This window comes from Trichosurus vulpecula, chromosome 6 (genome assembly GCF_011100635.1).
Source record: "Trichosurus vulpecula isolate mTriVul1 chromosome 6, mTriVul1.pri, whole genome shotgun sequence".
NCBI classification, from domain to species: Eukaryota; Metazoa; Chordata; class Mammalia; order Diprotodontia; family Phalangeridae; genus Trichosurus; species Trichosurus vulpecula.
Genome location: NC_050578.1, coordinates 84,714,388 through 84,858,566, shown reverse-complemented (window position 1 = coordinate 84,858,566; position 144,179 = coordinate 84,714,388). Strand labels below are relative to the sequence as shown.

The following is a 144,179-nucleotide window of genomic DNA, read 5'->3' as shown; positions in this document are numbered from 1 at the left end:
CAGCTGCCAGTTTTATTTATTTGTTCAATAGCTTTCCTACTTTCACTTTTATTAATCTCACCTTTGATTTTTAGGATTTCCAAGTTGGTGTTTAATTGGAGATTTTGATCTGCTTTTCCCACTATTTTATTGACGTAAGCAATTAAAGATATAAATTTTCCCTTAAAATTTCGATATGATGTCTTGTCATTTTCTTTAATGAAATTATTGGTTGTTTATATGATTTGTTCCTTGATCCACTTGTTTTTTAGGATGAGATTATATAATTCCCAACTAATTTTTAATTTCTCTTTCTATTGTCCATTATTAAATGTAATTTTTATTGCATTATGATCTAAAAAGGATGTGTTTACTTTTTCTGCTTTTCTGCATTTGACTGTGAGGTTTTTATGTCCTAATACAGTGCTTCTTCAACTGTAGGTTGCAACCTCATATAAGGTTATGTAACTGAATGTAGGGATAGTGAAAAATTTGGCAACAGTAAAAGGTTTCTGAATGCACAACCAAAAATTAATACAAAATCAAATGCATAATGAATCCGAGGTCTTTCTGGCAGCACTTGCCTGTGTTTCATCACAGGACTTCACTGCAGCCTTGGTTCTGAAAACCTGTGCACTTTGCACTGTACATGCCATCATGCCATACAAGCCAACAAAAGCTTCCAGGAACAACTCAGCTCAGATTCAAGACTATTGCATGTAATAAATTGCAATGTTTTTACTCAACATACAAAGTTTTCTGTTCTTACAGAAACAGTAGCTTAATTATGGAAAATAAAGACTTTTAATACTTTGTTACCATCATTCTTCAGTATGTAAGTATCAAATTAGCATATCTTTTGATTGTTTTGTGTTAGAATATTTTATTTGTAAAATTGCTATTATCTCGTTTTACAGAAATGTGTTTAATTGCAGCAAGTAAAGATAAAAGTCCTTTAATAACATTTCTCTACCATCACCATTGTATGTGTATGTGTGAACATCAATTTTTTAAATTAAGCAAAATATAATTTCATAAACTAAAGCTAGTATTTATTTGGGAAATTATTAACAATATTTATTTATATTTTGGTGCAAAAATATTTTTATTATGGATAAGTGGCTAAATTTAGACAGAAGAGATAAAAATAGTAATAACAATGTGGCAGCATCTTCTCTACCAGGTTGTAGTACACCTAAATTGACAAGAAAAAAAATATGTCAAACATTTTTGCAATATGGATTTGCTTCTAATAATGATGACAGTGTGTAAAAGCCTCTTTGTTTAATTTGTAATGAAGTTTTGGCTATGGAGAGCATGAAACCAGTCAAACTAAAACAATATCTTAATACCAAGCATACTGCAACAAAACAAAGGAATATTTTAATGACTTTTAAAATCTTCAAATAAAAAAAAGGTTTTGAGAAATTTGTTACTGTGGATGAAAAGTATTTACTTGCATCTTATAAAACTTTTTAGTTGCAAAAATGAAAAAGACCTATGTGATAGGAGAAGGTCTTACCTCACCTGATGCTATCAAAATGTCAGAAATAGTTCATGGGAAAAGGTATAATTTCTTTATCAAATGACACTGTTTCCAAAAGAATTTCTGAACTAATAATGACCAATCTCAGCAGCTTATTACCAGGCTTAAGGGAAGCCCAAAGTTTGCAATTCAGTTAGATGAAACAATTGATATTTCTAACATGGCACAGTTGTTACTTTGCATAAGATATGCTTATGAAGGAAGCGTACATGAGGAATTATTGTTTTGTCATCCTTTGGAAGGGCACACAAGAGGGGAAGATAAATATATCTTAAAGTCAAAGAATTTTTAACAAATGAAAGTTTACAGGGGAAAAATTGCATTTGGACTCCATATAGGAGGTGCTGCAGCAATGATGGGTGAGAATGTTGGATTGGGAGCAGAAGTTAAAGCTGGTAGCAATAAATATGTCACTTGAACTCACTGCATGATCCATCGGGTGGCACTCATAACCAAAAAAAAAATCACCAGAGTTAGATGTTGTGCTTCACAATACTGTCAAAATTGTTAACTTCATTGAAAGTCATGCCCTTAATAATCGTTTGTTTTCAAACCTTTGGAAAGGCATGGTCTCTGATTACAAAAGCTTATTACTACATGCAGAGGTAAGGTGGTTCTCAAGAGGGAGAAATTTAAACAGATCATTGAAATTAAAAGATAAAGTTGTTGAGCAGAAATTTAATTTTGTTAATTTTTTTCAAAATGATTTATGGCTTTCAAAACTGTTATTTGTCAGATATTTCCAAAAAAACAGTGATTTAAACATGTTACTTCAAGGAAAAATTGTAACATATTTATGTTAAAAGATAAAATTGAAAGTTTTACTTAAAAATTAACATATGAATAATAAGGTGGAAAATGATTCTTTATAAATGTTTACAGCTACAGATGATTTTATAATTGAAAATAACCTTCCCAAAGATTTAATTGTAAGACTTATAATTGATCATCTGAAGTATCTGGAGACACAGTTTCAGAAATACTTCCCTTTTAATTTTGATTCTAAAAAACTAAGTTGAAATCAAAAATGTCAGTTATCTGTCATTGAAGTTCAAGAAGGATTTGCTGAGTTATCAAGCAATGAAGTTTTAAAACTTGAGTTTCCTAAAAAATCATTAAATGAATTTTGGCTAGGGTTAAGACAAAATCTCTAACAATTTCTGAAACGGCCCTAAACATATTTCTGCCAGTTTGTACTACATAGTTATGCAAAGCAATGCTCTCAGCATTGATGATTATAAAATCAAAATATTGATCAACTCTGAAAAATGTTAAACAAGCACATCCATCTCATTAGTATGCAAATTTGATTTTGTCTTTAATAAACGGTAAAATTATATGTATACCAAAGGATTGTTTTAAAATAAACTTTTTTATGATTTATTATCAGTAAATGTTTGATTTCTATACCTATTTTTTATACCTATATAGCCAGGGTCATGTACAAATTTGTCTGGTGAAAAGGGGTCACAAGTGGAAAAAGTTTAAGAAGCCCTGTCCTAGCATATGGTCAATTTTTGTGCAGGTGTGTCTTCATTTCTACTCCCATTCAATTTTCTCCAGAGATCTAGCATATATATAACTTTCCCAGAATTCTATTCACCTCCTTAATTAGTATAGTTTTATTATCTATTTCCTCCCATAACTCATTGAACTTCCCCTTCAAAAAATGAGATGCTATACCATTTGGTACATATATGTTTAGTATTGATATGACTTCATTGTCTATGGTACCTTTGAGCAAGATATAGTTTCCTTCTTTATCTCTTTTAATTAGATCAATTTTTGCTTTTGCTTAGTCTGAGATCATGATTGCTACCCCTGCTTTCCTTGCTTCCGCTGAAGCACAATAGATTCTACTACAGCCTCTCACCTTTATCCCGTGTGTATCTGTCTACTTTAAATGTGTTTCTTGTAAACAATCTACTGTAGGATTCTGATTTTTAATCCATTCTGCTATCTGTTTCCTTTTTATGGGTGAGTTTATCCCATTCAATTTATAGTCCTGATAACTAACTGTGTATTTCCCTCCATGTTATTTTTCACTTGTTATCACACTCTCTCTCTTACCCCCTCCCCAACCCTTTCCCTTCTCACAAATGTTTTACTTCTGATCACTGCCTTCCCCAATATATCCTCCCTTTTATCATTCCCCTTTTCCCTTTCTATTATCTCCATCCCTTTTTACTTCCTCAAAGGGTAAGATAGATTTCTATATTCCACTGAGTGTGTTTGTTATTCCCTCTTTGAGCCAATTTTGATGAGAGTAAAGTTTAACCTTAGTCTGCTACCCCAACCCCATCTTCCTCTCCATTGTAATAGCTTTTTCATGCATCTTTTATGTGGGATAATTTACCCCATTCAATCTCCCCCCTTCTTCTTCCTTATGTTTTTGGGGGTATCATCCCATCAAAGTCACCTTATATCCACAACCTCTGTGTACACATACTCCTTCTAATTGTTCTTACAGTAATAAAGTAATTAAGAGTTACACATATTATCTTGCTATACAGAAATATAAACAGTTTAACCTTATTGAATTTCTTAGATTTTCTTTTTTACCTTTCTATGTTTCCTTTGAGTCTCGTATTTGGAGATCAAATTTTTTATTCTCCTCTGGTCTTTTAATTAGGAATTCTTGAAAATCCTTTATATCATTTTTCCCTAAAAGATTATATTCACTTTTGCTGGGTAGGTGATCCTTAGTTGTAATCCTAACTCCTTTGCCTTCCAGTATATCATATTCCAAGCCCCCCGATTCTTTAAGCTGCCAAATCCTGTGTAATCCTGACTGTAGCTCCACAATATTTGAATTGTTTCTTTTTGGCTGCTTGCAATAATTTTTCCTTGATCTATGAGCTCTGGAATTTACCTATAATGTTCCTGAGCATTTTCATTTTGGGATCTCTTTCAGGTGGTGATCAGTGGATTCTTTCAATTTCTATTTTGCCCTCTGGTTCCACTATATCAGGGCAGTTTTCTTTGATAATTCCTTGAAAGATGTTGTCCAGGCTTTATTATTATTATTTTAGCTTTCAGGTAGTCCAGTAATTCTTATATTATCTCTCCTGGATCTATTTTCTAGGTCAGTTGTTTTTCCAATGAAAAATTTCACATTTTCTTCCATTTTTTTTTTACTTCTTTGTCCTGATGTCTTGATGTCTCATAGAGTCATTAGTTTTCACTTGTTCAAGTCTAACTTTTAGGGAATTGTTTTCTTCAGTAAGCTATTGTATTTCCTTTTTTCTTTGGCCATTTCTATTTTTTAGGGAGTTATTTTCTTTGGTAAATTTTTTATATCTTTTCTCATGCTATTGACTCCTTTTTCATCTTGCATTACTCTCACTCCTTTTCCCAATTCTTCTACTTCTCTAATTTGTTTCTTAAGCCCTTCCAGAAATTCTTTTTGGGCCTGAAACCAAATTACATTTTTTTCTGAGGATTCACATGTAGCTCTTCAGACACTATTGTCCTCTTCTAAGTTCATGCCTTGATACTCCCTATCACCACAGTAACTTTCTATTAGTCAGCCTCTTTTTCATTTTTTGCTCATTTTTCTGTCTTTTTGGCAACGTGGTGTTTTTATGTGAGAGTTGGTCTCTCATCCTACTCTGTCCCAAGCTTTTTGAACTAGCTCTGGGTCTTACTATTGGCTTCAGGACTTAGCTGCTTCCCTTCTAGCTAGTACTGGGGTGGGAGGGAGGGTGGGGGAGGGAGATGGAGTCTCCCTGTGGGTCTCCCCTGCTAGTGGGGTTTAGCTGCTGGCCTGCTCCAGAGGTACAGTCCTGCTACTGCTTTGCTATGGAAACAGGGTTTCTCTGCTGGCCAGCCCCAGGGGAGGGCTTTATCACTGTTCAGCAATGAGGTCAAGGCTTCACTGGGGGCTTGTGCTGAGGGTGGGATCACTGGGGTGGGACTTTGCTGTGCTGCATAGACTGCTCACTTGCCTAGGGGTCTGCCAGTTTGCAGGAAGGTGCTGCTGTGGGCCTCCTGCTCTGAGGCTAGCTGGTGGTGGTGGTGGGTGGTTGTGGTGGTGGTGGTGGTGCTGCTGCTGCTGCTGCTACTCTTGGACCTTACTTCCTTCCCACCCCAATGAGACAGACCTTTTCTGCATAATTAGTAAGCTGCTTACCTGCTCTAATTGTTTGGAGAAGAATTTGGGATGGCTTCAGAGGGTTCTTTCCTCAATCTGTATCTTGGCAGCGGAAATCTCCCAGTCCACAATTTCATATGCAATTATTGCTTTATTCCATAAATTTAAAATAAAATTTAAATAAAAGAACAATAATTGTGGAGTGGGTGGCCCACATTCAGATTCTACCTGCAATACCTACTACTGAGTGACCTTAGACAAATCACTTGACTTCACAAAGACTTCATTTTCTTGCCTGCAAAATGAATAGATTGGACTAAATAACTCCTAAGGTACTTTCCAATTCTAAATCTGTGACCTCGGAGCTCTCCTGCTCCAAACTCCTCATTTCACCAGGGGTAGATCTAGGTATAATTACTTCTATTTGTTACCTCACAATCAGCCTTGTCATTATCAAAAACATTAAGTGCCTGTTCGCTCCCAGGTGAAATTATGCTTTGAAAGTTAGCCAAATAAAGATTTTTCCCCCACTTTAACTAGTCATCTTACTTCCAGAACTTTAATTTTTAGTTTAAAAAAAAAAATCAATGAAATCACCATTCTTTTCTGCTTACTCAGTATAAATTGATCTCTAATGGAGCTATTTTCAAGAGTTAATTAATATGCCTGCTCTTAATCCCCGTTCCCCAGTGAGAAGAAGACCTGAGCGGAGTCCCAGTCCTAGGTGTGGGCCATTTCCTCCTTACAGAGGATATAATTCTAGAAATTCCTCAGGATATACACAGAAAAAAGCCTTGTGTTTTCCAAAGATAACAGCAAAATGTAATATGCTGAATCAACCTCCAGTGGAGTCAAACTGTTCCATCAGCTCCTTTCTGGTTTATAAATACTTTGAAAGTCAAGCTCAGTGGGAAGGCAGATGCTCATCATCCATGTTCAGTAACAATGGTAAGCAGAAAGTAGTTTTGTTCTGGGTCTCATTCTTTTTCTTTCAAACATAGAGATCTTTTCCAGCACCTTATCACCTCCTTGGCACCCCCAAGGTTCCAACTCACAGTGCAGAACATGATAAAATTCTCCATCACATGACTTGGCACCCCCACCTCCTGCAACTCCCTCGCCCCCAAGCTGGGAGTTTGCATATCTATCTCACCTAAAAACCATGATTCACTTAATCTCAGGGTGGTGAAAGAGGCAATGGTACCCTCTTGTGGCCAGATCCTGCCTCTGCAGTTCCCTGGATGTAGGATTGTATGGTCAGAAACCAGGGGGGCTGTACGTAAGAAATGAACTTTGTTGAAGTTGGATTCTGGGGGCCTAGACAGTCTTCATGCATGCTTTTAAAGGGCTAGAAGATAAAATAAGTTTTTTTCCAAGATTTATAGACCATACTCCTCCAGATTCAACCAGTAATTCAAAGGATCACCTCCACAATCCAGTTTCTGCTGTTTTATTTGAAGTAACAACTCACCTTTATATATCACCTTAGAGCTCACAAAGTACTCGACCTGTAAAGCTCATGTAAGCTTTCCAACAGCCCTGTGAGATAGGGACTGCATGTATTCTTATTATCACCATTATAAGATGAGGAAACTGAAGCTCACTCAGAGAGACTGTGGGAATTTCCTAGAGCCACAGAGCTGATAAATGTAAAAGGTAGCATTTGAACACGTTTCCCTGATTCCCTGACTGATTTCAGCACTCTGTGACACCTGACCCTGACAGAACTTGGTAGCCTGATAAAGTTAAAGTTAAAGAAATCATTTCACAAAGTTTCCAATTCTCTCCCCCAAAATAATTTTAATTCCTGTTTGATTTGGATATAGAAAAATTTCTGTCTTACCCCTCTAGTACTCCTAGCATAGAAAAAGCTATCTTTAACGATTCTTTTTGAGAATTCAACACAAAATTAGCTGGAAAGCAAAATCTACTTTAATATTATAAATTTAAAAATCCCCATCAGGGCACGAAGTAGAGATTAGGGAATTTAACTGAAGAATTACTTCTTTGTTCATAAGCATGCATACAGACATGAGAGGATGTTTTGGCATAACCTGGGGGAGCAGTCCACTTCACCCTTTCCTGTTCTGGGAAGACCAGTGAGACTCTTTCCCCAGAATGTGCCAATAAAGCCTATGGTTGTATGCATGCCTGTGTCTCTGATATTCTCATGAAGTACCAATTGTGAAATTAGAGATACAAAATTTTTCCCTTTCCTATACCAAATTCTCCAATATGAGCTTCACTAGGTACAGAGATGGCATCTAGTAATGACTTTCACTTTAAGCATTACTGGATGGAGGTACCAGCACTGTTCATTAACTCATGTCAGTCCAGGCCACTATAAAATTGAGTTCCTCCAGAATGACAGATATTGATTTCTTAGAAAATCAATCCACCTAATAATATAGAGGTATCTATCACTTATTTACCAGGATCTGATGGCAACATTCCTGTTATTCAATTCAACAAGCATTAACAAGCACCTGCAATGAAAAAGACTCTGTACTTAGGTGCTAGGGGCACAGAGATACAAACAAAACAAATCCTGTCCTCATATTGGGCTGAGAGGGATGCAAGATAGAGAGACGGAAGTAGATAGTAGATAGATCAACAGACAGATAGATAGCTAGGCAAACAGAGAGACAGACAGATAGATAGATAGATAGATAGAGTGTAACAAAAGTAAGTTGAAGATAGAAATGACACAGCTGAGAAGACTTCACTGAGAAGGTGGCCCCTGAGTTGAGCATTGAAGTATTGCTCATGCACAGTATCTGTCCAAGATATACACAAATACACAAGGTCTATGGGTTGTCCATTCAATTCATAGCATAGTCTGGATAATAGGCTTGCTTCATCCATTTGTGTTTTTTTTTTCCTGAATGGATATTGAGGCCACGGTTGAAAAGAAGGAAAGTGGGCTTTTGGGAAATTGCAAATCCCCTTTAATGTTCCCAAGCTCCTCTTAAGAGCAAAGGCCCATCTTTTTAATACCAACTTTCTACCAGTAACACGGTATTGCTGTAAGACATAGGATACAATAGTTTCTGAAGATTTAAAAATTTTTGAATACCATCTAGAGATCAATGGAATGACACATGGAGGGTATGAGCAGGCTAGACCATATAACCAATTAAAAGAGGACAAGATTCCATCAAAATATTGCAAGATAGGAAGAGGATATGGGCTGGTCACATAACATGAGCAAAGGATAACTGATGAAGATTCCCACTAGTGTTCTAGTACCCCCAGGGTCCTATTAGTACTCTTACAATATCAGAAGAAGAAAAAAAAAACATTGACAACATCTAGAATATTGGTAGACCTCAAACATCACCACCATCATCTTGTACAGAACTTATGGAAGGACATGGATGAGTTGTATAGGATGGGGAGACATGGAGGAGTCACCATCTGCGTCACTGAAGGACCTTCCAAATCAATGGGCTAACATCCATTTTTAATACTACAGTGTGTGGTATTCTTGAGCACCTTCCTGTGCTTTTCTCAGATGCCACCATATGTCTGTTAAGAACCTTCTATTTATTAGGCACTGTGCTAATCACTGGGGATACAAAGAAAGGCACAAGGCAGTCCGGGCTCCCAAGGAACTCAGACTAGTTGGGGAGACAACAGACAAATTATTTGTACTGTATACACAAGAAAAATTCAGGATAAATTTGAAGTCAATCAAAAGAGGGAAGATACTAGCATTAATGGGATCAGGAAAGGCTTTTTATAGAAGGAAGGATTTTAGTTGGGACTTGAAGGAAGACAGAGAAGCCAGGAAATTGAGAAAAGGTAGGAGAGTATTCCAGACATGAGGGACAGGCAGTAAAAATACCGTATTTCATTGCATAATTGTCACCACCATATAATTGTCACACCCTGCTTTTTCAGTCCAAAACTTGGTTTTGGTTTCATCACGATAACCTTTCATCATATAATCGTCACATTCTGTTCATCACACTGCTTAAAAGGTAAACAGAGCAGCAACGTATTCACCAGTGGCATATGGATATGCATTTATCTCTAGTGCACCGGGAGCCTAGAATTCTCAGCACATCTGCACTATCAGCATATTTCCAAAAGCTACTTAAGTGGTTTCTTTAGAGCACTGCAGTACTAACAGTATTGTCACTCAACCAAATGAAGACCCCTAGGCACAAGGGAAGGAGGAGAACAGGTGAAGCTTCCATGAGTAAATCACATGCTATGCTAAGACGTATCTTCCCACACTAGCTAAACTGTACAGTTAGTCTGCCAGGGATACAGTTTACTAATAAATTATTTTTAAGTAATACTGGCACAATTTTCAAAGCTTCTCATAATGGTCACAACCCACTTTTTTGCAAATAACTTGGCATAAAATCTGTGGCAATTTTGTGGTGAAATACCATACCCAGAGACTGTTTCATCTACATTCAGATTTCTATGATTCTCCTAAATGCTGCTGTTTATCTCATTTATATATGTGCATATACAATTTGTATGTATACCTACATATATAGTAAATATGTTTGTATTAACCATATTTGTGCCACACACACACACAAATGAACTTTTTGTTTCCCCCATTAAAATGGAAGCTCCCTGCGATTAGAAAATATTTCATTCTTTGTACTTGTATCCCCATGGTGCTTATATTTATATACTGATTAATTGATTGAGATTATTCATAATATATTAGGATGAAGATCCTATGTAGACTACAGGTCTTTTAGACTCTTTCATACCTTACCCCTGTAATAGTTTCCAACATATTTTTGTTGCCATCCTCATCTACATTCATTTTGACAATGATGCATCAAAATACATGTTCATTTAATTTTTTTCATACAATGTCTCTTCATTCTCTGTAATAGATGTTGGTACAAATATTAATCATAGAGATGGCTATACCAGATAACCAAATGTAACATGAAAGGATATTTTTGTCATCTTTGGATGCACGACAATATGCAACAAACCACCATCTCCTTTATCTGCTTCTCTCTGGAGAACTTGAGTATTGTCCTTCCATTTCATTAGAATTTCCTTTCATATTTATGTTGATTTAATTTGAAGGGTCTTCTAATTCACTGTAGAATTGTTCTATTTCTTCATTCTCTACAAAGAGATGCTGGCATGTTGACTGCAATTATTTTCTTGATGATTTTTGAAATGCTTGTCATGAGCCAAGTGACCAAATGTCCCATGAAATAATGATTTCTTTTGCCTTTGGATACAACCAATTATACCAACTCCTTTTTTGCCTCCTCAAGAAGAAACTAAAAGTCATCTTTTCATTTAGGTGAAGACTTCTCTTGGCTTCTTATCTCATTTACAGCAAAAATATTAAAATCGATATTATCCAGTTCCTCTAACAACATGTTCATATAAAGGGAGATGTCATAAATAAATTATAAGAACATAGGAACATATTACCTGTAAGACTTACGGATAAGAGAAGAATTTATGAATAAAAAGAGTATTGTGAGATGTAAAATGGATCATTTTGATTACATTAAATTGATAAAGGTTTTGTACAAATAAAACCAAATGTAACCAAGACTAAAAGGAAAGCAGAAAATTGGGGGAAAGTTTTATAGACAGTTTCTTGGATTAAGGTCTCATATCTCAAATGTATATAGAACTCTGTCAAATTTATAAGAATATTAGTCATTCCCCAATTGATACCTGGTCAAAGGATATGAAGAGGCAGTTTTGGAGGAAGAAATCAAAGTTATATGTAGTCATATGAAAACAAATGCTCTAAATCATCATTGATTAGAGAAATGCAAATTAAAACAACTTTAAGATATCCACTCACACCTATCAGATTGGTTAAAACGATAGAAGAGGAAAAAGACAAATTTTAGAGGGGATGTGGAAAAATTGGGACACATACATTGTCGATGGGAATGAAGGCTGATCCAACCATTTTAGAGAGCCGTCTGGAATTATGCCCAAAGAGTTATGAGATTCTGACCCGGAAATACCACTACTAGGTCTGTTTCCCAAGGTGATCAGGGAAAAAGGAAAAGAACCTATATATTCTAAAACATTTATAGCAGCTCTCTTTGTGGTAGCAAAGAACTGGAAATCGAGGGGATGTCCATCTATTGGGGAATGGCTAAACAAGTTGTAACACATGATTAGGATGGAATACCACCTTGCTGTAAGAAATGATGAGCAGGTTGATTTTAGAAAAACATAGAAAGACTTGCAGGAAATAATGAAGAGTGAAATGAGCAGAACCAAGAGAACACTGCATACAGTAACAGCAACAGTGTTCGAAGAGTAACTGTGAAGGATTAAGTTATTCTGAGTATTATAAATATTCGAATCAACTACAAAAGACCTGTGAAGGAAGATGCTATCCACCCCCAGAGAAAGAAATAGAAGTAGGCATAATATGGTTTTCCATATGTGTGTTTGTGTGTGCAGTGTGTGTGTGTGTGAAATGATAGCCTTCTCTAGTGCAGGGTGGGGAAGATGGAAGGGAGACAGTTCAGAGCCAAAAATGTAACCAAAATTTTTTAATTTAATTTAAAAAAAAATAACAATATGTCCAGTGGTTGGTTACTGGACACATCTCTTACATTTGAGAAGCCCATGAGGTACAATGGAAAGAGCCCTGGATTTGAAGTCAGAGGACCTGTGTTCAAATTTCAGCTTTGCTACTATATCACCAATCATGGCATCACACCTGAGGACTGCTGCTGTGAATAATTTTAAGGGTCTAATTGCACAGCATAATGAACTCTCTATTCCGCAATAAACTAAACATTGTTCAATAGACCAAAGCATAACATTCATAGCAACATCCTGAAGCAAAACACATCGTCTAATAGATATATATCTCATATCACTCAGCATGTCATATGGCACATAGCATATATCATTGCATTCAATAGCATTCCCCAGAGGTTCCCAGACTAAGGTCTTCCCTAGCACAATGCATCCTTAAGGGACAGCAGAAAATACCACACCATCTACCCCTAGGTCACAGTAAGAACAATCTCTTTAATCATTACCAAGTGTCCATGTAAAGTCCTCTTTTATCTTGATTTGAGGTTGACTTCCAAGTCTCATGGCTCTTCCTCTGTGGGCTGACTGCTCCTGACTCTTGCCTGGATTCACACCTAGACAACTCTCCACTCCTGCTTCAGGTCTCAGCTCATGGGCACTGCTCCACTCTGAGCTCCAGCCTGACAGCAGGCTCCAAGGGTTCCTGCCTGCAGTTTCTGTTTCTGGAAAAAACAAAGCTTAACAGGGCAGCAACACACACCACCAGCACCACCAGATATTTCAATTCTCCTCCAAAGTTCAGAGGCTCTGTGATAACAGTTCTATTTGCTTTTATGGCTCAGAAACTTCTTCAGTAACTCTCCGTCATCAAAGGTCTTCTCTTCACTCTTAGGGATCTCCTCTCTGCTCTCAGAGGTCTCCTCTTCACTCTCAGAGTTCTCCTCCCAACCCAGAGGTCCCTTCTTGGCTCTCAGAGGTCTCCTCTTCACTCTCAAAGTTCTCCTCCCAACCCAGAGGTCTCCTCTTAGCTCTCAGAGGTCTCCTCTTCGCTCTTAGAGGTCTTCTCCCAGCTCTGAGAGGTTTCCTCTCCCTAGCTCTTTTAGGTGTCCTTTCAGCTCAATGTTCACAGCTCATTCTTCTCTTCTTCTTTGTCTCTTTTCTTCATTCTCTTCTTCTCAATGCTGGCAGCTCTCTTGATGCTGGATCTCAATGTCTGCTCTCTCACACTCTGGGCTCTCTTTAGATACAGTTCTAGTTGGCATCTGATTGACTAGAACTCACTACCAGTCTCTGATTGGCTAAAATTCATGCACATCCGATTGGCTAGAACTCAATGTACATACAACTCTCTGATTGGCTAGAATTCAATCCAGCAAAAATCCCACTTTGCTTGCCATTACAGCTACTTACTAACCAAATGAATTTGAGCAAGTAAGTATCTGGGCCTCAGTTTCCTTATTCATAACATGAGGTGGTTGGATCCCTAAGGCCCCTTCCAGCTCTAGACATATGATCCTATTATTACAGAGTACCAAGAGCCAAGTGAATATGTGTGTGGATGATCTGAAAATTGTGTAAGTCTTAGTACCCTCTGCCCACCATTTTATTCTTCTGCCTCCATCCATGTGAAAGTAGGAGAACCACAGAGGAGTGGAGACCAATTGTCTCAGGAAAAAGCAAGAAATTAAACAAAAACTCTACTCTTAAGAAATTACAATCTAATAGAAAACATAAGAGTTACCCAAAATACTATGATACAAGAGATAATGTGGTATGAAGAACATATCTAACAAAATCTTATGAGAAGTTTTAGGAGGAAAGGGCATTTTGAGCTAGGGAAAGTAGACAAGGCATCATAAATATAACAATAATAACAATAATAGTGGATGTGTATATAATATAATGCTTCTCAACGTGTTGTTCTAAGACCCCTCTGACTTCTCAAGACCTTGCAAGGAGTCTACAAACTCAAAATTATTTTCATAACACAAAGATGTTATTTGTCCATTAAATATGAAGATATTACTTGCTTTTTCCAACTGCATACCTGAATAAGTCCAGAGTTTCTTCATATATTTCAACCAAAATGCATTATCACAACAGATTAGACACAGAAGCAAATATAAGAAGCTTCTATTAATTCATATATTAAAGATATTTGTAAAGACGAGCAAAACAATGCCTCTCTTCTCACTAATTTTTTGTTTTGGAAAACACAGTTATTCTTCATAAAATATTATTTTTATTACCATATAATGTGTTTATTATTGTTATTTTCAATGAATCAATAAATATTTTATCAGCTTTAACTTCCAAAACAGTAAATATTAATAGAGAAAATATCTAAAACAAAGCTATTTAGCTTAATAATTTTTACAAGCGTGAAGGGGCCTGAAACCAAAAAGTTAGAAAACAGTTTATATAGTACATTAATGTTTCCAAGCTTTTTACATATATTATATTATGTGAGCCTCATAACAATCCTACCAAGTAGATCCTAAAGATATGATTATCCCTATTTTACAGATGGCAAAACAGAATTAGTAAGGCCACATGACTTACTTGTGGTTACACCATTATTACATTGGGATCCTTCCCCACTTACCTTTAGAAAAGAAAAAGAGTCAATAAATATTCATAGTAAAGCAAAATAAGCGCATCTATTGGCTGTGTCTGAAAATGTGTATTTTGTTCTATAGTTTAAATTCATCATTTCTCTATCAAAAGGCAGATACATGCTTCATCATCAGTCCTCTCGAATTGTATTTGGTCATTGCATTGAGCAGAGTTCTTGAATATTTCAAGTTTCTTTTTCTTTATAGTGTTGTTTATATTGTTCTCCTGGTTCTCCTTGCATCTTTCTTATAAATTGTTCTCCTAATCCTGATCACTTCATTCTGCATCAGGTCTTCCCAGTTTTCCCTGAAACAATCCATATCATCTTTTCTTACAGCATTCTATTACATTCACAGACCATCATTTATTTAGCCATTCCATAATAGAAGAACACCCCTCTTAGTTTCCAATTCCTTGCTACTACAAAGATTTGTGGTAAAATTTTTTTGTGTATATCAATTTGAACCCAAGACCTTGTATCAGTAAGGCAATAAACACAACATCAATGGTAATCGTGAATATGCCTATGTAGTTCTGTATTGCAAAGTATGAGAGACCCTTCATAAAGAAGACAGAAGAAGTATATCATTTATTCAGACACCAGAGAACCATAACGCATAACCAAATGTTCAGCTCCCACAGCCAGTTAGCCCACTTTATCATAACAGCAAGGAACTTAAAACATCATATCACAACATGGAGCTTCGCCATCCCAAAACCTCTCCAACCCCCTGCTGGGGTCTTCCCAAAAACAAACTTATAGTACAGCTAAGTCAGTCTGTTCAGCTCTAACTATCACTACAGCCATTAGCAGCCATAACTGTTCTCTCTCTCTCTCTCTCTCCCCCTCTCTCAGCACTTCCTGTGACATAACTTCCTTTTCCTGGCAGGAAGCTCCTCCCACCACATGTGACTTAGGCTTCCTGTGAAGTAAGCAGGTCACATGGCCTATTAATGGGTGGGAAAGATCTTCAAATCTAAATTGCTACTACAGACCCGACTACAGACCCAATACTCTATCTACTCTACCCTGCTGCTTAATCATAGAGAAGATAGCACTTGAGTTGGACTACAATGATGAAATAGATTTCAGGAGGTGATTAGGGAAAGGTGAGGAGAGACTCTTCCAGCCAGGGAGAATAGAGTGACTAAAGGCAAAGTCATGGGATAAAATGAGATAAGAATGGAAAATGGTAAGTAGTCCAGTTTGCTAGAACATGGAACACATGAGAGGAAGCAATTTGAAAGAAGCTAGAAAGGTAGGCAGGAACTAGTTTGTAGAAGTGCTTAGATGTCAGGATAAGGAGTTTAGGCTTTATTTAGTAGGCAATAGAAAGCCACTACAGAATTTCTTAACAAAAGAGTAATGTGATTAAGGGGCACATTAGAAAACTTAGCAGTGAAAAGTCTAGAAGCAGAAAGAACATCTAGAAGGCCAACACAGAAAGAGAGGGAAAGGAAAAGCCTTAATGTGAGCATGACTGTGAGTGAAGAGTAAAGAAATTTTGGAGAAACTGTGGAGGTAGAATTGATAGGACTTGGTGAGTTATTTGATATGGGTCTTAAGGGAGAGTTAAGAGTAAGCAATATTCCAAGTTTTTAAGACTGAATGACTAGGTAGATGGTCGTACCATCAAAAAGAGATAGAGAAATAGCAGGAGAAATAGATTTTTAGGAGGAAGATGTTTCATATAAATATATTAAACTCTGAGATACTGGAGAGAGGGCTGTTCAGCAAGGAATCATAAATATGATCCTGAACCTTCAGGGAAAGCTCTGGCCTAGAGCTGCATATCTGGGAGTTCTTTACATTTAGATGACCACTGAAGACAAGGGATCAGATGGGCTCTTCCAGAAAGAGTATGTTGTTTTGTTTGTCTTTCATTTTCCAAGAGGACCAGTGATATCATGAGGTGGTGTGTTGACTCAGGCATGAAATGGACTTAAGTGAGGCAGAGTTGCACAAAGTCATCGGCCTCACTCTCTCCTCCAGAGTCATCAAAGTCCAGTGGCAAGACAAAACTCAGAATGACTGGCAATGGCCCAGGATACAGTGAATGAACTTGACACTTTGATGTCTGACAAAGCTCTAAGCTCTCCACACTACCTAGTTCAGACACCTTCATGGCCACTGGAAAAATTGTTCTCATCCAACAGTTCTGCTTGGGGAAGTCTTCACATGCTTGAGGTAGACATTCCCCCTGAAAAACCAGTGGGTTTGAGGCCCATCAGTTACCCTCAAGCTGATTTAGTCTATCTGCCAAGACAGTTTATCAGGGAGTGGACATAATATGTGAAGGCTGAATGCTAGGTAAATGAATAGTCCCAAAAGGGGCTTGGCAAGCCCTCACATCAGAGATGCTGGTCCTCCTTGAACACCCCTACCCCCATATGGAAAGAGAAGAGAAGAAGGACACAAGACAGAGCTTTGTAAGAAGTCAACTATTTAGTGGTCAGAAAAAAGAGGAAGGACCAATGGAGATAGGGAAGCATGGATTAGAAAAGTAAAAGAATGTTAAGAATGCTGGATCAAGAAAGCCAAAGGAGGAGAATATATTAAGAATAAGGGAGTGGTCAGTAATTCCAAATGCTACAGACAGGATTAAGAAAAGGCCACTGAACTCGGTAATAAGGCGGTCATTAATGATGTTAAAGAAAGTAGCTCCTGTAGTGTGGTGAGTGATGAAGATCTGAAATACTGGATGGAGGAGCTAGTGAATGGAGAGAAAGCAGAAGCAGCCTTTGTAAACTAGTCCTACAATAGCTAGCATTAATAAGCACTTTAAAATTTGCAAAATGCTTTGCATGGTATTTCATTTGGTCCTCCCAATAATCCTATGAGATAGATGCTATTGTCATCCCCATTTTACAGATGAGAATGTTAAAGCACAAGAATTGTTACTTGAGCAGTCCTCAGCTAATAAGTGTCTGAGACAGATCTGGACTCAGGTCTTCCCAACTCCCAAGTCCAGCACTCTATCCACCAGGCTATCTAACTGCCTAATTTTTCAAGAAGTTTGTTGGTAAAGGGATAGAGAAATAGGATGATAGTTTAAGATGGCTGCAGAGTTATAAGAAAGATTTTGTTTTGTTAGGATAAGAGAGACCTGGTGACCTTTGGCAACTTAAAAGAAAAACTCATTTATACAGTGAAAGCGCCCAACTGGTAAATCAGTCCTGATGTCAAATTATGTCTTACTGTCTTAAATCTGAGAATGAAAGGATGTTCTTAAGTAAAGCCAGTTTAGCAACTAATGAGAGTAAATCTGCCTGCAAGTCAATAAGTGAAAGCTTCTACTAACTGTTGGAGGTTGTGTGAGTCTCAGCCTGGCGTGAGGCTCCACCTGGCATGAGGCTCCACCTGGCATGAAGTCCCACCTTGAGATCACAAGGTGTTCACTGTTGAGCAGGTATCAGCCATGGTGCAGTCTTTGGTCTTAAGGAAAGTGTATTGTGTGGTTCATAGGCAAATGCTAAAAAACTTTTTTCTAATGGAGACAAATGTTTTGGAGAGAAAAAAATATAATGAATGCAAACACACTAGGCTCTTTCTCTTTTAGACATTGACCATTCTGAACTTAAAACCTTGGAATGGAAGAAAGAAAAAAAAAAGAACCTCAAGTCAATAGTTCTTGGCATAACTGATAAAAATCCTTGGGAAATAGGGATTGTTTCATTCTTTGTCTTTGCATCCACAGTCTGGCACCTGGTTTAATTCTTGTTCACTTATTAATGAAAAATCAATAGACATTCATTTTTTCCCGCATGGGTACCTTTTGAAATGCCTTTTTTCTGTGTTATGGAAAGATCTATCCTTGAGTTTTCTAGATTCCTCTTAAGTCATATGTAGCTTAAAAGACACTGTAGAGACTGAGGGAGATTTGCTGGAGCTTTCTTATCATCTGGGGCATTGGTCTAATAAAGCAGGAGATTGAGCTGTATGTAACATATTTTGGGAAAGCACCATGGAGAGCGGTAAAATAGATGATTATGGGATAAATGCCATTCCACATGGTCCTCACAGGGTGTTGCTGAATGGTTGATAAGCCTGCATGCTGGAGGATATGAGTACGTTTGTTTTTAAGTTCTTTAAAGCTCACATAGAAGCCCTGCCACTAAGCTCAGTTCAAACAATACAGAGCTACCCCCTCCTTGATCCTTACCTCCTATTCATTTGTTACTTTTATTTTCTACTAAATTTGAAAGGAAAGAAAACCTCACCGTAGCTACCGCTATGGATGTACAGAAAAGCTCCATTTCCTCAAATCTTGAAACAACAAAGATTGGCTTGAAATGTGCCATCTGAGTGGGAACAGATAAAACAGATAAAAGCTGGTTTTATTTGGAGAGAATGTGAAATAGAAACTGTGATGAGCAGTACATCTACTGCTTGTTAAAATATTCAGCTGTTTGTATTTGTGCTTCTTCCTAAAACACTGGATATCGTTTCTGTAAACTACAGCATTAATGGGTTTTATTCTACATCATTACTTTTAACATTGCTTTGTAATTCAAGGTGTCCCAAAAGTTTTAGTGCAGCTCTAAGTTTTAATAGGTAATGAAATAGTGGATAGAGCACTGGGCCTAGAGTCAGAAAGACCTGAGTTCAAATTCAGCCTCCAATTCTTACTAGCTGAGTGACCTTGGGTAAGTCACTTAACCTCTGTTTGCCTCAGTCTGTAAAATGAGCTTAATGATAGCAGTGACCTTCCAGAGCTGATACGAGGATTAAATGAGATAATGTTTGCAAAAGTATTTAGCAAAGTGCCTGGAACATAATAAGAACTATATAAATGCTGGCTCTTGGCTATTATTAAATAAAAAGACACAAGTATTGTAGCCTATGCTTTCATTTAATTTTTTTAACTTTTGTTCACAAAAGTTTGTCATTTTTAGCTCTTCTCTCAAGATAAAGATATTGAGGAGAAGCGGACAATTGAAAAGAGGAAACTCTCCCAAGATGGGGCTATAGCAAGTGTCATTACTGTTTTCACTTTAAAACTGTGTGTGTGGTCATCTTCTCATCATTTAATCCAGAATTCATAGTAGAAAGAGCTCTGGAATAAAAGTCTTGAGTTCATAGGATTGCTGCTCTAGAACTGGAAGGGTACTCAGAAGTCACTTAGTCTAAACCCCTTCTTTTACAGATAAGGAAACTGAGGTTCAGAGATTTAAGCTATTTGCCCAAGGGAAACAGAAGCTGTCAAAGGTGATATTTAACCTGGATCTTCTGACTAGAGACCCTGATATTCCTTTCACCATTACCACATTGCTTCCAAATCCCACCCTCTATAAAATGAGAGGATTGTACTATGCCCCAAAAGACACTAAACCTTGCCCCAGTGACACCACTACCACATCCTTTGATGTAGTGATACCACTGCTCGGCCTATATCCCAGAGAGGTCAAAGAAAGAGGAAAAGGACTCCAACGTACAAAAATACTTATAGCAAAGTTTTCTATGGTGGCAATGAGTTGGAAAATAAAGAGGTGTGCCCATCAAATGAGGAATGGCTGAACAAATTACGATATTTGAATATAGTGGAATACTGTTGTGCCATAAGAAATTATGGAAGGGGTAGTTGCAGAAGAGCTGGGAAAATTTGTATGAATCGATGCAGCATGACATAAGTAGAACCAGGAGAGAAATTTATACATTAATAACAACCTTGTAAAGGCAAACAGCTTTGAAAGACACAAGAATTCTGATTAATACAATGACTAACTATAATCCAAGTGGGCCAGTGGTGAATGATGTTACCCCCTCTTTGAGAGACGACTGGATAGATGGCTTCAAGATGCAAAATGAGGCATACATTTTTGGATATGGCCAATGCAAGAATTTGTTTTGCTTGACTAGATCTATTTGACACAAGGATTTTTTTCTTTCTTTTTCTTTATTTCTCAATGTATTTGGCGGGGGAGTAAGGGGGAAAGACCAAGGAAGAAAAAAAATGCTTATTAATTGAAAATCAAAATTTTAAAAATAAATAAAATGAAGGATTGGACAAGATGATGTCTAAGGTGTCTTCCAGTTCTGAATTCCATAATCCCTTTCTCACCGTAACTGCTTTTGTACTTTCTCAGAAGATGTAGTTCTAATTTGAATTCAAATTCCACCTCTTGCTTAGCCATATAACCTTGAGCAATTGTTATACTATCTACCTTTCTATGGTTGCTGTGAAGACCAAAAGAGGTAACATATATGAAGCACTTTATAAGTCTTAAAGTGTTCTATGAAAGCCTGCTACCATTATCAACATGATAAATACTATGGATTGCTCCAGGCACTAGAAAGTGGGGAATAGAATGAAACATCTGAGAGTATCCTACTTATCAAAACTGATTGGTTTCAGTTGGTAAATTCATGCTCTTTTATACTTCAGTATTTGCAGAAAACAAATAAGGGTAGATAATATTTATATTTACATTAATTTTGCAAATCACTTTATAAGTGTAACAGGGTCCTATCCAATGGAGCTCCATCCTCAAGGCATGTATAGCTATCTCTCCTTGCTGACAGCCCTTGTGAAAAAGGCTAAGGAGTAATTTTTGAAAAGAAAAGGGCCTTGATCCCCATTTCAATCCATGCACCAGTTGGAAGGGCCCTAATCCACAATTCACAAAATGTGCTAGTATCCTATTTCTAGTCCCCTTACCATATTAGCACCTACCTCCCAGGATAGTTATGAGGAGCAAGTAAGATAATATTTGTAAAGTGCTTAGCACAGTACATATAGTAAGAGCCTAATAGATGCTTATTTGTACCTTTCCCCACCCCACCCCTTTCCATATAGAAAAAAAGAGCATTTGGATGAGCTGCTCAGCTGGACCTGAGAATACTTACAAAAGGCACCAAGTGACCTAGGTATTTCTTGGTCAGCTTCTGCCTGATTGTGTTTAAGTGAAGAGGCAAAGAGAGACAGAGTTGGGAGAAAGCCTCAGGGTCTCTATATCACCACTGGAGCTGCTGCCCTGTAGCCTGTGGATATATGGCCTTGTGGTTGCTTCCCTTTCTGCTGTACCTACAGACACACCTCATTTCATTGTGATTCACTTTATTGCTTTTTTTTGCAATTTATTAAGTTTTCTACAGATTGAAGGTTTGTGGCAACCCTGTTCAGAGCAAGTCTATCAGCGCCACTTCTCCAACAGCATGTGTTCACACCACGTCTCTGTCATATTTTGATAATTCTCACAATATTTCAAACTTTTTCATTATTATTATAATATATATTATGGTGATCTGTGATTAGTTGTCTTTAATGTAACTGTTGTAATTATTTTGGGGCGCTACAAACTGTGTCCATATAAGATAGAAAATTTTAAAAATGCTGTGTGTATTTTGACTGCTCCACCAACAGCCATTCCCCATTTCTTTCCTTCTCCTCCAGCATCCCTATTCCCTGAGGCACTACAATATCGAAATTAGGCAATTAATAACCCAAAATGGGCTCTAAGTGTTCAAGTGAAGAGTCAATCGATGTGGCAAACTTCCTTGTTGTCTTATTTTAAGAAATTGGCACAGCCACCCCCACCTTCAGCAACCATCAATATCAAGGCAAGACCCTCTACCAGCAAAAAGATTATAATTCACTAGAGGCTCAGATGATGATTAGCATTTTTCAGCAGCAAAGTATTTTTTAATTAAAGTATGTAATTTTTTTTACGTAATACTCATATGCACTTAAAAGACTAAAGGACAGTGTAAGATAACTTTTATAAGTACTGGGAAAACAAAAATATCATGTGACTCATTTATTGCAATATTCGCTTTATTGCAGTGGTCTGGAACCAAACCTATAATATCTCTGAAGTATGCCTGTAGTCTCCCTGCTTGTTGGTGAAAGAGTATTGAAAATGATGATAGCCCTGTAAGCCTCAAAAGGTCTGGAAGCTGGAATCCATCCTGGGATTTGTAGAAGTCTGAGCATGGGAGGAGCAATAGCCTAGACACCTGACAGTCACTCTGCTTGATCCATCTGAGTGGTAGCAAAGTTGTAAAGTCATCCATAGCCTATGCCACATTTGGAAGCAAACCTACTGGGACAAATGCATTTCAGCAAATGCCGTATAAGCCTATTCTTTTCAGGGCCTGAGGTGACAAATGAGGGGATATGACTACCTCTCATCACCTCATCACCATCACCACCACCACCACCACCACCACCCAGTTCAGAGGAAAATATTTTACAACTTATATTCTTTCTATATGTTCATAGTAAATATTCTTTTGTAAAAGATAATTGATATTAAGTGGTTAAATGATTCTGGGGCCCTAATCACTGGAGGTCAGTACTAAGGAGAACAAACCAAAATGGAGGCTTGAATAGATGGCATTAGAGAAAGACACTCCAACTCCTCAGGAGTACCATTAGAAACCAGAGTGGGAGATGCGGCCTTGCTTGGGAATTCCATTCATCTGTGAGAGTGGGAAGTTGAGACAAGGAAGACCAGAACTTTATATGGACTACACACATGTTAATTTTATTTGAGATTTACAACACCCCTATGAACAAGGTGCCCTAGTTGTGACTATCTCCATTCCACAGAAAAGGAAATCCAGTTTCTGAAAGGTACCCATGGTCACATGGCTAGTACATGTCATAGGTAAGATTTGAGCCCACATCTTCCTGACTCCATATCTAACCATCCTATCTGCTACATCATACTCCTATAAAAGAAAAAGTTCTTTCTTGTAAAGATCTTCAAACATTTCACCTCACATATACACACATTTTGCTGATCAAGGCTGGAGAAAATCATGACTGGGTGCATGTAACAACAATGCTGCTTTCAGCAGCTATGGAGGTATAAAGCCAAGGACACCAGAACACAGGAAGGCTGTTAGCACAGGTTCTTTGATCTGATTTTCTAAGGAAAGCAACTTTAAGGGGTTTACAATCTCACTTTAATTAAACATACATATATCATTCACTTAGTTCAAGGGGAAATGTAAGCACCCTGAACTTCAGAGAAAACACAAACAGAAATTACAAGCAGAAATTATATAAACAGAGCAAATAAAACAAATCAGCAGACAGGGCTTCTAACTGTCTGTCCATAGCAATACATACATAGTTACCAGAGAAAGAAGTACCAACATCTGGGTTTTCAAAGCCAGGGGGTTCCTTAACAGCTACCCAGAGTCTCCACACCAACACTCTTCCAACGAATGAGCCCCAAAGCAAAATGCTAACCTCAGAGCATATATACACTTCTTCAGGGTCAGCTCACAGAGGGTGTTACAACCATGTGACTCAAACTCATGTGACTTAGGCTTTCTTGTGACTTAAGCAGGTCATCAAAGATTCTTGATTCAATCAAAGACTCGATTCAAACAAAGGCAAGAATCAATCAAAGGCACTTGATTGCCTTAGTGCTGAGAAGCACTCCAAAAGAAAAAACAGCAAAAAGTCCCACTTTGCTTGCCATTACAGTGCACTACAAATTTTTGCACAAGCTCAACTGGGCTCTTACTGTTGCAAGGCAATCCTTTTATAGCTCACTAATTAACTCACTGTCCTACTCACCACAAAAGTTCTTCCAAACCTTTTCATCCCTCCTCAAGTCTCCCATATAACCTCCTCCTCCAATCCTCTCAGCTGAGTACATTTTACTGAAAATTTTCAGCAAAAATGAAATGAAACTCACTGTGAGCTCCCTCTCCTCCCCTCCTCCTTTCTCCTCATCCAGATGTCTTCTGTCCCTATATCTTCCTTTATCCCTGTCTGAAAAGAGGTGGCCCCTCTCCTTGACGAGGCAAACTTCTCCAAATGCACAAGTTATCCATTTCCATCCCATCTACTCCAGGAGACTGACACACTATCATTTACACCCTTAAACTTATCTTCACTCTTTCACTAGTGACTCCTTACCTCCTATCTATAAATATGCCCATATCTACACACACACACACACACCAGTCATATGATCCTTTCATTCTTGTTTTAATTCTACAGTCTGGTTTCCAATCTCTTTTTTCAACTGAAACTACTCTCTTCAAAGTTATCAATAACTTCACAGTTATCAAAGGCCTTTTTTTCATTTCTTGTCTTCCCAACCTCTTACGCTGTTGATCACCTTGATCCCCTCTTCTCTCTAAGTTTCTGTGACACATCTTATGCTCCTTCTCCTTCTACCTGTCTGACTGTTCCTCAGTTTCCTTTTCTGGATTTTCATTCAAATCACGCCCACTAAGCATGGGTGTCCCATGGGACTCTGTCCTGGTTCTTTGCATTGTTAATGTATTTTTGCTTAATTTGAAGATCTTTCCCATCCACATAGAAGCCTAAGTCATGTGGTGGTAGGAGCTTGATGAACAAGTAGAACAGGAAAGGGTAGAGCAGGAAGGAAGTTGGTCAGAGCAGTTAGAGCTGAGGGAGAGAGAGGAGGCAGGCAGCTTGCTGGGAGTGTTTTTGTTTGTGGGAAGGCCCAAGCAGGGGGGAAGGCTCTGGGATGGAGTTGCTCCCTGCTGTTATAATGTGTATTCACTTCTTTGTTGCTATGATGGATTGGGTTTACTGGTTTTGGGATTTGGTTCTCTGGTGTCTGAATAAATGTTTTGCTTCTGTCTTCTAGATGGAGAGTCTGTGTTATATTTTGAGATTCAGAACCAGGCTGGCATATTCATAGTAATAGCAACCGCTGTGAATATTGCCTTGGAGATACAGTCTTCTTCTCTTCATCCTCTATATTACTTCACTAGAAGATTTCAGCAGCTCCCGTAGTTTCAATTATCATCTCTATACTGATGATTCTCAAGCCTGCTTATCTATCCCTATAACCTCTCTCCTAACCTACAGACTTTGCATCTCCAACTGCCTATGAGACGTCTCAAACAAGATGTGTCCAAAACTGAACTTATTATCTTTCTCCAAAAACATCTCCCCTCCCCCACCAAATTTCCCTAATTACTGTCAAGGATACCACTATCCTAGGGTCAGTTAGGTGGCACAGTGGATAGAGACCAGGGCCTGGAGTCAGAAAGATCTGAGTTCAAATCTGACCTCAGATACTTATTAGCTGCATGATCCTAGGTAAGTCACTTAACCCTGTTTACCTCAGTTTCCTCATCTTTAAAATGAGCTGGAGAAGGAAATAGCAAATCACTCCAGTATCTTTGCCAGGAAAATCTCTAATGGGGTCACAAAGAGTCAGACATAAATAGTCAGAACGATAACAAACCACTATCCTCCTCCCAGTCACCCAGACTCTCAACCTAGGTAACATCCTCAACTCCTCACTCCCTATCATTCCCCATATCTCAACTGAGCTCTGTCAATTTTACCTTCATAACATCTAATAGATATGCCCTCTTCTCTCCTCTAATACTGTCACCTCCCTGGTCCAGGACTTCATGACTTCACACCTGAACTATTATTAATAGGCTGCTGGGTGGTCTCTCCTCACTCCATTCCATCCTACGTTCAGGTGTTAAATTAATCTTCCTAAAATACAGATCTCACCATGACACCACCCCCTGCCCCCGTTCACTCAGCCTTACGGTTACTCTGGCCTCCTCACTATTCCTCACATATGATACTCCATCTCCAGACTCCAGGCATTTTCACTGGCTATGTTCCAGGTCTGAATACTCTCCCTCCTCACCTCTACCTCCTGGCTATCTTGACTTCTTCAAATCACAGCTAAAATCTTATCTCTCCTTGTTCCCCCTTAATCCTAGAGCCTTCCCTCCATTGCTTATCTCCAATTTATCCTGTTTATATCTTGTCTATACATAGTTGTGTACATATGGCTTCCCCACTAGACTGTGAGCTCCTCGAGAACAGGAATTTCTTTTTTATCCGCAGGATTTAGCATAATGTCTGGCACAGAATAGGTGCTTAATAAATGCTTGTTGACTGACTAACACACACACTCACAAATTTCCTCATCAAAGACAAGGCTATTCTGAAAATGGAGATTACTGCCAAAGTAAGCTTAATTGGTATATGTGTTAAGAGCGGGCTAGACCATGCCTAGAGGTATCCACACATTTTCACAGCTCTAAATCAGAAGGAATATTTAAAACAACCTCTCTGTAATTTAATGGAGAATGAGGTACAAGACTGATGGATAATAAATTTTATGGTTTATCTAACAGACTTCTAGGCCCCATCCTCTCTACTACGAGTAAATGTTGGGAGAGTTTTAGCTGTTTTGCCCCAATGCATTTTTTTTTCTTAGAACCAAATATGACTTGAAAAGACCTCAACTGGCATTTTCACTGACTTCTGTGTCATTTTCACCTTCCCACTTGGCTAAGTGCCCTTCTCTAAGGGCCATGTAGCAGCTCAGGCTCAGGGAATTTTACACAAAGGATCTCTTTTACAACCGCTGCCCTCTAGTTCTTGGTTTGTCAGTGTCTGGGTTGATTCTGTGGTGAAGAGTGTTAGGGAATTCGTTTGGGAATGAATTTCTTATTTTAAAAATTCAAAATAGTAACCACATGGGAATGATATGAAGCTGAATGAATGGAAGGAAAAACCACATGGCTCCTCCATCCTTTGGATGGCCACACTAAAAAAACCACAGAAACGGTGGACTACAAACACCCTTCATTTTCTAACCTATCAACACATATTTGTTGGGCTCCTGTTATGTGCAAATTATCATGGGTTGTAAGGGGAAAAGGAAACCATACATACAAAAATATAAAACACTGTCTCTGTCCTGAGATTTATAGTACAAGTGGGGAGATAATGCATATACATATAAAAATGTGTGTGTGCACGCACAAACACACACACACACACACGCACGCACGCACGCACGCATGCAGAGAAACCAGTATAGTGAATCAGAGTATCTCAGATTTGAAAGGCATTGGTCTTTATCTTTTTCTCAACAGTCATGGCCATTCCCCATGCCCCAGGAGTCACAGACTAATTGAATGCTTTGTGAGGTTAATGTTTGGTGAGGCTTTCATTTGCCATTCAGGGCACCAGTTCTCATCCTGAGTCTATCTATTAATAACAAGCACTCATACAAGGGCTACCTGAACCCTTTCTTCTATCTATGGGTCACTCTCCTTGTATTCTCTATTTTTTTCCCTTCTGAGTCTGCATCATTATCTGTTACTACACATGCGTCCATCTTCAGGCATGGGTATCTCTAGCTTAGGAGTTCTCTTTACCTTCCTTTACTACTCTACTTTAGCTAAGTAGATCCCTTCCCCTCCCTCCCTCCCCAGTCCCTTTTGTTCCACTTAGCACCTTTCCAGCTTTAACTAATATTCATCTTCCCCAAAAGCACATACTTATCTAGGCAGCTAGGTGGAACAGTGGATAAAGTGCTGGACCTAGAATCAAAAAGACTTGAGTTCATATTCAGCCTCAGATATTTACTAGCTATGTGATTTTTGGTTTCCTCTACTATAAAATGGGGACAAAAATAGCACGTGCCTTCCAGGGTTGTTTTGAGGATCAAATGAGATAAAACTTGCAAAAGCACTTAGCATGGTACCTGGTACATAGTAGGTCATATAAATGCTAGTTGTTCAGTAGTAGTAGTAGTAGTGGTGGTGATGGTGGTGGTGGTGGTGGTGGTGGTGGTGGTGGTAATTATCTAGTCTATTTTATGTACTTCCCATTGAAATATCCACCATGTTCCTGGCAGGCCCCTAACCCATGCCCCTACTAGCAACTTCAGAGATCATCTATCATCTAGTTACAAGTATTCTTAGCCTTTTTTTGTATCATGGAACCCTTTGACAATCTGATGAAACTTATGGACCTCTTCTCAAGGAATGTTTTTAAATATACAAAATGAAACACACAGGATTACCAAAAAGAAAATATATTGAAATAACTACAACACTTTCTTAAAAAAAAGTTTACAAACTCCAGATTAAGAACTCCTTCATTTCTAGTACAATATACAGCTAGACAGGAATTCTGTATCAACTGTCAAATCAGCAGTCAAAATATGGTGGAGCAAATGTTTTGCAATAAATACCATCTAGTCACACCTGAACTACAGGAATGGAAAGGAAGAACTAACCAATCACTAGTGGAGATCATGAAAGGCCTCCCAGGAAGGGTGGGATTGGAGCTAAGATTTGAAGAATGGTTAAAAATTAGATGGCAGCTAGGTGGCCCAGTAGACAGAGCACCAGGCCTAGAGTCAAGAAGACTCATCTTCCTGAGTTCGAATCTGGCCTCAGATGCTTACTAGCTGTGTGACTCTAGGTAAGTCACTTAGCCCTGTTTGCCATGTGAGGAAACCTCATCTGTAAAATGAGCAGGAGAAGGAAATGGCAAATCACTCCAGTATCTTTGCCAAGAAAACCCCAAATGGGGTCATGAAGAGTCAGACCTGACTGAAATGACTGAACAACAACATTAACATAGAAATTAGATAGCCAGATAGGAGAAAGAGTGTGATTCCAGTTGAAGAAGCATAAAGCTCCAAGATTCATGGTATTTTGGGGACAATAAAAAGCCAACAGCTAGCTAAAACAGAGGATTTGTGTGGGAGAATAACTGGAGATGAAATTGAAAAGAGATGCTAGGCCCACAATCACTTAAAATTATATCCTTTCACCCATCTTCCCCCTTTGGATTAGTCTTTCTTATCTTTATCATTCCCTTGTTCAGAAGCTCCATTCTCTGGTTGCTCCATTCTCAGTATGGTTTATTCACATGCTATTTTCTAGTTGATGGGAGTGATTCTTCATTGAGTTTCTCCTTGGATGCCTCACTGTGGTATAGAGGTGAACTAAATAAGTTTATTTTAACACAAATTCTGGCCCCAGCCCTAGTACATACACCAGTGGGGCTCCTGCTTCCTTCCTAGCCCTCATCATCCTTCATCCCGGGCCATCACCAGTTGTTTTGGCTTTTGTCTTGCCACTGGACTTCAACGACTCAGGAAAAGTGAGGTTGATGACTTCGCACAACTCTACCTCACTTAGATCCAATTCACACACAAGTCAAGACGTCACTCATGATGTCATTGGTCCTCTTCAAAAATGAAGGCTGAACAACAGAACAGAACCTATCTCTGCTGAGAATGATAACACCATAATCAAGCATTTACTGAACACCCACTGTGTACCAAGCACTATACTGAACACTAGAGACAGGATGATTCCTGTTCTCATAGAGGAAAAGTATTTTATTTTCCGTTAGAAAAGAGTGAAGATGAGGGTTCAAAACTATCGTGAGAGTGCAGCTAGGTAGTGCAGTGATTAGAGCACAGGCCCTGGAGTCAGGAGGTCCCGAGTTCAAATCCGGCTTCAGACACTTGACACACTTACTAGCTGTGTGAACTTGGGCAAGTCATTTAACCCCAATTGCCTTCCCTTGTCCCCTCCAAAAAAAAAAAAAAAACTAACAAAAACAAAACTATTGTGAAGAACGGTTAAAGGAAGTGGGAATGTTTATCCTGCTGAAGAGAAAGCTATGGGAAATGTGGTCACTTTCTTCAAATATCTGAAAAGCCCTTTTGTGGAAAAAGAAGTAGATTTATTTTGCATAACCCCAGAGGGCAGAGTTAGGATCAATGGGGAGAAAAGACAAGAAAATAGATTTCAGCTCAGTAAAAAGAATAATATTATAACAATTAGAACAGACTTCAAAAGGTAGTAAGATCTGAGTCACTAGAAATATTCAAATAGAGATTGACTGGAGGGTCAAAGGGAGTGGGAAAGAGATTCCTATCTTAAGGAAGAAGTTGGACTAAGTAAAAACAGCACAGACCAGAAAGGGCATGGGATCGGGCACCAGAAGACTTTGGTTCAAATCCTTTTCCTAACCACTCACCTGTATGACCTTGGACAAATCGCTTGACATCCCAGGGCCTCAGATTCCTCATCTATGAAATGAAGAGACTGTACTAGGTGAACTCTGAGATCCTTTGCACCTCTAAACCTATGAACCATTGAGTCACATCCAATCTAAGATTCCACAAGTTTATAGGTAAACAGATATGAGAGTAAGAAGAAGTATTTTCAAAAAGGCATCTAAGACTGCCATACTCCACAAATAGGAATATTTAGAAATATACCTGTGTAGATGCACATGGCTAGCTCCAGAAGAAAGCAAGAGAAATGGACATGGTCTCTAACTCCCAGAAGCAAAGAGTCTCCTAGGGTAGAAAAATTTAATATGTTAACAACTATCACATTAAGATAGTGCAAATAAAATGTCTGGGCCAGCATGTGAAGAAGACAGGCAGGAAAAAAGGGCAAAAGGGTTTTGTTTGTTTGTTTGTTTTTGTTGTTGGTGGTGTTGTTTTAGAAATATGCAATTGGGGAGGAACTTGCTTGTAAGATTTGCCTAAATTATTCACCCAACATGGAAAATATCTTTTTTTTAACGAATTCATTTTTAGTTTTCACCATTCACTTCCATAAGATTTTGAGTTTTAAATTTTCTCCCCCTCCCTTTCTACCCCCCTCTTCAAGAAAGCATGCAATATGATATAGGCTCTACCTATACATTCATATTAAAGATATTTTCACATTAGTCATGTTGTAAAGAAGAATTAGAAACAAAGGGAGAAAGAAGAAACAAAACAACCAAAAAAAGAGAGCAAATAGTATGCTTCCATTTCCGTTCAAACTCCACAGTTCTTTGTCTGGATGTGGATGGCATTTTCCAACGTGCATTTTTTGGAGTTGTCTTAGATCCTTGCTTTCCTGAGAAGAGCTAAATCTATCAAAGTTAGTCATCGCACAATGTGGCTGTTACTGTGTACAATGTTCTCCAGGTTCTACTCACTTCATTCAGCATTAGTTCATATAAGTCTTTCCAGATTTTTCTGAAGTCTGCCTGATCATCATTTATTATAGCACAATAGCATTCCATTACATTCATATACCACAACTTGTTCAGCCATTCCCAACTGATGAGCATCCCCTCAATTTCCAATTCTTTGCAACCAAAAAAAGAACTACTATAAACATTTTTGTACATGCTTTTCTGGAAAATATCTTTGATCTTTCAGAAAAGCAAACAATAAAAGCAAAGAAAGCCAGAGATAGAAAACATAGGGAAAAGAGAAATGTCACCCAAATGCTTGCATCTCTATAGAGGTCTAAACCCAGGGCTCCTCCTCATTCTGGCCTAGGACTAGCTGATCAGCATTCCATACCATCCTTCTGAGATACAGAAAGCACCTATTTTAAAATCAGCAACTGCTGGCCAGGGGGAGATAAAGTTACTCACCCTGAGTATGTTATTTATTTCCTCTTGTTATTTGTAACCTTTCACATTTTACAGCACTGATTCACTACCACCAGGAATGAATTATAAGGTCATTAATAACTCATAGAAATAAACCATCCTGTGATGCCTTCCCTGATGGTGCAGGCCAGGCTAATTCATTCATTAAATAGGAAATCCATATATTTTGTGATGAGTAACATGCCACAGAAGGCAACCATGTTAAGTATCAGCCGCTAAACTTTGAGGCTGTCAGAAGAAAAGCAAGAGCTAAGGTCCAATGAAATAGTTTAGAGACCAGCGAGGCCAGGCAGTGTTAAGGGAGGTATGAAGATGGTCCTTAGGAACAGGGTAGCAACAGTCTGAAGTGGACTTTTGATTTGCTCCCCAAATCTAGTCCCATGTTTCCAATTGCATCTTGGGTATTCCCACTTAGTATTCCGCTGTGCCCTCTGTACAGACAAAATCAACCTAGGGAAGGAAGGAAGGAAAGAAGGAAGGAAGGAAGGAAGGAAAGAAGGAAGGAAGGAAGGAAGGAAGGAAGGAAGGAAGGAAGGAAGGAAGGAAGGAAGCTGTTATTATGTATAAAGTACTGGTAACACAAGTAGAAAAGCAAGGTAGCCCCTGCTTTCAAGGAACTCCTATTTTAATGGGGGAGACAGCACACATAGAAGGTTTCAGCTGCAAATTAGATGGAAAAATCTGATAGTCCTAGGGTACAGTGGCAAGGCAGAGAGCAACGCATCTTCTTTAGTATCGTTTCCACTGATAAAACCATATCCATTCCTGATGGTGATTGATTTTAAAGTGCCAAGTGCTTTGGTGGTGAGAACTTTCTTTCAGTAGCTGAATCTGCTGAAGCAGGGCTGCAATACTTGCAGAAGCACTAGCCAGGTCATATCTCCCCACTGACCCTGGAAGGGCCATCAGTCTGGAGACACTACCTCTTAGGTTCAGGCTCCTGGCCTATCTCTATTAGGATCTTAGTGAAATGGTTGTCAAGGTCATGGTGGGTGTTCAACTCCCCTGGCACACGCTCCCTCCACTCTTTCCTTCCTGTGCCCTGATGCTTCAGCTAGTCTGGCTCGCCTGCCCACTTGGTGGTAGGTGGTAAGCATTTCATATAATGAATTAGATATGGATAGTTTCATATATACGCAACCAAATACAAGTCTCATGTAATGTTTAACATATGGAACATATAATAAAATCGCATATAGTAAACCTAGGTCACAAGCAAAAACACAACATATATAACAATGCATGCATAATACAGAATCATATAATAAATGTCAAAGAATTATTCATCAACAATACATTCAAAAACTGCATACCTGCATGCATATCAACTTTGCAATATAATATACTATTAATTATAATATAATAATTATAATATATAATAATGCAATATAATACTGTAATTGTTTTTGCTGACTAGGCACTAATGCTTGTTATTCCTGCACTGCTAAAGGACTATAAATACTATCAGCACCTATAAATTCCATGCCCAAGGGCAAAGTCCCATTTTCTCCACCTCAGTTCTGGCTCTGCTTGTAATACTCTGTTGTGTAAGTCTGTGATGTAAAATATATCATCAAAGCCACCTGTGTTGGTATGCCTCCCTCTCCCACTAGACAGTATACTCCATGAAATCAGGGAGTGTTCATATCTCCTTCTCCACTCAGCAAAATGGTCTATACCAACTGCTAAATAAATGTTTAATTGGACATCCACACACTACAGCTCTATCTCTGACCCTGGCCAACTGCTTCATACATAGATACATATTCTTGGCATCTTCGTGCAAGAAAACAGTAAAATCTACATACATTAATCACTGTTATTGGAAAAACAACTCAAATCCCTGGGCTAGTAACTTTCACATATAAAAGACTGAAAGGATATTATTATTGATAATGTAATTGGGTAATCAGTGAATTATGTGGTTCATACATATGAAACCAGATTCTAATAATCTTCTTTGGTTCTGAACAAGACCCCAAACTATGTCTAACACTATACCTTGATTTCCACACTAATAAAACTAAGATAATTATAAATGAAGACCTGACAGGATCATTGCAATTATTATAAAACAAAAACAAATGGAAAAGTTCTAAACATAAATGCTAACGAAAATTATTACATTTTCTCTAACATTTGAGTCTGCTTCTCTATCTTTCGGCCCCTCCAGTTACAATCCTTTCTTACACTTTAGTTCAACTTTGTAGCCAGTCAGTCAACAAATATTTATTAAACATTTACATTAAATTTTACATTAAGCATTTAGCCAGGCATTATGTTAAGTGCCAGGGATACAAAGAAAGATAAAAACAGTCCCTGCCCTCAAGGAGCTCACTTTCTAATGGATGAAAAGGACTATGAGCCCCCAATTTCTATCAGATCATGGACCCATGAGCCTTCAACATCTACCAAACTAAGGGCTTGTGAGTCCCTAATTTCTATGAAACCATGGGCCTGTAAGCCGCTGCTAAACTGTTAATTGTGAGTGTCTCTACATTAGCACAAAAAGAAAGACTGAAAGACATATTTGAGGACTAAAGTCAAGGAGACAAAGCAAGTGCTAGGATTGAAAAGCTTTGTATGTATATGAACAAAAATTTGACTTTTCCTTGGTAATATAAAAATTTAAATATCTGTAAAATCATAAAAACTTACCAGTTGAGAGACCTTGTAAATCATCTAGCCCAACCCCCATCCAATGTCTGAATCCCTTTCACCTTATACTTAGAGGATGACAAATGGTCATTCAATCTCCACCGGAACAAGACTAATGATAAGGAGCACCCTCCTGCATGAAGAAGTCTGTCCCATGCTTGAATTAGTATTCAAAATTAATAATAATTTTCTTGCTCATAATTAATTGAAATCTGCCTCCCAGGAACATCCCACCATTAGTCTTAGCGCTACCTCAGCCTCTGACACTTACTAGTCTTACCTCTACTTCAGCCTCTGACACTTACTCTGACACTTATTGCCACCCTAGAAGAAACCACATCGCTGACCAAATCTATTCTCTACTTCAATCAACAGGCCTTCAAATACCGAAAAATAACAATCGTGTTTTCCTCAAGCCTTCTCGTCTCCATGCCTAGCCATCCCCAGTACCCTCAAGAGTTCCCCACAGGATGAGTTTTGATACCTCTCACTATATCATTGGCCCTCTTAGACTGTGAAGTCCAAAACTGAATAGAATTGTATACTACTATTGCAATTTGGCTAAAGTATGTTCTCCCTAAGGCTATAGTATGTTAATGTTAATAAATGTTAATATGGTAATATTAAATCTGTTAATAAATTGAATTAATGCTCAGAATTCTTTTGAGATAGGTAGGAGAAAGAAAATAAACAGGAAGTAAAGCAACATGGGAGGGAACAGTTAAACAGATATGGAGTGACCAATGACAGACCTAAACATACTCAGTCTTCAGTTATAAAGTCCTAAGATAAACAGTAGTTCACAAGTTAATTGTCTGCCATAATCTTATTTGCCTGGGCTAATCTTTCCAAAGACATTTCTGGCTCTTGCTTTAAAGGAACACTGCAATGACTGGCTCACAAGCAGACACGTCATTTCTACAAACCACCTGCTGAATGCTATACTGTATAATCCATTGAGCTTCTTAGAAGCTGTTGGACAAGTTCCATTCTTCCTCTTTGCTCTATGCTATTTACAAATGGGTGTGGGACGGAAGAAACAAATGACTAGAGTTTATTTACTCAGTTTCCCATTTCATTCTTGAGAAGAGTTTTGCATGATGTGTCCATGCTCCCTCCACAGGCCCGCAACACACACAGCAGAAAGAAGACCTGTGAACTTTGGCTCATGAAGTAGCACATCAGGAAATGCCTATGTGTTAATGAACTTTTAGACTTCCCTGAAAATGTTTATTAACGGACTCCTTAGACTTTCCCATCCAGGTCTCAAGACAGTGGATACACTGTTCAAAATGGACAGTCCAGCTTTCATCTAGCTTCTCACAGGGACAAGAGTGCCTCTGGTAAGTTTAAAAAAAAATAGGCTGTTTGCTTATTTTATCACAGTTCCAGGCTCCTTTTCCCTCATCCTCTTATTTCTAATGCCCCTTTTGTTGTTATTTTCCTTATACAATACTTCTAGTGTCCAAGAAGTTATAATGCTTTTATTTCTCTTGGCGTGGGGAGGGGTGTGGAGAAGGAGGGAGATCCAGTTCTGTGAGAGAGCTGGGTATGGTAAGGAAATAGAAATTTCCACTCTGATTTAAAAAAAAAAAGTCTTATTTTGTTTTCCCTTTCAGAGTCTGAATATAATTTTTAAGTTTTCCATTTATTTAGCCAGTAGAAAGGGAAAAGGAAAAAAAAAAACCTTTCTTCAATTAGTGTGTGTGTGTGTGTGTGTGTGTGTGTGGCACATAGGGGAGAGAGGATAATGACAGTTCTGTTATTTCTTTAACTTAAAAATGTGGTATCTCATTTTCTTACATGGTGGCAGCTAGACACAAATGCTGAGAAAGTATCCATGATAAGAAGTTCTTAGGTTATCTTTTTTCTGCCTCTAAATCTAAAAACTAAGAGTATTTTTCTAAAATAAAAAAGTTGCAAAAACATTATATATTTAGACCAAATAATGGAAATATTTCTTAACAATAATTAGTTCATATTTGCACAATGCTTTAAGATTTATCAAATATTTTGCATATGTTATCTCCTTTGACTCTAAATAAATAACCATCTGAGATAAATAGCTCAAGGGTCATGATCCCATCTTACAGATGAGGAAATTGAGATTTTGATAGGTGCTTAAGTCAAACCATTTGTAAGTAGCAAGTCCAGGATGCAGAATCATAGACTCAAAGAATTTCAAAGTTGAAAATGTTTTCAAATGTCATCTAGTTCAAACTGTCCCTGAAAAAAGAATTTCTGATATGACCAGCAAGTGGCCATCCACCCTTTGTCTGAATACCTCAAGTAGGGGCAAGCCCACTGCTTCCTGATGCTGCTCACATCACTTTGGGGTACCTCTCATTATTAGGAATCTTTTTTTTACCTTAAGCTTTACCACTTTACAGCTTCCACATGTTCTCATTCTGACCTCCGGAGCTATGCAGAAAAGATATAATCTAATTACCCTTCTACCTAGTAGCCTTCAGATACTTGAATAACATTCCTCCACAGTCTTTTTTCCCCAAGCTACATATCCCTTGTTCCTTCAAATGATCTTCCCAGGAACATGATCCCACCAAGGTCCTTTGCCGTTCTGGTTGCTCTTCTCTGAAAGATCTTACCAATCTTATTAAGACTTCTCAGTGTCCTTCCTAATATGTGCCTCCCCTCTCCTAGCACTCACTGTCTTGTCCTTGGGGAGGGGCTTGCATAGTTCAATGAAACCATGAGCTATGCCATGAAAGGTTACCCAAGATAGGCAGGTCAGAGTAGACAGTTCTGGCAAAAGGTGATCCATCAGAGAAGGAGACAGCAAACCGCTCTAGTACCTTTGCCAAGAAAACTCTACAGAAGATATTATGGTCCATGAGGTCACGTAGAGTCAGACACAACTGAACAATTGAACTACAGGAATAGAATATGTGTCCAGCACTGAATGCAATAATTCAAATACGTGGCCTGACCAGAACAGAGCATAAAGGGGCTATCATCTCATTATTTCTGGATACTTAAATCAAACTAAGATCAAATTAGCTCTCCTGGTAGCCATACCACCCTATTGACTCAAAATGAGGATCACTCAAACCCGGGTCTAAGTCCGGTGCCTTTCCACATTAGCACTGCCTTGCAATAGACATGATGGCTTACACATTTGACTTCATAAGTCTTCACAGGATCCCAGGGTATGAGAATTGGAGAGCACTGAGTTTGAATTCATAGGACTGGAGTTCAAACCTCTTTGGGCATCAGTTTCCCACCTGTGAAATGAGGGCTTTTGACTAGACTGAGGCTTTCTAAATTCCTGTCCAGCTCTGTTTTTATAATTCTACAATCCATTCTGAACTTCCAAAGAGCAGCCTATGGCATTTAATAGAGGTTATCTAGTCTAACCAGCACCTTACCGAAATTTCCCTCTGTAACACTCTCCACCAAAGGGTCAAGCTTACCAACATGGGAAAAACATAAAAATTACATAATGTTATCTTTAGATGCAAAGAAATCTTTCAATAAAACACAGCACTCAATTATGCATTTACTCATCAATAAAATGGGAGGTAATAATGGCACCTAACTCTCAGAATTGCTGTAAGGATAAAATGAGATAACATTTGTAAAGTGCTTTACAAACCTTATAAAGTGCTATATAAATTCTAGCTATTATTAGGCTTAAACTACATTCAAAATATACCGGAATAGCTCTTTCCATAAGATAAAAAGATTATATTCGAAACTGAGCTAAGATTGTACACAATGCAAAAAGCCTAGAAGCATCACGTTAAAAATATCTATTAAACATGGATGTCCACTCTCATAACCCCCACCAAACAGTTTTGAAAATCCTAGCAACAACAGTAAGGCAAGAATAAGAAATTAAAGGAATATTCACTATCAACGAATCTTAGCTTATATGTCAGAGGCTGCTCTTTGGAAACTCAAAATGGATTAGAGAATTATAAAAACAGAGTTGGAAAGGAATTTAGAAAGCCTCATTCTAGTTCAGAGGTTCCCAAACTTATTTGGCCCACTGCCTCCTTTAAAAGAAATTACTCCATGCACCCTGGAAATCTACTTTCTTTAACCCTTTAATATTTTTTTTGGTTTGTTTTTTGAAACTTACATCATTTTAAACTACCATTGCCCCCCTGGATCATTCCAGCGCCCCCCAGAGGGCAGTATCGCCCACTATGAGAACCCATGGTCTTTTCAAAAGCCCTCATTTCACTAGTGGGAAAGAAAGAAAGCTGACTTGTACAAGATTTGAACTCCAGTCCTATGACTTCAAATTCAGTGCTCTCTTTACTATACCAAGATCGGGCCCAAGGAATGAGGACTTCTCCGCTGTGTTACATAATATATCCAAATTAGTCAAAATTACACAAAGCCCCTGCCTGGTAAATCAAAACACAGGAAAAATCTGTGATTTCCTTAGCTTGGAAACTACCTCCACCAAAACAAAGTTCGAACCCTCTAGGAAGTTGCTTGAAGTGTTAAAGTGACTTACCTAGGATCACACAGCTAGTAGATATCAAACAAAGGTAGGGTTTAAATCCAGGTTTTCCTGAAGCCAAGCCCAGTATTTTACCTACTAGTCATGCTGCCTCTGTTAAGTAAATGAAACCTTTTAAAACGCCATTTCTAATGAACCTAAATTAAATAATTCACATTTCCTTGTTCAGCACAACCCCAAAGCCCAGTCAAGTCATATTTTTTGGAGTTTAATAGCAAAACCCTATTATAGGGACCAGACACATCTCTCTCCTTTCCAAATGTATGACATTTGAGGTTCCTCTTTCAATTTGTGTCCTCCCCCAAATACAGAGTGCTGATCCAATGAGAACCACCCCAATCTTCTGGTAGAAGTGGAGATAGTAATTTTCATTGTCACTTTCACTACAGGAATGCCCACTGATGAGAAAATTGTTCCATCATAACACACATCAGCAACCTCATCAGCAACTTCATCAGCAACACAACAAAACTACCTAGCCAGTTACAGGATTAGAAAGATTTATAACATTTTTGCCGGTCCAAATGCCTTAAGCGCTTCCTGTCAAAACACACCCCTTTTCTAAGTCAAATTTGTGACAGACAACTAGTTATGAATTCTTCATTGTGAAGAATAACAATTTGAGATATCTTTCTACATATTATAGGAGGAAAAGCACTTTCAGAAACAGAATTTTAACCTCTTCAATGAATAGAAATCACAGGGCATCATAATAGCTGGGTCTTGACAAAATGGTATAATACATATCCTTAAATGGTTTATGGTTTCTTAATCCTACTGGTGTGTTTGTTCCCTAATGGCGTACTAAACATACCCCTATATTTTTCAATAGACCACTCTTGTAATTTTTAATGGGGGGAAAAGACATAACAGTCAGTGGCCAACCCTCTGGTAATGAGCCTCTCTAAACCTCAAAACCAGCTGGTCCTCAGTACAGTCCATTAGCAGGTTTTTTATTCAAAGTCTTCCTAGTTGGGTAAGGTCCACAGAGCTGACATCCTGCTGGTAACATCTTTTAAGAATCTTACAGCAGGAGTTCTTAACATTTTTTGTGTGATGGACCTCTTTAGCAGCCTGATAAAGTCCATGAATCCTCAAATGGTTATTGCCTAAATTCATAGTTAAATTTCAATTAGTGAAACTAAAGATGACATTTTTTCCTATCCAAATTCACAGAGGTCTGAGGACCCCAGGCTACAAACCCCCAATCTAGAGTCACCTCCGTACTACAGTGAGGTAGAGTAGAATTTCAATTCTTGACTACTGTAAAACTAGCTTAAATATTCTTTTGAAAAAGATATACTTACTTTAAAGAAGAGAAGTTAATTAATACTTTCTATTTTAAAGGAGTTCTATGTAATTGTTAAGGGGGTATTTACTCAGAATTCACTTCTGTGCATAATCATTTTTCTATTACATGGACATAACCAAATATTACTAATAAATGATCCCTTTACAGTATCATCTTAATGACCACGCCCATACAGTTAATATATCTTTGGAATTCAATTATCTAATGCAATGAAATAAAAACAAACAAAACTATAACATTCTTGATGATCTATGCCCCCCCGCCAAAAAATAAGATAAACAAAAACCAAGGTGAATCATTAGTGCAACTCGTCTTCCTGCTTTTTGTCTTCGTGACCTGATGATCCAGTTCCAATTGGGCAAGGAATGGGATAGTGGACTTGACCTGAAGAAGATCACTCTAGGGAGAACCAAGAGATCACTGTATATCGTAACTGCAATATTGTTTTAAGAACAACTTTGAGGGGCCGCTAGGTGGTGCAGCGAGTAGAACACCAGCCCCGGAATCAGGAGGACCTGAGTTCAACCCTGGCCTCAGACACTTGACACACTTACTGGCTGTGTGACCTTGGGCAAGTCACTTAACTTCAATTGCCCTGCCTTTCCCCCTCCAAAAATAAATAAATAAGAACTTTGAGCAACTAAGTTATTTTGAGTATTATACTCAAGAAGTAAAGGACATATGAAGGGAGACACTATCTGCATCCAGAGAAAAAACTAATAAATAGATGTATAGAATATATATGTCTATGTGTGTATATGTATATATACGTGTGTGTACTATATAGTATATGTGTATATATACACACATACCTATTTGTGTCTAATGGTAGCCATCTTAGGGATGGGGAGGAGGAAAAGGGGGCAAAAAAAAAGAAATTTATATGATAACTTTCTTGTATATTAGGAGGGAATACAAGTTGAACATGGAAGCTTCATGCACAATCATCTTTTTTATTGTACTATGTTATGGAAATGGTTGTTTTGTTCCCTGAATTGAAAATAAAATTATTTTAATTTTTTAAAAATGGATTGAGTATTCAACCCAACTGAATGGTCATAAGAAAGAAAGTCAGCATTTAGTGGTCCTTCTATTGATGGAAGGATTCTTGGCAGCTCAACAAGCCCTATATCTTTCTGCAGATATGCCTCTCCCACACATACCAAGCTGCACTTAGTAGGGTTTCACTAATGTCCAATTTGGTGACCATAAGCCCAATTTGCCAACTGTAAAGGAACAATCTACTGTGTTTCTTGAAAGAAAGAGTTTAAAATTCCTGGTGTTTACACAGTATCTTCCCACAGTTGTGGGCATTAGACAAATGTTTGTTGAATTAAATTGTTGAAATGAAGAAGTGGGAAATGTTTGTAAATATTCATAATATAAAATGGATCTATGTGTATCTCTACTCACAGGTCCCAGAGACCCAAAGGATCACAGGGTTTAGAGCTAAGAGAATCCTTAGAGATCATCTAGCCTAACTTCTAATTTTACAAGTGAAAAAATTAAACCTTTAAATGACTTGCCCATAGTCAGTCATATAGTGAGTTGAGTTGAGATGCAAACCCAAGTCCTCTGATTGCAAACTTTGTGTTCTTTTCACTTCACCATGGATGAATGGTCCTTAAGAGATTGACCTACCAACCAAAAATGTCTTATAATTCCTCATAGTTTAAATAAATCAACCCTAATTCTCCATGAAACATTGTATTTACATAAAATACCTACCTCAACTAAGTCTCTAAAATTATAGAAATTTTGTACTTGTTGAGCACTGGTGGCCTAGCAGGTTAAGGATGAATTTGTGTGGTTTTGGCCTGTAAAGAAAAAGCACCAGAAGTCCTGGAGAATTAACTAAAACTCAAAGATAAACAACTAGGCCCTGGGGAAAGAGACAGTGAGAGAGAAAGCAAGAGAGAGAGAGAGAGAGAGAAGACAGAGGAGGGGGAAAGAGAGAAACAGAGAGAGGCAGAATGTATGGGGGGTGAGGAAGTTAAGTAGAAATCAAGATTACAAAGCTAAATATCCATAATATATTAGGGATCTATTGGGCAAAATGGACAGTGCCAGATCTGAATAGCAGTTGAATTCAAATACCAACCCTAGTCTTTACCACCTGTGTGACGAGGAACAAATCATTGAACCTCTTGGGGCCTCGGTTCCTCATCTGTAAAAGAAGAAAATTAGCCTAGATAGCCTCTAAGATTCTATCTACTCAAAATCTATAATTTTGTTAACCTTTAGCAAAAAACCTGGAAAGTCTACATTTTTTTTGAAATAATCAATTTTGTAAATAATTTTTTTTGACAACAATGATTCCCAAAGGCCTTACTAACTTGCCTTAAATAACTTCTAAAGGATACCAAACACATAAAGAGAAGAAAAGATATATGGTAGCCCAAATAGGACTTAAATGATCAAACAGTTCCAGACACTAATAGGAAAGAAGACAAACACTTTTAGGTCAAGTTGCTCATTAAAACTTGGAATTTTTTAAAGAACTGTTTACTCTGATAGAAATAGGTTGAATTTAAAATTCACAAGGATTTATCCCCTTTCCTCGTGAATCTAACCTCAAAGGCACTGTCTATGCATCTTCTGTTTGAGCATAGTATTTGTATGACTTTATATCACTAATATTTTATAAGATGATTCACTTTTTTTACTTTAAATATGTGATTCTTTAAAGATTGCAACGTTCTTATGAGTATTTTTATGGCATTGGGTTCTTTAAAAAAAATTTCTGTGGAAACCACCCATCTTCAACTATAAATTATAAGTAAATGGGAAAATGTGATTTGACTGGGAGGAACTTACTCTAAATTCAAACTATCCCCCTAAAGTTAGAAATGTCTTTGTAGCAAGCTGTTTTTATCATCTAATACAATAAATGTAAGCTCCTTGAGAGCAAAAGCCATTGTATTTGGTTTTTGTTTTTTTTTTTTTTTAATCCCCTGTGCCTGGCAAATTACATGATATATAGTAAGCACTTTAAAAATGCATGTTGAATTTAATCAATTAACAAGTATTTATCAAGCCCTCACTAAACGCCAGGCACAATTCCAAGTGCTGGGGATACATGGAAAAAGTAAAAACAGTCTCTACACTCAGGGAAATTAGACTCTACTGGTTGTGTTGAAGGATCAGGAAATGGGAGGCCTAATTTGCATCATGGCATCTACTTACTGTTGGACATGAATGAGATTGCAGAAGGTACTTGGAGAAGGTGAGAACTTGAGGTGGGGATATATTCCAAATAAAGAAAGCAATATAAGAAAAAGGCACAGGGTAAGGGTTAAGAAAGCCAACAGAGGCAGCCTCAAGGATGTTTCTGTGAATCATTGGGAGTGGCCCAGAACAGATGATATTATTCATGGAGCAAAAGCTCTACACAAGGACACAGTATCTGCCTGGGAGGTGCTTAAAATTTAATGGGGAGAATTCAGAAACAAATGGTCTAGCCAGAGGTGGCTTTAATCCGCCAATCTCACTTTCCAGATCACACCACAGGAAAACAAATTCCAGTGTCTTTATATATGTATGTGTGTGTGTGTGTGTGTGTGTGTGTGTGTGTGTGTGTGTATACACCATAGGTTCACAGAAGATTTGGAGCTAGAAGGTACCACTGAGATCAGCTCATTTTATATATGAAGAAATTGAGGTTCTTTGGAGGTAAAGTGATTTACTTGATGTCATACAGGTAATAAATGGCAGAGATGAGATTTGAACCCAGGGCTTCTTACTCAAGGCTCAGTGCTATTTCCACTGTACTTTGGATGAATGAATTAAATGTTCAGCTTACCTAACCTGCCTTGGTGGGTTTCAGTTTGCTCACCAGGAAAATGAAGAAGTACTGAGCATGCTTTCAAAATTATTTGGATGTTGTCCTTATGAAAGTCCCTTGTATGTTATCATAAGTTAATTCCCAAAGATATGACATATCTTATCATTGCACTATCAGTTTCTCTCGGTTCTTAGTAATAAGTAGATATGTAAATGATATTCACAGTTTATCTTGAGTAACTACACTTTACTAATATCATGCATTAGTTTTGTTCATTCTTTTTGTTGGCTCACTTGGGTTTTCTAGGTGTACAATTATTCCATCAGCAAATAGAAATGCTTCAATTTCTTCGTTGACAATTTTTATTCCTTTAACTGTTTTTTCACACCTTATTTCTATTGAAAAGATTTCTAAAACTTTGGTGAATAGGCATAGTAAGAGTGTTCATTGTTTTTTCATACCACTTTTGAATGGGAATACTTGTATTTATCCATTATATATAATATTAACTCATCATCTCAAATAAATAATTGTTATTGTATCATGAAAATATGCTTCTATTTCTATAGTGTAAAATTTTAACGCAAATTAATTGGGGCATCACGGATACAATTCTGGGCCGGGAGTCAAGAAGACTCATCTTTCTGAATTCAAATCTGGCCTTAGACTTAATAGCTGTGTGACTCTGGACAAATCACTTAACCCTGTTTACCTCAGTTCCTCATCTGTAAAAATGAATTGGAGAAGAAAATGGCAAACTACTCCATTATCTTTGCCAAGAAAACCCAAAATGGGGTCATGAAGAGTGGAACACAACTGAAATAACTAAACAATAACATATTACTGAAACCTTTCTCTGCAGCTATTAGAACATATAACCTATTTTTCTCTTGTCGACAAGATTTATTAAATTGATTGTTTTTGATAAGCCCTAAGTGGTCATGATTGATAATTATTTTATATCTTGCTAGATTCTATTTACAAATATTTTATTAGTATTTTCACATATTTTTTTTCTCAGCTTGGTCTTTGGCTTAAGGTTGAATACTGTATTTGCCTCATAGAAGAACTTGAGTAGACTGCAATCTTTGCAATGTTTTCAGTCTATAATGTATAATTGTCCTTTAAAAGTTGATTAGATTCACTTGTGAGTCAGAGTCCAGTGTCCTTTTGCAGAGAAGCTCTTAAATGGCCTGTCTGAGTTGCTCAAACATTCATCTATTTTGATTATTCACTTTGGGGTTTTTTTGGTCTGGACATCCCACATTTATCCTTACATCACCTAAATCCTCAGATATGTTGTTAGCATAAGGTTGTGTAAAACAAACTAATTGATTTCTTTTTGAAACTTCAGTCCTTCCTTTCTCACTTTGGTGATGTGGTTTTATTCTCTCCTTTTTACAAATTAGTCTTGCTAATTGTTTATCAATTGTTTAGTCTTTTCAAAAAAAAACTTGTATCTATCATTTATCATTTTTCATTTGATTCACTTACCCTCATCATCTCTAATTTAGAATATTGTAATATTTTTCTAATTGGTTTCTTTGTTTCTGTTCTCTCTTCTCCGAACCATCTTCCACAGAGCTGTCAAACTGGTATTCCAAAAGCATAGTTCTGATCATGTCACTCTCCTACCCAAAAATTATCAGTGACTCCCTACTGCCTCTAAGATAAAATATAAATTCTTCAGTCTTGTATTAAAAGCTCTCCACAACAGGGCTCCTACCTAACTTTCCAGTCTTATTTCATACTACTTTTCTTTACACATCCTTCATTCTAGTCAAAGAGGTCTGCCAGCTATTCTCCATACACAAAATTCCATCTGTAACCTCTGGACCTTTGCCCACGACACCCTTATAGATAGAATGCCCTTCCCACCTCCTCACCTCTAAGGCTAAGCATCCTTAAGCTTCCTTCAAGTCTTAGACAAAACCACTTCTTTCAACATGAAACGTTTCCAGACTCCCTCCAAATCCCTCTACGCTTCAGTTACAGTGTGCCTGGCACTTAGTAGGCACTTAGTAAATGATTGCTGACTGAGTGACTCTGCTGTGGTCTTGAGTTTTCTCTTGCTTTCTGTTTCTTTGTTCCTTTTTTATATTATCTAGAAAGATTTATTTTGTTAATTTTCTCTGTCTCTATTCTATTGATCTAGGTATTCAGGGCTAAGAATTGGCCTTTGAATGTTGCTGTCGTATCTTGGATAGAATCTGTTACTGTTTTTATAATTTTCTCTGTCACCTAGTCATTATTTAATAAAAACTTTTACTCACCACACCTTTTATTTATCATCTCATTATTTTTATTAGTTTTATTGCACTACAGTCTATAAATGTAGTTAATGAATCTCTGCTTTTCTTTGCCAATGTGTAATCAATTTTTGTACAGATATCATAAATAGTAGTGGGGGGAGGGAGAAAATTATTTGTACCACTGAGTTCTTTCCAAACATCTATTATGTCTGGTTCAATGCTCGCTCATTGCTGTCATTTCTCCTTTTTCTTTTTGTTATATTTATCGTATACTGAGTGTACCCTAAGCTCTCGCCTTCTTTCTCTCTCTACGGTCTCTCAGTGACCTAATCAGCTCCCATAGATTCAGTTACTTCTATGCAAATGACTCCCAGATCTATATATCCAGTCTTATTGTCTTTGATAAGCTTCTGTCCTCCATTATCAAATAACCATTAGACATTTCAACCTGGATGTCCCATGGAAACTAGAGTTCAACACATCCAACACAGAGCTCATTGCTTTCCTTCTAAACTTCTCTATTTCTGTCAAAAGTACCACCATTCTTCCAGGCATCCAAGTTTGCAACCTCATATCATCCTTTACTCTCCTACTCGGTAAGCTCGAGCGGCTCCCTATAACCTCTAGGGCTAAATATAAAATCCTGTTTGGCATTTAAAGACCTTTATAACTTGCCCCCCCCCTACACACACACACACACCTTTTTTTCTTAAACTTTACATCCCTATACATCCTCACAGTCCACTGATACTGGTCTCCTTGCAGTTCCTCAGACAGGGGACTCCCATCTCCCAACCCTGGGCATTTTCAGTGGCTGTTCCCCCTGCCAGTAATGTTCTCCTTCCTCATCTCAGTCTCTGCCTGCTTTTGTTCCTTCAAGTGCCAGCTAAAGCCCCACCTTCTAAAGGAAACCTCTCCCAATCCCTCTTAATTCTAAGGCCTTCCCTCTGCTGGATGTTTCCATTTTCTCCTACATATAGCCTTTTTTTTATGTAGTTGTTTACCTGTTGTCTCCCTCATTAAATTCTGAGTTCCTCAAGAGCAGGGACTTACTTTTACCTTTCTTTGTAACCCCAGGACTTAGCACAGTGCCTGGTGCATAGTGGGTGCTACTAAATGCTTCATGACTGTACTGACTGACTGACTCAACCTACATTTACAACCAGTGGCCGAACCTCATTTCTACCTCCATGACATCTCTTGCATATGTCTGTTTCTTTACATTTACACAGCCAGTGCCCTCATCACTTAGACTATTTCAATGGTCTCCCAAATGATCTCCCTATCTCAAGTCTCTTCCCATTCCAATCCATCTTCCATACAGCTACCAGAGGGATGTTACTAAAGTACAGGTTATATATCCTACTCAATATATTCCAGTGGCTCCCTACTAATCCAAGAACCAAGTAAAAACACTTTTTTTTTGGCTTTTTTTTTTTTTTTTGCAGAGGAGAAGGCAGGGCAATTGGGGTTAAGTGACTTGCCCAAGGTCACACAGCTAGTTAGTGTGTCAGGTGTCTGAGGCCGCATTTGAACTCAGGTCCTCCTGAGGAGGGTGCCCTACTCACTGCGCCACCTAGCTGCTCCCTTTTTTTTTTTTTTTTGGCATTTTTAAAGCACTTCACTACCTGTCCCCACCCCTCTTTTCAGTTTTGTTATATAATGTAGCCTAATAGAGTCAAGCTACACTCGCCTAACTGCTATCCTTCAAACACGATGTTCCAGCTTCTTCATTTGGGCCTTTGTACTGGCTGTCCCTAATGCTGATTCCACTCCCTGATCACCTCCACCTCATAAAGCTCCAAGTTTCCTTCAAGTGTCAGATAAAAACACTCTTTTCAACACGAAGCCTTTCCTGCTTCTTCCTCCTAAGCTACTAGTGCCTTCCCCCTCATTGCTGTGTATCTATTTTGTGTATATCTGTAAAAACATATGTGTGTTGCCTCGCCCCAAAAGAATATAAATTCCTTGAAGACAGGAATCATTTCAGTTTTGCACCTATATCTCTAAGCACAGCACAGTGCCTGGCATGCAGAAACTGTTTAATAAATGCTCGTTGACTGAATGATACTCATAATGACAAATTGATATTGATAGAGGCACCTAGGCAGTGCAATGATAGAGTACTGAGCACAAATTCAGCCTTAGACACTTATCAGCTGTGTGACCATGGACAATTTACTTAACCTTTATCTGCTTTATTTTTCTCTCATTTGTAAAATTGAGATAATAATAGCATTTAACTTCCTGGGTAGTTGTAAGACTAAAGTGAGATATCTGTAAAGCAAACCTTACAATGCCATATGAATACTATTATTATACTAAGGTGTCAAACTCTTTCCTTTTTTCTTGCAAGTTTTACTTTATGAATCTTGCTACATATACAGATGATTTAATCTCATTCTGCATAACATTTTAGTATAATACAATGTCTTTACTTACATCTTTTAGTATTTTCTGGTTTGAATTCAGCTTTAGCTGACATTAATAGTTTCTGCTTTTATGATTTGTTAATAGCACTGCACATTTTAGACCAGCTTTCATTTTTTCATTTTTTTCTTTCAGCAACATTTTATTGTATTGTAGGGGTGTTTTTCTTTCTCCAACTTTTTCACATTTTACTGGGAAGTTTATGCCACTGGCATTGAGGTTTGTCTTCTTTCAATTCAATTTCACAAACATTTATTAAGCACTTATTATTGGAAAGACAGTAGGGGTTCTAAGAGAACAAAGACAAAACAGTTCCTGTCTTCAAGAAGCTTACATTCTACTGAAATATAGCATAAACACAGATAAGTAAATACAAGGGAAATTACAAATTTACAAATTACAAGAGGAAGAAATTGCCAAATAATTACGAGGAAAATGAGGAAAGGTAGGAAGGAGAACATGAACCCAGTTGTGAAGAGAGCTTAGAGATTCCAAAAGGAAAAATGAGAAAGGAAGAGTAAACCAGGTTTGCGACATACAAAAGGATAGAGACCAGGGGCAGAATGTTGAGTTTAGAGAATTAGGCCACTTTTCAGTCCTTCTATTAATAGGGAATACATGCTTTGTTAACCTTATTTTTTTACAGTTAAACTAAAATCAATATAATCACTATAGCAAGAATTCTTTCTCTTATATTATAATTACATAGATTACTTTCATCTCAATTTCCCCTTTATCAAAGACAGAACCTTTGTCCAGGGATTATCGCTATTCCTCATGCTCAACTCCCACCTCGATTGCATTTCCTTCCCGTCTCCTTTTTTCTATAAAATACCTTTCTAAAACCTTTGACACTTAGCCTATATAATGCTCTGAGGGTTCTCATATTTTGTTACTAACTTTTATCTTGGTTGCTTTACATATTTATCTTTTCTGGTTGGGAGGCTTATTTGTTTTTTGAAAAACTTCCCCGAAGTAGATATTTCTCTATCTAAAATTGGCAGGCTAATTGCATCTCAAATATCCTTAACCAACTTACATAGAAGATACTGAGTTGTTCTATATAAGTAATTCTCTGTTCATGGCTCATGCTTCTTACTGTAATTAACATTGGATTCCAATTTCTGTAGTCCTCCCTTTTATTCTTTGAAAAATCCTTTGTGATCCTAATTTTTTTTTCTAAGTGACTTCATTTCTTCTAGCAGTTTATCATATTTTTTCCTATGTATGTTAACTCATGGGTTCTTTTTTATTAGAATTCTACAGATACTTCCTATATGTAGTTTGGCTTTTGGTTTCACATGTCTGTTTCTGCGTGTATGTGAGAGAGTGAGAGAGAGAGAGAAGGAATTCTGGGCAAGTCAATTTCCTAACACGTAGCTTCAGAATGCTTTTGTTTTCCTAAATTTTCAAAGGCGTAAATAATCCTGAGCCTGCTATAGGTCTATCATTATGTTTTAAAGATTTTTCAATAATTTGGATAATTCAGTAATTTTTTGGAGTTTTTATTTCCAGCTATTCTGTGTACTATTCCACTTTCCACTTTTATAAATCTGCTGTTAATTTGCTTTTCTGTTAATTTTTAAGGCCATTATATTTCCCATGTTGATCCTTTTCTTCATTATTTCCTCATGTTCTTTTTTGCATTTTTTTCAATCTTGTTTAATCATCTTGTGTCATTTTTTAAAATTTCTTCAAGCTCTTCTTTTATTTGGTCTTGTAATTTTCATAACATTACCATTTGTTACTCTGTTTCTTAAGACACCATATTTATTCATTTGAGGATGTCTCTCAAGATAGCTTATACTGTTTCTTTTTCTGTCTCCATCACTTCTGGTATTTCAGTCAGTCCACTTTCTCTACATTTTTAATGCATTGGTTCATTGCTTTGTTTATTTTAAAATTTTAGTTTTTTTTTTCTTTTTTGTGGTTTTTTTTACTCCTTTCCCTTCCCTTCAGTGCTTCTATTTATTATTGTTGTTCCGTGGGTTGTGTGAGGAGACTTGATTTCCTTCAGTCTTCTCACTGTGACCCTTCAGATCAGTCTGGCCAAGGTATTTTTATCATTATCATCACCAACACCATCAATCCTTGACATATTCTCCAAACTGACATAAAGTAACTTGGGGCTTTTTTTTAACAATGACAATAAGAATATAGTAAAATAGTTGCCTTGCTCAAAATGAACAGATTTTTTAAAAAATTAAAATTCTAAGAATCAACTTTAGTATCAGGAGATAGTATATAAAGTCAGAAAATGAGCTGTTTAATATATGGGCTAAAATATCATATATCTGAATATGTATACGTATACACAGACACATACATACATATATATTTATATATAAAGTGCTATACACACACGAAGTGTTATCAGTAAACCTGGTTTATTTTTACTTCCTTCTGTTCTAATCTGTTCTGTTCTGCTCTGTTCTGTTCTGTTGCACACTACTAACACTAGATGGCTCTGTTTAGCATTCATCTTTTTTTAAAAAAACTGAACAAGCACATACTCAGAATATTGGTGATAAAACTTTGAACTCTGTTTCCCCAGCTTTGATGATCATCCAATGTCATCACCTTCTTGTACGCAGAAGGGACTGTTGGTTCTCCATTTGCCAGTGGGACACAAGCTCTGAGAGGTCCTACTTAGCTGGATGGGGTCTGTTTTGGGCCTGGTAACTGACTTCATGCTGAGCACGATAGCTGTCTTCAAGCACTTTAAGGGTAACCAAGTAGAAAAGGGGGTAAATGTCTTCTGCAAGCCAAAGACTAGAACTGGAAACAATGTGAGGAATGTATAGGGAAACAAATTTTTATTCAAAATAAGGAACAGCTTTCTAATAACTAGTTATTTTAAAACTGTTATTTTAATCATGTCCAGCTATTTGTGACCCCATTCGGGGTTCTCTTGGCAAAGATACTAGAATGGTTCACCCTGTCCTTTAAGTGACTTGCCCAGGGTCACACAGCTAGTTAGTGTCAGAGGATGGATTTGAACTCAGGAAGATGAGTCTTCCTAACTCCAGGCCTGCCACTTTATCCACTGCGCCACAATTAGAGCAGTCCAAAAACAGAATGACCCACTTTGGGGGGTGTCAGTCAACAAGTGTTTATTAAGCAGTTACTATATTCTAGGCATTGTGCTAAATGCTAGGAATATAAAGGAAGGCCTTCGATGAAAGTCTTCGAGAGAAAAAAGAAAAGCAGCTAAATTGTTCAGTGGATAGAGCACTGGAGTTGGAGTCATGCTTTTTTCACAAAGCATTTCTATTATTTCCTTCTCATCATGCTACCTCTACCAGGACCCTCCCTTATAAACAATGACATACAGTTAAGCAAAGCAAACCAACACATTAACCATGCCTAACAGTACATGGCAGTTTATTTCATCACCAGGTCTCTGGAGTCAAGACAGTGATCTGAACTCTGATACCTTGTTAGCAGTGTGGATATTGTTCTCCTATATTACTCTCTATCCATTCATACAAATTTTCCCACATTTCTCTAAATTCATATTTCTTGTTTCTTATGGCTCAAAAAATTTCCATTATATTCATATGCCATAGCTTGTCCAACCATTCCCCAAATTATTTCTGGTTTCTTGCTGATGTTGTTCAGCCATTGTCATGTGTGACTCTTTGTGACCCCATGGACCACAGCACATCAGGCCCTTCTTTCTTTTACTACCTCCCAAAGTCTGTCCAAGCTCATGTCCATTGCTTCCATGATGTTATCTATCCACCTCATCTGCTACCATCCCCTTTTCCTTTTGCCTTCAATCTTTCCAAACACCAGGGTCTTTTCCAACGAGTCCTGTCTTCTCACTTCATCTTCAGTAATTGTCCTTCTAATGAGTAACCTAAATTAGTTTCTTTAAGTATCAACTGATTTGATCTCCCTGCTGTCCAAGGCTCTCTCAAAAGTCTTCTCCAGCATCACAATTTGAAAGTGTTGCTTCTACAGCACTCAGCCCACAGCCATACATTATTACAAGAACTTTGTTGGCAAGGTAATGTTCCTGCTTTTTAGTATGCTGTCCAGATTTCCCATAGCTTTCCTTCCAAGGAGCAAGCATTTTTTAATTTCGTGGCTGCAGCTGCTGTCTGCAGTGATCTTTGAGCCCAAGAATATAAAATCTGACACTACTTAGATTTCTTCTCCCTTTATTTGCCAGGAAGTGATGGGACCAGTGGTTGTGATCTTAGTTTCTTTTAATATTAAGCTCTTTACACTCTCCACTTTCACTCTCATCAGCAGGCTTCTTAATTCTTCACTTTCTGCCATCAGAATCATGTCGTCTACATGTTAAAATTTTTATTTCTTCTGGCAACCTTAATTCCAGCTTTGGATTCATCCAGCCTGGCATTTTGCATGATGTACTCTGCATATAAGTTAAATACGGTGACAGTATAAAGCCTTGTTATATTCCTTTTCCAATCTTAAACCAATCAGTTGTTCCATATTCAATTTTAACTGTTGCTTCTTGGCCCACATACAGGTTCCTCAGGACACAAGTAAGATGATCCGGCACTCCCATTTCTTTGAGGACTTGCCACATTTCGTTGTGATCCACACATTTAAAGGCTTTAGAGTAGTCAGTGAAGCAGAAGTAGATACTTTTTTCTGGAACTTCCTTGCTTTCTGCATGATCCAGCAAATGTTGGCAATTTGATCTCTTGTTCCTCTGCCTCTCCAAAAAACCAGCCTGCTCTTCTGGTAATTCCCATTTCACATATTGCTGAAGCCTAGCTTGCAGGATCTTAAGCATAACCTTACTGGCATGTGAACCGAGCATAACTGTTCAGTAATTTGAATGCTCTTTGCCATTACCCTTCTTTAGGATTGGGGTACCAACTGATCTTTTCCAATTCAATGGCCATTGCTGAGTTTTTCAAATTTGCCGGCATCCTGAGTGCAACATTTTAACAGAGCATCATCTTTTAGGATTCTAAATAGCCCAGCTGAAATTGTGTTGCCTCCACCAGCCTAACTGTTAGCAATGATTCCTAAGGCCCACTTGACTTCACTCTTCAGGCTATCTGGCTCTAGGTCAATAACCACACCATTGTGATTTGTCTTTTATAGTGCCTTTTTTGCATGAAACTTTCTCTTGATGTTTCTAATTTTCTTGAAGAGATCTCGTCTTTCCCATTCTGTTATTTTTTCTATTTCTTTGCATTGCTTATTTAAGAAAACCTTCTTATCTCTCCCTTGCTATTCTCTGAAATTCTGCATTCACTTAGGTATGCCTTTACCTTTCATTTTCCTTCTTTCCTCAGCTATTTCTAAAGGCTCATCAGGCAGCTATTTTGTTTTCTTGCTTTTCTTTGTCTTTGGAATATTTTTTGTTGCTGCCTCCTGTGCAATATTGTGAACTCTGTCCATAGTTCTTCACACATTCAATCTACCAGATCCTAATTCTTTAAATCTATTTGTTAGTTCCACTTAGCATTCCTAAGGGATATCATTTAGGTCATACCAATAAAGTCTGATGGTTTTCCCTATTTTCTTCAATTTAAGTACGAATTTTGCAATAAGAAGCTCATGATCTAAGCCACTGTTATCTCCAGGTCCTATTTTAACTGACTGCATAGAGCTTCTCCACCTTTGTTTGCAAAGTATGTAATCAATCTGGTTTCAGTATTGACCTTTTGGGCTGTAGAAAAAGTGTTTTCTGTGACCAGTTGTATTAGGAGGGCAGAGTTTATAATCTCAAAGAGGATCATATATATGTCTGAAAGGTTCGGAACCGCCGGATATAAGAAACTCTCAAAGTAGAAGGCAGAAGAATCAAAGCATATATTTAGGCTCCACAGTAACCAACCCATGAACCAGCAACCCCATTTTCATATATTGATCAAAAGCTTCCAGGCCCAATAAGTACACCTTGAAAGAGTAATCAGGAGGCTACAGAGAAGCATGATTGTGTAAAGCAAAATCATGCTTCCCCCTCTATTGTAAAAAGATTACCCACTGGCCTGAAGTCTTTGTTCAGCTTCCTCCCGTAGGTCAGCTCTGCTACTGGCAGCTCCTGCTTCAGCTGTGGCTATGGCTATAGCAGCCTCTGGCTCCAACAGGAGCTGCTTTTAACCATCCGGCTTCTGCGGGGGTGTAAGGTACGCCGGGGAAAGCACAGGTTCTTTCAATCTGCTTAAGCAAGGTGAAGGGGTTGACCAGGAAAGCACAGGTTCTTTCCATCAGCTTAAGCAAGGTGAAGGGGTTGACCGGGAAAGCACAGGTTCTTTCCATCAGCTTAAGCAAGGGAAGCAAGGTGAAGGGGCCGACAAGCTTACTCCAGTCCAACATACAAACAGCATTCAGTTCAGGGGAAAAAGCCAAACTAGTCAAGGGCACTTGTTGACTAAGTGCTAAGGAGCCCATTTTTGGTTGCCAACACACCAGTGAGTTATCTTGACAAAACTATATTAATCTCTGCCCCACTTCACTTTGTACTCCAAGGGCAAACTTGCCTGTTATTCCAATTATCTTTGGATTTCATGCTTTAGCATTCTAATCCCCTATGATGAATATGATATCTTCTTTGGGTGTTATTTCTAGAAGATGTCATAGGTCTCCGTAGAAGTGAGCAACTTTGGTCTCTTTGGCACCAGTGTCTGTGATATTGAACAGCTTGCCTTGGATTTGAATAGATATCATTCTGTCACTTTTGAGATTATACCCTAGCACTGCTTTTCTCATCCTTTTTATTGACTATAAGGACTATTCCATTTCTTCAAAGGGGTTCTTGCCCACAGTAACATATGTGATAATTCCCTGAATAAAATTCATCCATTCCCACTGGTACCCTCTTTGACTACATCTAGCTCACCTTGGTTCACATATCTTACATTCCTGATTCCTCTGCAATATTGATCTTTGCAGCATTAGACTTTTCCTTTGTCACCAGACACATCCGTAACTAAGCGTCTATTTGGCTCTGGCCCAGCTGCTTAGTACTAGAGCTGCTTGTAGTTATCTGCTGCTCTTCCCCAGGAACATGTTGGACACCTTTTGACCTAAGAAGTTCATCTTCTGGTGTCATATCTTTTATCATTTTAATACTATCCATGGGGTTTTCTTGGCAAGAATCCTGGAGAGGTTTACCATTTCCTTCTCCAGTGACTCACCTTTTATCTGAATTCCCCACTATGACCTGTCCATCTTAAGTAACCCTACATGGCATAGCTCATAGTTTCACTAAGCTACCATAAAAATACTATTATAAATATTTTAAAATATATAAGACCTTTAATTCTGTCTTTGACCTCCTTGTGCTATATAGCCATTGGTGGTATCATTGAATGAAAAAGTATGAGCCATTTAGAGGCAGCTAGGTAGCACAGTGTATAGAAAGCTGGATCTGGAGTCAGGAAGACCTGAATTGAAATCTGGTCTCAAATAATTGGGGACTTTGTTATCCTAGGCAAGTTACTTAACCTCCATGTGCCTCAGTTTTCCCATCTATAAATAAGGATAATAATAGCACCTACCTCCCAGAGTTGTTGTGAGGATCAAATGAGATGATAATTTTAAAGCACTTAGTAGAGTGCCTGGCACATAGTAAGGATCATATAAATGTTACTATTACTATTGTTATTATCTCTTAAATTTCCATTTTTTTCTCCTAATCAGATCTATCCACAGCTCTACCAACAGTGTATTGGTGTTCATGGCTTCCCACATCCTCTATAATATTGATTATTTCTGCCCTTTATCAACTTTGTCAATTTGCTAGGTATGAGGCAAAATCTCAATCTTATTCCAATTTGCATTCATGATGTGGACTTTTTCCATACACTTCTTGATCATTTATATCTTACTTTTCAAAAACTGTTTATATTACTTGTTGACTTACTGAAATACAACTCTTGGTCCCACATATTTGTATCAATTCACTATATATCTCAGATATCAATCAGCAATCGCTTATAAAACATACAATCTGTGTCAGGTACTGTGCTCAGTAATAAATAATAAAAAAGTAATAAATAAAAATAAAAGCAAAAATTATCCCATCCCTCAAAGAGCTTAGATTCTAATGGGAAAGAGAATGTGTACATGCATAAGTATATATGAGACCCATACAAAACATCTATAAGCTAAGCTTGGAGGGGAAGGAACTAGTGGCCAGTAAAAAATGGGGACAGGGGACCAGGAAACATCTTCCATGGAAGGTTGCATGTGAGCTGAGGCTTGAAGGAAGTAAGTGATTCTAAAGAGCAGAAGTGAAGAAGGTAAGAGCAAGAGCCAACATAAGGACACAGAGTTTGAAGATGAAGTATCATGTGTAAGTATAGCAAGCAGGACATTATGACTGAACCACAGAACGTATGAAGGAGGATAATGTCTAAGAAGACTAGAAAGATTTGAGAAAGCCAAGAAATGTAGAGCTTTAAATATCAAAAAAATGAGTTTAACTATTTAATCTGAGGACTAATAGGAAGCTACTGAAATTTATTGAGGCGAGAAAGGTATCTCTAAGCCTGATCTGTGCTTTAGGGAGATCACCTTGGTAGCTGAATTATAGTGGGGAAAGACTTGAAACAGAGGGACCAATTAAAATGACATCACAATAGTCTAAGCAAGAGATGGAGAAGGCCTAAACTGGGGTAGACAAAAGAAAAAGACATATATAAAAGAAATGTTGTATAGCCTAAAGAGTCAATAATTGACTAAATATGTAAGGTGAGTTATAGTTAAAAGTTGAGTATGATAAGGTTGTGAACCTGGTTGGTGGGAAAGGTGGTGGTACCCTTGACAATAATAGAGAAGTTCAAAAGATATCAGATCTTAATCAGAGAGATATGACGTGAAGACTTTTTCTAATCAAGAAACCATTACTTTCTCATTCCAACCTGGGCCTGTTTATGACTGATAGTTGGATGGGGTAAGAAATATAAGATGCTACCCTGCAGTGATAATGGGCAGAATCTTGGGTGAATCTATAGACTATTCATTCTTCTCATTGCCTTCTTTCTAATGATTTTGATTTCATTCCTCCTCTCCTTGATATATTTAACCAATATCTAAGTGTCATTCTAATTTTTTTACATTTGACATATTCAATCAATCACCAAGTTGTGCTTCCTTTCTTCAAAATGTTTCCCAGTTTCACCCCTTCCTTTTTATCCCAACTGTCAATATCTAAGTCCAGTACCTCATTACATCACTCTTGAATTATATTACAGCTTCTTCATTGGTCTCTCCCCTTCTACTATTGCATGACCACTCTTCAATTTACCCTGCACACAGAAGCCCAGTCAGTCTTTCTAATACATGGCTTTCACTAGGCTTACTAAAAGATTACATAATAAACACCTATTGCTGTCTGGATCCAGTCCAAAATAGTCTTGAAAGTCAAGGCCTTCAATTGACTAGCTTCAACTTACCCATCCAACTTTACCTCTCCTTATTCCTCAACAAGAAACCTCTTCTCTAGTCAGGACTTGGGCTAGTTATCTCTCTGAGCCTGCTTCAAGGAGTGGTTGTAACTATATGCAGTGTTTAAACTATAGGCAAATGTGAATTGTTAATATTAGGCTGGGAGATCTACCTGTAGCTAATACATTCCAATTTCAGAATTTAATTCAAGACTAACATCGTGCAAGATGGTATAAGAATTACAAGAGAAATTTAAACAATAGCCTCAATCCTCCAGGACCTTATAGTATCATTGGGGAATTAGGATATTTACACATAAAATAGTTCATACACGTTGCCTTGTTCTGATTGATTACAAAAAATGGATGATAAAAAAGAGAACAACGTATTTGATGATTATAATAATGTCTGAATGCAACCATTACTGAAAGAGATTCAAACTCTACTGTGTAGTCATCATTCCAAAATAAAAAGATGAAACAGCACACTTCTCTCAGTGAAGAGTAGGGAAACTACGAGTGTAGAATTGGGTACACAATTTTACAGGTGTGCTTGCCTTATCAGTTTATTTGGCTTAACAATTTTTCCTTGTCAGGAGGGAGGATTTAGTAGAGGGGAATGGGATGGGATATATGAACATGGTGTAAAAAAAGGGTACTAATAAAATATACTTAATGAGTTCTATAATTAATAGAAGCTATAGAAATTAACTAGCAAGATGAGTGTCATCTGTCATGGTCAAGGGAGAAAAGTAAGACTTGAACAAGCCCTGGAAAGGGAAGCTGTGAAATGATATGGCTTTCCACGAAAACTAAGTGAAAGCAGATTAGGGAAAGGGTAAAGATGGAATTTCACTAAGTCTATAGCCAATTTTTGTGGTCTTTTGCCTGATTTTCCTTTCAGCCTGGGCCACTTGGGGCCGGTACTGATTTTCATGGTTCCCTTGAACCTCCACCTCCCCACAGGGTAGGGGAGACATCTCTGATCAAAGACAAGTCCCAGGCTGCTGTAAAATCTCACAACCACCCTTAAAGAAATCTAATTTGGGTATAGCTATAAAGACAATAAGAAGCACATTGAAACCATGGTAAAATAACCTCCAACATAATATGCTTCTGTTAAAAAAGAATGTGGATATATATACATATATTGTGTGCATGTATGCATGTGTGTATGTATGTATACATACATACCTACAAGGCCTCTAAGCAATAGCCAATGCCAAGGTGACTTACTCTCAGGAAACAAAAGACCCTAGTATCAACCCCCCTTTCCATTTCAGGGTACTGATGCATTTGAACAAGGCACTAAATCCCACTTATTTATACCAAGGTGATTTAAATATCAGCTAACTTCCAATGTTACTGCCAGAGTGATTTTAAATACCAGTCCACCCAGGCCATTAGTGCCAAGATGATTTAACTAATTCTGCCTCTGATCACAGACTCATAACTTGAGTTTCAGAAATACAACACTAGGGGGAGGAAATCAGGATCTGTCTAGGCTTTAAGAAATAAATGGACCTTGTCTAGTCTTTTGGTTGCTGAGAAAATCATCAAAATACTGTTCACATTTTCCTCATACTGCTTCCGTTAAATTATCAAGAAAATTCATTGCCTTTTGTCTTTAGACCCGGATTCCTTTGATTTCGCTTTCACTGGAGTAGCTTTGTACGTGCATTCTGAGGTTGTAAGGAATTATGAATGGGTGTGGGAGCGTGGGGGGGGGGGTGGGAGAGATAGCATCCATTCACCAATTCTAGGACCATCATAAGACATGCTAAAAGCCATCATAGGGCCATCAGGCCTCTACCAGAAAAGTTAGGAAACCATATGCTGTCTACTTATGTGGAAACTCTGAGTTGAATTTTAATACAGTTACTGATTGACATTTGCCAGCATCACAGGCAAAATACAGAGGATGGGAAGAAAATTAAATTTAGTCATGCAATTTAATAAGTATTTATTAATCCATTAGACTGTGAGCTCTTCAAGGGCAGGCACTGTCTTCTGTCTTTCTTTGTATCCCTAGTGTTTAGTTAGCACTTTCTGGCACACAGGAGGCACTTAATGGATGCTGACTGATTTATAAGTAGCTATTCTATGTCAAGTATTGGAGCAAGTGCTGAGGGTACAAAAACTAAAGTGAGAGCCCCTGGCATTTTGCTTGGAAGAACAACATACAAAGCAGATACAGAAGTTAGGAGGGAAAGTGTTGTAGGTATAGACCATAGATTGTGCAGGGATAAGAGAAATGAAATGTTATGTACAGGAAACATCAAATCAGCTCATTTGTCTTGAACAGAGCACTTGAGAGGTAAAATCAGCTTAGAAAGCTAAACAGGAGATTTTATTATGCATAGTAAAGACTAAAGAATGGGTCCAAGAGAAGCACACTGGAAATCCCAGCTAAATGATCCTATAATTTCCATTTATACTTGGCTTTCTAAATGTCTGATGATAGTTCTTTGGAGTAGCTGTTCTGTTAGGTCCAGACATGGAAGTTTTCAGGGTTAAATTGCTAACATAATATTTATCTTTGGTTCAGATTTGGCTTTCCCATTCAGTGGTCTGAGGTTTTTGCCTAACACATGCTTCAATTGTAAATTTACCACCCTGCTAGCAGGAGATGTTATGTACTTTCTAGTATATGAGCAAAAAGAACTCTCCCTTCCCTCATCCCCAACTTTTTAAACACATTATTTCTTAAACAGTCAATCTGTATGATTTATGGATTTCAATAATTCCAGTTTTTTTTTTCTTTCTGAAGTATCAACTATCTTTTAGTCAATTTAATTTAATAAACATTCATTTAGTGCCTACTAAGCTCCAAGCACTACACAAAATGCTGACGTTACAAAAACAAAAACACAACAACCCCTATTTTCAAGGACCTTATATTGTTTCAGGAGGATACAACCTGTACACAATTAATCTATCAGTCAACACGTATTAAGTACCTACTCTGTGCCAGGCGCTGCGTTAGGTGTTAGGGAATACAAAAATAAAAATGAAATCGCCTGTGCCATCAAAGAGTTTACATTCTATAGGGGGAGACTTAGGACAACATGGATGTGCTTAAGTATATACAGATTAAATGCTAATTAAGTATAAGCTAGTTAAATACAAGATAAATCAGGCAAGAGACCAATAGCAACTGGGGGCTTGGGAAGAGGGAGGAAAGGCAAGGCTTCATGTAAAAGGTTTCAGGAGTGATCTTGAGCTCAATCAGGAAGAAAATACAAAGTACCTACTAATTAGTACAAAGCAATTTCAAAATAAAGTGCTAATGATTGGGGAAACCAGAAAGACAACTTTCATATAATAATATCATAGTTATAAAGCTAGAAGGGAACTTAAGAGTCCAATTTATCCCATCTTTTTCAGATGAAGAAAACTGAGGCACAAAAAGGAAGTGGCCTCAAGCTGTGCTTTGAAGGAGGCTAGAGATTCTAAGAGGTAGAGGGAAAAGTATATACAGACATGGAGGAACACTTCTGAAAAGGCTAAAAAAATCACTTGAAAAATATCTTTAAATTGGCTATGAATATATTGTCTCAGTTGAACTGTACAATGTCCTAGCTTACGCAGATGATTTAGCCACAGTGGCAGACCTCCCAGTCTCTCTGAGTAAAATGCTAGAGAACATGAATGATGTGGGCACTTGGGCAGGCTTACATTCTAAGGGGACCAAATGTGTGTCCTTATTAATGGATGAATGAAGAAGAGGGTACTCTCTACTCAATTCCAGGTGCAAAATCAAGGAATTTTTATGACATCCAATGAAAATACCTGTTCTTAACTGGAATTCCTTGAGGTACCACACTGTAAATTCTGTAGGGGATGAAATAACTAATATGACCACATTTAGGTATACAGTAAACGTTTTACATTGCCCTGAATTTTATTCCATCTTAAAAATAGTGTGGTCATCAAGACTGTCCTCAACACAGTGGATAGGTCTTGAGTCAGGAAGATTTGAATTCAAATCTAGCATCAGACTCTTATTAGCTCTGTGACCCAGGACAAAACTGAACCTCTTTTTGACTGTTTCCTCATGTGCAAAATGGAGACAGGAATAGTACCTACCACCCAAGGTTGTTGTGAGGAGCAAAATAAATAATTGTAAAATGCTTAGCATTGTGCCTGGCATGTCCTATATAAATTTTAGCTATCATTATTATCGATACAATCAAAAAGGATGCCAAGAAATGGTTACCTCCCCCATCAAGTCTCTGTACCTCACTTACAAAATGAGATGAATGCTTTACCTTTAGTTACAGAGGCAAATACTGACAAGTACCTCATTGAGTAAGGCTTATGGCATAAATCAATCTGGGTTGGCTTTCTCTTAATGCTAGAGTGAAGAATAGAATCAAAGGTGATCCTCAGCCAGAAGACTTTGCCATTTGCTAAAATAGCTTTCAGGGGAATGAGTTTGGAAAGGAGAGTGAAGTAGCATCAAACATTTGGCTCTGACTCTAGGTAGCGTCCCAGCAACTATCCGTAAAAAATCCCAACAAAATAGAGAACTAATGGTGATCTCCTGCCCCTGTGATGACTTGATGGTCCCCTAGTAACAGAAGGAATGGAGAGGAAATCGAAATAAGGCACTGAAACACTTTTTTAAACAACAGCTTGTCTGCAAATCTAATCAGGACAAAGTTTATTATCACCTCTATGGCTAGGGTCTCCAGTTTTGTTTTGTTTTTTTTATGAGGGAAGGATCCTTTACCCAGTTTACAAATTGGTACTTTCTTCACATAGCCAGACTGGATTATATCTCATTGAATGAGGACAAGAGATTTGACTCAGGAGGGAAGCATTGTCAGAAGTATGGGGCATCAAGCAAAACACACCCACATGTCCTTTATCACTATGGCCTCCAATTGAATAGGACTGCTATTTTAAATAGATTGATCAAAGCCACTAAAGTGCCAGAAAGATCTAAACTACAATTAACAATTCTAGAGCTTGGGGAAGTTTTACATCCAGATTTAGTAATTTTGAACAATAAAAACTATACTGCCACTATCATAAATACGGGAGGGGAGGGACAAAGCCAACATGGCAGAGTAGAGGCATCAACCCAGCCAGACTCTCCCAACATTCTGTTCGAAACAGTTTTAAGATAATGCATCAAATCAAATTCTGGAGGAACAAAGCTAACAAAAGGTTGGGGTGAGACATTTTTCCAATCCAAGACAACTTAAGAGGTTTGCAAAAAAGGTCTATGACATCAGGGAGGGGGCTAGCCCAGAGGATATAGAGCAATAACACCAGCTATGTGACTTGGAGGTGGCTGCGACAATAGAAGCAGCTCCAGAAATTCTCAGCCCAGGAGACATTAAGGGGGTCAGATGGTGGGTCAGAAGGAGACTACAACAGACCCTAAGGATGATACTGGGTACAAGACCAGGAACTGTTTGGGGAACTGTATTACCCATACAGAGTTCTGGGTTGCAGTTCCAGGGTAGATAGAACCCCATGAGGTCAGGCACAAGAGAGCAGAGTCCTGGTTACAATTCTAGGGCAGAAAGGAGCACTAGTACTTGCAGCTGCTATTCTAAGGCAAAGAGGAAAACTACTACTTGTGGCTTCAGGGGAGCAGACGCCCTTCCCAGGTAAAGACTAGAGCACAAACCAGGGAAGCAGTGATCACACCTCTCCCACAATAACACCACCTTGGAAGCACCAAAAACTTGCAGACCTCCAGAACTAGCTCTGAAAACAGCAGCAAAAAAACTTGAAACATGAGACAATTCCACCCCCACCATTCCCATACCAGGTAATCAAAGCCCAACTTTAACATAAAGCTCAAAGTCAAGAAATAGGCTGAGGAAATGAGCGAGAGAGAGAGAGAAAGAGAGAGACCTTGACCATGAAAAGCTACTATGGGGACAGGGAAAATCAAGACACAACTCAAAATAAGACAACAATGTGAAAATACCTACAAGCAAATCATGAAAGGGGAAAAAAATGAAAATTGGACACAAGCCCAACAGGAATTCTTGGAAGAGTTTAAAGAAAGAGATGAGAATGATAGAGGAAAACAGAGAAATAAAAATTATGCAAAAAAGTTACACAAAAAAAATTATGAAAAGAGAATTAACCACTTAGAAAAAAAAAAGAAAGAAAAGAAAGGTGCAAAAAACACTGAAGAAAATAACACTTTAAAAAGCAGCAATGGCCAAATGGAAAAGGGCATACAAAAACTCACTGAAGAAAATAATTTCTTAAAAACTAGAATTGGACAAGGTGAAACTAATGACTCCATGAGACATCAAGAAATAACCAAAAAATGAAAAAATAGGAAGAAACTGTGAACCATTTTATGGGAAAAACAACTGAGTTGCAAAAGAGATTGCGGAGAGATAATTTAAGAATTATTGGACTATTTGAAAACCATGATTGAAGAAGGAGCTTAGACACAGTTTTTCAAAAAATGATAAAAGAGAATTGCTCTGATATCTCAGAACTAAAGGGTAAAATAGAAACTAAAAGAATCCACCAATCCCCTTTGGAAAGAGATACTAAAATGAAAGCTCTCAAAATTATTACAACCCAATTCCAAAGCTCCCAGATCAAGGAGAAAATATCGCAGGCAGCCAGAAAGAAACCATTCAAATATCTGGGAGCCACAGTGAGGATGATACAAGATTTAGCAGTTTTTATACTAATGGAGCTGAGGGCTTGGAATATGATACTCTAGAAGGCAAAGAAGCTAAGATTAAAACCAAGAATAGCCTAATCAGCAAAAACTAGAATAATCCTTTTGGGGGGTGGGAAGGAGAGATGGTCATTTAATGAAATAAAGGGACTTTAAGCATTCCAGATGAAAAGACCAGAGTTGAATAGAAAATCTGCCTTTCAAACACAAGACTCAAGAGAAGTATAAAAAGATAAACATGAAAAGAATCATAAGGGATTCTATAAGGTTAAACTATTTACATTCCTATTTGGGAAGATGATATATACAACTCCTAACATCTTTATAATTATTTGGGAAGTTAGAAAGACTCTACATAGACAGAGGACACAGGTGTGAATCAATTACATTGGAATGAATAGTGAATAGTGATGAAGGTGAGACAGAGGTGAGACATTTTGCACTGGCAGAAGGGAAAAGGAAGAAGAAGAATGGGGAAAATTATCTCACATCAAAGAGGCATACAAGGAAGAGTTTTTACAGTGGGGGGCGAAATGGGGGTTGACCAATGCTTGAACCTCATCGTCATCAAAAATGGTTCAGAGAGAAGAATATATGTAGATATGTGTGTGTCTCTGTGTGTGTGTGAACACAGACACACACACAGACACATACCTATCTACTCAGATGAGTATAGAAATCTGTTTTTCCCAACAGGGAAGTAGGAGGGGAAGGGGATAAAAGAAAGGGGTATGGGGAATGATAAAAGAGTGGATGGATTAGAGAGGCAGTGGTTAGAAATAAAATGGACTTTTGTGGAAGGACAGGATAAAAAGAGAAAAGAATAAAAAGAACAAAATAGGATGGAAGGAAATACACAGTAATCATTAACTATGAATGTGAATGAGATGAAGTCACCTATAAAACAGAAGCAGGAAGAAAAATGGATTAGAGACCAGAATCCAACAATACATTTGTAATAGTAATTAAGGTGGGACTTTTTGCTTTTCTTCTCTTAAGTACCTTTAATGATTCTGGCCTTTGTTTGAATGGGGCAGATAAAGTGGGATCTTTTTGTTTTGGTTATTTCTCAGCACAGAGACAACTGGGAGTCACTTGTATATGAGGTGATAGTGGGGATGGGGAACTATCCCACACCCAGCCTGGGTGAGGTCAGAGCCCTCAGGGCTATGAACAGGATTTAATTGAGGACAGCCTGATGTTTGACTTTTGGGGCCCACTCATGGAAGAAGTGTTGAGACTCTGGGAAAGCTACAAACTGCCCCCCAGCTTTGCAACACAGATGTTGGTACTGGTAACTATGTATTGTGATTTGACTCAGACAAGGTCTGTCTGTTGACGTTTGTAATTTGTTTGTATTTGCTCTGAAGTTTAGGATGCTGGATTTTTCCCCTGAATTCAGTCAATGATACTTGTATGTTGGTTTGAAATAAGATTGTTAACCCCTTAAAGTTACTTTCCTTAATAAAGCAGATCAAAGAACCTGTGTTGGCAGCTTTCTGGGTGCTGGATGTTAGTGGATCTTATACCCCACAGCAGCCACTAGCAAGATTGCTAAAACAACATTGTTTACAAGAAATACGCTTAAAAGAGAGACATATCCAGAGTTAAAATAATGGATTGGAACAGAATCTATCAAACTTCAGCTCAGGAATCAAAAAATACAGGGGGAGCCATCAGGATCTCAGACAAATCAAAAGCAAAAATAAACCTAATTAAAAGAGATAAGCTGAGAAAGTACATTTTGCTAAAAGGTACCATAGACAATGAAGTAATATTAATTCTAAACATGAATGCACCTAACAGGAAAGCATCCAAATTCTTAAAGGAAAATTTAAAAGAGCTACAAGAGGAAACAGACTGTAAAACTATATTGGGGGGCGGGGGGTATGGAGGAGCCAAGATGGTAGCTGAAAAACAGGGACTCAGTTAAGCTCTCCCCCAAATCTCTCCAAATACCTGTAAAAAATGTCTCTAACAAATTCTAGAGCTACAGGACTCAGGGAAGCTGGTCTGCAGTCCAGCACTGCCTGGATGATCGCTGGGAAGGGTCTATCACACCATACTGGGAGCAGAGCACCGCCCAGCACAGACCAGGCCAGGAATGAACAGGCTATGAATAGATCGGGCAAAGCAGGCCTTAGGGCCATGAATCACTGAGCTGTGGCAGTTACCAGACTTCTCAACCCACAAACAGCAAAGATAACTTAGCAGGTCAGGGGGAAAACTGCTGGATCTTGGTGAGAGAAGTACACAGTGTGGCCCCAGCCCCGGGGTAGTGGAGGTGCTCCAGAGCTCCAGCTGTGGCTGCTTCCAGCCCCAGGCCCACCTGGTGAGAGGAATCAAGTGGTGGATCACAACAGGAGTGCTGGAAGGGTTTTGCCGGCACAGAGGCAAGGTTCTCTTGCTTTGCCCTGCTTGGGTCTAGATCACAATCCTGGTTGGTGGTTCTTGGGGGAGGAGAAGCGCTGCTGTAACAGAGCTTGCTGTGTAGAAGTAGCTCTGAAAACAGCAGTGCAAGGCCCCTGAAGGTTGGGACAAAGCACTTGCCACTCTGAAGGCAGTAACAGCCTGACAAAAAGCTCAAGGATCAAGTGGTTGAGCAGGAATGTGAACAGGCAGTGAAAAAGGAATCAGACTCAGACTATAGAATCATTTTTTGGTGACAAAGATCAAAACATACAGCCAGAAGAAGGCAACAAAGTCAAAGAGCCCACATCAAAAGCCTCCAAGAAAAATACGAATTGGTCTCAGGTCACGGAAGAGCTCAAAAAGGATTTGGGAAAGCAAGTAAGAGAAGTAGAGGAAAAATTGGGAAGAGAAATGACAGTGATGCAAGAAAATCATGAAAAACAAGTCAACAACTTGCTAAAGGAGACCCCAAAAATACTGAGGAAAATAACACCTTAAAAAATAGACTAACTCAAATGGCAAAAGAGCTCCAAAAACCCAATGAGGAGAAGAATGCCTTAAAAGGCAGAACTAACCAAATGGAAAAGGAAGTCCAAAAGACCATTGAAGAAAATACTACCTTAAAAATTAAAATAGAGCAAGTGGAAGCCAGTAACTTTATAAGAAATCAAGAAATTATTAAACAGAACCAAAAGAATGAAAAAGTAGAAGACAATGTGAAATATCTCATTGGAAAAACCACTGACCTGGAAAATAGATCCAGGAGAGATAATTTAAAAATTAGTGGACTACCTGAAAGCCATGATCAAAAAGAGAGCCTAGACATCATCTTTCAAGAAATTATCAAGAAAAAACTGCCCTGATATTCTAGAACCAGAGAGTTAAATAGAAATCGAAAGAATCCACCAATCACCTCTTGAAAAAGATCCCAAAAAGAAAACTCCTAGGAATACTGTAGCCAAATTCCAGAGTTCCCAGGTCAAGGAGAAAATACTGCAAGCAGCCAGAAAGAAATGATTCAAGCATTGTGGAAATATAATCATGATAATACAAGATATAGAAGCTTCTACATTAAGGGATCAAAGGGCTTGGAATATGATATTCTGGAGGTCAAAGGAACTAGGATTAAAACCAAGAATCACCTACCCAGCAAAACTGAGTATAATACTCCAGGGCAAAGTATGGATTTTCAATAAAATAGAGGACTTTCAAGCATTCTCAATGAAAAGACCAGAGCTGAATAGAAAATTTGACTGTCAAATACAAGAATCAAGAGAAGCATGAAAAAATAAACAAGAGAGAGAAATCATAAGGGACTTATAAAGTGGAACTGTTTTGTTTACATTTCTACATGGAAAGATGATATTTGTAACTCATTGGACCTTTCTCAGTATTAGGGTAGTTGAAGGGGATATACATATACATAGACAGAGGGCGCAGGGTGAGTTGAATATGAAAAGATGATATCTAAAAAATAAAATTAAGGGGTGAGAGAGGAATATATTGGGAGAAGGAGAAAAAGAGAGATAGAATGGGGTAAACTGTATCATATAAAAGTGGCAAGAAAAAGCTGTTGTAATGGAAGAGAAGGGGGGTAGGTGAAAGAGAGTGAGTGAATCTTGCTCTCATCAGATTTGGCTTAAGAAGGGAATAACATACACATTCAACTGGGTATCTTACCCTACAGGAAAGTAGAGGGGAAGGGGATAAGAGGAGGGGATGATAGAAGGGAGGGCAGATTTGGGGAGGAGGTAGTCAAAGGCAAACACTTTTGAAAAGGGACAGGGTCAAGGGAGAAAATTGAATAAAGGGGGACAGGATAAGATGAAGGGAAATATAGTTAGTCTTTCACAACATGACTATTATAGAAGTGTTTTGCATAATGATACATGTGTGACCTATGTTGAATTGCTTGCCTTCTCAAGGAGGTTGGGTGCGGAGGGAGGAAGGGAGAAAATTTGGAACTCAAAGTTCTAAAAACAAATTTTTTTAAAAAAAAAGTTGTTTTTACATGCAACTGGGAAATAAGATATACAGGAATTAGGGCATAGAAATCTATCTTTCCCTACAAGAAAGTAAGGGGAAAGGGGATGGGGGGGAGTGGAGTGACAGAAGGGAGGGCAGACTGGGGAAAGAAGCAATCAGAATATATGCCAACTTAGGGTGAGGGAAGGGTAGAAATGGGGAGAAAATTTGTAACTCAAAATCTTGTGGAAATCAATGTTGAAAACTAAATAATATTAAATAATAAAACAATTTAAAAGCTTTTTAAAAACTATATTAGTGGGGGACCTCAACTTTCCTCTCTCAGAACTAAATAAATATAACCATAAAATAAATAAGAAAGAAGTTAAAGAGATGAAAAGAATTTTAGAAAAGTTAGATATGATAAACTTGTGGAGGAAAAAAATAAATGGGACTAGAAAGGAGTATACCTTTTCATCATCTGTACATGGCACCTTCACAAAAATTGACCATAAAAACCTCACAAACAAATGCAGAAAAGCAGAAATATTAAAAGCACCCTTTTCAGACCATAATGAAATTTTAAAAAACATGTTCAGTAAAGGGCCTGGGAAGAATAGGTTAAAATTTTTTGTTATTGTTCTTATTTGTCCTTCATTCTTGAAGAGGACCATGACATCAGGGAGGTGTTGCCACGACATGCAAGTGAATTGGATTTAAGTGAGGGAGGGCTGTGTAAAGTTACTGGTCTCACTTCCTCCTCCAGAGCCATCTGGGTCCAGTTTCTTTTTTTTTCTTTATTTTAAACAAATATAAAATAAGAAAAGAAAAAAGAAACACACTTAAATACTAAAACTAAAATAATAACAAAATAAGAAAAGAAAAGAAAAAAACATTGCCATGTCCACAGCAGAATGTGAGAGAATATTCAAAATATATAGCAATAAATGTTCATTTCAAGAAAGCCTATATAATAAATACTACATATTCTGTTGAGAGCTGTCCATCTTTTCTTTGCTTCCTTGTAAGTTTTCTTATGTTCTCTGCTGTGCACTTTTTACTTTGCTCTTTTTTTACCTTTCCTCCCACCCCCAGAAGGTTACAATTAAGTGTAGATACATAGAGAAATATAGATATATACATACGCATATGCACATATATGTATGTATACATATATGACACATACACACAAAAATATACATAAACCCACATACACCAATACATACATACACTTACATATGCAAATACTTAGATATCAATAATCATAATCATATATAAACATATACAGTCATAAAAATCTGTGTAAGACAGTACTATACTTATTTATATCCTGTTTCTCTGAAGATGGATAATCACTTCCTTCATAAGTTGAAGTCTTTCCATATTTTTCCAGGTCCACCAGCTCATTTCCTACACCACAGCAACATTCTCACCTCATACTATCTAGTTGTGTTAAGTAGTCCAAAACAACATTGATAAATATGGCTGACAATTACTATAGTTTATTTTTCTCCTTTGATGAAATCTATTTTAGCCTTAACTTTATACAAGATCAGGATTACCACCCCTGCTCCTTTTTCACTAACAAATTCTACTCCCGATTTTTATTTTACATTTGTGCCTTTCTCCTATTTCCTATCCTTCCTGACTCCTCTATTTTACTTCTACCCGCTACTCCCCTCATATTACTTAACCTACTCCTCAAAAATCTCTCCCTTATCCTCTCATTCACAATAATCTAAACACATTTCCCTCCCTATCCCCTTAGCATTTTCTTTCTGAATTTAGAAGACTTTTATACTCTTCTAGATATTTATGTACTGTTCCCTCTTGAACCCATTCCCAAGGAAAGTAGGTTTCCAGAACTAGCAGCCCTCCTGCCCAAACAAATTCCTCAGTGTCAGTTCTTCCTCTCACACCTCACTTGCCATAATTACTCTCTTTTAGCTGTTCCTAAATGGTTCTACTTTTTAAAGTCATATCATAATCAGGTCTCCCCCAATCTTTTTTACAAACTACACAATTACTAATAACAATTTTAGACATACATTTTCCATTTTCCATACATAAAAGGTAAACAGTCTGTTCTTATTAAGTCCTCGGTAATTAGTCTTTGACATATTTCTCTTGGCTCTTGTATGTCAGATCCTCTATTAAGTTCAAGGTTTTGTCTTGTTTTGTTTTTTACACAGTCCTGAAAGTCTGGCAATTCATTAAATATACATTTTTTTCCATTCAAGATGATGCTTAGCTTTGCTGGGTACTATATTTTTGGCCACAACCCCAGTTCTTTTGCTCTTTGACATATAGTATTTCAAGACCTGAAGTCTTTTAGTGTCATTGCTGCTAGGTCTTGTGTGATTCTAATTATGGAACTGTCATATTTAAATTGTTTTTTTTTCTTGTTGCTCATAATATTTCACCCTTGAGGTGGCGGGGGGGTTCAGAATTTGACTATGATATTCCTGTGAGCTTGCCTTGTAGGATCTCTTTCAGGTGGTGATTGGTGGATTTTTTTCTATTTCTACTCTCCCTCTTGCTCTAAGGCTTCAGAACAATTTTCTTTAACTATTTCTTGTATTATTGCAACAAGATTCTTTTTTTATCACAATTTTCAGGTAGTCTGATTATTCTTGTTTTCTCTTCTTGCTCTGTTCTCCAGATCAGTTATTTTTCTTCTGAGATGTTTCACATTCTCTTCTATTTTTTTCATTCTTTATATTTTGTTTTATTATTTTTCTGGTCCCTTATAACTTCACTGATTTCTCCTTGCCCAATTCTGATTTTCAAGGACTCATTTTCTTCCTTAAAATTCTGGATCTCCTCTTCTAATTGCTCGACTTTCCTTTCATTGTCTTCTTGTTTTTCTTGGATTTTTCTTATTGGGTTGATTTTTTTAAAGTTTTTCCTCAGTCTCTCTCATTTGATTTTTAAAAGTCTTTTTAAAGTTCTTCTATGAATTTGGGAGGGGGGTGGGGCAAGTGACCATTTGATGTTACTCTTTGGGATAGAAGGGGGTGTCTTTGCTTAGTATCCTCCTCTGAAGACAAACTCCAGTCTTCTCTATTCCCATAGTAACTTTCTTTGGTTCTTTCTCCTTTGCCAGCTACTCATTTTTTTTAAATTTGTAGCAACTTATTTTTTGTAATCTCCTCTAGTCCTGGGTATGGGAGATGGTGCCTCTGGCCTCAGATCCTCCTTCACTTCTCTCCTCTGGCCTGGAACTGAAACCAAGACCTTCAGCCTCATGGAAGTGCCCATAGCCAGTTACATCCCTACCACACTGCTTCTTTTTTTTTTCCCAAGGGAAAAGACAAAGTTTATTAGGGATTCACCATAATGGGTTGTCTTAAGAAATCCCATCCTTTGTGATGCCTTTTTTCACAAGCGGGCCAGATTCGAGCTGGATTGAATCTGAGAGCCTTCATGGAGGCAAGATGAGACTTATATACACAAAGACTGTGGGAGGGATTGAGGGGTGGTCTGGGGTGACTAGAGGAGGGGTTTAGGGAAGGTCTTGAGGAGGAGCCCGATGGGACTAGGATGAGGTCAGACTCCAGAAACCAAGAGAAGGGGATTAAGGGTGGGAAGTAGCTGAAGGCATGGATATTGATAGTATCAAGGGTGGGAAGTAGTTGGACTATAAAGGGCAAGTCTAGGTAGATAGCCTCAGGCCAAGGCCAGATCAAGTGGGAAGATTCAAGGAGAGTTCAAGGGGGTTCCCAGAGACTGTACTCCAGGTTCAAGGGGGTTCCCAGAGACTGCACCACACTGCTTCTGCACTCACTGGGTACGTACACCATGGTTCCTCCTCACCTTAAGTCATATCTCCACAGCACAGCTAGGTCTGGAATTCCTTGTCATCAGAGGTTCCCTCAGTCTTCCGTGGTGCAGATGCCCAACTCCCCTCACTGTCCTGGGAGTAAAAGTTCCTGTGGTAACATATATATAACCATGCAAAAAAAAAAAAAACTATGTAACAAGACACCTACAACATCAGTGAAAAGTTGTCTCAGAGAGAATAGATATATAGATATAGATACAGATACAGATACAGATACAGATACAGATACAGATATCTCAAAACCCATTGGCATGGGACTTTCTCATCACTGGTAGAGATCAAGGCCCCTTGACTGCATAAGGAGAAGGATGGAATTTAAGAATAGGATAGAGGAAAGTCTTTTCAGTCTTTTCAGGGCTTCAGTCTTTTGGGGTTCTACAGTCACTGTTGGCAGTTTCTGTCTTCCAGCTTCAAGAGAGAATATGGCTCTGAAGAGAAGCTGATATGAGAGGAGTTAACAGTCTCTGTAATGTCCCTATCACCCCCTTGCTACACTAGAGACTTCAAGGAATTTTTTCTTGGGTGAGATACGGGAATCTCTCTGAGCTACTAATTGCAGAGTTCTTTTATTCTGTATTGTAGAGTGTGTGTGTGTGTGTGTGTGTACTCCTTTTTTTTCCTCTTTTATAGCATCTGCAAGAGTTTATTGGGAGAATGAGGCATTTACATATAGCCTATAGCATTTAAACATTTAATTTTATATTTTTACAAATTTAGTTCTCAAGATACTCATGTATACTTCCCCTCACTTTTGTTATCAACTTGGATACATGAGTTTCTTTTCTAATTATTGTATGTTCATTGTGAAACTGGTATTTGGTGGGAAGGGAATCAAGTCTTGGATTTAAAGCTTGGGGTCCTCCTTTCCCATCTAGATCAACTAAGAGAATAAGTAAGAAATAGTGATCAGAAGTTTAGCTTGAATCTGAAAACCACATTCCCTAGACTAATAATATTCAAGAGAGCAGCTAGATATAATTCTAACCTGGTACCCTCTGTCTCTGAGGACAGCAGAATGGCCAAGTTTCTCACCCCAACCTCCTGCTTCCCCTCTTGGCAGAAAATAAAGTCTCCCTTGGAGAAAGGTGGAGAAAGAAGAGACTAACAATGCCTATTCTGCCTTTCTTCAAGCTACATGACGACACCTCCATGTTACACATGGGGGACAGCCCACCCTATACATATATTTCTATTTTTATATATATTCACATATTTTATTATTACCAGGTATCTGACCATTATCTTTGTTGAACTATTATATGACAAAAATACCTGTAAGTTTATGCATTTGAAACATTAACTGAATGAAAATAAAATATCTAACTCTCTAGAACAGGCAAAAATTCAAGTATACTGAATCTCTAGAAGTAAGCATACCTCTATTTCTGTCTAAGCCAACAGATTGTTTCCTAATATACATAAGTCATTCAACAAGTCTGACCAGGATCTTATGTCCTCCTATGCACCAAAATAAACAACTGTTTGCAAACTTACTCTAAATGACAGTATGCCAAGCCAATGTTTACTTGCACAGTGCTGGCACATAATAAGCACTTAATAACTGCTTTCTAGTTGATTGATCGCTTTCCATTGTAGGCAAAGCAGCATTTGTCGTTCATGGAGTTGCCATTCACCAACCTGGAAGTGGCCTTCATCTTGCTGGCTTTTTTTGTCTTCTCCCTATTCACTCTGGCTTCCATCTACAGTGATCCGGAGGACAGAAATGCAGGTAAATAGGCCAATTATCAAGTAAAAACCGAACTATGTGACCTCTCAATCACTTTCTTTGACTGAGGAGCTCATCTGCGAATAGTTCATAAGCTTTGACTGTGAGAGGTACAACACTAAGTGCTTAAGATTCAAAGAAACATTAAAAAACAACAAAACGAAAATAGTCCCTGCCTTCAAGAAACTCACATCCTAATGGGGGAGATAGCATGCCAAAAAACAAACAAACTGTGTAACAAGTACTACGGCATCAATGAAAAGTTGTCTCAGAGAGAACATACTAGCAGTGAGAACTGGGGAGGCTGAAGAGGGACACAGTAACAGGGAAAGTCATCGTCCTATAGAAGGTAGGACTTGAGGAGAATGCTGAAGAAAGCCAACAGTCAAAAGACAGTGGGGAATGCATTCCAGGCCTAGAGGATAGCCAGTGCAACAGCACAGAATCAGGAGACTGTATTCCGTTCAAGGAAAATTAAGGAGACCAATGTCACTAGATTGTAGAACATATGGAAGGGAGTAAAGTCTAAGCCTGGAAAAATAGGGAAAAGGAGCCAGGTTGTGAAGAGCTATTAAAAGCCTAACAGAAGATGTAATATTTGATGCTGGAGGTATCACTGGAGTTTATTGATAGGGGGTTAGGGAGAAAGGGGTTAGGGAGGAGGAGTAACATGCTCAAACCTTACTTTAAGAAAACCCACTTTGGCACCTGAATTGTTAGGTTTCTTTTCAGCCTGTCCTAATGCACAAGGGGGTGGCAGAAATCATCTCTGTGAAGTTACATTCCAACCAGATGTTGCAGTTCTTAGGTCCTGAACCAAATTCAAATCTTTATGGTTTTGCTTTCATTTTATGCTTGGCATAACACAATTTCTTCTTTCAATGCTATCCCAGGATGACAGAATTTGGAGGAAAAAAAAAACCCAACTCTCACTGTTTTTATACAGCTTAAAAAGAAAACATTTTTCCAAATTAAAGCAAATAGATAGAAAAAATTCATCAAGTTTACATAAAATACTCACAAAAAAAGAAGAAAAGATGGACTAAATCAACTTTGGATTGGGTAAAACCAGACCACTTGAAAAGTATTTAGAACTGTTTTGTAAACCTGGATACAACTAGTTTTTTCTTGGTACCAATAAAAGAAATTTGTTAGCAATAGAAGAACTTAATTTTTATACTGTTCATTCTATGTACTTTCATACAATTTAGGGTCCAAAGACTTTTATAAAACATTGATGATACATCAAGGAAAAACAAAGTACAATGAGTACAAACCAAAAGATGTTTGTAGAGAAGTCGTTGTCATAGAAATTAGCTATATTTGTACATATAATATTTTTACTCTCTTTGATCTCTTTTGGGTAGGAATATAGTTGTGATATCCCTGGGTTAAAGGGTATAAATAGTTGAGCATCTCTGGAGGCATCATTCCAAATTGTTTTTCAGAATGGTTGGACTAATTCTCCGCTCTTGTGATCCTGAACCCTAAAAACTGCCCTTGCCTCACTGAGCCTCAGTTTCTTCACCTGTAAAAGGAGGAAGTTGGACTAAATCACACCTAGGTCACCTCCATTTTTAAATCCTATGATTCAACACCAATACTTGGTCCTTCAGAAAGGGTCCTTATTATTCTCCCTGACTAAAAGAGAACTGCCCTCTTGACACAGAATATACAACCCTGAAAGATCCTGAAAAAAAAAATAGCACCAGAAAACCATAGATTCTACTTCAATCTTGGTATAACTGGCAAATGTCAAAAAGAAAAGCCTTGTAGATAAGTCCAAGTAATCTAAGCTCAGAAAACTTGGATTTATTGACCCAAAAAAGTTAACAGGCCTTTTCACCCTGTATTCATCATGGAGGTAATAGTCATGATATTATGAACTTTTAGGACTTGTAAGTTCCTTAGGGATGTAGCCCAACCTTTTCATTCACATCTGAGCCCTAGAAAGGTTAAATTACTTGCCAAAGATCATATAGGTAAGAGATTTGATAAAGGTCAGGTAGGAATTAGAACTCAAATCTCTTAACTCTCCCTTGTTTTCCTTCTACTGCCCGACAGTTGCTTATCTAATTATAAACTAAAATGATAAGCATCAAAGCCCAGATTATACCAATCCTGGAAAGTTATACTTTTCATTCTTGTTGTAATTTCCCTTGTTTTATAGCTAGTTTTTTTCAGACCTTGATAATCATTCAATTCAACAGTCCACTGGGCATTCATTAAGCACCCACAAAGTTCTAGGTGCTACAAGGTGCTAGTGACATAAACTGTTGTTTTCTTTTGTTTTTTAATGCAGTACTTGCCTTCAAAGAGCTAATAATATTCTATCTTGGAGTATAACATAGGCACACATTTGTATGATACAAAGGACATTGAGAGATTCATCAAGGAAGGAAGATAGACAGAGATAGAAGAAGAGAATGATCAAGCTCTCCTGATTATGTATCATTCAGCAGAAATTGCTTTATCAGTGGGTAATTTTGTGGTAAGTCAGCGACCATACCAGGAAACAAATGATGGCCCACACATTAACTTTATATCTCAGACAATAATTTATTAGAAAAATATTAAAGTCAGTAGCTCTCACAAGGACATAGAGCACATAATTGCTAAGCCCCTGGGAACTTTCGGTGTGAAGTATGTTCCTCCAAGCACAAAGCAGTTCTTGGACCTGCTGCTAATCCCACTAGCATAAGTATAAAAAGTTGGTAGGCAGCCTAGGAAGAAAGCAGCCCAAGAGTAAAAGCTTTTGAAGCATTTTCATGTATAGTAGTCTTGCCTTCTTATATGGATTATAACATTCTTAGTAGTTTTCCCCACTTCCAAGGCCTGTCCTGTGTAGGACTCAGGTGTCAGAGACCAGGCTTAAATTTAATTTTAAAGTAATTCTTTGTTTTCATCAACTTTGAGACTCTTTTTAAGAAATCATTCTCACCTTCTTACTAGCCAAAGACAGCATAGACTAGAAAGCCACCATAGGGGTCCATTTCTTTGGTGAATAAGTAGGATCTCTGTTCCCCCACCTTAAGAATGCAAGGTCAATGATTAGTAAAAGATGTTTAGTCATTCAGTCATTTCTGACTCTTTGTGACCTCATGGACTATACCATGGGGAAGTTTGTCCAAGTTCATGTTAATTACTTCTATAACACTATCTATCCATCTCATCCTCTGCTATCCCCTTTTCCTTCCACTTTCAATCTTTCCCAACATCAGCATCACGTAGCCGACGTATTTAAACTTCAGCATCAGTAATAACCTTCCAGCTAGTAGCCTGAATTAATTTCTTTTAAGGACTGACTAATTTAATCTCCTTGCTGTTCAAATCTCCCTCAAAAGTTTTCTCCTTCACCACAATTTGAAAGTGTTGATTCTGTGGCACTCAGCTTTCCTCATAGTCCAACTCTCACAGCCAAACATTGCTACTGGAAAAAACACAGATTTGACTATTCAGACCTTTATTGGCAAGGGGATGTCTCTGCTTTTTAGTGTGCTATCCAGAATTCTCATAGCTTTCCTTCCAAGGAGCAAGTGTCTTTTAATTTAAGGGCTGCAGTCACTAGCTGCAGTGATATTTGAGCCCAAGAATATAAAAGCTAACACTGCTTCCATTTCTTCTTTTTCTATTTGCCAGGAAGCTATAGCACCAGTTGCCAAGATCTTAGTTTTGGGGGTTTGTTTTTTTTTTATGTTAAGCTTCAAGCCAGCTTTTATTTTATTTATTTTATTCTGAACTTAAGAAATAAAACAAGTATTTCCATAACATAGTTGAATAGGGGGGAAAAAGGTGATTGTACATGAAACTGCAAATTTTTATGTACTATTTCCTATTCCTTATAAATATATAATAAATATCATATAACTTTTTTCTTTTATTTTTACCTTTTTCTTTCTTCCCCCCTCCCCACCCTAGAGATAGCTACCATTAGACATAAATACATAGATACATAGATAGATAGATAGATAGATAGATGTGTGTATATAGATATAGATAATATGTATGTTTGTAAAACCATTCTAAACATGCTTCTTCTATTCATCAGTTCTTTCTCTGGATGCAGATAGCATCTTCCTTCATATGTCTTTTGTAGTTATTTTGGATATTTATAACAGTAAAAATAACTTAGTCATTCAAAGTGGCTCTTAGAACAATATTATTGTTACCATGTACAACATTGTCTTGGTTCTGCTTATTTCACTTTTCCTTATTTTGTGCAAGTCTATCCATGTTTTTCTAAGATCACCAAGCTCATCATTTCATATTGCTCAATAATATTCCATCACAATCACATACTGCACTTTGTTCAGCCATTCCCTAATTGACACAATATCCAGGTCTTTACCACCACAAAGAGCTGCTCTAAATATCTTAGAACATAGAGGTTCTTTTCCTTTTTCCCTGATCATTTTGGGAAACAGACCTAGTAGTGGTACTTCTGGGTCAAAGGCTATAGGCAGTTTAATAACTCTTGGGGGGAATTCCAGATTGCTCTTCAAAATGGCTGGATCAGTTCACGCTTCCACCAACAGTGAATTTGTGTCCCAATTTTTCCACAACCTCTCCAACATTTGTTGCTTTCTTCTTCCCTCATTTTAGTCAATCAGATAGGTGTAAAATTATATCTCAAGGCTATTTCAATTTGCATTTCTCTAATCAATAATGATTTAGAGCATTTTCTCATATAAGTACAAATTGTTTTAATTTCTTCCTCAGAAAACTACCTGTTTATATCCTTTGACCATTTATCAATTGGGGAACAACTCGTATTCTTATAGATTTGAAAAAGTTCTATTTCAGATATGAGAGCTTTATCTGAGAATATGTCTATAAAAATTTCTCCCCAATTTTCTGCTTTCCTTCTGATCTTGACTACATTTGTTTAATTTGTACAAAAGCTTTTAAATTTAGTATAATTGAAATTATCCATTTTATACTTCACACTACTCTCTATCTCTTGTTTATTCAAAAGTTGTTCACTTATCCATAAATCTGATAGGTAATATATTCTTCAAATTTTCTTGTAATATCTCTTTTCTTTATATCTAGGTGATGTATCCATTTTGATCTTATCTTAGTAAGTGGGGTAAGATATTGGTCAATGTCTAATTTCTGCTAAATTGCTTACAAGCAAGCTTTTATGCTCTCCTGTTTCACTCTCATTAAGAAGTTTCTTAATTCTTCTTCACTTTTTTTGTATTTTTTTAGATTTAATTACTAAAACTTAAATACATAATAAAGAAAAAAGATATTATAAACTTAAATTTTGAAACTTAAATACAAAATAAGAAAAGAAAAGAAGCATGTGATGTGCACAGCAGAACACAAAAGAGGATTCAAAATATATAGCAATAAATTTCCATTTCAAGAAAGCCTATATAATAAATACTATGCATTGTATTGAGAGCTGTCTATCTTTTCTTTGCTTCCTTCTAAGTTTTCTTATTGTTCTCTCTGTGTACTTTTTACTTTGTTCTTTTTGCCACCTTTCTCCCCTCCCCCCACTGAAGGCCACCATTAAGTGTGAATATATTTATATATAGATACAGACATTCTCATATACATATAGACACATACACACATATATAGACATATGCTTTCCCTAACAAATTCTCCTCCTGATCTTTGTTTTCGTGTTTGAGCATATCTCTTATTTCCTACCCCTTCTGACTCCTCTGTTTTACTTCTACTTACTACTTTGCCCTCCTATTACTTAACCTACCCCTCAAAGATCCCTCCCTCCTCCTCCCATTCCCATAAATCTAAATACCTTCTATACCTTCCTTTACCCTATTCTCTCATCCTCCCCTCTACAGATTCCTCCCTAATCCTCTCATCCCTCCCTATCCCCTTAGCATTTTATTTCTTTCTGAATTTAGAAGACTTTTATACTCTTCTAGATATTTATGTACTGTTCCCTCTTGAACCCATTCCCAATGAAAGTAGGTTTCCAGAACTAGCAGCCCTCTTCCCCAATCAAATTCCTCAGTGTCAGTTCTTCCTCTCACACCTCACTTGCCATAATTACTCTTTCATAACTGTTCCTAAATGGTTTTACTTTTTAAAGTCATATCACGCTCAGGTTTCCCCCAATCTTTTTTACAAACTACCCAATTACTAATAACAATCTTAGACATACATTTTACATATAAAATATCCTTATTGAGTCCCTTGTAATTAGTCTTTGGTACAAACCTGATATTTATCTTGGCTCTTGTATGTCAAATCTTCTATTAAGTTCAGGGTTTGTTTTTTTAAACAAAGTCCTGAAAGTCTGGCAATTCATTAAACATACATTTTTTTCCATTCAAGATGATGCTTAGCTTTGCAGGGTATGATATTTTTAGCTACAACCCCAGTTCTTTTGCTCTTTGACATATAGTATTCCAAGACCTGAAGTCTTTTAGTGTCACTGCTGCTAGGTCTTGTGTGATTCTAATTATGGAACTGTCATATTTAAATTTTTCTTGTTGCTCATAATGTTTCACCCTTGAGGTGGGGGGGAGGGGTCCAGATTTTGACTATGATATTCCTGTGAGCTTGCCTCGTAGGATCTCTTTCAAGTGGTGATTGGTGGATTTTTTCTATTTCTACTCTCCCTCTTGCTTTAGTGCTTCAGGACAATTTTCTTTAACTATTTCTTGCATTATTGTATCAAGATTCTTTTTTTATCACAATTTTCAGGTAGTCTGATTATTCTTGTTTTCTCTTCTTGCTCTGTTCTCCAGATCAGTTATTTTTCTTCTGAGATGTTTCACATTCTCTTCTATTTCTTTCATTCTTTATATTTTGTTTTATTATTTTTCTGGTCCCTTATAACTTCACTGACTTCTCCTTGCCCAATTCTGATTTTCAAGGACTCATTTTCTTCCTTAAGATTCTGAATCTCCTTTTCTAATTGCTTGACTTTCTTTTCATTGTCTTCTTGTTTTTCTTGGATTTTTCTTATTGGGTTGATTTTTTTTTAAGTTTTTCCTCAGTCTCTCTCACTTGATTTTTAAAAGTCTTTTTAAAGTTCTCCTATGCATTTTGGTGGTAGGCAAGTGACCATTTGAAGTTACTCTTTGGGATAGAAGGAGGTGTCTTTGCTTAGTATCCTCCTCTGAAGACAAACTCCAGTCTTCTCTATTCCCATAGTAACTTTCTTTGGTTCTTTCTCCTTTGCCTGCTACTCATTTTTTTAAATTTGTAGCAGCTTATTTTTTGTAATCTCCTCTAGTCCTGGGTATGGGAGATGGTGCCTCTGGCCTCAGATCTTCCTTGACTTCTCTCCTCTGGCTGGAACTGAAACCAAGACCTCCAGCCTCATGTAAGTGCCCACAGCCAGCTGCATTCCTGCCACGCTGCTTCTGCATTCATTGGGTATGTGCACCATGGTTCCTTCTCACCCTAAGTCATATCTCCACAGCACAGCTAGGTCTGGAATTTCCTTGTCATCAGAGGTTCCCTCAGTCTTCCCTAGCTCAGATGCCCAACTCCTCTCACTGTCCTGGGGGTAAAAGTTCCTGTGGCTGGGGCCAAGGCAGCCTCCTACCTAGCTAACCCCAGGCCTTGCTGCTTGTTGTTTAAGCATGACTAGCCTGGAGGTGTTTATTCTTCACAGGGACCAAACCTCTTCCTGGGATTTTTCTTCACATCTTCTCTGATTGTCCCAGGAGGACTCCTAGTCTTATTTACTTTTGCTGCTCTATGTTCACTCAGAGGCACTATTTTATCTCATTTGTGGGGAAATCTGGAGAGCTTGGAATTTTCTGACCTACTCCACCATCTTCCTGGAATCCTCCCATTTTCTTTATTTTCTCCCATCCTACTGGTATCATCTGCATATCTGAGATAGTTGATATTTCTCCCAGCAACCTTAATCCTTGCTGTAGATTCATCCAGTCTGGCATTTTGCATGATGTACTCTGCATATAAATTAAATAACCAAGGTGACAATATAGAGCCTTGTTATACTCCTTTTCCAATCTTATGCCAGTTGTTCCATGTTGAGTTCTAACTGTTGCTTCTTGATCCACATACAGGTTCCTCAGGAAACAAGCAAGATGATCTGGTACTCCCATCTCTTTGAGGACTTGCCACATTGTGTTGTGATCCACACACTTTGAAGCTTTAGTGTAGTCAATGAAGCAGAAGTAGATGTTTTTGTTTTTCCCTTTGTTTTCTGAAACTCTCTTGCTTTTCTCCATAATCCAGCAAATGTTGGCAATCTGAACTCTGGTTCCTCTGCCTCTTTGAAAAACCAGCCTGCTCTTCTGGTAATTCTTGGTTCACATATTGCTGAAGCCTAGCTTAAAGAACCTTAAGCATAAGCTTGCTGGCATGCCAAATGAGCACAATTGTTCTGTAATTTGAGCATTTTTTCTTCTTTAAGATTGGAATTTATGAACTGATCTTTTCCAATCCAGGGGCCACTACTGAGTTTTTAAATTTGCCGGCATATTGAGTACAGCACTTTAATAGAATCATCTTTTAAGATTTTAAACAAGTCAACATGAATTTCATCACCTCCACTAACTTTATTGTTAGTAATGCTTCTTAAGGCCCAGGTGAGTCCACTCTCCAAGATAGATAATTTTAGATCAGTAACCACATCTTCATGTTTATCAATGATGTTGAGATCTTTCTTATATAGTTCTTCTGTATATTCTTGCCACCTCTTCTCAATCTGTTCTACTTCTGTTAAGTCCCTGCCATTTTTGTCTTTTATCAGGCCCATTTTTGCAAGAAACTTTACCTTGATATCTCTGATTTTCCTGAAAAGATCTCTTGTCTTTCCCACGCTATTGTTTTCTTCTTTTTCTTTGCATTGCTCATTTAAGAAAACCTTCTTATCTCTCCTTGCTATTCTCTGAAATTTTACATTCATTTGGGTATACCTTTTTATCCCTTTCCTTTTTCTTTCCTTTTTTCCTCAGCTATTTCAAAAGCTCCATCAGACAGCCATTTTGCTTTCTTTTTTTTTTTATTTTGGAATTTTTTGTCGCCATTTCCTGTACAATATCACAAACTTCTATTCACACTTCTTCAGGTCCTCTATCAAATCCTATAAATATATTTCTTACTTCTACTTCGCATTCATAAGGGATGTTATTTAGGTCACACCTATACAGTCTGACGGTTTTCCCTACTTTCTTCAATTTAAGTATGAATTTCAGAATAGGCAGCTCATGATTTGAGCCACAGTCAGCTCTCCATCTTTGGTTGCAAAGTATATAATCAATCTGATTTCAAGACTGGCCATCTGGTGATGTCCATGTGCAAAGGCACTTCTTAAGTTGTTGAGAAAGAATGTTTTCTATGACCAGTGAGGTACTTTGATAAAACTGTATTAGTCACTTCGTTTTGGACTCCAAGGGCAAGCTTGCCTGTTATCCCACCTAACTTTTGATTTCCTATTTTAGCCTTCAAATTCCCCATAATGAATGCAACATCATTTTTGGTGTCATCTCTAGAAGCTGTTGTAGGTTTTCATAGAAGTGAGCAACTTTTTTCTCTTTGGAATAAGTAGTTAATAGACTTGTATTACTGTGACGTTCAACAGTTTGCCTAGGATTGAACAGATATCATTGTTGTTGTTGAGATTATACCCCAGTACTGCTTTTCTCACCCTTTTTATTAACTATAACAGCTACTCCATGTCTTCTAAAGGATTCTTGACCATAGTAATATCTGTAACAATCACCTGAATAAATTTCATCCATTCACATCCATTTAAGTTCATTGATAGCCTCAATGTCAATGTTTAACCTTTCCATCTCCTATTTGACCACATCCAGCTCACCTTGGTTCAAGATCTTATATTTCAGATTCCAATAGAATACTGTTGTGTACAGCATCGGACTTTCCTTCCATCACCAGACACATCCATAACTGAGTTTCCTTTTGGTTTTGGCCCAGCTACTTCATTAGTACTGGAGCTAGTTGTAGTTGTCTGCTGCTCTTCCCCAGTAGCATGTTAGAGTCCTTCTGATCTGAGGGCCTTATCTTCCAGCGTCATACCTTTAATACTGTACATGGGGTTTTCTTGGCAAAAATACTTGAGTAGTTTGCTATTTCTTTCTCCACAATGATCTGTCTGCCTTGGGTAACCCAGAACAGCATAGCTCATAGTTTCATTGAACTATGCAAACCACTCTGCCATGACAAGGCAGTGATCCAGGAGGGGAATAAAAGACGACTAAAACATTTTAATAAGAGTATAACAACACTCATTCATTCATTCATTCATTTTTGGTTCAGATTGTGATTTCATTGGCAAAGGGAACACTGGTGTAGAAAGACCTTCTGCCAATACAATTTTGGTGACTGTATGGCAACTTATCATCTTGGAGAATTGCCTGAGGTCACTGAGAAGTTAGTGACTTGACCAGAATAACATAATCAGTTTGCATAAGAGATACAGATTGGTCCTATGTCATATGTATAATAATAGATTTAGGGCTGTGAAGGTTCCTTAGAATTTATCCAATTTACACATATATACACACATACATACATGCATGCATGCATATATACATACATCCACAGCCACAACTTCCTCTGTTTTGCAACCCTAGCCTTTATCTTTGGAGATTTAAATACTATAATTGACAACATTTAGTACATTCTGGTCTCCAAGTTTATTAACCTCCTAAACCCTCTTTACCTCCATCCCCATTCCATCTCAGCTACCAGCCAGAGTGTTTATGCATTACATTCCACCATCACTCAAAACTGCTCTACCTCCGAAATAGTGAATAAAGAGATTTTCCTCTATAACCCTAACATCTTGTTCTCCTACCTCTTCCATTTCCTTGCTCCTTCCTTGCTTATCCTTCATTATTGAAATGCTAGAAGAAATCATGAAGTTGTGCTAAGTATACTACAAATACGTATATATTATTTCATTTGATCTTTATAAAAAGGTGTGTGTGGATGTGCATGTGTGTGTGTGTGTGTGTGTGTGTGTGTGTGTATACTTTCTTTGAGAGGCAACATGGCAGAATGAATCAAACATCAGTCTTACAGTCAGGCAGCCTAGGTTCAAATACCATTTCATATGCACTGTGCCCTAGACATTTTACCTCAGCCTCAATTTCTTCTTTTGTAAAATGGGGATGATAATAGCACCTATGTATGGAGATGGAGGTGAAGAAGGTTAAGAAAGTTAACAAACTTGGGGACCAGAATGTCCAAAATGTTGTCAGCTACAGTATTTAGGTCTCTAAAGGTAAGGGCTAGGGTTGTACAACAGAGGAAGTTGTGGCCCAGAGGAAGTTGTGTGCTGAATTCGAGAAGGGAGAGAGAATAATCTGAATATTAGTAATAATAATTATAGGTGATATGAATATAGCACTTTAAGTTGGTAAAGTATTTAACATACATTATCTCACTTATTCTCACAATAGCCCTGAGATAGCTATTACAGACTAAGAAAATACTAGAAAAGTGGCATTGTCATTCCGCAGATAAGAAAATTGAGGTGTACAATAGGCATGCAATGAATTAGTGGAATGGGAATAATTTATTTCTTTTTCTCCATCATTGGTTGTGAACCAGAGCAGGGAATCAGGGAATTAGGTAGTGAATTAAATGCCAAAATGATTCAGACCACTGCAGCTATAATTTTGAAATATATAGAAACCCAGGAAGAATTATCCCTTGCTCTGAATGCCATTCCCCCCATACATCTCATTCCAGAGGCCAAGGAAGAAGAAAAGATATCAGTCAATTTAGAAATGTTTTAAGGAATATATAGTGTTGTCTTCTACCTCTTCATCTCTCTCTCTCTCTCTCCCAGGCCAGTTTCACAATACAGTTCTACTATATTCACCACCAACTCACAGGGAAGTCATTTTGAGTAGGTCATTTTAACCTTACTGGACAGAGCTATCACTTTCATTTAGGACAATTTCATGAGTTTTAGACATACAAAGCATCTTAGAGATCACCTAATTCAATCCTTTCATTTTATAGATGAGAAAATTGAGGCCCAGACCCATGAAGTTACTTAACTTGTCCAAATTTTCATAACTAGTAAGTAACAAAGCCAGGGCTATAAGACAAGAAGTCTTCTGACTCTAGTCCAGAGTTCATTCTACCACATCTTACTGCTTCCATTGTTTTTGAAATCAGAAACTTAAAAGGTTTATATTAGCTCTAGAATCCATCGCCTAATTTAACTATAGCTCATTTCGAAAGAACATTTTTTCCAGGCCTTGATCTTATATGTGGAATAATGCCAAAACAAATGCCTAATTTATTATGGGAACAAAGAGGTTATAAAGAGAAAGGCCCAGGAAGCTGGTGTAGGGATAAGTGACCCATTCAGAAAATAACCGACGATGAACATTTTCGCCCATTTCCATATAAGGAAACACTGAGAAAGATGCCTTTCCAAAGAAAGCTCATTTATATAATGAAGTCTTCCACTGGAGGGAGTCCTTTCACTATCAGGACACAGGACATTATCACCATCGAAGGTATTGCATAATCAGCACAAACCTTCAGAAATGTTCCTTTGATTGGTTCTAGACTATAAACCATGTTGTAAAAGGACCAGTTAAAAACTGAAGTCTATTTCTTATCAAGACATTGAAAGGGCAACTATAAACCAACCCTGACCCCTGGGTTAAAAAAAAAAAAAGAAAGAAAGAGAAAAAAGGACATGTGGCCACAGGGACCTTAATGCCAACTTCTAAAATTTTGCCCACATACCCTATACTTATTACACAGTAAAACCTATCCAGCCCCTGGAATTACAGAAATAAATTGCAGTTTACTTCAGAAATAAATTGCAGCTTTGCACAATCACCTAAAATTAATTACTGGAACATTGTTTCCCTCTGGGACATTTGTTTACCTACTTCATTGTTATTTGTCTTCCCAGTAGACTTAATCTGTCTAACATACAATCCAGCTCAGAGACCATCCACAGATGGGTGCTTTGGTACTTTTTCAGATAAGGTCCTATAATCCACCTACATGCTAGTAAGGGAAGAAAGGGATAGTTTTTTCTTTCATTCATATATTTACATATGGGTTAGGTAAGCCAGCCTAGCTGAAGCAGCTGGATGCCCTCACAGGAAGACACATGGCAACATATGCCAGGCAATCCAAACTGCCACCATCATCACCAGTGACAACTGTCACCAACAGACATATAACAACACGAGCCCTAGGAGTGATAGCTCAGGTTTCATAGTCAACATATGAGGAAGCAGCTTGTTTAGAGAAAGGGAAATGCCACTCACAGGGTAGGTAAGCCAGCCTACATGAAGCAGCAAAGCACCCAGAGGGAGACACAGGAGACAGCATATGCCAGGCAAGTCAAACCACCACCATCACCACCATGGATATCTTCCCTCAAACCCTGGTGGAGATAGTCCAGGACCCCCTGAACCCAAGAACCTAAAAAAGTGATGCTTCCAGTTTAGTGATGCCATTATCCTGTGAAGCCGTACTGTGGCAACCACTCCCGTGGGTGAAGTTTCTTGGGAAACCAAGAAAACACAGTTCTTACCACCAAAGTCCTTGGCAATGTCAAATGGTTCAACATCCAAAACTGATATAATTTTATAATGACATTAAAGTCATTAATATCTTCTCTGCTGCTACCCCTAGGGAATCACAGCATTTTTCCATCTGACTTGCAGCTGAAACTTTCCATAGGTATTATTTCCATTAGAATGTGAGCTCCTTGAGAAGAAGAGTAGTCTTAATTTTCTGTTTGTATACTCAGTGCTTAGCACACAGCTTTGGACATAGTAAGCACTTAGTCAATGCTTTATTAAAAAAAAAATCAAATAGGCAGCTTCAAATTAAGACATGTTACTTTGAGGGACTTCTGGAGGCAGAATCACAATGGTGGAGTAGAGAAGCACTCAGCTAGTCTCTCTCAATATTCTTCTCCAAATAACTTTAAAGTAATGCTTCAAATCAAATTCTGGAGAGGAAGAGTCAACAAAAGGTCAGGGAAAGACATTCTTCCAGCTCCAAAACAACTTAAAGAGATTGGAAAGGGAGATCTGTGACCCTGAGGTGGGGGTCTGTGTAGATGCAACAAGGGACTTGGTGGTGGTGACAGCAGCAGAAGCAGCAGTAGCTTCAGGAGCTCTAAAGCCAGAGACAATAAGGGAATCAGGCAACTAGTCAGAATAAGATTACAGGGGTCACCTGTGCTAGCACTAGGTGCAGGACCAGACTCTGTTTGGCAACTCCATAGCCTATGCCCACTTCCAGGTCATAGTTCAAGGGTGCTCCCACTTTGGGTCATGAAGAAGTAGGGGGCCTGAAGAGCAGTGTCACTTTCTGTCCAAGGGAGCAGGGGCCCTGAGCAGTATCACTTCCAGTCCTAAAAGTGCAGGGGCCCTGAAGAGCATTCTCAATTATGATCCCAAGGTATCAGGGGTCCTTTTTGGGTAAAGACCAGATTCCCAACCAGGACAGCAATCAACTCTCCCAAGATCACACCACCTTGAAAGCACCAAAAATTTCCAAACCTCCAAAAGCAGCTTTGAAAACAAGAGTGCAGAAAAGTTTAAAGCTTGGTACAATACCCCAGGAACAGAGTCCAACTTTAATATAAAGTTAAAAGTCAAGAAATAGGCTGGGAAAATGAGCAAAAAAAAAAATAACCTAAACATAAAAAGCTACTGTGGTGACAGGAAAGATCAAGATCAAAATAAATGCTTTATTCATTCATATGTATATAATTTTAAAAGAGTAAAATATAAAAAGTCCATAGCATCTGAACAGTGAAACTGAGAAACAAGCTGCCCTTTTCCCCATCTACTGTATGATACAACAGTGAATAATCTCTTCATCACTGCCATGTGATAAGCTTGGAGGCACGTTTACATGAGTGGATATTGTGAAATGGAAGCCAAAAAAGCTTTGCCATCTTTTCTGTTGCTCCTCTTTTCCCTAGACCTGTGATTTATTCCATAGAGGAAGCTCTTAGTGAAAAACTAGTTCTACCAGTCCAGAGCAGGTCTATGCATGTTTTAGTCTTAAAGAGTTACTTGAGAGGGCAATGGGAGAAAAAGTGACTTGCCTAAAGTCAAACTGTTAATATGTGTCAGAGGTAGTAATTGAACTCAGGTCTTCTTGATGCTTCTCATTGTAACGCACTCATGGTCATCTCAGGCTATGTTCATTCATTCAGTCAATCAACAAACATTTATGAAGCAACTACTATGTGCTTAAGTACTGGAAATACAAAGATAAAGATAATCAATCCCTGCTTTCAAGAAATTCACATTCTACTGAGGGAGACAACGTGTGAATATACATACAATAGCTATTTCACTAGGCTCATTTTCAGATACCATAGATGTTGTTAATATATCTTTAAGAGCCAAATGGAATGTTGTAGAAATTGCAGTTTGGTTGGCACTTTGGAGGGTTTTAACTCCAATTCCATGAGGATTCAGTTAGGAGAGACTGATGGCTTGAGAGATGTTAAGGATACTGTTCCCCTATTGTGGCAAGAAAAGACAGAGAGAAAGAAGATGAAGATGACTTTTTTCTTTACAATACTGTTTTAACCTACACCTTGGAAAGAAGATGAAGGGAATTCTTAAGAAGAGACTTTACTTGATAAGTTGAATGAAATCAATGGCACTCGAATGAAATCAATATGTTTTCAGAAATAAGGAGAAGTCATCTGCCATTTCAATGATCATTAGTAGTGATTTCGATTGGGATCTTTCTCACAACTAAAATAATTAGCTATGTTTTTGCTTTGTTATTGATTTCATTATTAATAAATCACATATTCAGTAACTTTAATAGTTAATCTTAGCACATTAACTATTATACTTAATACAGAAAGAAATATGAATACCATTAGGAAAGGAGATTTCTGAGATCTCTGAGCTCAGTTAATTGAGAGCTACATTGAAATTTTATTAATTAATGGTGAAATATCCAAGCATATTCCTGGATCACCCTAGTAGTGGAGAGCTGGCCTTAGAGTCACCAAGACCAAGATTCAAATCCTACTTCAGTACTGTTGTGACTACATGACCTTCAAAAAGTCATTTAACCTCATTAACCCTGACTCTCAGACTGCAGAACAGGTGCCCATCTCCATAGTTAAATGAAATTTCCTTACCAAGAATTCACTGTACCTCATAAGAGTTGTTGTGAAGATTAAATGAGATGCTACAAATATTATAAAGTTATAAAATCACAAATCTGTTACTTCTCCCAAATCTTTGAATAAAAAAATAAAAATTTACTTTCCTTATTTCTACTAGAGAGTTACAAATACATCAATCTCATTTTATTAATAGAAATAACAAGAAACTCCATTCCTCTCTCATTCCCTTAGTTCCTCCTCCTCACAGGCACCCAAAAAAAGATGCTATATTTGAAATCTCATAAGATTCCTAATTATAACTCCTGCTTAAGGGACTTCTGTGCATTTGTCAACAAGCATAAAAGCACCACTGTTAACACTTGTATGAGCGACAATGCTAAAATCTGCGTTACCTGAGGGAAACCAGAAGAAAGAGAAGACAACACCGTGTACCGGAGAAGAACAGTACAACCAAGTCCACAGAATACAGAGGCACTTTCTTATATCCACCATTATGTCTTCTAGTCTTCCTCTGCCATCAGTTAACATGTCCTCAAGACAGGAACATTCACTTTAATAGTACCCTAATTAAAAGAGAGCCTAGAAATTTTACATGTTGGGGTGGGAAGAAGACAATAATTTAATGTAACTTAAACAATGTGGATGATTTTGTGATTTTTCCACTATTTTGAATTACTCAAACTGCCTCGTGGGGTCAAAGAGGGGGTTGTGGTGTTTTTTTCTTTTTTTTTTTTTTAATCAAAGGGTTTTTTTTTTTAAATTCACAAGCATTTATTTTCTCTCCCTGCCCCTCACACCTTTCCCACCCAGGCCCCCCCAAAGAAGCAATGCTTCCTTCTGTAGGTATGGCTTAGAGAAAATTGATCAACTTTCATCTCCTTGTGTGGGAGTTTGGGTTTTGGTTTTTTGTTTGTTTTTGCTTGGGGGGGTGGGGGGTGAGTTTGAAGCAGGGTGGAGGTGGGGGTGTTGTTGTGTTGTTGTTTTCCCTCAAAGCTGAAGTACTGGTTAATAAGCTTACTGAACAGGATAAGGGTTCCTTTTGTGTCTTAGAGCCTGGCACATTGTGATGCAGAGGGAGCAGTGATTTCCACCCTCTGTCATTCAATGTGGAGCTAGGCACTAGACCATATCTCTGAAAGCTGTCTAGCCATTAGTAGGAAGTGATAAAATGTAAGTGACTCATCAGTAGATAGTAAGGATGTTGGTAAACCTTTCATCAAAGGTATCTCCTTAAAGACATTAGCCCTTCAAAAATCCCTGTGTTTGGGGTTGCTGCTCGTAATTATTGCAGGAACCACCGAAGCCTAGCCCAGGATACACAGTAAGTGAACCCAGTAACAGAAATTAAACTCAGACTCATGAATACACAATTGATTTTAGGGTCTGTACTAACTCCAGTTTAAGAATTTCATCTGTTAATTTAAGCTCACTAAACACTGTATCCACTAAATATTGTACTTTCAATCTCAACTATATTGTCTTTGTATTGAAAGATGACCCTGGTGACATTGTCATCATTCATCTCTGTGAGTGTGAATGAAGACGCTATTTGTGAGCAATGATCCTTTCCACCCCACCTCCAATGAGGGCGGCTTTTTGCTTTGTGTCTGGGGCGCACTGGTTGGGGAGGCTGTTAATTTGCGGTTCATTGACTTTGCCTCAAAGGCATTTATCTAATGTCTCAAAGTCACCCTGACTACATAGTTGCTTACCCTATCTTCAACTACCAAGATCGAGTCTGTGTCATTTCTTCTATACATCCTGCTTAAAGCATCATATTCTTCCTGCAACTTGGCATGTTGTGTTTATCCTCTGCCCAAATCTAGCAAAATCATACTGAAGAACGCATCATTTCTACTCTAATCAAAGTGGCAGGACTGGCTGAATTTTAGAAAGTTTTCTGTGACTCTGCCATTAGGGGAAAGCTAGAGAGGGAAGGGAATGAGAATTTGTTAAGCACCTGTAGTATCTTATTTGGTCCTCACAACAACCCTTGTGAGTTGGATACTATTTTAATCTCCATTTTACAGTTGAAGAAACTGAGGCAGAGATGGTGAAGTTATTTGCCCAGGGTCACATAACTAGTAAGTATTTGAGGCTGGATTTGACCTTGGGCCTTCCTGACTCCAGGACCAGCACTCTAACCACTAGGCCACCTAGTTGTCTCTAATAGAGGGATTAAGGGTAAAATATTCTTCCTAGAAATTAAACAGTAAAGGGAAGAAAATACATTCTATGATAGTTTGAGGGAGTGGTAGGATCAAGAGAAGGTTTTCTCAGGATAGGTGAAGTATGAGCAACTTCCTAGGCAATGAGGAGGCCCCAACACAGAAAAAGATCCTTAGGGTAAGGTATGGAAAGATACTAAAGAGGATGGAATAAGTGGCAAAATAGAGTGATTTGCCTATTTCACATTTTCCTCTGAAACTGGAGTGAAAAAGACAAGTGAAGCAGAGGCAGTTTGGACTGGATAGGAGAAGAAGGAGGAAGACCAGAACTAATGCCCTCAACCTTCTTTTTTGTATTATTTTTATTAAAGTTTTATTTTTTAAATTAACAAATCCATTTTCTCTCCTTCCCATGCCCACCCCACTGGAAAAGAAGAAAACAAAAAAGAAAAACAAATTCTTTGTGACAATATGCATAGTCAAGTAAAATGCATCAAAATGTCATTAATATGACATTCAAAAAATCTATGTCTCATTCTGCCCCCTGAATCTATCACCTCTCTCGCAGGGTGAATAACATGCTCTTATAGCTCTTACAGCTTTCAAAGCTATTTGTCCTTATAGGGCTGCTGTTGCTTAATAAATTCTTCTACCTCTATTCATTTCATTCTTCCTCAGTTTACAAAATTCTTCGAAATTCATTTTACATATATTGATGCTATAATATAAATTGTTCTGCTCACTTCACTGACCATCAGGTCATATAAGTCTTTCCATGTCTCTTCAAAATCATTTTTTCATTTGTTATAGCACAATAATATTTCATCACATTCATATAACACAATTTGTTCAGCCATTCTCCAATCAATGGCCATCCTCTTGGTTTCTAGTTTTTTGCCGACACAAAAGAGAACTGCTAAAAATAATTTTGTACATAAAAGATTTTTACTCTCTTAATGTCTTTTGGATATGGGTCTAGCAGTGGTATCCCTGAGTTAAAGGTTATTATATACATAGGTTAGCATCTTTGGGGGCATCATTCCAAATTGTTTTTCGGAATGGCTAGACTAATTCTCAACTCCATCAAGAGTGCATCAATGTGCCTGTAGTTCTGAGGTGGAACCTCAGAATTGCTTTAATTTACATTTTTCTAATTAGCTTTAATTTAGAACTTTTTTTTAATATGTCTATATATAACCTGCATTTCTTCAGGTGAGAACTAGCTTGTTCATATCATTAGATCATTTATTCGAATGGGGAATGGCTCTTATTCTTATAAATTTGAATCAGTTCCTTTTATATCTTGGAAATAAAACCTTTATCAGAAAAACTTGCTGCAAAGATTGTATTTCCCAGTCATTTCCCGTTTAATTTTATTTTTATTGGATTTGCTTGTGCAAAAGCTTTTTAATTTGATGTAATCAAAATAATCCATTTAATCATCTGTGATCCTCTCTATCCCTTGTTTGGTCATATTCTTCTCTTCTATCCACAGATCTGAAATGTTTATTTTTCCATGTTTCTCTCATTTGTTTACTGATATGACCTTTAATGTCAAGGTCATAGTCTATTTAGAACTTATCTTGGTTTATGGTGTGAGGTGTTGATCTAAATCTGATTTCTTCCACACTGCAGGACAATTTTCCCAGCAGTATTTTTTAATCAAATAATGTTTTCTCATCCCAATTGCTAGGCCTTTATAGTACTGTCATTTTTAATATATTCACTCACCCTAGAAGACTGATCAGATTTTTCGGTGTAATGTTCCATGTCAGTTTATTAGAACATTAGTTACTGTTTATTAGAACATTAGAACATTTGTTAGAACATTAGTTATTAGTTGAAAGATGCTTTGTTTTTGTTTTTAAAGAACAATAGTGTGGTATGCCAGAAAGAGCCCTGAACTTGAGAATGAGCAGAACTGGGCTCAAATTCCTGTTTTTATATTTACTCACTATTTGATCACACGCTGACAGCCACCAACACTCACAGTCCTATCGCCCAAGCTACCCCTTCACATAGTAGCCAAATCAGGGTCCCATGGCCATAGTGTTTTTCTCCTGGATGTTCATTCCTCCATTTCTGCCAATCCCAATAGTGGCAAGGGCTGGCCAACTGCAGTCTTGACATGACTGTACCTATGACATAAACTCCTAAAATATTTTCCCCAGGTGAAAAAATTTCCATTTTTAGCAATGGAATCAAAATAGATCCAAGAAAAGCATTTAATCAGAACATACCTGATGCTGTCCCATGAAAGCTCAATAGCACTCAACTGGAACAGACGCCATATATACCCTGTTGTTTTCTCTAAAGTCAATCCATTAGCCCACTTGTCTCCTTTCTGAAGTAAATGAGATTCATATTCAGATATCAAAGGTTATTCAAAGATCCCAGAATACACACATTTGGGATATCTTTAGGAGGCAGCAAAGACTTTGACTTGTTCTTTATTTGAGGACAAAATGAAGGTTAACTTCAACACTTTTTTTGTCTCAGACCTGACCTGTGACTTCCTAACGTAGGAAGAAGTTAGTAAAAAACTCAATCTACCAATGCTTAAGAGCACCTTTTCAACAACTTACAGTCTAAGAGGTTAAGTGACTTGCCCAGGGTCACACAGCCAGGGTGTGTCAGAGGAAGATCTTGAATTTATATTCTTCAAGGCTAGCTCTCTATATGTTATACCACACTGCTTCTTGGTATAGTATTGGTAAATGACCATGGACTTGATGGGAGAAGATAGACTGCTTTGAAAAGCATTCCAACTTCTTCCAGCAAGCCAAGGATAGAGAGGAGGTGAGAAAGTATAAAAAAAAAAATAAAATGAATGTTTATTAAACAAGAAAAGAGAAAAAAATTTCAGGGAGAATTTATTTACACTGATTCTCGTGCCCCATCCATCCCAACCACCTCCAACTCTAATTCCCAAGGTCTAAATCTAGTTACCTTTGAGAAAAAAATAACTTACCCCGCTGAAAACTCCCTGGAAGATAAAAAGTTACATGTAACAAATATCAGAGGTTTCGTGGGAGCAGAAATTGGTTCCCTACCCTAGAGAAAACTCAAAGTAGACAATGATGAGAAAAGCTATACAAGGTAAAGCCTGATGGGCCCAGTACCTCATTTTCTTTAAAGGGACTCCTTGAACTGTCTTCAAAATCATGCTTTAGTGATTCCATTTGGAATAAAAGTTAAACATCTAATTTTTTTAAGAGGAATACAGTGTCAGAATGTCCATGATAAATCTAGGGTGGCCAGAAGCCACGTGAAGAACACTGGCATTCACTTCCAATTCTCCAGGAAATTTGGATTTCACTTAAGGGTATAATGGGCTATTTCTCTGCTGTGTGGGTTGGTTCATGGTCAGAGTGAACTGATATTATGCCTCATAGTCATGCGGGTACCCAAAGGCCGCAGGCACCAGAGTTCCCACTAATACTGGTGGGAATAAAATGCCAAAACCCCTAAGTCCTCAAGCAGAGGCCCCAACTAACAGAAGGGAAATTCCCTATTACTCTGAGATAAAATGAGGCCAACCGACTATTCCGTAGGTTACCACTTACACATTATTTGTGATTTTTCCATTTTGAGGGCCCAGTTTCCATCTAGTTTTCCCATCATTCCTGATAGTTCCCTTTTAAAGTAAAAGAACCGTTTTTCTTCATAAATCAGTTGTTCATATGTAGATAAGCTTTCCCCTCAAAGAAAAAAGAATGAATTTGAAGTCAAAAGATCTGAATTTAAACCCAGGTCCTACCACTTATTACCCATGAGACCCAAGGCAAGTAACTTTTCCTCTGTGCCCTTAGTTTCCTTCTATGTAAAATGAGGAGTTGGACTCAAAGACCTTTAAAGTACCTTCCCTCTATGAGTCTATGATCTTAAGATCAAAGGCACTCAGGTTTTTAATTCCCATTATACAGGGGGAAAGGCTATACACCCACAACCAGCGAGGGGAAGGGGAATACAGCCAATATCTTACTGTCTCAGACTATTCTGTGTGCCCAGAGACTATTAGGGGGTGTTCTGGCAAATGTTTAACAAATAGCTTTCCATACATAGGATACATATTTAAATCTGATTTGCATTATTAACATCTGTCTCTTTCTTAAGATGAGACAAACAACCAAACGATAAAGCAAGCCCTGATTTGTAGTGTTTGCCATTTCCAAATAAATGCAAGTATATGCTTGCACTAAAAATTTAACCATTGGCTCTCTGGAGCCAAGCATACCACCAACAAAGCAGAATTCTAATTAAGAAGGTGTCGCTACAGAGAAGTCAAGACATGCTCTCCACCCAATTTCCACAACACTCTTCCATTGACAGGACTCCTTTAGAGAAAGTGAGAGAGTAAATGGAGTGTGGAACTGTATCAGGAGGGCAGAGTTTATAATCTCAAAGAGGATCATAAACATGTCTGAAACGTTCGGAACCGCCGGATATAAGAAACTCTCAAAGTAGAAGGCAGAAGAATCAAAACATTTATTTAGGCTCCACAGTAACCAACCCATGAACCAGCAACCCCATTTTGATATATTGATCAAAAGCTTCCAGGCCCAATAAGTACGCCTTGAAAGAGTAACCAGGAGGCTACAGAGAAGCATGATTGCGTAAAGCAAAATCATGTTTCCCCCTCTATGGTAATAAGATTACCCACTGGCCTGAAGTCTTTGTTCAGCTTCCTCCCGTAGATCAGCTCTGCTACTGGCAGCTCCTGCCTCAGCTGTGTCTGTGTCTGTAACTGAAGCTGCAACTGAAACTGACGATGTAACTGTCGCTGTAACTGACGTAACTGTCGTAACTGTCGCTGGCTCCAACCGGAAAAGGAAGAGAATCTTCAAGCTGTCCTCTCCCCTCTTATAGGGTTTTTTGACATCATCAAGCTCCGCCCGAATGACCAGGGCTGATTGGTTCTTGAGTTGGCCCCTCCCCCTAGGGTAGACCAGGTTCTGGAGCTAACACCTCCCCTCAGCCAGCCCCATGACTTATCACACAGGAAGTTCTGGTCCTGCTTCCTGGCATGCTCTCTGGGCTTCCTGCCCCGGAAGAGCAAGCCACAGTGTCCAGAGGCTCAATGAGGTAAGCTGAGTCATTCAAAGAAAACAAAGGCCATTCTGGTTACAGGAACTTATACTTTCACATATAAGCGTATACACCTTAGATGAAGAAAAAAAAAAGATAAAGAATTTGGGGGACGTAGAAATTATAAGGCCTTAAGAAGCACTGGGGTATAAAATATACAACTCTGGACTTGCAGTCAGGAAGATATGGATTTGAATGCCACCTCTGTAACCCTGAGCAAGGCCCTTAACTTCTATGGGCCTCAGTTTCCACATGTGGGTAAAATAAAAGTGTTGGATTCAAAGACCTCTAAGGTCTATTCCAGTTCTAAGTAGATGATCCTCCAAAATCTTTGAAAGGAAGAGCTGTATCACAGCAGCCATTCTTTGCTTCATTTCTTACCTAGCTTTAATCACTGAACGGGCATTACCTCAAGCAAACTGAGAATTGGGAAAGACCTTAGCTTAAAAAAGCCTAGGCCTCTCATTGCATCTGGGGCCATCTCCAGCCATCCTGATATATATCTTGCCACTGGAGCCAGATGGCATGGCATCACCTTCCAGATGTCATGGTCCTCTTCAAGGATGAAGGACAAACAACAACAATCTTTGTATCCCCAGAACTTAGCACATCAACTTTCAAGTAGTCTGTTCTTAACAAACTTATTGAAATTGAATTGAATATGGTAGTTAAATGAGATTCCATGCCATCTTGGGGAGGGAGGGGGGAGGGAGGGAAGAAAATCTGGAACTCAAAATTATGTAGAACTGTGTGTTGTAAACTAAAATTTAAAAAAAAAAAGAAATTGAATTGAATAAAAGCACATTAAACAAAGGAGAATCTCCCTTCAAAGTCTTGTCAACTGCAGCAGCCATCCAATAGAGGGCAATGCTTCACATACAGAGAATTACCAGGGATGCATACAAATTCAAATTGAATAAAACTAACTTGTAATGAACAATTAATTTGACCCATCATAGAACTTACATAGGCACTTACCTACAAATATAAATTGCTTTAAAAAGGGATATAACATTAACATGGGATATAACTTGTTTTTTTTTATTTTAAGTCCAAAATTTTAGTCAGGACCTAGACTAAATAACCAGGGGAGGCCATTAAGACCAATGCTTCCCTAAAAGGATTAGGAGCTATGGGGTAAAATATTCATAGTCTGGGACACCTACAGTTTCTTAAACTTCTGCTAGTTATTTCTAAAATAGTTAAGTAGAATTACTACTTTGGGCATTTCAAAAATATGGAAAAATGCTAAAAGAAAAATTAAAAACAGAACGTTTACATATATTAAAAAGATTTGTAGCCAGAAGAGAACTTGGAGATTATCTAGTCCAATTCCCTTGTTTTACCAAGGAGGTCAAAATAAGATAAGTAACTTATCCAGGGTTACCCAAGACAGGACAAGAAGAACTGAGATTTGAACTTCTGACTCTTAAGTCAGACATTCTTTCCACTGTGTTATGCTGCATTTAGAATACAATAGAACTCAAAATTTTAATTTTGTTTTCTAATAAAACAATAAGCAGAACAATTTTTTATAATTTATTTTATTCGTTTATTTAAAAGACACTGATACCACTGCAAGAAGTCATGTGAAACAGAGGAAAGTGTGCTGAACTTATATTTTAAGTCTAGCTCTGCTATTTATTACCTGTCTCACCTTAGACAACTCAGTTGACCTCTACATTGCTCAGTTTCCTCTAACTGTATAATAAAACATTTGGAATCATTGCCTATGATTTGAATGGCACTATAACTACAAACAAAAAACATCAGTTTGTCCTTTAGTGAACACTAGTAAAAAACAATATTGGGCTTCTTCAAATCTAAAAATTAAGAACTGTAATATGGTTTCCAGTAAATCCTATTTTCTGTTACCAGCAAGACCAGAGAAAGAATTCACTAGCGCCTCCTCCTGGTCTCTCACTGTCACCATCTTCCCTTCTCTAGCTTAAAATAAACAAAATGTTCATTCTTCAAGTGTACAAAGATCGTGTTAACTTATTCCAGTCCATTGTGCCACCCAATGCAAGGGATTTAAGCTATTTTTTTTAAGGCTCTCTTGTCCTTTCTTTCTGATATGTTTTTCCAAGCTCTATCTGGAGTTGTCAGGCTTATTCTTCCTGGACTGGTTGCTGGATCGCTAGGCTTCTCTTTGATGTGCTAAGTTCAAGGACTCCATTAAGTGTCTCAAGAATTTGCTTCTCTCTGTAACTGTAGCTTCAGTATGAAAGCCCAGACCCTGGCCAGGTAACATGACCTCCCTCCAAGGAGCCAGTAGAGTGTTTCTAAGGCTTCGAGCCTATGATTAATCTTCCTCTGATGGTGACATTGTCTCATGCCTACTGTCCTAGACAGGCATCTGGATAAATTCCTCTCTGGAGACTAAATGACCTGTGACCACGAAGAGAAGTCTCCATTCATCCTCCTTTGAGTCTAAGACTGTCATGTTGTTCTCAACATGGGATAGGCTCTCAGAATGAATTTTTTTTTTCCTGTTCTGATTTCACACACCCTGACAGATGGCCTCTGCTTACAATTCACAAGCAGAGGTAAGTTGACAAAAACACCCCGTGGGCCACAGGACACTAAATGCCTTGGCCCTGGGTATATTCAACTACTTCCCTACTTCCAGGTTGCTTACCTGTCTCATGGCTAATTCCTATGCCAACACATACATACACACACACATACACACATACACAAAATTGAATACACAACCTCTCACAATGGCAGAGGCTGGCATAACAGTAAACAGGGCCAAATGATGATATATCTTACTTGAGTGGTAGCAACTGAGGCAATTAACCTATGGTTCAGGACCAATGTAGATGAGCTAAAATTCTGTATTCCATGAGAAGCCCACATTAATGCCAGTGCCTTTTCTCTGTTGTTTATCTCCAAATTATCCTTTATATATTGTTCGTATGTAGTTGTTTTCATTTGGTCTCCTCCATTAGATCATGAGCATCTTAATCAAAAAAAAAAAAAGATCCCATTCTCAAAGATCTATGTCCCAAAAAGATATATACAGCTCAACTTGGAGATAATCTCAGAGGAGAGGGACTAGCATTGAGGGGGAACTGGGAAAGGCTTCTTATAGAAGGAGAGTTCTAGCTGGGACTTGAAGGAATCCAGAGAAGCCAGGAAGTAGAGATGAGGAGGGAGAGAATTCCAGGCATAGGTTGAAGATGCCCAGAGTCTGAAGATGGAACATCTAGTAGGAGAAAGAGTAAGGTGGCCTGTAACACTGGATCAAGGATCATATGGTGAGGAGTAAGGCATAAGAAGATGGAACAGGAATGAGAGGGCCAGGTTGCAAAGGGCTTTGGTTGCCAAAGGATTTTATAGTTGATATAGAGGTGACCACTTACTGAGTAGAGGGTCGCATAATCAGACCCATCCTTTAGGAAGATTGGTTTGACAGCTGAGTGGAAGTGAGGGATGAGAAGAGATTTTAGGCAGGAAACTCAACCAAAAGGCTACTGCAATAGTCCAGACATGAGTTGATGAGGGCCTGGAGAAGCTGTGATCTCAATGACTACCCACTTCTTTCTCCTATTCAATTCTGGGACCAATTCATTATTCACCTATAGTGTCAGTGCAAAAGAGAGAGAGACACACACACAAAGGCAGAGAGAAAGAGGATAAACAGATAGAAAAAAAGAAAGGAAGGAAGGAAGGGGGAGAGGGAGGGAAGGAGGGAGGGAGGGAGGGAGGAAGGAAGGAAGGAAGGAAGGAAGGAAGGAAGGAAGGAAGGAAGGAAGGGAGGGAGGGAGGAGGGAAGGGAGGGATGTTGCTCACCCTTCATTTTCAAAAAGGACCAATGACATCATGGGATGATATCTTGACTTGCACATGAATTGGATTTAAGTGAAACAGAGTTGCACTAAGTTGTCAGCCTCACTCTCTGAGTCATCAAAGTCCAGTGGCAAGACTAAAGTCAGAATAACTAGCAATTGCCTAGGATGCAGTGGATGACCTTGGTGTTTTCAATGTATATCCAAGCTCCAAGCACTTGACAGAACCAGTTTCAACCACCTTTATGGCCATTGGAACAAATTGTTCTTACCTGCCCATTCCGCCAGGGAAAGTCTTCACATGCTTGGGGTAGATATCCCCCTAACTCACCAACAGGTCTGAGACCTGTTGGTTTCCTTCAGCCTGGTTTAGCTCCACCAGGGTGTGGCTACTGCATATGCTACAGCTTGGAACCACGGGTGAGAGTTGGGTGACAGTAGACACCAGAAGTGAATGAATAGCCCTGAAAAAGAATTGGCAAGACCTCACACCAGAAGTGCTAGTCCTACCTGAACACCCCATACACCCCGACAGGTAGAAAGAGACAGACACAGATGGACAAGCTTTTTGTCCTGTCCTAACTAAATGCTATAGTCTAGACAAAAGGAATTCTTTACCAATTAGTTTTTCCTGCATGTGTAGAAAAATCTTTTAGAGTGAATATAGACCTGTGACATTCATGGGCTCAAAGCAGTAGCACAACATCATCACAAAAGGACTACCTCAAAGACAATCATCTATGGATGTCTTCCTTTTGGACTTAGGGCTTGAGTACTCCATGTCAGTGGCTTTAGGAAATCTATATTCTATTTGACTTATGCCTTACCTGATATTAATAGCCAAAAGGTCATCAACCAAAGTTCTCTAATGCACTTTTCAAAGGTATTATTTATGATAATAATATATCCATTAAGAGCAAGAGATTTTTAGGTAGGATTCTGCTTTATTGAATCAACTAATTCTGTTTAGTTTTTTTTTTTCCTCCCTTTTTCTGCAGGACTTGAAAGACAGTATAATAAAACATATTTTGACCTTGGAAGGCAGGAAGATATGGGTTCAGGCCAATGCAACACAAGGAGTGGTAGAATTAAAAGCTTTTTAACAGTCAGCACCAATAAGCACAATGGGAACATACATCCTCTATATATCTCAGTCAATTAATTGCGTGATTGTGGAGAAATTCTTTGCCATGATCACCAAGGTAGCATGCCTCAGTCTTTCTGACTCCAAGACCAGGCCTCTAGCTACTTCACTGACTCTCCAGTACAATAGTACTTCAGAAAAGGGAAGAAAAAATAGATATCAAAACTTTTAATTTCAAAATCCTAGAAACCATTTAACTTCCAACTATCATTCCTTCTCAACAGTTCACTATGCTCACTCCTTTTAGTGACAACCAAGGTAAAGATGAGCGTCCTTTAAAAAGTACAACCATCTATGAATGTGGTAGAAGGTTTGTGGAAGGGGGAAAGAGCAATAGAAGGTTCAGCTGGGAGATGGGAGTGGGAGTGTGGAAGTTGTAACTGAGCATCAAAATTTTCTCACCACCCCCTAGAGAGATATAAAATATATGATTAGAGGACAAAAGACATTCCAGGCTGAGCTCCCAGAACTGCTTGAGTTATAGGCTAATAACCCAAGCTTGGATGGTTCCCTTCCTGAACCCAGCAGCAAAGTACAGTTTAAGAATTTGTTGTTGGTAAATAAGATGCTTCTTGATACACATTTTTTTTGTTTGTTTCTTGGTAATATAGTTTTTCTAGATGGTTTTTTTTTTTAAGTACAGAAGGCATTGATGGTAGAGGATTCTCTTAGAATTTTAAAACATTCACCGACAGAAGAATTTTATTCTACTTAATGGACTTATATAAATGGAAATCCAGCAATAAGCAACTAAACCAAAGCATGGTTCTTGTCATAGCTAATGTGTATATAGCACTTTAAGATTTGCAAAATGTTTTCTATACGTTGTGTCCTTCGAGCCTCACAACAGCATTTTTGTGGTAGGTGCTATGATTATTCCCATTTTACATGTGAGGAAACTGCAGCTGAGAGAAATGGTGTGATTTGCCCAAGGTCACTCCACTAATATATGTCTGAGGTGGGATTTGAACTCAGATTTTCCTGACTCCAAGCCCAGCACTTCATCCATTGTGCCACTTAACCGCCCACAAGTTCTTTTGGCTGGGTTTGTTCTTATATTAAAAGGAAGAAAGAAGTTTGGGAAGAGTAAGAGCTACCAAAATTCACTTCCTTGAGACCAGATGAAAATTCAGAAAGGCTCATTCAGCCTCTTTGTAGAGTCGGGAGTCATCCAAAGCACATGGAGGGTAGCAGCTAAAGTGGATGCACTGCATTTAGGCATTCATAGGTTGGTTATGGGAGGGGTGGTAAAAAAGATGGGGTATGAGGAGAAGTGATTGTAGTTATATGTGAAATTAGCTATTGGCTTCCACAAGGGGAAGATGCTGATGACACAAAAATCTAATGATCCTTGCTCATCTCCAGCAGTCCTCGGACACTGCCTGAAGTTCAAATGGTTCCTAGGTCTGAATGAGTAAAGCAAGATTTCCTGGAAATAGCATTAGTTAAAATAATTCTCAAAGAACATTCTTTAAGAATTTTTAATGTGGAAGAACTGAAAGCTAGAAGTGACCCTGGAGACTATCTAGGTCTGGGAACACAGGGTTTTAGAGCTCAGCAGACATCTAACCAGGATGGTACGGTGGAAAGATCATGAGATTCAGAAGTTAGGAGGCTTGGGTTAAGATCTAGTACTGGCTACAACAGCAATTAATTTCTCTCACTATGCTTCCTCATGTTTAATGAAGATAATAATATCTGTGCTACCTACCTCCCAGGTTTGCTGTAAGAAAAGCATTTTGTATAGACCTTAAAGGGATAGGAATTCAACCTGTGATTTCACGGTATAGAGAACTCCCAGAAGAAATCCCTTCTACCAGTGCAGGTCAGCAATATCTCTGCAGCTAACAGTCTTAAGAGTCACTTGAAGCTAGAAATTTAAAACAGAGAATTTTCTATCAAAGGTGGCTACTCTTTGTCGGTTACATCACAGCCCAGGGGCTCACCCCAGTCATATCTTTGTTTTTTTTATTTTTAATTTATGGAATAAAACAAGCATTTTTTATTTTTAATTTATGGAATAAAACAAGCATTTCCATAACATAGTATAATAAAAAGATGATCACATATGAAACTGAAAATCTATTATATCCAATTTAATATTTCTCTTAAATATGTAATAAACTAAAGCACTGAGAAGTTAAATGATTTGTCTAGGGTCACATAACCAGTGCTGTATACATCAAAGGCAGAATTTAAACCCAGGTCTTTCTGGTTCCGGCTGGGTAAGTGCAGCAGCTAGAACACCAGGCCTGGAGTGACGAAGACCTGAGTTCAAATTTGGCCTTAGACACTTACTAGCTGTGTGGGCAAGTCACTTAATCCTGTTTGCCTCAGTTTCCTCATCTTATAAAATGAACTGGGAAATGGAAACGGCAAATGCTCCAGTATCTTTGCCAAGAAAACCCCAAATGGGGTCACAAAGAGTCATACATGACTGAAACAGCTGAACAAACAATAACTTCCGGGTTCAAAGGCTGACTATCTACTATGCCAAACTGACTCTTACTTTAAAGTGATATGTGAATGTTAGTTATTATATTTAGGTTGCCTCCTTATTAAGAATTCTCTTATTTTGCAGATGAGGAAACTGAGGCACATTGAAGCAAATTAATTTGCCTCATCATCCCATTAGTTAATACTTCTCTTTATCCCCAAAGCCCTAGACTAGCATTCAAAAGACTTCCTTCACTACTTACCAACCTGATGACCTTGGGGAAAACACATTATAACTTTTTTTTCCCACAACTTAAAACTTTCACAGTGCTGCCAAAGTAATTTTCCTAATAAACTGCTCTGGTAACATCATTCATCAGGTCAACAAACAGTATTAAGTGCCAGTTTTGGGAGAGGCACACCACTGTGGTTCATCAATCCTTTCAGAAGCAAGTCCAAACTCCTTAACCTGGCATTCAAGTTCTTCCAACCTGCCTTTTCCAGCCTTATCTCCTACTGTTCCTTTCCAGGTTCTTTGGTCTGGTTAAATCAAATGGACTCACTATTCCCAAGACTCATCTTGCTTTTTTCTTCTCTCTATGCCTTTGTTCATGCTGAGCCTGAAATCAGGAAGACCCAAGTTCAAATCCAGATTCATACACTTACTAGCTGTGTAACCGTGGGCAAGTCACTTAACCTCTGTCTATCTCAGTTTACTCACCTGTAACATAGGGATAATAATAGCCCTGACTTCCAATCTTAAGGCTCCTACCTTACACTTCCACCTTTTTGAAAGCTTCTCACTTTTCACTATGATGTTTTCAATGATTCCACAGCCGAAAATAGTTTCTTATTGAGTTCTCTCATGTCTGATATTCTGGTTGTTCATCTCCTTGGCACATCCTCCAGGCTTTTGGTAAGCTTTAAAGAAAAAAGATTCAAATTGAAATATATGCCCCAAAATGTTGACAAGGTATAGCTCACAGAGTTTCCATCATCCAAGCTTTTGCACCTTTACATCTCATTTCTTCCTTAATTGTACAAAGAACACAGCTTTGTCTTGACTTTTCTACCTGTATACCAGACTTAATACTAAGACCAAAATTTAAGAATATCTCAAAGAAATAAGTTATGACAGTTGATACAACGCATTTTTATTTTTATCCCTAAGGAAAAGAAAATAGAGATAGTAGGATGAAATGTTTTCTTTCCAAGTAAAATATAATATTGTTATGACAACTGACATGCTTGGACCTTCCAGTCTTACAGAAAACATTGTCTTCAAATAAGCTCCCTTGCTTTCTGACACCAGGCCTAGCATCCTTTTTGTTGTTTAGTTTTTTTCAGTCATATCTGACTCTTCATAACCCCTCTCTGGGAGTTTTCTTCGCAAAGATACTAGAGTGGTTTGCTGTTTACTTCTCCAGTTCATTTTACAAATGAAAAAACTGAGGTAAACAGGATTAAGTGACTTGCAGCTAGTAAGTGTCTGAAGCAAGATTTAAATTCAGGTCTTCCTGACGTCAGTCCAGACGCTCTATCCACTGTGCCACCTAGCTGCCATCCCTAGATGAATGTTGATGAGAGAGCATGTGGGTCCAAGGAACAGTCACACTGGTGATGTCAAAGTCTCTTCTTGGAATTTTGAACCTGTGAACATTATGGATATTCAGAAAATTGTCTTTAAATTTCCATAAGGACGAGAGCAAGAAGGATAAAGCAGGTAAATAATGTTTACTGTAATCTCAAAATAATGTTAAAATGCAGTCAATTCCATCACATCACTCTCCTCCAAGAATACACAGACAGGTGGGTGGCTCAGTGGACAGAATACTGGATTTGGAATCAGGATGATCTGAGTTCAATCTATCCTCAGACACATACGAGCTGTGTGACCCTGGGCAAGTCATTTAACCTCTGTCTATCCCAATTTCCTCTTCTGTATAATGGGGATAATAACAGTACCTACCTCCCACAGTTGTTGTGAGGATGAGTTAATATTTGTAAAGTACTTTGCAACCTTAAGGCACTATGTAAATGCTAGCTATTATTACTGTTGTCATTATGATCAGCAGCAGCAGTATTATTACTATTAATTATTTCTTTGGTGAATCTAGTTCATCATTTCACTGGTCATGGGCCATGAACAGTCCATTCTTCGGCTTAAATACAAGCTAGGTTGACAACTGCAGGGGTTGGTTAGGATGGAGCACTGAGAGGGTAAGGGATGTGGCCATGGCCACGGACAGTACATGTCATAGGCAGACCTGGAGCCAGGTATTCCTGATGCCAAGGTCAGTTCTCTAGACATTATTCAAAGATGTCTCTTAGTATCTCCTATTTGACACTGGAGAGGATCAAATCCCCTCCCTCACAGCCCCAGCACATCATCTCCTACATAGTATATGCTACTGATGGCTTGTGAATGAATGGCAGAATATGAGGAATCTCACTGAGGCAATATGGCAGACTGGATAAGGAGTAGACCTTGAAGTCAGGAAGACCTGGAATCAAGCCTTAACTATTTGGGTGACCATGAACAAGGAAAGTATTTAATCTCTCCACGTCCTAGGCAAGTCTTTGAGTTCCATCTTTGGACAACTCTCCACACCAGGAGTTCTCTTCACCAAAGAAATCACAAGTACTGGGGGAAAAAAGATGGAGGAGAGAGAGGGAAGGAGGAAGACTAAAAATTGCTGAGAATTGAGCGGAGACTAACTTTGTCCTACTGAGGACAAATGCCTATGAGGGGAGATTAAAAAAAAACTAGAAAGTATTATTTTAAGCAGATCCCCTAGGGTGTCATTTTTAACTTATTCCGTGATCCTTTCAAAATTTTGCTTTTTAAGCATTTCCAAAAACAAACTCTATCAATAATCAGTACATGTGGTCATTGTCAACATGAAAACCCATGTTTAGCTAAAAATAGATTACTAATTAAGGGTATCTCATCCAAAGTTGCATATTAGAACACTTACTACTTTTCATACTTAAAGGATCTTTTCTTGGTTGTGAGTTCACCCTCTGCCATCCCGCCTTACAACCCCTCTATGCATGTGTCTATATGAGCTGCTGTGGCCGAGAATCTTCATGGCATAGAACTCCAAAGTTTTAGAATAAAGGCATGGGTCACCTTAGCAGAAAATTAACATGAATAGTTTCTTAGTCATCCAGGCCTTTCTATCAGCCTTGTAACAGAATTTTCCTACATATTATCTCCCCTAAATAGAATCAGGGCCCCTGAGGATAGGAATTGTCTCTTTTTTTCTATGAGTGCTGAGTGTTCGGTATATTGGTTGTTGTCCTTTGTTCTTGAGGAGGGCCAAATTCCGCTGTGTTGGAGTCAAGTTACAGTGTGTCCAACTATGACTGGTCAGACCAACATGAGCTCGGAATGCTCTACCACAGATCTGGTACAAATAGTCCATATGAACATTTGGGGTGGAGATGTCTCTAAATTTGAACATCTCATATTCCTTTTGAGCTACTGAAATTCTGTTTTGCTTATAGAGCACAGCACCTTCTTTGAAGCAGGCACACCATGCTAGGCAGTTCTTTGCCAGTATCTCCCATGTCAGGTAATCACTTCCAAAGTTCTTCAGAGAAAGGTTGGAGCATAGTGAGCTTAATAAATTGCTTTATCACTCACTGAAAAGATAATAACAATTACTTGGTCAACAACAAAACACAATTTGAATGTTGTGCCAAAATTTTCTCGTATACTTAAAAAAGGTTTTGAAAGTAGGACTTGCACACTTTTAGAGAATGTACACAATATTTTACAGACACGATTCTGAGTTCCATTTTTGTTTATTAGTTACACGGAGAAAAATGAGTTCTGGACTCCTTCCAACTACGACCGTCGAATGGGGTCACTCTGATATCTGCCCTCAGCATTCCCCAAGCTGTTTTCCCCTTGATATTGATATTTCTAAAGTCAGTGACAGAAATAATCATGCTTAGAAAATAGAAATTCCAGATCTCTTAATCCTGCTACTCCAAATGACCTCCAAAATCCCTATACCTTTAGAAAACCTATTATATATAAACACATGCATACTATCAGAAGGATGTAAGTCTGTTCTTTATCCTGTCACTGGTGGTTGGAGACCATCTTGCCAGGTACGAAGTTAATCTGTTAAAATTAATTCTTTGAACCTAACACCAAGTTCTCTGGCTGAGACATATACTTACTCTAAGAACTGCGGCGGTACACTTATGCAATCTCAGTGAAACTACCTCAGGGCATATATTAATGTCAGTTTTCTAGTCCTCTGTAGTTTCCATGCCGGTACTGCTCTAAGTATCTTACTGCCTTCCACTGCTCAGCTCCAGCTTCTTCAAAGAATCGGCCATACTCTGAAGTTGTCTGAACTACCTATGATTACAGAAACACATTCGAGAGGGAGATCCTCCATCTCTTCAGTTCCCTGACTGGTTCTTTTGAGAAGAAACACAGCCAAAACCAGTTCCCAGAGTGAACAGCATTAGATGTGATCAGCAGATTTCTCAGTTCCTACAAGTCGTTTAAACTTGCTACAAGCTATCATGATTATTCATTTTGGGGCTTTCTTTGTGTCCGTTGTAAATGATTCCTTTTCCTTGAAAATGTTTCATGACTTGCCCAGGGTCACACAGCTGCTAGGTATTTGCGGCCAGATTTGAACTCAGGAAGATGAGTCTACCTGACTCCAAGCCCGGCATTCTATCTACTGCACCACCTAGATGCTCTCGATTCTAATTACTATAACTCTTTTCACCATCAGTGTGGATTGTATTTTGTGAAATGGGCTGATGAAAATAATACACTTTTTCATTTGTCACCTTCCATTGAAATATCTCAAACCACTTTGCAAACATTTTCCAGAGCCCTATAATATATCGTAAGGTAACATGCCAGTTCAGAAACCATTAGTGGGTGGGAACTCTGGGGATACAGATACCAGCTAACGAGACAGTCCCTGCCCTCAAAGAGTTTACGTTCTTATAGGAGAAGACAGTGTGTGTGTATGTGTGGGGGTGTGTGTGTGTGTGTGTGTGTGTGTGTGTGTGTGTGTGTATCAAGAAGGATTGTTTCAGACACTGAAGTCAGACAGAACAAGGATGGGAGTCATGGGCCGATTATTTATTTGCTGCCTCTATTAGGAATGGTAGCGTTGATCGGACCACTGTTCTCAGAGCTAGAAAACTAGAGTCGGACCGTCAGGATAAAGGAATGTGACTGGGTAGTGTGGTAGGCCTAAGACCAAGCAATAAGGGGCAATGCTCTCCAGAGACCAAGGTCACACCATCGCGACCTACAATTCCAGACACGGTCAAAGGTCGGGAAGTGGGCAACATGGTATGGAGATGTCGCAGGAAACAGGGACAGGACTTTTAGTAAAATTTAGCCACAGCCAGAGAAGAGTCCTTGACTGACAGGCCTGAGAATTCATTCATCCAGAGACTGAAGAAGACATAAAGGTCTCTATTACAAGAAAAAGGGTTCAGTCAAACATTGTTCCCCAGAGTCTCTACATCCTGCGAGTAACGAAGAGGCTCCAGCCACACTCTGCTAAGCAAGGAAGGTACTCGTTTAAAAATTAGCACAAATCAATTTAAGTCAACTTCATGGTTGCTGACTTAAGACCCTAACAATCACCACAGTCTAAACCTCTAGCACACAAGCTCATGGATCACATACAAGCTCTCCCTGTACCAAATAACTCTCTCTAACAATGACAAGGGAATGAAACAAGCTTTAGTCTTCCTGTTAATCTCAGGACAAAATAGAATTCTCTACTTAAGCTATATCTCAGGCTTAGCAACTTTACAAAGTACTTGAAGTGGAATTGGATAAATAAACCTGGAAGCACTGACTCCCACACAGAGTCACTCACTCTTCTAAGAGACCTATCAAAGAACCTTCTCCAAATGGAAGGAAAATTTCCCCAAGCTTTAGCACAATCATTACAAACTAAATCTTTTGCCTGTTACACAGAACTGTCAAAATTCCCAATATTGAAAGGCAATAGATTCCAGCATATGGGTGTTTCACTTTAAATGGCTTCAAAGCACACATATAAGCTCTTACAAATACACATAAGATTATTCTTGTTTGTAATGGCACAGCCTTCTAAGTAGCATGAATTGCAGCATTCATTTTAGTCAACATTTCCTGAGCATTTAAAATCACGGGAGAGGTAGTATGACCTCTTGAAGAAAACTAGCTTCAGATTCTGGAAAATCCTGGTTCGATGAAGAAAGATTATACAAAAAAGAAAAAGAATGAAAGTATGAATAAGACATGATTGTGGGTTCCAGCATCATCTCTGACACTTAATAACTTAGTGACTAAGGCCAGGTCATTCCAACACACTGGGCATCAGTTTCCTTATTGGTAATACAAGGATCATAATAGCTATAGTACTTGCCTCAAAAGATTGTTCTAAGGCATAAATGAGGTATGCACGTGTCTGTGAAGTACTTTACAAACTTTAAAATACTAGATACTTGTCAGCTCTCATTATCTATTTCTCAGTGTCATGGTTATTATTATCATCTACTGAACTCTTTTAGCATATCCAGAAGTCTTCTTATTAACCATAAAATTATTCAGGCCATTAAAGTTGACCTTTAAAATATGTGTGTGTGTGTATATGTTTGTGTATGCATGTGTATATACGTAATAGATGTAATCATGCATAATCTATATAATAATATACAACACACATGTAATATGTATGTGATTAATTCAGTTCTAATAAACAGCCAATGCTAATTTATCCCTTTTTGTCAAGGTAATGATGGTCAGAGGCAGTGTGGAGGAATCAGTGATGGAGAGCTGGCTTCAGAGTCATTAAGAGCTAGATTCAAGGGGTGGCTAGTTGGTGCAGTGGATAGAGCACTGGCCCTGGAGTCAGAAGGACCTGAGTTCAAATCTTGCCTCAGACATTTACTAGCTATGTGACCCTGGGCAAGTCACTCAACCCTGATTGCCTCCAAAAAAAATAAATAAAAAGACCTGGGTTCAAATTCTACCTCTGACACATACTAACTATACTCTTAAGACTCCAAGACACAAAATCGACAATATTCATTGGGGGGAGATTTTTACCAGGACTACACGAATAAACTTTAGCAGCTACACTAATGAAATCTCGGATCCAAACCCAAAATTAGAATGATAAATTGAAGAATGAGAAACAAATGGCATATCTAATTCCAGTAATATCACCTGATAAAGTAATTTATGATATCCTTATGGACAAAATGGAGAGATGTGGATGGGATGATAATTTAGTCAGGAGGATTCACGAGCAACTGAACAATTATACTCAAATAGTACTGATTAATGACAATTAGTGGGGTCCCCTAGCTCTGTTCTCAGGGAAGTCCTTTTTACATTTTTCTTACTTGGGCGATGCATTGATGAGACACACCTAGATGGATCAGCTAATACTAGACACAGAAAGAACATCTTAAAAGGTGTCTTTAAAAATGTAAATTTCATAAGGGCAGGGGTTGTTTCATTTTTATCTTTGTAACCCTAACATCTAGCATAGTACCTCTTATAGGATAGATGCTTAATAAAGTTTTGTTAGGGACAGCAAGGTGGTTCAGTGGCTAGAGCGCTGGGCTTGGAATCAGGAAGACTCTTCTTCCTGAGTTCAAATCTAGCTCAAGACTTAACTTACTAGCTGTGTGACCCTGAGCAAATCACTTCACCCTGTTTGCCTCCGTTTCCTCATCTGTAAAATAAGCTGGAGGAGGAAGTTTCAAATCACTACAGTATCCTTGCCAAAAAAAAAAAATGCAAATGGGGTCATAAATAGCCAGACGTGACTACAACAATGATAAAAGTTTTGTTGGCTGATTTACAGACTCAAGTGACATAACAACACTAGATCATCAGAAGAGCTAAATCAAAAAATGTGAAATTTAATAAGGGTCAGTGTGAATTCCCACACTTTTTAAAAATTAATTGTACAAGTACAAAAAAAGAATGACATTGCTGGTTGTCTGTGTGACTACAAGTTCTGTGTGAACCAGGAATGTGAGAAAGCTGCCCAAAAAGCTGATACGAGGTTAGTTAGCCTGGGTTAATAAAGGCAGTAAAATAGCATAGGGGGTGGAATGCAGGGCCTGGTGTCAGGAAGACCAGGTTTGAATCCAGTCTCGGATACAGACAAACCATGTGACCCTTAATCTCTCTCAGCCTCAGTTTCCTTATCTATAAAATGAGGATACTAAGGGAACCTACCTCACAGGGTGGTAAGGATCAAATGAGAGAATATTTGCAAAGTACTTCGTAAATATTAAAGCTCTATATAAATTAATTATTATTATGATTGTTGTCCAGTCTCCAGTCCTGCCCAACACTTCATGACCCCATCTGGGGTTTCCTTGGCAAAGATACTGGAGTGGTTTGCCATTTTCTTCTCCAGCTCATTTTACAGATGAGGAAACCGAGGCAAACAGCGTTAAGTGACTTGCCCAGGGTCACACAGCTAGTGAGTGCCTGAGGCCACATTTGAACTCAGGTCTTCCTTACCCCAGACCAGGCACTCTAACCACTCACTGCACCACCTAACTGTCCCACTATTATGATTACATTACTGTCTAAAAAAAGGAGGTCCATTATTCTCTATCCTGGAGTACTATATTCAGTTTGAGCTCTTAAACACTAGATGGACACAGCTAAGCTAAAAAATATGGGGAATATGGAAAACAGGACAAGGGGAGAGAGGAGAGAGGAGAGTGAAGGGACAGGAGAAAGTTTTAGAACCCATTCCATGTAAGAGAGAAGGGAGTAAAGTAAGGCTAATTATTTCCATTTAGCTAGCATCATCTTTGTCTGTATCTCAGGTCATATTTCAATTTTTAGTCAACCAATCAACAATATAATACGTTTCATAAGGTTCACAGCAGGGAAGAACCTTATATTTGCTGAGGACCTACTATGTATTGGGAAGGCACAGAACAAAGTACTAATTATAAGGGAGACCAAGCTTAATGGTCAAGTGAGTTTATAGTATGGGGACAACATGGGCAATATATATTGTTAGCACTCAATGGGTTGGCCATTCAGTATAAAATGTGGTCCTTACCCTCAAAGAACTTATAGTCCAGTTAGGGAGAAAAAACAAAATCATCTGAAAAATGGAATAAATCCAGACAATATAGGAATTCTGAAGACAGCGTTGGAATCAACATACTTGAAATCTATTCATAACTCTGAGGCACTATTAATTTGGTGAAGAGAATCATGTTACTGAACTTATAAAGAGGTGGCCTCCTAATTCATTAAAACCATGAATATGGACAAATATTACAAAATGCTTGAGAGAAACAGACAGTACTACAAGGCCAATGTTTGTAGCCAACGCACTACTACAGTCCCTAGCATAAACTCTATTACTTCTCACCTTGACTATTATATTAGCTCCTAATAATTCTCTCTGCTACAATTAGCTATGGACAGCTAGGTGGTACAGTGGATAGAACACTGGGCTTGCAATCAGAAAGGTTTGTATTCATGAGCTCAAATCCCGCCTCAGATTCTTACTAACTGCGAGACTCGGGGAAAGTCACTTAACAATTCCTCCTTTGTAAAATGAGTGGGAGAAGGAGATGGCAAACCATCCTAGTGTCTTTGCTAAGAAAACCCCAAATGAGGTCACAAAGAGTAGAAACAACAGTTAGCTATGCTTGATCATGGCGTTCCTTTGTTCCAAAACCATCAGTAGCCCACCATTGCCTATAGGATAAAATACAAATTCCTTAGCAAATACATTTAAGATACTTCCTTTCATATACTCTATCTTCCAACCAAAGTGATCAACCCCCTGTTCTTCAGTCTCCTCCTGCTCTGCCCCATCTCTTATCAGAATGCCTAGAACACATTCCCTCCAAATCCTTGCCTACAGACATCTGTCACTCTCTTCAATGCCTTGCTCAAGTGCCACCTTCTTCAAGAAGTTTAATCTTCACAAATAAAAATTATCTCTCCCTCAGCATACTATCTAATAGTAGTTTATCTGTATTTTTCCTTTGCTTTTATCAGATTCTACCTTGTATTATGTCTATAGAGGTGTTGTATCTCCTCTATTATACTGGCTGCTCCTCGAGTGTAGAAGGACTGCATCATTTTTTTAACTGAATTCCCTAGCACCTAGCACAGAGTCTTAAACTTAGTGGGAGTTTAATAAAATTTAATTATTTCCCTTAGTGATATATATAGTGTGTATGTGTGTGTATGTATATGCACATATACATATATATTCATGTATATATGTGTACAGAAGTATGTGTGTATTTTTGTATACAACACACGCGCGCGCACGCACACACGCACAGACAAAGCAATGAAGAGAGAGCTGGCCTCAGAATGAGAAAGACCTACACTGCCTTTGACACCTACTGGCTCCATGATGCCAGGTCAGGTGATTTAACTTATCCATGCTCTAGGCAAATCTCTAGGGACCTAAGTTGGGGAGAAGGTGATGACCCACATTGGTTGAGGAAATTCTTCCCAGGAAGCTTCCTACACCAATGAAATCGCAAGTCCGTTCTCCATCACAAACCTGTAAAATTTAAAAATTTCATATGATTACAGAAAGCTAAGTTTAGAAAGGCAGTCTAGGAGTCATCTAACTCAACCCCATAATATTATATATGATAAATATGAGGCCAAGAGAAAGAGTGATTTACCCAAGGTCACACAGCTGGTAAGTAGCAAAAACAAAACTGAAACCTAGGTCTTCCACCTCCCATTTCAACACTCTCTTCACTGCTATACCAATGTTGTACCAAGCTGCATCCCTTGTGCTAAAAATACGACTATCTCAATATCAGACTCTAGTGATGAACAGTACATCAGAGTGATAGGGACTTGTGATTTCATTGGTATAAAGAACTCCCATGTAAAGAAATTTCATCTACCAAGACAGGTTGACACCTCTGCAACCTATGGTCTTAGCTGAAAGTATCTCCTACCCAAGGTTACAAAGCCAGTATATGTGTCAAAAGTAGGACTTGAACGTAGGTTTTCCTGGCTTTGAGGTAAGTTCTCTGTCCACCACACCACAATGCCTCTCTATCACATCTAACCAAGCTGATAGCTATTAACCCTCCCCAAAAGACATCCATTTGTGCTTAAAGTGATAAGCTCTTTTTAGGTCTACATACTGTAGCCTGGAGACCCCTCACTGCCTATCTCAGGCCTCCAAGCAACAGTAATGGTTTTGTTACTATTGACCCAGAGCTGTCCTAGCGCCATTCTCAGAGATCTAATATTACCACTCCTTCTACCCATTCAGCCCCCTACAGCTGCTTTCCTTTTACCTCCAGAGATGACATGTTTCTCACACGTAGTTAATTTTAACATCAAGCTAAGAGCTTGTAAAGTTCAGAGGCAGCTGATCCGTTATAAAGGATGTCATTAGCCTTTGTGGCATCGAATAAAAACATTACCTTGGAAGCAGTAAATTTTCAACCACTTTATGTCCACAGAGTTTAGCTCTCTGCTTCTCTTTACCCTGCCTTCTTTCCATGCATATCATTCCTTTATTAAGCCATAAAAGCTTTTCTAACAGGAAGAACTGCTTCAGGACCCATTTCCTGTTTATGGCCAAAATTGGTATTTGCTTTTTCTTATTGCTAATTTCTGTTCCCTTTTCTACAACTTTGTTGCAGAGAAAGAATGTCAATGGGAGGAAGAAAGAAGAAAAAAGAAATCCAAGAAGAAGAAAAGCAGTCCAGAGGATCAGAGATTAATTGAAGACATTTAGAGTTAAAAGCTTTCTGTCCTAAGACCTCAAAGCTGGAAATATTCTCCACTTTGGAGAGGATGGACACCAAGGTTTCCATCTGGAGTCACTAAAATGAAGGATGCCAAGATGATAGAAGAAGCTATTCACTGATGAGACTGAATCCAGACATAACTGTAATAATCATTAGCAAACTGCATCCTGGGAAGTAATCTTGGCACCTTCTTTATGACCCCATTTCATAACCTGGAGAATGATAACGCTCATAGTAATAAGATTGTAACCAGAGATGAAGGGTCCAAGAAGTCACATGAATTGCCATTTGTAAAGAATAGAGAAAGGAAAATTTTCATTCACTATTTTTTATTGAAACTGGTAAGGAATTTAAATAATCAATTAAGGACTAAAGGAAATGAGGGTTTATTTGTTTGACATCTGAAATGGACATGGAAAAAGTTAATTCAATTTATTTAGAGGAATTTTATAATTCTATTAAAATAAACTTTGAAGAAGGAACTGTGACCATTAAATCATAATATTTCCTTTTAAAAAAAAAAGACGATTAAATCTTCCCATCTTGCCCACACATGAAAATTCACATGCTACTCATGGGCCTGATCCCACTATTAATTGGCACAGAAGCCTTGACTTGCTCTATTTCCTGCCTGGGCACTGGTTTGCCCCTCCTTAGAGGGCCTGACCACCCCTTACTGGGAATGGCAGGAAGAAAGGAGGGGTTCACTATATTGCTACTGGATTTTTTGTGAACACCTGATCAGCTTTAGCCCTACCACAACTTAGAACTTCACTCAAAGGATCCACTAGGCCTCAGCCTCACCTAGTAACTGGGACCACAGGCATGCCAATACACCCAGAAATCACAATATTCCCTATTTGAGTGGGGTGGAGAATTTGTACTCCCCATTCTCTGCAGCCAGGAGTTTTGAGAGATCAAAATTATACCCAAGTGATTTAGTTACACAGTGAAAATGCTGTTTGTCTATCTATGACTGCGTCTAATCTCTATTCCCTCTTTATACCCTGTTAATCAGCATCATATAAACAACCAGGAAAGTGCTTCATACCGTGTTCTTTTCCCTCAAAAGCTATCACAGAACCCCAGCAGCCAATACCCAAAAGAAATTCCTACCATAACAGATCCAACAAGTAGTTATTCTATTTAAAGGCCTCCAATGAAGGCTGCCCATTATTTCTCAAGGCAGCCCATTGTACTTTCAGACAGCCCTAATTAGAACTCTTTTTTTCTAAATATCAAGTAAAAATTGGCCTCTTGCAACTTTCACCCATCATTCCTAGTTCTGGCCTCTGGGAACAAATAGAATATTCTAAAGTAACTTCTACATTACAATCCTATAGATGTAGCATGATCTCAAGTTCATGAATTATAGGTATTTAATTCATATGATATTCAGAATTTTTTGTCCTCCCTGCCAAAGGGTGTTTTAGGGATCTAAAGTAAGTGACTAATAAGATAAGGCACAGAGAAAGATAATCCAGTGAGTGCTAACACAGTATGGGTTTTATTGACCATATTGTCCCCATGCTGTAAACTTGCTTAACCAGCAAGACAATTTTTTTCTTTTAAGTAGTATTTTATTTTTTCCAATTACCTGTGAAGACAATTTTTAATATTCTTTTTTATGTAAAATTTTGAGTTTCAAATTTTCTCCTTCCCCCCCCCGAGATGGTAAGCAATTTGATATAAGTTTTATATGTGCAATAATATAAAACATATTTCTACTTAGTCATGTTGCAAAAGAAATAACAGAACAGAGAAAAAAAACAAGAAAAAAGAAAGTGAAAATAGTATGCTTCAATCTGTATTCACACTCCATCAGTTCTTTCTCTGGATATGAATGGCATTTTCTACTATGAGTCTTTTGGACTTGTCTTGAATCATTGTGTTGCTGAGAAGTAGTTGATCATCACACAACGTTGATAATACTGTATACAATGTTCTCCTGGTTCTGCTCGCTTCACTTTGCATTTGTGCATTTAGGTTTTTTTCCAGTTTTTTTCTGAAATCTGCCTGCTCATCATTTCTTACAGCACAACAGTATTCCATTACATTCATATACCACAACTTGTTCAGCCAGTCCCCAATTGATGGGCATCCCCTCAATTTCCAATTCTTCGCCACCACAAGAAGAGTCAAGCCAAGTTTAAAGAAGGTGGTTCTAATACAACAAAGATGTGATCCACGGTGCAGAGTCACCTGAGAATCTGAACTCACACAGATTGGATCCAATTATAGATTACAAGAGCATCATTATCTCTCTGACTAGTTGTCCTTACCTGGAGTTATTCTAGGAGATGTTAAAAGTATAGCTCAGATACAGCTTATGCTGTTTTCCCCAAAGGCGGGTAACTGGAGGCCTGAGCTCCTCTATGAGGTGCTACTAAAGGTAGCACAAGAGAGTCAGCACTGGGACAGACCTTATTTTACTTCATAGAAATATAGAAGATGCAAAGGACTCAAAAGGGCTTAAAACAGTTACAGACACACACAAGGACCCAAATAACCCATTATCACCCTATGAAAGGGAACTAATTTGAAGCTGCTATCGAGGCAACCTTTCAACATTCCTCTTTCCTGCAGAGGCCTACATAGTCTCCTTATAACCTGTGATGTTATTTTGTGGTTTATATTCCCTTCCCCAAAAAAGTTAGACATACTTTGGAAACTGCTAAACGGTCTATATTCTGTGTCTCCAGTTCTGCTCATTTCACTGCCTTTTGATTTCATCACTTTACTGAAATTGTTCTCTCCAAAGTTACCAATGATTTTTTTTTTGGGGGGGGGGAGGCAATCAGGGTTAAATGACTTACCCAGGGTCACACAGCTAGTAAGTGTCAAATGTCTGAGGTCACATTTGAACTCAGGTCCTTCTGACTCCAGAACCAGTTCTCTATCTACTCTATCTAGCTGCCCCTCAATGATATATTAATTTAAAAATCAAATGGTCTTTTTTCAGTCTTTATCCTTTATCCTCCTTGCAGCATTTGACACTGTTGATCTCTCTCTTCTCCGGGTTTTCATAATGCTTCTCTTATTTCTCCTCCCACGTGTCTGACCACTCCACAGTCTCCTTGATTATAACTCCATCAATGGCATGGCCACAGACTGGGCATATGCCCCGAGGTTCTATCCTAGACCACTTCTTTCTTCACTCTACACTGTCTCACTTGGTGATCCCATCAACTCCCACAGTTTCTATTATCATCTCTATTACATATCTCTATGTATTATATATCTCTATTATATTTATAGCACATACATCTCTATTACATATATCTAATATATGTTAGATATCTCTATTACATATCTCTGTTCCATATACCCATCCCTGGTCTCTCTCTTGAGCTGCAGTCCAGCATCACCAACTGTCTTACAGAAATTTTAAAAAACTGGCTGTCCCATTGGCATCTCAAACTCAACATGTCTAAAATAAACTTCATTACCTTTACCCAAAAACTCTCTCCTCTTTCACACTTCCTTGATACTGTCACAGGTAACACCAACCTTTCAGTCACTCAGACCCAATGCTTCAGTTTGACTCCTCACTTTCACTCACCACACATATCAGTTGCCAAATCTCAACATTTCTGTCTTCGTATTTCCTGCACATGTCTCCTCTCCTTTCCCACATTTATTTTGCTAGCTTGGGCTCTCATCAATCCTCATCTGGATAATTACAATTCCCTTTTAATTGGTCTCCCCATCTCGAGACTTTCCTGATTTCATTCCATCCTCCATTCAGTTATCAAAGTGATTTTCCTAAAGTGTAGGTCTGACCACATCATCCCCCTACTCAACAAACTCTAATGTTCTCTGTTGCCTCCAGAAACAAAAGTGAAATCATCTGTAGGGCATTTGAAGCTTTTCATATTAGACACACACACACAAATACATACAGTTAGGTACAGGCAGAAATTTCAATCATTAGAGAACAGAAGGGAAAAGGGGAGAAGGGAGACAGGAGGTAAGAGGTGAAATAAAGGAGGGATTAACGGCAAACAAAACAAACTCTAGGGTCCGCAAAAATTATTATAGCAGCTTTTTATATAGGGGCAAAGAAATTGAAACCAAGAGGGCACTTATCAATTGGGAATGACTAAACAAATTGTGAATATGAATATGATGGAATACTATTGTGCTGTAAGAAGTGATGAAGAGGATGGTTTCAGAGAAACTTGGGAAGGCTTATATGAACTGATGCAAAGTGAGAGCAGAACCAGGACAATTTATGCAATGACAAAAAATATTGTAAAGACGGACAACTTTGAAAGATGTAGGAATTCTGGTAAATGCAATGATGAGCCATGATTCCAAAGGACTCATGATAAAACATTCTACTCCCCTTCTCATAAAGAGCTGATGGAGTCAGAGCACAGAATATGACATTGTTTTGGACATGACCAATGTGGGTATTTGTTTGACTGACAATATATGTTTGTAAAAGGAATTTTGCCTCCCTTTCTTTCTCAAGGAGGGGGATAGAAGGGAGAGAAAGTGGATGCTCATTGATTCACATTTAATTTTTTTTTTAAGATGAGTAGGAGGGCACAATCAAGGCTTTGAAGAATCTGATGAGTACTCTGATCTACTTTCAATCCTTCCTCAGGAACAAGTGATGATAGATCACATCCCCCTGCATTCCTTTATTCACAAGCTTGAGACAGGAGTGTGAATGGCCCACTCCACCCCTATTCTGTTCTTACATGAGTCTGAGAATTTAAGGATTTCCCCTTCTTGATAGAAGATTAGGGAGAAGACTGAAAAAAAGTGGGAGAGGGGGAAGGAGTGTGGTAGGAGTAAATAGCGATGACTATCTCCATAGAAGAGCATTCTATTTTACTTTTCACTTTATTCTACATACAATATGATCTCAACATAAAAAAAAAAATCTTTTCTTAATCTGACCCCTTTAATTCTTTTTATACTTTACTCAGAAGCAGCTAGTGTGGCTCAATATATAGAGTACCAGGCCTGGAGTCAGAAAGACTCATGTTTCCGAGTTCAAATCTGGCCTTGGACACTTACTAGTTGTGTGACCCTGGGCAAGTCACTTAATCCTGTTTGCTCCAGCTTCCTCATCAGCAAAATGAGCTGGAGAAGGAAATAGCAAACCACTCCAGTATCTTTGCCAAGAAATCCCCAAATAGTGTCATGAAAATTCAGACACAACTGAATAACAGCAAAGCCTTGCAGGGCTGCTGTGTTGAAGATCAAATGACACTGAGGATTAAATGAGATAATATGTGTAAGAGACTTAAGTGCCTGCATATAGTAGATGCTATATAAAGGCTTATTTCCTTCCCCCTCCCCACTGCCCTTCCAAGCATTCTACAATCCAGAAATACTGACCTATTTGTTCCTCTTGGATCTCCTTCTCCATCTCCTGTCACAACGTCTTTGCACTGACTGTCCCCCATGACTGGAATGGGCTCCCTCCTCATCTCTGCTCCCTAAAATCTCAACCTTTCTTTAAGACTCAGTTCACTAGTCTCCCTAGATGTTGGTGCCTTCCTTTCCAAGGGGAAATGGACACATAGAAATCTATCTTTGCTACAGGCTTCTACAGGAAATTTTTCAATGACTTGGCTACTACTATCTCTTGAGCTGGGAGGCTGTCTCCTCAAGAGCTAGGAAATTCCACTTTGAGGGACTCTGGCTTTTGACCTAAACTCAGAAGCTCTGAGGAACACAACTATGCTCCCACCCCTAAAGCCATTCCAGTTGATTGGTGGAGAAAAATGTGCAGAGACATAGATTTCCCATCTATTCTCTCCCCTCAAATGCAGGTTCACTATTCTGTGTGCTAGTCTGTCTCTTCAATGCCCAAGAGAAAGAGCATGATGGTCTGTCACCTCATTTTCATAGATCACAAAGAGGGGTCTGACAAAGGTCTGGATCTCAGTCAACTAACCAACAAGGGAACCTGTATCTTCTCAGAAAGCACCTTCATTCCACAGTGAAGTGTCCCTCAAAATGTTTCCTAAAGACCATGCCTCACAAGTTCATCAGGTTTATTAGAGAAACTAATCAAACTGATTGGGGACTTCCCAATCAAACCTCACTACCTGCAGGCATATGTACATAAACACACATATATAAAGGGCTGACTGAATAAAAGCCAGAGCAATTTAACATATGGTTGAAAAATGAGAGCATTGCTTTGGATAACAACTGTGTCTCCTTGATTTTGTCTCAGTGAAAGATACAAACACCCCCAAGACCATGTTGCTTTGAAGGGAGTGAGTCACTGTTCATGGAATTATAGATTTAGACCTTCCGTGTTAACTACCAGACGTTTTACAGATAAGGAAAGTGAGGCACAGGGGTTAAGTACCTGAAGTCACAAAAGAACTAAATAGCAGAGCTAGATTTCAAACCCAGGTCCTCCAACTCAGAATCGAGGGTTCTTTTCACTGAAGCATGCCTCTTTTTATTGTTTAGGCTTGAACTTTAAGTGTGATTTCATCAAGAATTGCTCTGTAACTCATGCTACCTACGTTTTCTTTGGGAGTATCAGAGTATAGTTTGTGCTTAAGGTACATGGTGATGACTGTGGGTAACACAGATAACAGGGGGATAAATGGGCTCCAATTCCCCTGCAAGCAGGTTGCAACTAGGAATCTTTAAACTCTAGAATTTGGAATCTAAATTTAGAATCCAAAAAACTATAAAGCATCCATGCCTGGCAGACTACAACAGTACAGTCTTAATAAATGCTGGTTGAATTGAATTGGTTTCCAGATTTTCTGATTTATATAATGCTCTTCAGGTAAGCAGAGAAAACAGTGCTAAATCATTAGGTGTCCCCAGCTCAACCACTCCATTGCTCTCCCTTCATGACTGGGAATTCCAAACACTCTGAAATGGATAAAAGGTATTACCAGAAGAAGAGAATATTTCACTACTTGAATGGACATCAATCAGATCGCAGATCTATTTATATAGATCACAACCTAACTATACCTTCTATTTTTCATTTTTTAAATAAGGTTTTAATTGGTATTTTCTGTTCCTTACATCATCATGGTTATCCCATGAAACCATCTCCCTCCCAGAAAGCCACCTCATAGACATAGTGCTTTTTAAAGAGGAAAAAAAAAGTCAGCACAACTGATTGATACACTGAAAAAGTCCAAAAATTTGTGCAATGTGTAATACCTGTGGACCTCCCAACTCCAGTAAGGTGGGCTGGGGGTGTCTTCTCATATCTCTTCATTCAAGCTCCTTGATGCTTATAATTTTGTTATTTTTTTTTCATTTATTATGTATTGTTCTTTTCATTTACATTGTTGTAGTCACTGCATGTATTATTTTCTTGGCTCTGCTTATTTCACTCTGCCTCAGTTCATACAGATCCTTCCATGTTTCTCTGCATTCATCGCACACATCATTTCTTACAACACAGTAATATTCCATTACATTCGTGGGCCACGATTTGTTTAGCCATCCTCAAATTGATAGGCATTTATTCTGTTTTCTCTTGGCTATCACCATCTACAGCTTCTTATCCTGGGTGATTCTCATGTGTATCCTCCCATCAATCCTCCAAAGAAAAGCTTCACATTGTAGCAGAGGTTTTCCTGTACACACAAGGGCTCCCAACCTTTTCTGTATCATGGACCCTTTTAGTGGTCAGGTAAATGAAGGCCTAGGGTCTTTTTCTCAGAATAATACTTTAAATGCATAAAATAAACATGGGGAATTATAAAGGAAAACAAAAGTTAATGAATATAAGGTACAATATTTTCCCCACACAGGTTCAGAGACTCACTAAAATCTCTCCCAGGTTAAGAATCCCTTCTCCAGAACAAGAGAATAGAAATCCAATAATAATAGCTTATATTTCTACCACAGAACTTTGGTGTTACAAAGTGTTTTACATCTGTTACTTCATCTGAACCTCCCAACATTCCTATCAGAAGGTAAAGGAGGCAAGAATTACTAGTCCCAAGATGTTCAATGATTTACTTGTGTTATACAGACAAATGTCAGGTCTTACTCTTCATCAACATCAAGCATGAAATTGGTTTTCAATATTTTAAGGAACTTTTTCATCACTCATGTTTCCTAGGGGCTTCTGTCAGTTCTGATTTGAGCCTACATAACATGAGAGAAATGAGAGGGTTTTCTCTGTAGCCTGAGACTGGGAAGTATTGGAAGCTGCCCAAGAAACTTTGTACTCATGAGATTCCCATCCTAATTTCTTGATCAAGGATGTTTGGATAAGTATCTGAAGTTTGGAGAGTCTGTTCCAGCGACTAGACCTTTTGAAGTTCACCCATCACTAATACATCCTGTCTGTCTTTGATGTGTGTAATTAATACAGGTTTAAACAGATGTTTATATTCTGAAAATTGCTAAATATATACATACTTTGTGCACTTGCCCTTACAGGAGTGTTAGAAATAGGACATTTTCTTTGAGCACTGATCAGAGTTGATGATGACGTGTCTCCCTATTTAATGGCAGTCACATCTCAATTTTTTTTTAAAGGAGGATATCTTCTACTACTTTTAGGGTTTCTTTTTTCCATGAGTTAAATATTGTGGTCCTGTTTTTCCTCTTGAGTTGAAACAGGTCTTCCATTTAGGGAAGAAAAAAAAAGAGCACAGATGAGACCTAGAAACATACAATGGATAAGAATTTCTCCTCTAACCATCAGTGCTCATGATGAGGTTAAAAGGCTCCCTTCATGTCCACCCAGAGGATGGGATTCAAACAAAGAACAATGTTTGCTCAGATAAGACAAGGATTCCATCAAGGAAAATAAGAAGGGAAGATAGAAGAGGAGGGGGAGAGTCTCAAAGGTATAGTATTCCCAACAGGTAAACATCTTGGTTTGCTTCACAATGGGTAAGGAAGGAATTCACTGTTTGTTATGTTTCCAACTATCAGCACATTGATTAAAGTCTGAAGTGCTTTATTTTCCTTTTGGTCCGACTAGGAGGAAAGGCCAAAGAGAGGAATCTGAGGTCACTCTTCCTAATAAAAACCTTTCTGCTTACAAGGGTTATGACTGGAGATGAGGCGAGCAGCTGGGTTCAAGATGCTACTCTCTAGTTCATCCATCTAAGTGGGATGATTCTTGCCTAAAGGGTTGAAAGCAGAAATAAATCAAATGGGTGGGGAAAATAAAAGGTAACATATCACTATCTATACTGCCTGGGAATACTTATTAGGTCATGGGCTAGCAGGAACTATACAGATTATCTGCCTAGGGTCCACGAATTTTTTTTCTTACTTTGATGACTGTATTTCAAAATAATTGGTTTCTTTTGTAAACTTATGCATTTTATTGTATGCAGTTAAAGGCATTATTCTTAGGAGTCAACCTGACTGTCAAAGGGATCTTCAATAAAGAAAAGGATAAGAAACCCTGATCTAATGTAATCTCCTCATTCGACAGATAAAGAATTTAAGGCCCACATAGTGACCTCCTGGGGATCACACTGGGAATAGGAAACAGTGCTACCATTCAAACCCAACTCACCTTGTTCCGATCCAGAGTTCCTTCCAATTCACTGGGCTGCCTCAATTCCATGCCAAAGATCCATGAATTAATTAATGTGGATATACTGTCCACTAACACAGCACCCAAACTCTTTGCCACAGAAAATCTCTTCACAACAGAGCCTCCTCCTACCTCTCCAGCCGTCTTTCACATAACTCCCCTATACATACTCTTTAATCCCAGCATAGTGGGCTACTTTTTATTCATTCCACACACCCAACTAATTTTGTTTTTCCCATTCATCTCTTCACTCCTTGGCTGTCTGAACATTCCCTCACCTCTGCCTCTTGGAATCTCTATTTTCTTCCAGACAGAGTTCAATATTAAGCCTTTCTTGATCCCTCCAGTAGCTAATGCCCTCCCTTACAAAGAATGCTGTATTCATTTTATGTGTTTAGATATGTTCATGTGGATTCACAAGTTCCTCTGTCTGAAGAAATTAATCTCTTCTTGACTTATACTCTGGTGATGAGCTCCTCAAAGCTTAGCCAGGCTGGTGGTCAGACAACAGATGTACAATCATTTACAGGGGACGGTACTAAAGCTTTTCCAACTCCATCAGACTGACCACAGCTTGTCCTCCCTTTACTGGCATAACCTTCAAGAACGCACAGTCCCCTGCGGGCCAACATGAGGCAACAGCTTGGAATTGTGGATAAGAGACTAGATTTGGAGTCAAGAAGTTGTTGTCGTTGCTGTTGAGTTGCTTCAGTCACATCCAACTCTCCATGACCCCACTTAGGGTTTTCTTGGCAAAGATACTGGAGTGGTTTTGCCATTTCCTTCTCCAGCTCATTTTACAGATGAGGAAACTAAGGCAAACAGTGTTAAGTGACTTGCCCAGGGTCACACAGCTAGTAAGTACCTGAGATGCATTTGAACTCAGGTCCTTCTCACTTCAAGCCAGGCCTCTATCCATTGCATCACCCAGAGTCAGGAAGACCTCAATTCAAATTCTCTCTTAGACATTTAATCCCTATGTAACTGCTTTATGCCTCAGTTTCCTTAACTGTAATATGGGGGGGAGGCAGGAAGAGACTACTGGATTTGAGGGCCTCTGAGATCCTTTCCAGATGAAATTTATGACCTTATGGCCCTAACAGGGGCCTTAACCTGGAACAATTGAACAACTAAAATTTACTTTTATTTCAAACCTTCATTTTATACAGTTGTTTTAACCTTCTCCCCCAATCTAGATTTTTTTTTTATTAGAACTAATAAATAGCCCAATTAACTAGTTGCGTTTCCCCTTCTTTCACCAATGTCCTCCCTCTGCTAAAGATACAACAAAAGAAGGAAAAGATCAGAAAGGGCAGGAAGGCCAAGGGAAAAGATTATTTTTTCTGAAGCCAAAGAAGCTGATGCTGTTCCCAGGGAGGTAAACATGGGGGCCAATTATAATATGGCCTCACCCATAGGTGTCATGCATAGAGTAGCAAGTATCTAATAAATGCGTGTTAAATAAACTGACAAATAGAAGGAAGGGCAGACTGGGGAAAGGGGCAACGAGAATACATGCCATCTTGGGGTGGGGGGGAGGGTAGAGATGTTGTAACTTATAAAATTTGTAAACTCTTGTGGAAATGAATGTTGAAAATTAAAAATAAATTTAAAAAAGAAAGAAAGAAAAGAATCAACTGACAAACAAGACCTTATGGATCCCCGAGAATGTTAAATATACAATGATGTCCAAGAGTTAGTCTCTCAAGGAGACTACTTTCAACAAAATAAGCTTCTAAAAATTTAATTATGAGGGGGAAAGGATCACTCTGATATGGTAAAATGCAGCAAAAATCTTCTCTCTCCTTTTATTATATATCTTTATTGTAAGGCTGCCACATTAGTACAGTGGTTCTACTACTTCCTTCCTGTTCAATGACATTTTCATCTAATTCTGCTTTCTCTAGCTTCTATTTTCTATTTGACTTATAAAGTCACTCTTGGTCTACCTTTAATCACTTTGCCCTCTTAGAAAGCTTAAAAAATAGAGAAAATTATATTTTCTTCATATGTCTAATAATTGCACGTACAAATTATCTACATTCACATCTGACCCGCATTTGAGCTTTACAACCATCCTGTAAAATAAGCTGTGTAGGTATTAGTATGCTGTCATTTACTAATTGTGTGAAGGTAGGTAAGTCACTTGCCCTCTCTGGGCCTTGATTTTCTCATCTGTAATTTTTTTCTTGATGGTCTGGACAAAAAGCCTTAGCAACTTCTTAATTTTTTTGTGTCATATGGACCCCTTTATCAGTCTGATCAAGCCAATGGACCCCTTCTCAGAATAATATTTTAAAATAATTGAAGGAAATGTTAAATTTCAGTTAGAGGTTAGTGAAAATAAAGATCTGTTCTTTTTCCCATTCAAGAAGGTCTACGGACCCCAATTTACAACCTTCAGGTATAAACTTAGGTTTCCATACATGTTAGGACTCTTTAGTGCAGAAACTCCCTCTATAAAGATCAGCAACTCATCTGTAATTTACCATTTTAGGGAATTGCCTGGGGCACCAAGAAATTAACTTGTCCAGGGTCACATAGATGATGAGTATCAGAAGTAGACGCTGAATGCAGGTCTTCCCAACTCTAAAGCTAGCACTCTATCCATTAGGTGAGACCCCTACAAACAAGGGGATTTGATAGGACCAATAATACCTGCAGTACTTAAAAGAAGGACAAGGGCATATGAACATCAAGTATTATTATTGTTCAAACACCCCAAATTGATGGGGCAATGTTTACCAAGCAATGAATCTCTCTGCTTCCTTCAAAACTAGAGAAATTATGCAAAAGAAAAGGAAAGAAAACGAGGTAGAACTTCTGCTGTGACCAGAGATAATCAGGTCAGTAGATTGGCTGGCCCCTGGGGTAGCTACCCTCAAGTTTTCATCCTTCCTGTAGGGACCACCACTGGAAGAAGAGAGCAATCATCAGCCTTCCTGGATATGTCAATTCATTCCCATTTCAAAGTTGAGGTTGTAGCCTTTCCTGATCTATGGCTGTTCCAACTCTTCTTTACTTTCCTACAAACTGAACTTTTTTTTAAAGTTTAATAATGCATTTTTTTCCCAAAAGATGGCAAAACTACAAACATATTTACCACTTAACAACTGGCGCTTCACAAAGCTCACAGAAAGTCAAGTGCCCAAATTGGCAAGTAACAGTGGAGTTGCTAAGGCTTTTAAAAATGCCAGTTCTATATTAAGTAAATGCATCCAAAGTATGAGATTAAATGCTGAGTGATTGAAGAAGGTGAATATTTCCATTAAGGGTTCTCATTTGTCCTGCTTCCAGCATTGTTCACAGGGAATAAAGCAAAAGACTATTGAAAGCTGAGGAGCAAATGAGAGAATCTTGTTCCTAGACCCATAACAAAAAGAAGAGTTCCTCTTTGAAACTATTCAGCAGCCCCCTTTTTCATTACTATACAACAGACAAATTACAGAGATTATATCTATGACCTAGCTTATATATAAACAAGACATTTGTGAGGCACACTTACTATCTGGTAGATACTAGCAATACAAATACCAGCAAACAAAACAGTCCCTGCCTTCAAGGAATTTATATTCTTATAGGGGAAGAAAGTAAAGGAAGTTAGAAATAAGGTAGGGATTGAGCTAGACTGGGAGGGAAAAGATACCCTTAGAAGTAAGGAATAAAGGGAGGAGAAGGAAGTGTTGGAGTACTGAGAATGAATCCAGGAGTGAGTGCAGTGAAATATGGTTGGAATCCTTCCTAAAATGGTGGTCCTGGGAAAAGGGTCACCAATCAGGAAAGAAGAGTCTCTTTATGAGTTTAGAAGCTATAGACCCTGTGTTTCAGATCAGCCCAACCCATAAAGCCTAGTCAACATATAAGGAAGATATTATGTCTGCACAGAAATTATGTCAGATGAGGCCAGGTGAATATTCAAGCAATGAGCTAAACCAGCTAGAGATGTCTATCTTTTGAGTCAGACTGGGTCTGACCCTGATTCCATTTCATCATCTCAGAGAGCTCCATGAAGCCTACCTACTGCATGAGTAGCCACTCTGAGAAGCAATCAGGGTGCAAAATGGACAGTCCTAGTGTTGAGGTTTGGGGAACCCCAAAATGTAAGGGTACAGGGCTAGTCTGCCTGGAAAGAATTGAAGTGCTCAAGCCTTCTTTCAGTCAAAGTCACAAGGTTCATTATAAAGCCAATTAATTACAGAGTGAATTTGCAATTCAATGGGGGTAAGATTGAGACTTATATACAAAAAAGGAACAGTGAAAAGATCTGGATGGGACTAAGGAGTGGTAAGTAGTCTGGGGTGGACAACAAAGATAGACATCCAGTAGGCTAATTAGGTGATCTAGGTGGGATTAAGGAATGGTCAGTATATGTAAGTAATTTGGGGTGGACAAGGCAAGTTATCAAAAGCCGCATGAAAGAATGTTCCAAATCAAAACAAGCTCACACCCAGCCTATTAGGAAAAAAGACAAAATATGAAAACAGCAAATATTGGAGGGGCTATCAGAACACAAGGACACTGCTACACTGTTGGTGGAACTATAAATTATTTCAACTATTCCAAGAAAACATGTAAAATTGTGCAGGAAAACTCATTCAACTGTGTTTTCTAGGTTTTGATGATGCCACTACTAAGCCAGGAAAGTCAAAAACAAAGGTAGAATCCCCATATGTACAAAAATATTTATAGCAGACTTTTTGTGGTAACAGAGAGCTAAAAACAAAATAAATTATCCAGCAATTGAGGAATGGGTAGACAAATTGTGGTATATGAATATTATAAAATATTATGGTGCTTTAAGACAGTGGTATCAAACTCAAATGGAAATAGATCCTTGCAGTCATATTAACCTAGAAAACCACAAATTAATATTATTTGTGTTACATTTTTATTTATTTTGAAAAATATTTCCCAATTCACATTTCAATCTGGTTCAGACTGCCCTCAGGAGTTTTGCAAGGGGCTTGGAGCCATGAGAGAGGAGTGTGACACCTCTGCCTTAAGAAATAGATCAAGACAAATTCAGAGAAACTTAATAAGATATATAAATTGATGCAAAGTTAAATATGCAGAACCAGGAAAACAATTTACATGATGACCACAATTATACAAAGGGAAATAATATCAAAAGATTTTCAAACTCTGATTCATGCAGTATCCAACCACGACTTCAGAAGACTGATCAAGAAATATGCTTTCTGTCTCTAAACTAAGAGGTCCTATATTACAGGTTCAGAATAAGTCACCTGTTTTCAGATATAATCAATACATTGAATTTTCTTCCTTGACTGTATTTACATGTAACAAGGTCAGGTTCAAAGGGGGAAGGGATTAGTTCACCGAAAAATGACAACGGTATGGTAAATATGTAGTTTTGTTTTGCTTGACTTTGTTACAAAGATTTTTTTTAATTATTATTGGATGGACGAGAGAGGGGATCCAATAGTATTGCAAAAGGAAAAAAGAAAACAGGATCACTGAAGCATTTTTTTAAATAAACAAAAAAAAAGGAAGTTCAGAAGAAAATGCAAACAAATGGGACATCTTTGAAAATAACAGGCTGAATTTGTTAAATATATTTTAAAAGCAAACTATATAGCAAAATTCATGGTATCTCATATAATCCTATTTTCTTTGCTAATTTGTATATGGAGAGTCCCCATTTTCAGTATTTTTTTAAGTTCAGAAAAAAATTTCATATAAAGTGACAAAGACGTAAAAAAAAAAGAGTATCAATAAACTTTTTTTTTTTAAGAAGAAAATCAGATGAAGGATGCTTAAGCCATGAGAGAAAAGTAGGTGGGACATGATTGCTGGCTCTTGATAGGAGGAGCTGACATGGTGGCCTGGATGATATCTGGGACCACCTACCTGGGTTTGAGGCAGGCCTTTAGACTAGCTTGGGACTGCCTGGGTCTGAAAGGACCTATAGACATGAAACTCAGATGGTAGCTGGTCCATAATATGTAGTTTATGCCTTTTGCTTCTAGGCCATGAGAAAAGGCTAACTATTCAGTTAAACCAAGTTTATATGTTAGATTCCATTATACCCTGATTAGAATGAATCCTAATGCAGCAGGAAGAGAAGGAAACAGAGTGTCCAGTGGATAAGAGATAAGCCAAGAATTTGATCTGATAAATATCCACAAACCAATCCACTCAGCTAAGGCAATGAGTAGTTATATTTAAACTTCTATTTAAGCTATTCAGTAAATAGCTTAAAACTGCACTACGACATAATTTAGAAGGGGGTGGAACAAGAAAAATATGGAAAATAGAAAAAGCCACCTCTCTTAGAACCAAAGAGCCCTTGGCATTTTCTCTTTGCCACTGTGAATCACATAATCTCTGGAGCAAGCATAGGTCTGCCAGACCTGAACCTTCATCAATTAAAAAGGGTCAGATCACTTGGTAGCAGTAATACCTGGTGGTTGAAAACAGAAAATGCTATTAATGGTAAAAATAAATAAATACAGGTAAAAGAGTAGTTACATGCTTAATACTCTTCAACTATCGCCATACCTCCCTCCCCACTCACCCTCAAACCTTCAGCTCCCTCTGCTTCAGCATGTTCTGAGGCAAAATGGACGGATGACTAGCTTTGGAGTCAGGAGGACATAGTTCAACTCTGGCCTTAGACACACTGGTTATGTGACCAGAGACTAGTCTAACTCTCCCAGTGCCTCAGGCAACTATCTGAAACTATAAATTGCAAAGCACTTGACCATTTGCTGCACTGGGATGAATTTCCTAATGAGAGTCCCCTCCCCAATGAAATCACAGATTCAAATCAATCTTTTGTTTTCACTGTCTCTTGTAGAGGTGCTGTGCTATTTCTTACTCTGTGTCATGAGAAACACTCTGAAATTCAATGGAAATATTAATCCTTTAACTAGAGCATTTTTTCATTTTAGATAGATTGACATTATTTTTCTTGTGGTTCAGCTCCATTAAAGGACTAAGTCTTTTCCATAAGGAGATATCTTAGATATCTCCCTACCCACCCACCTAGAAGTGACTTACATGTGCTTTAATGGTTTGTTGGACTGAAATCACCCAGAAACTTTTTATTAATTAAATGAATTACAGTTATTCCTTCCACATTGCAACTTTCGCCATTTCGGTTTCAATATATCGCAGATCATTGGCATAAGAAATTAAATAAGAATGGGGGCAGGGGGGACATTTTGCAGAAGCCACCAAAGGCCAGTGGATGACACAGAGCCTATGACCAAAACCTTAACCCAAATTTTACAATAAGTATTGTACACACCCCATACAAGAAAAAGAAAAATTCAGACTTCTTCCCTGGTATGAAGAGAGAGCCAAAAAATTTTACTCAGGTTTTCCAGATCCCCTAATCCCTGAGATGTGTAAGGGATTATGAATATGAATATGAATATGAATTAAATGAATAAAAAAAGATATCTGCTTAAGTATTCATTGTCAAAGGTCAGTTTACTAATTATACTGATTATGGTGGTTTAATTGATATTTTATAAACTCATTAAAAACATTTTAAATGGTTGCACCCACATTTAAACTCTCAATTTTAAACTATTTAATCTAACACCTGTTGTAGCCAAACCAGGCCAGTGAAGCACAAGAGCACTCCAAAGACTTCCTACAGAATAGTGAAGAATTAACATTAGCAAATTTTTTGACACATGAATGCAAAGGAACAATAGCTGTGATATCAAACAATTTCCCAATGGTCACGGCCAGTTTATACTCACATCACACACAAGTGTGCCTGAGAAAATGTTTTAGAGTACTTATCTTTCCAGAAATATCAACCTAGGAATCATATGCAGAGACATGCCAGCTGATCTCAGCTTTTAAACAAGGCTTCCAAATGATAGAACAAGACAGGGTCCACACTACAGAAGAGCTTAGAAACACAGTCATAGATTTCTAGGAAGGATTAATAACAATAATAATTGGATTACATAAAACTTCAAGATTTGTAAAGCACTTTCAGTGTTATCTTATTTGAACCTAATAACCCTGGGACATACGTGCTATTATTATCCTCTTTTAACAGATGAGTAAACTGAGGCTCAGAGAAATTAAGCACCAAGGGTCAAGCAGCTACTTAGCATATACGAAATGATTATTAGATGCAGGTCATCCTGGCTTTAAATCTTAGCTGCTTAGAGGTCATCTAGACAAGTAGTTCTTAAACTTTTTAGTCTCAGGATCCCTTTACACTCAAAAAATTATTGAGGAGTTCCCAGAGACCTTTTGTTTTGTGGGTTATATCTATTGATATTTACCATATTAGAAATTAAGACTGAAAAAATTTAAATATTTATTGATTTCATTTGAAAATAACATAATAAATGTATTATATTAACATAAGCAGCATCTTTATGAAAAATAACTATGTTTTTAAACAAAAAATTAGTGAAAATAGCATTATTTTACATATTTTTGCAAATTTCTTTAATGTCTAGCTTAATAGGAGACATCTGGGTTCTCATATTGATGGGGTTTAGACTGTGGGAATCCCCTTGGACCCCAAAAGAATTTGGGTCCTATTTGAGAGGGGAATGATGAGGGCACAGTCTCTGGGAACCCCCTTGAACCTGGAATACAGTCTCTGGGAGCCCCCTTGAACTCTCCTTGAATCTTCCACAATATCCATGCCTTCAACTACTTCCCACCGTTAATCCCATTCTCTTGGTTCCTGGAGTCTGATCTCATCCTAGTCCCTGGAGTCTGACCCCATCACAGTCCCATCAAGCTCCTCCTTAGACTCCTCCTCAAGACCCTCTCTAAACCCCTCCTCTAGTCACCCCAGACCACCCCTCAATCCCTCCCACAGTCTTTGTGTATATCATCTCCATCTTGCCTCCATGAAGGTGCTCAGTAGATTGAATCTGGCCCGCTCGTGAAAACAGACGTCACAAGGGGTGGGATTTCTTAAGACAACACATTATGGTGAATCCCTGATAAACTTTGTCTTTTCCCTTGGCTGAGAAGGCTTGAGTCGAAATCTTTCTCCAGGACCCGGCGTTTCGGTATTTTGGGGTCTCGAGCACCCCTAGAAACCTATGGTTCCCTACCTACCATCATTTTTCCTTTAATCTCTTCAATATCTGCCTCTGCATTTAATCAGTTGTGATTTGTTGTTTTGGTTGAAATATAAAAAGAAAATCAGGCCTCACATAGATATGTGGTTGGAAAGGGGAGAATTATTTTAATAGTCAAGTAACATCTTAGTATTATTAGGAAAATAATTCTGACTTTACAGACTCCAGGAAAGGGTCTTAGGGAACCCAAGGAGCACACACTGAGAAAACTAAAGACCAGAGAGGTTAAAATGACTTGCAAAGGCAAGTTAGTGGCAGAGATAGAAAGAAATCAATATTCTTTCCAACTAGAAAGTAGCGTTCTTTCCACCATGCTACACTGAATAGAAACCTCATTTATGTCCCTTTTACCTTTATTTGTAACCCATAATGAAAATAGGGTTTTCTACTACCTAAATAATATTAAACCTCAAATAATCAAGCGTTAAGAAAATGTTCCTTTTTTAAAATAATATGGTCTGTCTTCTGGGTGGGCATGCAAAAAAAAAAATTCTCTACTTCGGATATCTGAGATTATAATATATATATATGGTACATACATGTTATTTCATGAAAGGAGACCCTTAATTAAACCATTGCTTATCCCTTCTCTTTCTCCCTTTTTAAATAGTCATCTTTATTCTACAAAACTCTATTTTGATTCTTAAATACTGTCTTTAACATCTTTTAGCTGAGGACTCAAAATTAGAATTTTTAAGTATTCAATAATCACTCGATATATTTTTATTTTTTTAAAAAGATTTTCTACTTGCAATACTTGATTCTCTGTTGAGTTTGTGGGTTGCTTTTTTTTAATTTGCTATTGCACGTTAAAATCACAATGACAACACCTTGATAACCACTGCAGGCTACTACTACTACTACTACTACTACTACTACTACTACTACTACTACACACACACACACACACACACACACACACACACACACACATTGAGTAAAACATCTGACCTGCAAGTTGGCCCACAGCACTCCCTAGTGCATCATCCAAACCAGCTTTAAGTATAATTGAGAACTATTTAACAAAATCAATACAGATACAATAAAACAGAGATAGCATTACATTTTAAAACTAAGTCAATATATAGCCAACAGGGTTTCCTTAGATACAGAGCAGTGGCCGTACTTTCTATCTGAGTTTGACACCCCTGGCCTAGTGGGTGGAGAACTGGCCCTGAAACCAGGAAGATTTGGATTCAGGTTCCACTTCTTAGAGTTATGGCTTAGACTTAGACTTAGACATATGGCTGTGTGACCACCGGAAATTCACTACGCTCTTGGGCCTGTAGGCCAAAAGTGTCAAACACTAGTGGCCCACAACCTCCCAGGTTCATCAGATAAAAATATAATTGGCAAATAACTAACAAAATAAATAAAAATACAATAAAACATAGGAAATTACATTTTAAAACTACGTCAATATGTTTGCTGCAGATATCCTCAGCTATAGTTTAATGGCCCCATTTGAGTGTGACACCAACATTCTAGGCAACTCCCTAAGATCATAAGTTGCAAAGAAGGTGCTAACCGGCTCACTTGGGAGTTCCCTACATCAGTTAAATCAAAGGTCTGATCCCTAGCCTTAGTCTTATGTTATAAGCAACATGGTATAGAAGAAAGAATACTAGGACTAGATTCAGAGGACCCAGATTGATATTCTGCCTCTCATGTTTTATTATCTATGTGACTTTAGGTGGTTGAAGTATCACTCTATCCTAAGTGTTGAGGGTTTCAACATTTGTGGAAATGTCAACCCAGTACAGATTTAGTTAGGTCATGAATAAGGTCATAAAATCCTAGATCTAGAGCAGGAAGAGCCCATAGAGGCCATCTAGTCCAACCCTTCATCTTACATATGAGGAAACTGAGGCCTAGAGAAACTAAGTAATCTGACTGAGGTAATGAAAAGGGAAGGTCAAAGGTGAGATTTGAACCCAGGTCCTCTGATACTAGAGACAGTGGCTTTTCTACCACATCATGCTGCCTTCCCAGGTAAATCAATAGCTGATTTTTCTCTGAATATGTGACAAAAATATAATTTTCTGTATATTAAATGGTCTCAGTTTGGAATAATTTCTGTTTAAGGAGAGCCAATGCAAAAAAAGTGAAAAAGACATATTCAAAGTGGAAGGGGGAGGGGAGAAGAGGCCCTGATACCAGGCAATTGGAGAGAGAATATATTGCAACATTCAGCAGGGCATCGCCATCATCACTCAGACTGTTGGTAATTGACCTGTCAATAGCTGTATTAGTCAATAGCCCAGAATCTGCTTGAATATACCTCATTCAGTGCTGAAATTACCAGTGACTATATACTATTTCTAAGATAGTGTTCTTTACAAAGCAGATGTGAAATAAACTGCTAAATTCAAAGCAATCATACTGGTTCTGTCCTTAGAGGCAGAGAAAAACCCCTTGAGATAAAATTAAAGTGGGAACTTAGAGCCAGTTTTTCCATCTTGTTATATACCTGCAAAAACCCTGCACTTTTTAATGTTAGTTGGAATTGGATGTGCTAACAAAGTGAAACCCTCAGGGGAGAAGTCTAACAGCCTGATTTCCTGGATTCAAAAAATGGGGATAATGGAGCTAGTCAACTTTTTAAAATGTATCTGAGACTAATCTTTTCCAAAAATCTCTCTGTATGTGTCTTTCTGCCTCTCTCTATGTCATCTACCTCTGTGTGCGTGTGTATGTGTGCTTTTGTGTGTGTCTCTCTCTCTTTCTCTTTGTCTCTCTGTCTCTGTCTCTCTTTCTCTGTGTCTCTGTCTCTCTCTGTCTCTGTCTCTCTCTCTCTGTCTCTGTCCCTCTCTCTCTGCCCTCCCCTTCCATGGATAAATTGACCCTAATTAGGAAACAGGGTTAACACTATGTGACCTCTTCAATTAGGGGTATATTTGAAGAGGCAGAGCCTACAATTAACCAGAGCCTTGAAAGACAGGTGTGTGCATGAACATAGAGAAAAAGGTGTGTTCTTTCCTTATTCTTCTAGCCTAACTACCAAGAATGGAAGATGTGAGGTTTAGGGGTTGGGTTTGGTGTTTTTTTCCTTCCAGTTAAGATAAGTTAGTAACGGACCTTCTGAAGTCTTATCATGGTGCCCTTGTCTCTGTTAGGTAATGATCAGGGGAAGTGGTTAGATAAACCTCTCATTGTTTTAGTGTCTCTCTTAATAGAAGAGGTAAAAGGTCTTGGAATGTACATCTGGCAGAGTTCTAAATCTTTCCTTAGTGATCTTGCAATTGCTGTTTGAGGCATCTGTTGAGTTCAATATAAGCTTAACTTGTGGATTGGTTGGGAGCTGTTAAATAGCAATTTGTGATCTGTCTGAAGGAATGTTTCAAACAATAATAGAGCTTCGCTTCATTCTAATTGGTTTAGGTGGTAATGAAGGATGGTTATATTGCTTCTTTGAAAGTGTAATGACTTGAATACAGTGAGATAAAATAGGACTGCTGAAAAGAAGAGCCTTGAAAGATGGAATAACAAAAATAACAGTAACAGCTGACACTTACACAGGGTGCCCAAAAGTCTTAGATATTAAGCTTTAAAGTTTACAAAGCACAGATTATCTTATTTGTGCTTCACAACTACCTTGTGATTTAGGTGCTACAAATATTATCATTACCATTTTCCAGATGGGGCAACTGAGACTCAGAGAGGTAAAAATGAGTTACCCAAAGTCACACAAATAGTCAGAGGTGGGATCCCAACCCAGAGGCATCTTTCTGACTTCTAAATCCACGGTACTTTCTATATCACTATGAAGTATGTAGTTGATTTTTTTGGTTTGGGGTTTTTTTCTGTTTTTTTTTATCTTTTAGGAACACATTCTTTTAATAATAGGAAGAATTATTGGAAGAAACTGAGAATGGCTTCTTGACAGTCTTAGTCCTGAACTCACAAAGATCTTTGTGTTTGTTTTGCTGGGGGGGAATCAGAGTGGTGTCCAAATCTGGGACTTCCTCAATGTAACATCATTGATATGAAACTTCCTCTACAGATCCACAACACATCTGAAACTTACTCTTAGAAAGTTGTCTGGGCACCAAGAGATTATAAACAAATGTAATAGAATAAGAATATTAAACATCCTTTACAAAGTGAAAAGGGTAAGTAATAAAGGAAACACAAGCAAAAAATACAACACTAAAAGGAAACTTAATAATAAAGTCCTTAGATAATGAATGAATCAAAGAACATATCACAGGAACAATCAACACCTGTATGAAAGGGAACTAGGTGCTTACGTATATTATGATGATGAGACAAAAGACCAGTATCTCTGAAAAGCATCTAAAACATTCCTCAGAGGAAAAATTTTATCCCTGAGAACATACATTTAAAAAAATACAAAAAGAGGACTGGTGAATTGAATGTATAATTGTTAAAATTAAAGAATCAGTATGCTTAAAATAAGCACAAAAGAGGAAATTTTAAAAATTAAAGGAGAAATAGATAAAAATGGAGCACTGAGGCAATGAGAGGTTACCCAACTAGCCCACAGTTGCACAGCCAGTACGCATCAGGAACAGGACTGGAATTGAGGTCTTTCTCCCTTAGTGAAGTCTATAGACCCTCTCTCAGCACCATGCTAACATGAAATACACAGAATTACAAAAGAAACCAATTGTATTGAAATATAGTTATCAAAAGATGCACTGTGGCACTTCCTGACCTATGATGGAAAGATGAGTCCAAGTATTGACCTGACTTTCCAGAAGACATGGACTGGAGGGAATAGTTGGAACAGAGCTGAGCTGAGGTGAAATATATACGTCTATTCAGTTATCTCACAAACTGCATCAGGTTTTGATGTTTTAAATATCAACCTCCTTGGAGAATATAAAAGTAGCTACATTATTGGTGCTGCTTGTTTGAGTTTTGTGTCAACGCATTTATTGTCGTTGTGTGTGTTAAGCATTTCTTTTGTGTAGAGGAAATAAATAAATGTCCTATATCTTATATATTAATATAATATTGATAATACTTAACATCAATTACATTAATATTAAAATAGCAATAAATGATAATAATGTATATACTAATACAATTATATATTATACATACTATACATAATATATTACATATAATATATATCTATTTTCTGTATAGGGGTGTGTGTGTGTGTGTGTGTGTGTGTGTGTGTGTGTATGTTGTACACCAAGTCCCTTTCAACCCACTTTGAGAAGTTCCTAAACATAAGCCAAAGCTCTAGATTTAAGTCATTTTCCCCTGACACTCTGGGGTCAGGGTATAAAGAGTCAGAGGCAAGAAAAAAGACCCTAAAAACTGTTTTTGAAGACCAGGATCCTCATGGTGTTAGCACAGCCCACCTGCATTCCCTGAGTCCAGAACAGAGGGGCCTCTTATTGTTAAACTTAGTGACTGATGTAGGTTATACAAGGTCAGTGGAGACAATATAACGCATCACTGCATGCTGTCAACGTTTAACACTTACCTAAGACCTAGTAAGACACAACCAGGTGGCTAGACTTCTATAACACAAATTCTCTGCATTTCATGGCCTGACAGTCAACAAATCCCAATCCAATAAATACAGACCTCAAAATATGCTAGAGAACTCAACCAATAAGTTGAACTGGTACATGACCATTATCAAAGACCCAATTACTGCTCATAATCACCCAGACATAACATTCAGCAATTAAAACTTAAGAACAATATTTTGAAGAGATACCATGGCGCCAGTACTCATCATCTCTAAGCTACAAAGAAGGGAAAAAAGGTAAATAGAGAAACTCGGGTGAAATCAAAATCATGTGAGACAAGTATGCATGGATACATGATCCACATCATCCTGTCCATTAGTGGCCCTGAACTGAGGATCCTCTCAGTGATTACACAGCAGTTAACTTTACATCTTAATACTTTTATCAAAAAAAAAGTTATTTTATTTGTCTATACAATAGTCAAATATTAAACATCAAATATTAAAGAATAGCAAGATAATGACTTGTGCCTAGAACATTTCCACCTGAACCCTATTGAAAAATACAAGAATAATATATTTTAGCAATAATAATAAAAATAATACCTTTTTAAAATCTTCACTACACCCTACCATATGCTTAAGAGACCATCTTATAGCTCTACTCACAATCTCAACCAAACTCTTGGAAAAAAATATATTTACAACTGCTGCCTCTTCTTTCTCTCTTCTCATTCACCAGTCAACCCTTTGCAATTTGGCTTCCTACATCATTATTTAACTATAACTGTTTTTTCCAATGTTTTAAAATAATTTCTTAGTTGTCAAATATGATACCCTTTTTTCAATCTTCATCCTGCTTGACCTATCTGCTATATTTGACATGGTTGATCACCCTCTCCTGGATGCGCTCATCTTTGGGCTTTTTTGACAATGGCCTCTCTTGGCTTTCCTTCTGCTCCTCAGTCCCCTTTGGTGGTTTATATCCATGTCACATCCTCTAACTCTGGGTGTTCACCAAGGCTCTATTCTGGTCCCTCTTCTCTTCTGCCTCTACGTTCTCTTTCCTGAAGACCTTATTAACTCCCATAGGTTCATTTAACATCTCTATGTAGATAAATGAAGCACAAATATATCCAAGCCTAGTCCTCTCCTCATTTTTAATACCAACTGGCTAATGAAAATTTCCAACTGGTTATCACAAAGACAGTCTCAAACTCAAATGTCCAAAAGAGAGGCCCTTCTGATCCCTCCCCATTTCCAACCTTTTTTATTTCTTTTGAAGGCACCATCATTTTCCAGCAACCTATGTCTATAACCTCAGTATTTTCCTCAACTCCTCACTCTTCCCAACCATACATATTCAGTCACCAAATATTACCATTTGTCCATCTCTCACATCTGTCCCCTTCTTTCAATTCACATGAAAAAAATCACTACAGTGACCAAGTTTCCAAGTAGAAATTTAAGTAGGCAGAATTCTTGAAAAAGTAAAAATAATTCCAAATCAGAGACTTGATTCCAAGGTCAATAAATTGAGATGTCAAGCATCACCACCAGTACACACACAGTCATTACTATGTTCCCCTCAGAATCTAGAAAGGAAAAAAAAGAAAGGGCCTGATTAACTTACGTGTCTGCTCTAACTTCAGAGTAAGGAAAGACATTACATGTTTCCTGAACTGAAGATATAAAACGCCACTTCTACAACAGTTCCTATTCCACAAATTTGAGACGACACAGAAGTTCACTATCAGAACCACTGATGATAGTAGAGTTCTGAGACTCTTCCTGCAAAAATGTACTTTTCCAGGTGACTGGCTGTCTATAACTATCCTTTAAGAGTAATTTTGGTTTTCAAAGAATTCTCCTATCTGATTCGTCATCTATGTTTAATCCACTACTCATGGCCCTTCAGTGACCCCACTGAACTCTAGATGAAACATAGTATTGACCTTTGTTAGGACTAGCTTTTGAAAGTACTTTACAAGCCTTAAAGTATTACTTAAGTTTGGGTCATTATTATCATTAATTATATAAACACACACATATACACAATTAGTATATATAAATATACACACATATACATATATGTAAATATATATAATAGAAACCTTTGCAGGAATTTAGGGCAAAGGTGGCCAACCCCATCCCTCTACCTGAAGCATTGTTCAGGGCTTACTAGAAGCTTGTTGAAGCTACAAGATAATTTTTGGGGGAGATATGGTGGGGTTATCAGTGCCATCACGGAATTTATTCACAACAACCCAGGTAAACATGGAGGCTGGTAGAAGGTGGGGAAGAAGGAGAGATGTCAAGAAGAAAAAGTCCTGAGCTTTGTCTGCGAAGAGGTGTGACTTGTTGTTTATCCTTCATTCTCAAAAGACCAACGACATCAGCAAGTGATGTCTTGACTTGCAATTGAATTAGATTTAAGTAAGGCAGGTCTGTCCAAAGTCTGATCAGCCTCACTCTCTCCTCCAGTCATCAGAGTCCAGTGGCAAGACACAGGTCAGAATAACTGGTGATGGCCCCAGAGGAGGTATGACAAGACCTTTCTGACTGAAGTTTTGAAAATGTGTCATATAACTTGCAAGGCATGTTGGTCCTGGTCCTCTAACACACAAAAAAGTGATAATAATCAGTCCCAAGGAAGAAGCCACAGGAGCAGATGGCCACAGCTTGGAGTCAAGTCCAGTTACTGAAAAAGAACGGAGGAGCAGGAGACCTCTGGAACT

The 144,179-nt window shown here is 38.1% G+C and overlaps 1 long non-coding RNA gene across 1 annotated transcript; it reads left to right on the top strand.

Moving 5' to 3' along the window:
• Window positions 1-35,482: 35,482 nt before the first annotated feature.
• On the top strand, window positions 35,483-117,849 carry LOC118852703. The gene is made up of 3 exons (XR_005010621.1): window positions 35,483-35,943; window positions 74,741-74,873; window positions 117,270-117,849. It is a non-coding gene; the product is annotated as an uncharacterized LOC118852703 (long non-coding RNA).
• Window positions 117,850-144,179: the final 26,330 nt, after the last annotated feature.